The sequence below is a fragment of the Coregonus lavaretus genome (assembly GCF_964263955.1).
Source record: "Coregonus lavaretus genome assembly, chromosome: 1".
In the NCBI taxonomy this organism is placed as follows: Eukaryota; Metazoa; Chordata; class Actinopteri; order Salmoniformes; family Salmonidae; genus Coregonus; species Coregonus lavaretus.
Genome location: NC_139988.1, coordinates 75,492,419 through 75,636,597, shown reverse-complemented (window position 1 = coordinate 75,636,597; position 144,179 = coordinate 75,492,419). Strand labels below are relative to the sequence as shown.

General features: G+C 44.6%; 2 protein-coding genes and 1 long non-coding RNA gene across 4 annotated transcripts; 1 reads left to right on the top strand and 2 right to left on the bottom strand.

Annotated features, from left to right (window-relative positions):
- Positions 1-68,871: 68,871 nt before the first annotated feature.
- On the bottom strand, positions 68,872-80,307 carry irf3 (interferon regulatory factor 3). Its single transcript, XM_084157260.1, has 11 exons — positions 80,118-80,307; positions 79,225-79,397; positions 78,837-79,005; positions 78,532-78,584; positions 78,374-78,434; positions 78,117-78,191; positions 77,524-77,769; positions 75,354-75,444; positions 74,946-75,232; positions 72,033-72,157; positions 68,872-70,503 (listed from the first exon to the last, which is right to left on the bottom strand). The coding sequence occupies exons 2-11, from the start codon at positions 79,387-79,389 to the stop codon at positions 70,378-70,380; spliced, it is 1,398 nt and encodes a 465-aa protein (XP_084013386.1). The 5' UTR covers positions 79,390-79,397; positions 80,118-80,307; the 3' UTR covers positions 68,872-70,377.
- Positions 80,308-84,780: 4,473 nt separating this feature from the next.
- LOC311130651 (proline-rich protein 12-like) lies at positions 84,781-130,797 on the bottom strand. Of its 2 annotated transcripts, XM_084163444.1 has the most exons (16): positions 129,956-130,797; positions 120,100-120,254; positions 111,260-111,424; positions 106,466-110,922; positions 105,860-106,090; positions 104,940-105,639; positions 104,010-104,105; positions 102,500-102,972; positions 102,192-102,308; positions 101,468-101,598; positions 100,547-101,013; positions 99,655-99,774; positions 94,205-94,302; positions 87,752-87,883; positions 87,480-87,575; positions 84,781-86,954 (listed from the first exon to the last, which is right to left on the bottom strand). In XM_084163444.1, the coding sequence occupies exons 1-16, from the start codon at positions 130,036-130,038 to the stop codon at positions 86,820-86,822; spliced, it is 7,656 nt and encodes a 2,551-aa protein (XP_084019570.1). In that variant the 5' UTR covers positions 130,039-130,797; the 3' UTR covers positions 84,781-86,819. The 2 variants fall into 2 exon arrangements, with proteins under 2 accessions (XP_084019570.1, XP_084019571.1); XM_084163445.1 differs by lacking the exon at positions 104,010-104,105.
- Positions 130,798-131,757: 960 nt separating this feature from the next.
- On the top strand, positions 131,758-134,320 carry LOC311141646. The gene is made up of 7 exons (XR_014614239.1): positions 131,758-132,104; positions 132,530-132,675; positions 132,863-133,163; positions 133,312-133,386; positions 133,463-133,499; positions 133,613-133,779; positions 133,893-134,320. It is a non-coding gene; the product is annotated as an uncharacterized lncRNA (long non-coding RNA).
- Positions 134,321-144,179: the final 9,859 nt, after the last annotated feature.

Here is a 144,179-nt window from a genome sequence, read left to right as displayed (position 1 = left end):
CATCATTATTATATTTCCCAGCATGCTCTACTATAGGTTGATTTTTTAGGATTGTTTTTAATATCTGTGTTTTTGCATGTACATTGATTGACTGTGTCATGCGTCAGTGTGTAGCGGTAGGACGGAGTCAGGAGCAGGACACAGAACTTAGTCAACGACGTACTTTACTTCTCACAAGTAAATAAACATATCTTCCACGCAGGGAAGAAAATACAGACTCACATGTCAATGACAACAAAACAACTAACAATCACGCACAACACCAAGAGGGAACCAGAGGGTAAAATAGGGAAACAAATTATCGTAATTGGAACCTAGTGTGTGCAATATAGACAAAACAAGTAGAACACAGAAACATAGATCGGTGGCAGCTAGAACTCCGGTGACGACGAACGCCGAAGCCTGCCCGAGCAAGGAGGAGGAGCAGCCTTGGCTGAATTCGTGACAGTACCCCCCCCCCCCCCTCCGTGCGCCGACACCGGCCTCGGGGACGGCCAGGAGGACGCGGAGCAGGGCGAGTCGGATGACGACAGTGGAAATCCCTCAACAGGGAGGGATCGAGGATGTCCCTCCTAGGAACCCAGCACCGTTCCTCCTGACTGTACTTCTCCCACTCCACGCGATACTGCAGGCCCCCCACCCGACGCCTCGAATCCAGGATGGAATGGACCGAGTACGCCGGTGCCCCCTCGATGTCCAGTGGGGCCGGAGGGACCTCTCACACCTCAGACTCCTGGAGCGGACCAGCTACCACCGGCCTGAGGAGAGACACATGGAATGAGGGGTTAATATGGTAATCAGGAGAGAGCTGTAACCTATAACAAACCTTGTTAAATCTCCTCTGGACTTTAAATGGCCCCACAAACCATCGACCCAGCTTCCGACAGGGCAGGCGAAGGGGCAGGTTTCGGGTCGAGAGCCAAACCCGGTCCCCCAGTGCATACACCGGGGCCTCACTGCGGTGGCGGTCAGCGCTCGCCTTCTGTCGCCTGATAGCCCGTTGCAGGCGTACATGGGCAGCGTTCCAGGTTTCCTCCGAGCACCGAAACCATTCATCCACCGCAGGTGCCTCGATCTGTCTCTGATGTCATGGTGCCAGGACCGGCTGATAACCTAGTACACACTGAAATGGAGACAGGTTAGTGGAGGAGTGGCGGAGGGAGTTTTGGGTCATCCCTGCCCAGGGGATGTAAACCAATGGTCCTGGCAATAGGACCTCAGAAACCTACCCACATCCTGGTTTACTCTCTCCACCTGCCCATTACTCTCAGGCTGATCGAGAATCCCAGATGGTCCATGAACGCCCTCCAAACCCTTGATGTGAACTGGGGACCCCGATCAGACACTATATCCTCAGGTACCCCGTAGTGCCAGAAGACACAGGGCCTCCGCAGTCTGTAGGGCCATAGGGAGACCGGGCAAAGGAATGAGACAGCAGGACTTAGAAAACCAATCCACAACGACTAAGATCGTGGTATTCCCTTGTGACGGGGGGAGGTCCGTAACGAAATCCACCGATAGGTGTGACCACGGCCGTTGTGGAACGGGTAGGGGTTGTACTTTCCCTCTGGGCAGGTGTCTAGGTGCCTTGCACTGGGCGCACACCGAGCAGGAGGAAACATAAACTCTCACGTCCTTAGCTAAAATAGGCCACCAGTACTTCCCACTAAGACAGTGCACTGTCTGACCGATGCCAGGATGACCAGAAGAGGGTGACGTATGAGCCCAATAGATCAATCGATCGCGAACATCAGACGGAACGTACACACGACCCACTGGAAAATTGGGGGGAGTGGGCTCCGTGCGTAACTCCCGCTCGATGTCCGCGTCAACCTCCCATAGCACCGGTGCAACCAGACAAGAAGCCTGGTAAGTATGGGATTTTTTTTTTTTTTTTTTATTTCACCTTTATTTAACCAGGTAAGCCAGTTGAGAACAAGTTCTCATTTACAACTGCGACCTGGGCAAGATAAAGCAAAGCTGTGCGATAGAAACAACAACACATATGGTTACATATGGGGTAAACAAAACATAAAGTCAAAAATACAACAGAAAATACATATACAGTGTGTGCGAATGTAGTAAGTTATGGCGGTAAGGCAATAAATAGGCCATAGTGCAAAATAGTTACAATTTCGTATTAACACTGGAATGATAGATGTGCAAAAGATGATGTGCAAATAGAGATACTGGTGTGCAAAATTTGCAAAATAAATAACAATATGGGGATGAGGTAGTTGGGTGGGCTAATTTCAGAATAGCTGTGTACAGGTGCAGTGATTGGTAAGCTGCTCTGACAACTGACGCTTAAAGTTAGTGAGGGAGATAAGAGTCTCCAGCTTCAGAGATTTTTGCAGTTCGTTCCAGTCATTGGCAACAGAGAACTGGAAGGCATGGCGGCCAAAGGAGGTGTTGGCTTTGGGGATGACCAGTGAGATATACCTGACAAGAGCGTACCAACAAGAGCGTACAGGTCACAATGGTGGGTAGTATATGGGGCTTTGGTGACAAAACGGATGGCACTGTGATAGACTACATCCAATTTGCTGAGTAGAGTGTTGGAGGATATTTTGTAAATGACATCGCAGAAGTCAAGGATCGGTAGGATAGTCCGTTTTACGAGGGCATGTTTGGCAGCATGAGTGAAGGAGGCTTTGTTGCGAAATAGGAAGCCGATTCTAGATCTAACTTTTGATTGGAGAAGCTTAATGTGAGTCTGGAAGGAGAGTTTACAGTCTAACCAGACACCTAGGTATTTGTAGTTGTCCACATACTCTAGGTCAGACCCGCCGAGAGTAGTGATTCTAGTCGAAAGCCTTGGCCAGGTCGATGAAGACGGCTGCGCAGTACTGTCTTTTATCGATCGCGGTTACAATATCATTTAGGACCTTGAGCGTGGCTGAGGTGCACCCATGACCAGCTCGGAAACCGGATTGCATAGCGGAGAAGGTACGGTGGGATTCGAAATGGTCGGTGATCTGTTTGTTAACTTGGGTTTCAAATACTTTCGAAAGGCAGGGCAGGATGGATATAGGTCTGTAACAGTTTGGATCTAGAGTGTCACCCCCTTTGAAGAGGGGGATGACCGTGGCAGCTTTCCAATCTCTGGGGATCTCAGACGTTACGAAAGAGAGATTGAACAGGCTAGTAATAGGGGTTGCGACAATTTCAGCAGCTAATTTTAGAAAGAAAGGGTCCAGATTGTCTAGCCCAGCTGATTTGTAGGGGTCCAGATTTTTCAGCTCTTTCAGAACATCAGCTGTCTGAATTTGTGTGAAGGAGAAGCCGGGGTGGGGGGGGGGGGGGCATGGGCAAGTTGCAGCGGAGGGTGCAGAGCATGGCCAGCCGTAGCAAAATGCTTGATTAAATTCTCGATTATTGTAGATTTATCGGTGGTGACAGTGTTTCCTAGCCTCAGTGCAGTGGGCAGTTGGGAGGAGCTGCTCTTATTTTCCATGGACTTTACAGTGTCCCAAAACTTTTTGGAGTTGCTACAGGATGCAAATTTCTGTTTGAAAAAGATAGCCTTTGCTTTCCTAACTGATTGTGTATATTGGTTCCTGACTTCCCTAAAAAGTTGCATATCGCGGGGGCTGTTCAATGCTAATGCAGTACGCCACAGGATGTTTTTGTGCTGGTCAAGGGCAGTCAAGTCTGAGGAGAACCAGGGGCTATATCTGTTCTTATTTCTGAATTTTCTGAATGGGGCGTGCTTATTTAAGATGGAGAGGAAAGCACTTTTAAAGAACAACCAGGCATCCTCTACTGATGGAATGAGGTCAATATCCATCCAGGATACCCGGGCCAGGTCAATTAGAAAGGCCTGCTCGCTAATGTGTTTTAGGGAGCATTTGACAGTGATGAGGGGTGGTCGTTTGACCGCGGACCCATTACGGATGCAGGCAATAAGGCAGTGATCGCTGAGATCTTGGTTGAAGACAGCGGAGGTGTATTTAGAGGGTAAATTTGTCAGGATGATATCTATGAGGGTGCCCATGTTTACAGATGTAGGGTTGTACCTGGTAGGTTCATTAATAATTTTTGTGAGATTGAGGGCATCTAGTTTAGATTGTAGGTTCTCCGGGGTGTTAAGCATATCCCAGTTTAGGTCACCAAGCAGTACGAACTCTGAGGATACATGGGGGGCAATCAGTTCACATATAGTGTCCAGGGCACAGCTCGGGGCTGAGGGGTTTCTGTAGCAAGCGGCAACAGTGAGAGACTTATTTCTGGAAAGGTGGATTTTTAGAAGTAGAAGCTCAAACTGTTTGGGCACAGACCTGGATAGTACGATAGAGCTCTGCAGGCTATCTCTACAGTAGATTGCAACCCCACCCCCTTTGGAAGTTCTATTGAGACGGAAAATGTTGTAGTTGGGGATGGACATTTCTGAATTTTCGGTGGCCTTCCTAAGCCAGGATTCAGACACTGCTAGAACATCAGGGTTGGCGGAGTGTGCTAACGCAGTGAATAACTCAAACTTAGGGAGGAGGTTTCGAATGTTAATGTGCAAGAAACCAAGGCTTTTACGGTTACAGAAGTCAACAAATGATAACGCCTGGGGAGTAGGAGTGATACTGGGGGCTACAGGGCCTGGGTTAACCTCTACATCACCAGAGGAAAAGAGGAGGAGTAGAATAAGGATACGGCTAAAGGCTTTAAGTACTGGTCTTCTAGTGCGTTGGGTACAGAGAAAAAAAGGGGCAGATTTCCAGGCTCCATGGACCGCTACTCTGTGTCATACAGCTGGGACAGAGCATCTGCCTTAGCATTCTGGGAACCTGGTCTGTACGAGAGGGTGAAAACAAAACGTGTGAAAAACATGGCACACCTTGCCTGGCGAGGGTTCAGTCTCCTCACCGCCCAGATGTACTCCAGATTGCGGTGGTCAGTCCAAATGAGGAAAGGGTGTTTTGCCACCTCAAGACACTGTCTCCACGCCTTCAGAGCCTTAACAACAGCTTCCGGTCCCCCACATCATAGTTAAACTCAGCCGGACTGAGCTTCTTCGAAAAGAAAGCACAGGGGCGGAGCTACCCAAGCGCTGAGACAGTACAGCTCCGATCCCAGCCTCGGACGCATCCACCTTGACTATGAATGCCAAGGAGGGATCCGGATGAGCCAGCACGGGAGCCGAGGTGAACAGAGCCTTCAGGTGTCCAAAAGCCCTGTCCGCCTCAGCTGACCACTGCAGGCGCACCGGTCCCCCCTTCAGCAAGGAGGTAATGGGAGCCGCTACCTGACCAAAGCCCCGGATAAACCTCTGGTAGTAGTTGGCAAACCCCAAGAATCGCTGCACTTCCTTAACCGTGGTTGGAGTCGGCCAATTACGCACGGCTGAAATGCGGTCATTTTCCATCTCTACCCCTGACGCGGACAGGCGGTAGCCTAAGAAGGAGACAGACTGTTGAAAGAACAGACATTTCTCAGCCTTAACGTACAGGTCATGTTCCAACAGACGACCAAGCACCTTGCGCACCAGGGACACATGCTCGGCTCGTGTAGCGGAGTATATGAGAATATCATCTATATACACCACTACACCCTGTCCATGCAGGTCCCTGAAAATCTAATCGACAAAGGATTGGAAGACTGAGGGACCATTCATCAACCTGTACGGCATGACGAGGTACTCATAGTGCCCAGAGGTGGTACTAAATGCCGTCTTCCACTCATCCCCTTCCCGGATACGCACCAGGTTGTACGCGCTCCTGAGATTCAATTTGGTGAAGAAGTGCGCCCCGTGCAATGACTCCGTCCTACTAGCAATGAGAGGTAGTGGATAACTGTACTTCACCGTTATCTGATTGAGACCTCGATAGTCAATGCACGGGTGTAAACCTCCATCCTTCTTCTTCATAAAAAATTTACTCGAGGAGGCAGGGGAAGTGGAAGGCCGAATGTATCCCTGTCCCAGAGATTCGGAGACATATATATTTCCATGTGACAGAGTATACACGTGACTCCGAGGAAGTGCAGCGCCCTCCCGGAGATTTATCGCACAATCCCCCTGTCGATGGGGTGGTAATTGAGTCGCCTTCTGTAAAGGCGAGAGCCAAATCGACATATTCGGGAGGAATGTTTTGGACTCTCCACCGTAGTTGCACCTACGGGACCATCCCTTGAGAGCCCTCTGTTGCCACGAAATATTGGGGTCATAAGAGACTAACCAGGGAAGCCCCAACACCACTGGAAACGCAGGAGAATCGATAAGGAAGAGACTAATTCTCTCCTCATGACCCTCCTGCGTTTTCATCCAGAGTGGAGCTGTGACCTCCCTAATCAGGCCTGACCCTAAAGGGCGACTATCTAAGGCATGTATAGGGAAGGGCACATCAACAGTCACATTTACATTTACGTCATTTAGCAGACGCTCTTATCCAGAGCGACTTACAAATTGGTGCATTCACCTTATAGCCAGTGGGATAACCACTTTACAATGTTATTTATTTTTGGGGGGGGGTAGAAGGATTACTTTATCCTATCCCAGGTATTCCTTACAGAGGTTATCCAGTCATATCGATAAATCCACCAGCTGGTCCAGGTTAAGGGTGGTGTCCCTGCAGGCCAGCTCCTGGCGAACGTCCTCCCATAGGCTGCATCGGTAATGGTCGATCAGGGTCCTCTCATTCCATCCCGCGCTGGCTGCCAAGGTCCTGAAGTCCAGTGCGAAGTCCTGTGCGCTCCTCTTCCCCTGTCTGAGGTGGAACAACCGTTCCCCCGCCACTCTTCCCTCCGGTGGATGTTCAAATTCCGCCCGGAAACGGCGGGTGAAATCTTCATAGTGCACCGATGCCGTGTCTATTCCTCCCCACTCAGCATTGGCCCACTCAAGCACTTTCCCCGACAGACAGGAGATGATCCTGGAGGAATGGATGTACCTGCTGACTCCATAATGGTGCGTGATTCTCTCATGCGTCAGTGTGTAGCGGTAGGATGGAGTCAGGTGCAGGACACAGAACTTAGTCAACGACATCCTTTACTTCTCACAAGTAAATAAACATATCTTCCACGCAGGGAAGAAAATACTGACTCACATGTCAATGACAACAAAACAACGAACAATCACGCACAACACCAGGAGGGAACCAGAGGGTAAAATAGGGAAACAAATTATCGTAATTGGAACCAGGTGTGTGCAATATAGACAAAACAAGTAGAACACAGAAACATAGATCGGTGGCAGCTAGTACTCCGGTGACGACGAACGCCGAAGCCTGCACGAGCAAGGAGGAGGAGCAGCCTCGTCTGAATTCGTGACAGACTGATTAATCTTATGCTACGCAAAGATAAATAACATAAATGTTTCTAAACTAATCCAATCAGTTAGATTTATTGCACCCGTTTCCTCAATGGTTGTTCCAGATTAAATGGTTTGGGTAGTCTTCTTATCAACTTTCCTAACCTTGACAGCCATTCTGAATGCAGGTTGTGGGTGAAGAAAATGTTCAACTGTTGGATATACTAACTTCTGCTGGGAACTACACATCACTTCACAAGCCAGCATAATGTGACTTGCATGACTGATGGGGCCTGTAAACCAGGAGTTTCCTAACACAACTGTGTTAGGGTAAAACTAGTCCATCAATGTAAGGCCTTATGATTAAAGTATTGTCATAGTTTAATTTTAATAATAGCATTCATCTAGATACTCACTTGGTGAAAGCCACAGGCCTTTAAAATGAAAGAATTCAATAACCATGTTTCTGTCACTAACAAAACAGTCATGGGTGGTAACTCTACAATTCAGGTATAATCTTTATAGCAGATTTAGAAAATCTGATTATAAGTGCCTGGATGTTTTTAAACTTTGGAGAAGCTCTGATAAATAGGATAAAAGTCATGTACTGTACAACAATCCTTTATGTAAAATTGTAAATAACGGTTACTTCTCTGAGAATTGTCAAGAGGCGTAAAATAAGGTTGCCCTCTGTCACCCTACCTATTTATTATGAATTGTTCGCTTTAAAAATCCGATCTAATGATAACATTAAGGAGCTAAATATTAAAGGATTAGATACAAAAGTATCAATATACGCTGATCACACAAGTTCTCTTGAGTCCTTAATCTTCAACTTTGAAGGGCCTTAATGAGGACCTGGATCATTGCTCCAGTTTCTCTGGACTAAACCCAACTATGATAAGTGTACAATATTACGGATTGGGTCTCTAAAATATACAAACTTGAAATTGCAATGTGGTCTCCCATTTAAATGTGCGGATGGTGAAGTCGATGTGCTTGGTGTACATATCCTGTAAAGTTGAGCGATCTTGCAACTATTAACTTAGATCGAAAACTTAGCAAAAATAGATAGAGTCTTCAAACCGTGGAGAAGGAAACACCGGCACTTAACCACCCTCCACCATTTTCTGAGCTAAACTGACCAAGACGCACCTCCAACAACAACACATAAAACTTTACATAATTCTGCCCAAAAACAATGACAATTTCTCTCACTTTGTAAAAGGCAGGGGCGCAAAATATTTTGCTTGTCCATTCCCAGCGAGCCTCTCCAGGGTGCTGTTGGAGAGATGCATCTCTGCAGCGCTCAACCAACTTTCTGTCAAAAAAATCTAATAGAAATCATGTAGCAGATATAGAATATGGTAGAAAGAGTATGTGGCCTTTTCTGTAGCCTACAGGCTCAAGATAAAATGTATGATAATGTATTGAGACATACACTTTTTACATCAAGCCTCTTAAAGAAGAAGTTATAGGTCTGTGAGAGCCAGAAATCTTGCTTGTTTGTAGGTGACCAAATACTTATTTTCCACCATAATTTGCAAATAAATTAATAAAAAATCCTACAATGTGATTTTCTGGAGAAAAAAAATCTCCATTTGTCTGTCATAGTTGACGTGTACCTATGATGAACATTACAGGCCTCTCTCATCTTTTTAAGTGGGAGAACTTGCACAATTGGTGGCTGACTAAATACTTTTTTTCCCCACTGTATAGCAAGAAATTCTTAGAGTAGTCTGGCAGTGTGAGTGCTGGTGCCTCTTGTAACCTCTGTTTGATCGTTTCAAATGCTACAAGGCCTTCCTGTGTCCAGGAAAGATTGCTATGGAGTTGACCATTCCCAGTATCTTTAACCACAGTTCTCAAAGGTAACCGTTTCTTTTGGCACTTCTACCAGACTGCCGTCTGGCGTACATTTTATTGTACAATTCAATCTACACAATGCACCTCTTCCCAACAATGCAATAGGTGTATGTTCCGATACCAGTATAGGTATTGTAGTTTTCTGATTTTTATAGCAGAGCTCAATTGGTTCCGTAAGAGGAATCAGCTGTTTCACTCCCTCAAATCCGATTGTCCGAATCAGTTGATTGGACATAGGGAGATGTGTAGCATCTTCAGGCCGAACACAGGTGAAAGCAGCTCCGCTATCCGCCATCACTTCCAATGGTCGGTTGTTTACTTTCACCTCAATTGTTGGATCTTTTTCCGGTCCTGATGCTACCAGCTGACACCCCCCTTTCGGATCTTCTGGGCACCTCTAGAATCCTGGCACTGGGACCCTATAAGGGTTCACCGGTCCTCCAAATGATCTTGACTGGCCCCTGTATCTTCCTCTGAAATTTCCTCTGGTGTTTCCTCCTGGCCCATTACACTCACGGGCAAAGTGACCAACCTGTCCACAATTTTTACACACTTCTGAAGATTGCTGGAAGTATGGATTAAATCTTCCTCCTCTTCCTCTTCCTAAACCTTCTCGTCCTCTTCCTCTCCAATTCTGTGTCTGTCTGGAAACTGGCTGTGGATATGAAACAACTGGTCCCACTAGTGGTGGCTGGGACAATTGCGGTTGGACCTGGTTCAGTTGAAGCTGTAGCAGTGATTGTTGATTTGGTGAACACTGATTCTACATAACCAAAGCCTGTTTCTTCTCCGTCTTCTTATTCTCCAACAGTTGTATTTGATTGAGTTTTCTGAGAGTTTCTTGGTCCTGTTCTTTCTGGTTGTGTTCCTTTTTCCTGTATAGATCCACTTGATGGGCTATATGATCTGTATAGACACCTTTTGCCATGCTTCCAAGTCCAACCACCTCTGCCAGTAAGCTCCTTACTGGTGAGGGCAGCCCCATCTGCAGTTTAGCTCGCAAAATTGACTGCTCTATTTGACTCACATTTGGATCATTTCCAGTAATATTTCTCCACACTTGATGAGCTCTTGACACATAGGCTCTCTGATTTTCTTGTTGTCCTAGTGGGTCAATTAGAATGTTGTCAGGATGCACATTTGTTGGAAACATATCTTTCAGTGCTCTCCACAGCCTATTTCTACTTGCAGCTAACAACTCAGGATCATTCACCGCAGTCCCAATATATCGATTAAGTCCAGCTCTCTGAAAAATGTCATCCATACCTGGAATCCCAAGGATATTAGCCAAAAGTCTCTTAATGTCTCCTATGGCAGACTGTGTTCCCACCGTAATTTCTTCCAACTTTGAAATCCAAGGATATGCTCCATCTTGAAGAGTAGGCAGCTTCTCAAGTATATCTGACATATCAGTATTCTGCAAAGGCTTATACTCCAGGTTCTGTCCTCGAATTATCACTGGCATCATCTTCTTACTTGTTGTCATGAACCCTGCATCCTGAGTCGGTTCCTGCCTTTGTTGCCATTTTTCTGCTCAGAATCTCCAGTTTCCTGAGGGTTCGTGAACGCTCCCGGCCTGGTTGCCGGGCAACGTTGCTAGGCGGGAGATCTCCCGATTAACCGCACCTGCATCTCATCAGCGGTCTGCACACCTGGTCCTGATCATCACCCTTCTTAAGCCCTGACCTGACATCCATTCCCTGCCGGATCGTTAGCCATGAACAGTATGTTTGTCAGTGTATCAGCCTTGGAGTTTCTAGCGTTAGTTTTGTTGTTTTGCACCTTGTTGGCTTGCCGTGTACTTACCTCCGTTTTGTTTCTATCTGCAGTCAATCTCCCGGAACCTTCACCCAACCCCTGCCTGGTTGTCGGCGGCTGCCGAGCCATTCTTGGATCTACCACTGCACCTCCACCAACTCATCTCCGCCGTCCGCTCTGTCCCCTGGATTATTCTACATCGTTTTTTGAATCTGTTAAATAAATACTCACCTTCGTTTCAACTCACCTTGTCCTGGTCTGCTTCTGGGTTCTGGCTTAGTAAACCGTGACAGAACGATCCGGCCAGAAATGAACCCAGCGGACATGGACTCTGTTCGCCATGCCATTACCCATCAGGAGAAGATGTTGGGACAACATAGCACGGCGCTACAGGAGATAGCTTTGTCCGTTCTGAACTTTTCTACCAGTCTGACGAAGATCCAGGCTCAGCTCAGTTTGCCGGTGGAGAATCCACGACCGGTTTCACCCATCTCACCTGCCGCTTCTGGAGCTGTGCCCTTCCGTGAGCCCAAGGTTCCGACGCCTGATAAATATGAGGGGGAGTTGGGAAGATGCCGTTCTTTCCTTATGCAGTGTGGATTAGTGTTCGATCTACAGCCCCACTCTTATGCCACAGACAAGGCTAGGATAGCCTTTGTCATTGAGTTGCTGCGTGGTCGAGCTCTGGAGTGGGCTTCAGCCGTTTGGGAACAACAGGACACCTGCATGGCCTCATACCAGGAGTTCACGGCCGAGATGAGGAAGCTATTTGACCATCCCGTCCGAGGTATGGACGCAGCTAGGCGCCTGTTTTCGCTTCGCCAAGGAACTCGCAGCGTTGCCGACTTCGTGATCGAGTTCAGGACTTTGGCTGTGGAGAGTGGGTGGAATGAGGAGTCTCTGCAAGCGGCCTTTTACCAGGGGCTGTCGGAGCAGCTCAAGGATGAGTTGATCTCCTATCCGGAGCCTAGTGACCTGGACAGCTTGGTAGCCTTGTCTATTCGGGTGGATAACCGAGTTCGAGAGAGAAGGAGGGAGAAGCAATGGGGCCCGTCCACTTGTTCCCGGCGGTCGTCAAACTGCTCGGCTCGCTAAAGTTGGGAGGACTTTTAGCGAGCCAGTTTCAACCTCTCAATACCTCTGTCAGACCCCGTTTCCCGGCTACCCTCATGAACAGGAATCAGAGTCTAGCGATTAACGCTTTCGTCGATTCAGGTGCCGATGGAAGCTTTATTGATGCCGAAGTGGTGGAACAGCTGGGGCTTTCCAAGGAGCGATTACCGGAAGCCATTGAAGCTACCACTCTGAACGGCAGTAGTCTGGCACGTATCACGATGAGGACTGAACCGGTTAAGATGCTGTTGTCAGGGAATCATTCTGAGGTGATCTCATTCTTCATTCTGCCTTCTTTCCATGTTCCTCTGGTCCTTGGATACCCCTGGCTGAAAGAACACAATCCCACGTTCGATTGGGTGACTGGCAAGGTAACTAGTTGGAGCCTTGAGTGTCATGCTAACTGCCTCAAGACTGCCTGTTCCCATTCTGTTCCCAGTCAGGTGATTGAGGCTAGACCCCCAGATTTGTCCCTGGTTCCCGAGACATATCACGATTTGGGGGAAGTGTTCAGTAAGCAGAGGGCTCTGTCACTCCCTCCCCACCGACCATCTGACTGTGCCATAAACCTGTTCCCTGGAGCTGTCTATCCCAAGGGACGGTTATACAGCATCTCCCGACCTGAACGTGAGGCTTTGGAGACCTACATCAAGGAGTCCCTAGCGGCTGGTCTCATTCGTCCCTCATCATCACCCCTGGGGGCAGGACTCTTCTTTGTGGGTAAGAAGGATGCCTCTCTTCGACCGTGTATTGATTATCGGGGGTTGAATGATATCACGGTCAAGAACAAGTATCCCCTGCCCTTGATGAGCTCTGCCTTCGACTCCTTACAGGGTGCTACTGTGTTCACCAAGCTAGACCTACGCAATGCGTATCACCTGGTCCGGATCAGAGAGGGGGACGAGTGGTTGACGGGTTTCAATACACCGATGGGTCACTTCGAGTATCAGGTGATGCCGTTTGGACTGACCAATGCTCCAGCAGTGTTCCAGAGTATGGTGAATGACGTCCTGAGAGATATGATCGGTCTCTTTGTGTTTGTTTACCTGGATGACATTCTTATCTTCTCGAAGGAACCTTCCAGCCACGTCCAGCATGTCAGGCAGGTTCTGCAGCGATTGTTGGAGAATCGCCTGTTCGTGAAGGCCGAGAAGTGCGAATTTCACGCCCACAATACATCCTTCCTCGGGTACATCATCTCCAGGGGAGAGATCAGGATGGACCAGGAGAAGGTTAGGGCGGTTCTGGAATGGGCCCAGCCCGGTACGAGATTGCAGCTCCAGAGGTTTCTGGGGTTTGCAAATTTCTATCGCAGATTCATCCGGGATTACAGCCGTGTGGCCGCTCCTTTAACTGCCCTGACTTCCAGTACCAGGACCTTCAGTTGGAACCCTGAGGCGGACCGAGCGTTCCTGGATTTGAAGAGGCGATTCACCAACGCACCGATTCTCTCTCAACCTGACACGGCCCGTCAGTTCGTCGTGGAAGTGGATGCGTCTGATGTGGGGGTTGTCGCCATGCTGTCCCAGCGACGCTCCACTGACGGGAAACTCCATCCCTGCGCCTACTACTCTCATCGTCTTTCGTCTGCGGAGAGGAACTACGATGTGGGTAACCGGGAGCCTCTCGCGGTGAAGCTTGCCTTGGAGGAGTGGCGCCACTGGTTGGAGGGGGCGGAGCAACCGTTTATTGTCTGGACTGACCACAAGAATCTTGCTTACGTGCAATCGGCTAGACGTCTCAACTCCCGTCAGGCCAGGTGGGCTTTGTTTTTCGGACGCTTAAATTTTTCCCTGACGTTCCGACCTGGGTCTAAGAACGGCAAGGCGGACGCCTTGTCCCGGATGTTCTCCAAGACGGAGGAGAGTGGGGCCAAGACCGAGACGATTCTTCCCCGGAACTGTGTCGTGGGAGCAGTTATGTGGAGGATTGAGGAGGAGGTTATGGCGGCCCTTCGGACGCAGCCCGGTCCCGGTTACGGTCCACCCGGTCGTTTGTTTGTGCCTGAGTCGGTTCGTTCTGCTGTCCTCCAATGGTCCCACGCCAGCAAGATGGCTTGTCACCCTGGCGTGGCCCGGACGATGGCGTTACTTCGCAGACGATTTTGGTGGCCGGCCATGGGAGAAGATACTCTGAGGTTTGTTGCTGCCTGTCCAGTGTGTGCGCAGAATAAGAGTGCCAACCGGCCCAGCTCTGGACTACTTCACCCCCTCCCTATTCCCCGGCGACCATGGTCGCATCTGGCCCTGGACTTTGTCACTGGGTTGCCCTCTTCTGAGGGGAACACGGTCATTCTGACTATCGTGGACAGATTCAGCAAGTTCGCCCACTTTGTGCCCATTTCCAAGCTTCCCTCGGCCTCTGAGACGTCCGAGATCCTGGTTAGGGAGGTTTTCAGGGTCCACGGGTTGCCCAGTGACATAGTTTCCGACCGTGGCCCTCAGTTTACCTCTGCTGTCTGGAAGTCTTTCTGTTTGGCCATTGGAGCTACAGTCAGTCTCACATCTGGTTTTCACCCCCAATCTAATGGTCAGGCGGAGAGAGCCAACCAGAAGATGGAATCCACGCTACGCTGCCTTGTCTCCTCCAACCCCACCTCCTGGGTCTCTCAGTTGCCTTGGGTTGAGTATGCCCACAATACTCTCCCTACATCTGCCACTGGGATGTCTCCCTTCCAGTGCCTGTATGGCTACCAACCTCCCTTGTTTCCTTCTCAGGAGAAGGATCTCTCAGTGCCCTCTGTTCAGGCCCACATTCGTCGTTGCCACCGGACCTGGCATCGGGCCAGAAAGGCCCTCCTTAGAGTTTCTGACCGGTATCAGCTCCAGGCGAATCGTCGCCGGATTCCCGCCCCCACCTATACCATCGGAGATAGGGTCTGGTTGGCCACACGGGATCTTCCTCTGCGGACTGAGTCTAAGAAACTGTCACCGAAGTTCATTGGTCCGTTTGTGGTGGAGAAGGTGATTAATCCTGTGGCGGTTCGACTCAAGTTACCTAGAACGCTCAGAGTCAATCCCACCTTTCATGTCTCCTGCCTCAAGCCAGTTCTCCTCAGTCCTCTGTTACCCCCTCCGCCTCCTCCTCCTCCCCCTCGGATGATCGGAGGTGGTCCTGCCTACACGGTGCACCACATTATGGATTCCAGACGGCGGGGCCGGGGTTTCCAGTATCTCGTGGACTGGGAGGGGTATGGTCCTGAAGAGAGGAGTTGGATTCCTCGGCGCCAGATCCTGGATGCTGACCTCCTTCGTGACTTCTACCGCCTCCATCCTGGCGCTCCGGGTAGTCTGCCCGGTGGCGTTCGTCTGAGGGGGGGTACTGTCATGAACCCTGCATCCTGAGTCGGTTCCTGCCTGTGTTGCCATTTTTCTGCTCGGAATCTCCAGTTTCCTGAGGGTTCGTGAACGCTCCCGGCCTGGTTGCCGGGCGACGTTGCTAGGCGGGAGATCTCCAGATTAACTGCATCTCATCAGCGGTCTGCACACCTGGTCCTGATCATCACCCTTCTTAAGCCCTGACCTGACATCCATTCCCTGCCGGATCGTTAGCCATGAACAGTATGTTTGTCAGTGTATCAGCCTTGGAGTTTCTAGCGTTAGTTTTGTTGTTTTGCACCTTGTTGGCTTGCCGTGTACTTACCTCCGTTTTGTTTCTATCTGCAGTCAATCTCCCGGAACCTTCACCCAACCCCTGCCTGGTTGTCGGCGGCTGCCGAGCCATTCTTGGATCTACCACTGCACCTCCACCAACTCATCTCCGCCGTCCGCTCTGTCCCCTGGATTATTCTACATCGTTTTTTGAATCTGTTAAATAAATAGTCACCTTCGTTTCAACTCACCTTGTCCTGGTCTGCTTCTGGGTTCTGGCTTAGTAAACCGTGACACTTGTGCTCCCTTTTCTTGTCCGCAATGTATACCTCCTCTCCAATTTTTGGGATCCTTTTTTCAGCAGTTTTTCCTTCTGTATCTTCAGCTTCTTGAGTTGTTCTTCCAATTCTCTTACTTCTTCTAAATTATTCGCCTTATCCAAGCATGATATGCATTGATCCATATCTCTATCTATTTCTTCTGTGCTAGTCATTGTAGGATAAAATCCTCTTGAACATGAAGCACCTTTAATCTCCAAATCTTCATCGCTGTCTCCATCTTCACTTTCATCAGAGGTCGAATCTCTTGTATCCTTCTTTTTCCAACTTCCATCATCCCTTCTTTCCGCTCTGGCCAACCTCCGTCTGATCACAGGGTCATATCCTCCCATGATCTCTTCTGAATCACTCTGATCATCATCATCATCTTCAAATTCCATCCTCCTGAACCTCACTCTACCCTTAGTTTCCAGACATGTCGTTTTCTTCTTACTTTTGGAGTTTGGATTCATCTTTATGGTTGTTTCTGCTTGTCCTCTCTCTATTATTCGTTCATCTTCATCTCTGATGCAATAATCACCCTCCTGAATGATCACTGGAAGCTGAGGATAGACGTCCTTAAACTCTACTTCTTCCTCGTAAGGTGGGGGTCTTTTTGCTGAATCCTTATGTGAGAAAGGTGTATTGACTTCTGCCATTAGTTTTTCTGTTACCTTCGCCTCTTTTTCCATTTTCTCTATACCTCTGTCTCTTTTATCTTTTGTATCTTTTATCAGTTTTTGTCCCTCATTTTCAAACAACTTAGGAACACCCAGCTCTCTTTGTCTCTTTTCGTTACGCTATTGCACTTTTTTCCCCTTCTTTTGATCTGTCTTATACAGTGGGGAAAAAAAGTATTTAGTCAGCCACCAATTGTGCAAGTTCTCCCACTTAAAAAGATGAGAGAGGCCTGTAATTTTCATCATAGGTACACGTCAACTATGACAGACAAAATGAGAAAGAAAAATCCAGAAAATCACGTTGTAGGATTTTTAATCAATTTATTGGCATATGATGGTGGAAAATAAGTATTTGGTCAATAACAAAAGTTTCTCAATACTTTGTTATATACCCTTTGTTGGCAATGACACAGGTCAAATGTTTTCTGTAAGTCTTCACAAGGTTTTCACACACTGTTGCTGGTATTTTGGCCCATTCCTCCATGCAGATCTCCTCTAGAGCAGTGATGTTTTGGGGCTGTCGCAGGGCAACACAGACTTTCAACTCCCTCCAAAGATTTTCTATGGGGTTGAGATCTGGAGACTGGCTAGGCCACTCCAGGACCTTGAAATGCTTCTTACGAAGCCACTCCTTCGTTGCCCGGGCGGTGTGTTTGGGATCATTGTCATGCTGAAAGACCCAGCCACGTTTCATCTTCAATGCCCTTGCTGATGGAAGGAGGGTTTCACTCAAAATCTCACGATACATGGCCCCATTCATTCTTTCCTTTACACGGATCAGTCGTCCTGGTCCCTTTGCAGAAAAACAGCCCCAAAGCATGATGTTTCCAACCCCATGCTTCACAGTAGGTATGGTGTTCTTTGGATGCAACTCAGCATTCTTTGTCCTCCAAACATGACGAGTTGAGTTTTTACCAAAAAGTTCTATTTTGGTTTCATCTGACCATATGACATTCTCCCAATCCTCTTCTGGATCATCCAAATGCACTTCAGACGGGCCTGGACATGTACTGGCTTAAGCAGGGGGACACGTCTTGCACTGCAGGATTTGAGTCCCTGGCGGCGTAGTGTGTTACTGATGGTAGGCTTTGTTACTTTGGTCCCAGCTCTCTGCAGGTCATTCACTAGGTCCCCCCGTGTGGTTCTGGGATTTTTGCTCACCGTTCTTGTGATCATTTTGACCCCACGGGGTGAGATCTTGCGTGGAGCCCCAGATCGAGGGAGATTATCAGTGGTCTTGTATGTCTTCCATTTCCTAATAATTGCTCCCACAGTTGATTTCTTCAAACCAAGCTGCTTACCTATTGCAGATTCAGTCTTCCCAGCCTGGTGCAGGTCTACAATTTTGTTTTTGGTGTCCTTTGACAGCTCTTTGGTCTTGGCCATTGTGAAGTTTGGAGTGTGACTGTTTGAGGTTGTGGACAGGTGTATTTTATACTGATAACAAGTTCAAACAGGTGCCATTAATACAGGTAACGAGTGGAGGACAGAGGAGCCTCTGAAATAAGAAGTTACAGGTCTGTGAGAGCCAGAAATCTTGCTTGTTTGTAGGTGACCAAATACTTATTTTCCACCATAATTTGCAAATAAATTCATTAAAAATCCTACAATGGGATTTTCTGGATTTTTTTTCCTCAATTTGTCTGTCATAGTTGACGTGTACCTATGATGAAAAGTACAGGCCTCTCTCATCTTTTTAAGTGGGAGAACTTGCACAATTGGTGGCTGACTAAATACTTTTTTTCCCCACTGTATGTGGACACAAGCACTTGCATTATTTTAATTACATCTGGGTTAAGAGTCCCTTCCACTGGCCATGGTTGTTCAATGTCAGGCCAACGTTTATTAAATTTTTCAGATAACCATGCAATACCATTATCTAAAGAGTTACTATCTTGTACTACATCAACAGGAGTAATTACTTTCATAGTTTTGATGTCCTTTTTCCGCATTGTAACAACTCTTTTATATTCCTTTATTGTGATTAAATGGTATATTTATATATATATATATATATATATATATATATATTATTATTATTATTTTAAACTAATTAATTTGTAAACCAAAAAATACTTTAAGCTATGTTGCTTATCTTTCCCTCCAATTTTTTTATTTATTATTTATTTATTTATATATTTATTTATTTGTCTATTTTTTCTTTGTTTTTCTTATTTTTATAAAACATTTTTTATTTTTTATTTTTTTTCCTACCAAATTATTGATTAGTGGCAATCTTACCACATCCGATAAAGAAAAGTAAAGGAAACTAGTAAATCAGAGCAATCAAAAAAGAAAGACCTGTAATCCAGCAACACTACAGCACCCACAAACCAATTGTTTAATAAGCACCCAATCACCTTAATTTTACAGAATAATCTCAGTGCTAGATTTCCAACACAACTCTAATCAAAACAACCCATGCACAAAAAAACTTCAATGTGCAATTCTCAATTACATCAATTGATCAGTCTGTTGCCAAGTCCCTGCTAAATGGTCACAACATGAAATATTTTAGGCATACACAAACAGATAAATGCCCTTCATCTATAATATCCTGTAAGGGAAAGTAAGTTTGTGGATAGAACAGTACTGGCCTTAATTGGACTGGATCCGGGACAGCACACGCTGTCGCGTGACGCACTGGTCAGCACCTCCTCTCTCTCTGTCTCCTCCTTCTCGTCTCTCACACCACAGGAGAACAAAAGAAACAGACAACAATTCAGTCTTTTATGTACTCACTGGGTTATTTCAACCATACAATACAGATATTAAACTAATGGAATAATCATCATATATGTTTTCTTAGTCAAGCAACAGCCACTTAACAAACAGAATACTTTATTCGTGTGTACTCAAATCTCCCCCTTTCTTTTTTCAGCTATAAGTCTGCGTGTCACAGCAGCACAGTGCAGGCAGGGGAGTGGCATATTCGCTCTGTTTAACTGCAAAATCCTAGAACTCCACACATGCGCAGTTCATTTATTAGTGTGTCTTCAGAGTGAGATGAGTGGTCCCGCAATCAATTTTTCTCTAAGTCAAACAGCAGACAGACCAGCTGTCTCTCCGTTCTTTCCAACAAACCACATTTACCACACAGACAACAGTAACACTGAACAAAACGCACAAACCAACACAAAACATAGAACACAAATCCTACTTCGAAGTTACTTAACTTAACTTTAGTCTATTTTCTCTCTCCTCTTTCTTCACCCATTCTACTCCAATCTGCAGATTTATAGTTATTTTCTTATCCATTACAAATCTTCTCTATACAATCATAACGTCCTCCCGGGGGCTCATAGATTTTAACAAATTTAAAAACGTTCTCTCAAATGGAGACTCATAAGGTTTTAACCGTAATTAACAGATTTCCTTACAAAAAACTAAAACCCCTGTTCTCAACCAAAACATACATATGTATATATATCTAACATAAAATCTTATCATAGCATGAGTCGAGCATATAAAACTCTGCACAATCCACACAGCTCAAACACAGCAGAGACATCTTTATAGGCGCACACACACACTCTCTTTCTCTCACACACACATGAAAACTATTCAATCAACAAGAATGCATCCATTCATACAATTCCAAAAGCATGCTTCCGTTGCTCCTTTTCCTTATTTTCCTTCCTAAATTTGTGCTACCTTGAGTTGCAAATATTCAATGAGAGGCTACTTCGGACATATACCTTGTCAACTATATACCGAGAGGTAACATACAATTGAATTTGTATTCTACAAACTCACAGTCCCTTGGAACTGACCCGAAAATTCACCTAGTGACTTCCCAGGATTTGTGGCCCATCTAATGATCGCCTCGTTTGAGGGCTTCCGTAGATCATTCCATAGATTTTACATACTAAAATGTATGTAAAATGATCAGCGACGTCCTAATCAGTATACCCTTTTCCTTAATTCCTTGTCTTATTCCTTTATTCTATTCCCTTTTCCCTTTAATTTTATTCAAGCCAAATTTCCCTGGGCCCAGTGTTATCAATTCCTTTTTTCCTTAGATCCTTTATTATATTCATACTCCCCCCTGTTTGCGTTGTTTCCAACGCAAACAAATGTAGAAATTTAGAACAGAATCTCATCACACAGCATCACAGCACGGCTCACACAGGTTGTTCACGGTGCGTCCCCCCAACGCACACACAGTCACACGAATTGACCAGCACCCAAAGTTGTGAGAAAGCTCACCTTATCTGCCGGCCTCTGGAGCGAGAGTCAGTTCGGAGCCCATGATGTAACGCTGAAACAGACGCAACTCGTCCCAAAATCCTCGTCGCCAATTTCTGTGGTGGCCGAACGATGCTGCGATGATGTGTTGATAAGAAATCCGCTGACACTGTACTTTGATTATAAAGGTTTATTATATCAAAGATTTCAGCATCAATTTACAGACTTCTGCAGAATCTGGAGAGCAACAAACCCAATCTCAAATATGATCACTCTCCCCGTCCCTTTGTTCAAACATGGTATATATCCTATGTAACATAAGATGGCGTGTTTTGAATAGACCAATCCCTGGCCTCCACATATCCCAATGTCCACTGTTTTAGGGGGCCCCTATAGTAATACTTTCCAGATGTTTCAGTAAAGCAAAGTAGAGTTCATTTAACCAACAATATGAAAAACCTCAGATACTACAAACCGTTACCCGTCATTCAACAAAAGGTGCGACCTTGCAGAGCAAGGCAAACAACTACTTCAAGGTCTCAGAGCAAGTAACATCACCAATTGAAACGCTACCCATTTCACACCGTTAACACTCACCACCCTTTGACCTCCTCCTTTTCCGCAGCAACCAGTGAACCGGGTACACCAAACTTAACCCATTATGATACTTACAGATCTCCCACGTTCAGCGAACCCCAGTTGCTAACACCCAAAGATCAACACCTAGAAACTCTCCAAACAACAAATAAAAACCATTCTCAAACAGCGTTCTGCCTTTACCTCTATCGTAGGGTTTAAAAACTAACTTGACACCTTTCACAATCCTAGATTGCTGTTGTAGCTTCATGATTGGTTCAGTTTCCCTGTTACCATATTGGGTCAGTAATGTTTCTGTAGTGACCTCAATCAAAAGTTTCTATATTCTTCAGTCAATGTTATCTTTCATACTCTGCTTCCTTCCAATACTGCTTCATTATCCCTGGTGTTTTTTAATACTCTTGATTCTCTTAGTTCCCTTGTGTCACGAGGTGAGGTGTATGTGTTGTGAAAGTCAGGCGCAGGACACCGAGGCTCAGTCCAACAGAGTTTACTCAAAAAATCCAAAAGGACACGGTAAACAAACTACCTCCACAATAAGAGGCGAGCATTTACGCACCATGCGTAAAACACTAAAAATAACAAACAAGAAGCAAAACACGCAGCACAACGACAGGCGAACAACAACACACAATCCTACTAAGCAAAAAGACAGAACTTATAGGACAGGTGATCAATACACAATTGGACACAGGTGTGACAGACAGACAAAAGCAATCACACACAGAAACATAGATCGGTGGCAGCTAGTACTCCGGGGACGGCGACCGCCGACGCCTGCTCGTACCAGGAGGGGAAGCAGCCTCGGCAGAATCCGTGACAGTACCCCCCCCTTGACGCGCGGCTCCAGCCGTGCGCCGACCCCGGCCTCGGGGACGGCCAGGAGGACGCGGACCCGGGCGCGTGGGATGCCCATGGTGAAACTCAGTCAGGAGGGATGGATCGAGTATGTCCCTCCTGGGCACCCAGCACCGTTCCTCCGGACCGTACCCCTCCCACTCCACGAGATACTGGAGACCACTCATCCGGCGCCTTGAGTCCAAGATGGTCCGGACCCTGTACGCCGGGGCCCCCTCGATGTCCAAAGGGGGCGGAGGGGTCTCTCCTATCTCATCCTCTTGGAGTGGGCCAGCTACCACCGGCCTGAGAAGAGACACATGGAACGAGGGGTTAATATTTTTATACTCTATAGGCAGTTGTAACCTGTAACACACCTCGTTCAATCTTCTCAGGACTTTGAAGGGCCCCACAAACCGCCGACCCAGCTTCCGGCAGGGCAGGCGGAGGGGCAGGTTTCGAGTCGAGAGCCAGACTCGATCTCCCGGTGCGTACACCGGTGCCTCACTGCGGTGACGGTCGGCGCTCGCCTTTTGGTGACGGATGGCACGCTGCAGATGGACATGGGCCGCGTCCCACGTCTCCTCCGAGCGCCGAATCCACTCGTCCACCGCAGGGGCCTCGGTCTGGCTCTCGTGCCACGGTGCCAGGACCGGCTGATACCCTAAAATACACTGGAAAGGTGTTAATCCGGTGGAGGAGTGGCGGAGAGAGTTCTGGGCCATCTCTGCCCAGGGGATATACCTCGACCACTCCTCCGGCCGGTCCCGGCAGTAGGACCTCAAAAACCTACCCACATCCTGGTTCACACGTTCAACCTGCCCATTGCTCTCTGGGTGGTACCCCGAGGTAAGGCTCACCGAGACCCCCAACCGTTCCATAAACGCCCCCCAAACTCTGGAGGTGAACTGGGGACCTCGGTCAGACACTATATCCTCGGGGACCCCATAGTGCCGGAACACATGGGTGAACAGGGCCTCAGCGGTTTGTAGGGCAGAAGGGAGACCCGGCATAGGAAGGAGACGACAGGCCTTAGAAAACCGATCCACAACGACCAAAATGGTGGTATTCCCCTGGGAGGGGGGTAGATCGGTAACGAAATCTACCGAGAGGTGGGACCATGGTCGTTGTGGAACGGGCAGGGGATGTAGCTTACCCCTGGGCAAATGTCTAGGCGCCTTACACTGGGCACACACCGAGCAGGAGGAGACATAAACCCTCACATCCCTAGCTAACGTTGGCCACCAGTATTTCATGCTAAGACAGTGCACGGTCCGGCCAATACCAGGATGTCCAGAGGAGGGTGATGTATAAGCCCAATAAATAAGTCGATCACGAACCTCGAGCGGAACGTACGTCCGCCCCACAGGACACTCGGGGGGAGTAGGGTCGGTACGCAGTGCCCGCTCGACTTCCGCATCGACCTCCCAAACCACCGGAGCCACCAAACAAGACTCCGGCAATATGGAAGTAGGCTCGTTAGACCTCTCCTCTGTGTCATACCGCCGGGACAGGGCGTCTGCCTTAGCATTCTGGGACCCTGGGATGTATGTGATCTTGAAAACAAATCGGGTTAGGAACATGTTCCACCTAGCCTGACGAGGGTTCAATCTCCTAGCTGCCCGGATGTATTCCAGGTTACGGTGATCTGTCAGAATGAGGAAAGGGTGTTGAGCCCCCTCAAGCCAATGCCTCCACACCTTTAGAGCTTGAACAACGGCTAACAGCTCCCTGTCCCCAACGTCATAGTTGCGCTCCGCCGAGCTGAGCTTCTTAGAGTAGAAGGCACAGGGGCGGAGTTTAGGTGGCGCGCCGGACCGTTGTGACAGGACTGCCCCAATACCGGTCTCAGACGCGTCCACCTCTACTTGGAAGGGTAAAGAGGGATCCGGGTGCGCCAGCACGGGAGCCGAGGTAAACAGGTTCTTAAGTTTAACAAATGCCCTGTCCGCCTCAGCCGACCACTGCAAACGAACCGGACCCCCCTTTAGTAGAGATGTAATGGGAGCTGCAACCTGTCCAAAACCCCGAATAAACCTCCGGTAGTAATTAGCAAACCCCAAGAACCGCTGCACCTCTTTTACAGTAGTTGGAGTTTGCCAATTACGCACGGCCGATACCCGGTCTACCTCTATCTCCACACCAGACGCAGACAACCGATAACCCAAAAAGGAGACGGACTCCTGGAAGAACAGGCATTTCTCTGCCTTGACATACAAGTCATGCTCCAACAGTCTTCTCAACACTTGGCGCACCTGGGCTACATGCTCGGCTCGTGTAGCAGAGTACACTAGGATGTCGTCGATGTAAACTACTACACCCTGCCTATGCATGTCCCGGAAAATCTCGTCAACAAAGGATTGGAAGACTGAAGGAGCATTCATTAACCCGTATGGCATGACGAGATACTCGTAATGACCCGAGGTTGTGCTAAATGCTGTCTTCCATTCATCCCACCCCCTAATGCGCACCAGATTATACGCGCTCCTGAGATCTAACTTTGTGAAGAAGCGCGCGCCGCGTAATGACTCCGTCATCGTCGCAATCAGTGGAAGTGGGTAGCTGTATTTAACTGTAATCTGATTGAGACTACGGTAGTCAATACACAGACGCAATCCCCCATCCTTCTTCTTCACAAAGAAGAAACTCGAGGAGACCGGGGAAGTAGAAGGCCGTATGTATCCCTGTGCCAAGGACTCGGCTATGTACGTCTCCATAGCCGCTGTCTCCTCTTGAGACAGGGGATACACATGACTCCGTGGCAGAGCCGCTCCTGTTTGGAGATTTATCGCACAGTCCCCCTGTCTATGAGGAGGTAGCCGCGCTGCCCTCGATTTACTAAACGCAAGTGCTAAATCCTCATACTCAGGGGGAATGCGCAGTGCAGGCACTTGGTTCGGACTCTCTACCGAGGTCGCCCCTAAGGAAACACCTAGACATCTCCCTACACACTGGGCAGACCACTCCATAAGAGCCCTCTGTTGCCACGCTATGGTAGGATCATGGGTGCTTAACCAGGGAAGTCCCAACACCACGGGGTATGCAGGAGAGTCAATCAGATAAAACTGAATGATCTCCTCGTGACCCCCCTGCGTTGTCATCGTCAGTGGTGCTGTGACCTCCCTGATCAGACCCGACCCCAACGGCCGGCTGTCTAAGGTGTGGACAGGAAACGGAGGTTCTACCGGCCGAAGGGGAATTCCTAACCTACCACAAAATGCCCGATCAATAAAGTTCCCAGCTGCGCCTGAATCTACTAGCGCCTTATGCTGGGAATGAGGTGCCACCTGTGGAAATCTCACAGGAATATTCATGTGACCAACAGAAAGCTCTGGGTAAGTGGGGCGCCTGCTCACCTGAAATGACTCCCCAGTGCGCGGCCTGTTGTCACCTCTCCCAAGAGACCCTCCCCAGCACCTGGCCGCGGTGTGCCCTCCACGACCGCAGGTGGTGCAGGGGATGGCTCCCCTCGGGTTCCCTCTCCTCCTCTCTCTAGCGCCAGCACCCCCGATCTCCATAGGAATAGGCTCGGAGGTGCTGGAGGGCGAAATGGACGACCCCCACTCGGGACGTCCGCGGGTGGCCAGCAGGGTGTCTAGACGGATGGAAATGTCCACCAACTGGTCAAATGACAAGTTGGTGTCCCTGCAGGCCAGCTCACGACGAACGTCCTCTCGTAGGCTACACCTGTAGTGGTCGCTGAGGGCCCTCTCATTCCACCCCGCATCCGCTGCTAGTGTCCGGAACTCCAGTGAGAACTCCTGGGCGCTCCTCTTCTCCTGTCGGAGGTGGAACAGACGCTCTCCCGCTGCTTTACCCTCCGGTGGATGATCAAAGACAGTCCTGAAGCGGCGGGAGAACTCCGCGTAGGTGATGGTTGCGGCGTCTATTCCCCTCCATTCGGCGTTGGCCCATTCCAACGCCTTGCCGGATAGACAGGAGATGAGGGCGGAGACGCTCTCGTATCCCGAGGGCGCCGGGTGTACAGTGGCCAGGTACAGTTCCACCTGTAGCAGAAATCCCTGACACCCGGCTGCAGAACCGTCATATGCCCCCGGGAGCGAGAGCCGAATACCACTGGGTTCCGGTGCTGAGAGAGGAGGACTGGCCGTTGGTGCTGGGATGGTGTGAGAAGGCGTGGGCACCTCCCGATTCATCAAACGGCGCAGTCTGTTGGACACCTCGTCCATGGCGACCCCGAGTTGCCGGATCATGGCGTCCTGGTAATTAAACCGGTCTTCCAGGGAATCGGGTATCGCCGCTGTTCCTGCTGACTCCATGGAGATGGTGTGTTGTTCTGTCACGAGGTGAGGTGTATGTGTTGTGAAAGTCAGGCGCAGGACACCGAGGCTCAGTCCAACAGAGTTTACTCAAAAAATCCAAAAGGACACGGTAAACAAACTACCTCCACAATAAGAGGCGAGCATTTACGCACCATGCGTAAAACACTAAAAATAACAAACAAGAAGCAAAACACGCAGCACAACGACAGGCGAACAACAACACACAATCCTACTAAGCAAAAAGACAGAACTTATAGGACAGGTGATCAATACACAATTGGACACAGGTGTGACAGACAGACAAAAGCAATCACACACAGAAACATAGATCGGTGGCAGCTAGTACTCCGGGGACGGCGACCGCCGACGCCTGCTCGTACCAGGAGGGGAAGCAGCCTCGGCAGAATCCGTGACACCTTGCTTCACTTCCCATTAAGATAAGACACTTGCTTCCCTGTGCATCGTCACTATACTATTATTATCCCCTATTATCAACTAAGATAATACCAATCCACCATTATTTAAAGTCAGCAGATCTGGGTAACTGTCCTTTCTAAGTAGGCTACAAGTAATAAACCAAACACGTGCTGTAGTTGACCAGCATATATTGAATTTATATCCATATTATCAATTATATCCATATTATCAATATCCAATCATTTCATCTAGCAAACCCTTAGGCAATGCAAAAAAATTACTACCACGAAATCGTCTCGCTATTCCTGTTAAATAATGGTCATTCAATTTGAACCAAGCATGCTGATAAATCTTCCATTCTACATCACCAAACCAAATACTTTGTAGTATCTGTCTAAGCAACACTTACCAATAGTTGAATTACACTCAGAAACCCAGATTTTACTCTATGCCATTGAAATGACAAAGCAATCCCACAAATAGACCAATTACACTGGTTTATCGTCTTACCATCTGATACAAAATGAAATTCCTTCACTTCATCACCTTATCTCCGCAATGATAATTAGTTTAATGGAAACCCTAAATTGGCTTTGTACTATGTTATAAGTTACTTCTATAAATCCCACTCCTTATGGGCAGTTAATGTCTTAAACCTTATATCTACCAAATGATCCAACAACGGCACAAACTCAATCCTTTATTTATTATTTCCCACCACTGACGTACGTCTACGTTTGGGTGAGCAAGTTAATACATACATATTATTTAAATTATTAATTTATCACCTCTCTAGTAATCGATTACACACACATTAAATTCATCCTATTTTCACATTTTCACATACTCCATGTAGAACGTTAGAAACTCCTAGGTACTCACATCAAACAATCCTTTCGTGTTTGTTTTTAACGATACTCAATCGACACAAATCAACTTCTTCAAACATACTCCCAGCAGAACCCCCCCAAAAAACAGATTGTAGTTTCAAGGACACTGACCTTCCTGTCATTGGATCCTCACCGGTTCTCTAACCTTCAGGAAACCCTGTCAAAGTCAAGCCTCTCCTTAAAACATCCTACTTTTCCCCTACACTCTAAAATAACCCACGTTCTCCATACCACTCCTTGATATTATATGATGGGCATTGATGTACGGAACCACAATATAATGTTATATCAAAGCTTATTATCCAAACTTATATCAAATTATGATACACATTCATATAATTTATTATGCACCCTTCCAGATTAAAATTACTTTATGCTCTTTGTTCATAAAATAGCCTGTTGTTCCATATACCTCAATGCCATCTGGTGAACAAAAAATGGTTGCATCGAGTTTACTTAAAAGGTCTCTTCCTCTTAACGCCATATGAGTTGTAACACTTAATATACATGAATGTTGAAAAATAATATCCTCCAAATCAATTTGTAATGGGAGAGATATAGGATCAATTTGCATAGTTCCACTAATTCCGATAGACTGGACTTTCTGATTACCTAAAGGACACCTTAAATCTTGTTGCCTTAAACATGACATAGTGTCCCCTGTATCTATTAGAAATGGAATTGTTTTACCAGATACACATAAACTTAACTGTGGTATTTCTAATGGGCTATCCGAAATATGCAATTGTGGTGCATTGATCATGTATTTAACCTCCTCCCTGCCTATCGGTGTTATATGTAATTGTCCCCATAATAGATTACCTGGCTTCCCCTCTCTAGGTTTATTCTGGGAATTAGGGTGCGGTCGGGTAGGAGTCCAATTTCCCCTCTCTCTATTGCCATATCGCCGTCTCTCCTCATCCTGTACTCTCACGTTACAATCTCGAACCCAATGTCCCCAGTGTTTACAATAATTGCAAGGATCCATGTCTCTGATAAACCTCCTTCTTCCTCCTCTGGAATTACCATTGGACCTGCCTCTCCCTCGATTATTATCGTTCCCCTGTTTCAACGAAAAATTCCATTATTTTATTTGCTAATCTATTGTTTAAATCAACATGTTGGTTTTGTTTGATTATTGTAAATATCATTTTATATTCATTTTTCACACACTCTCTAGTATATCTAATTTTTTCAATGTTTATTTGTCCCGTATGACCTCTAAACCTTCTTTCTCCCGTTTCGAAAGCTCTACCAAACCTTTGTAACCACAATGGCCTGCATTCCTCGCACTACCGTTTGATCTCAAATGTATCTGTTTAAGCTATAGGAAACATTTCTTAACTGACTTTTCCTCCTTCCTAATGATATTTACAGGCCATTGTGCACTCACTAAATCCCATGATTTATACACCTCTTTCATGTAATCTAAATCCCATTTTGGGTAGTTTATGGCTGTATTATCAATTATATATTTTCGCGCTACTTGTAATTTAACCCTTTTAAAACTACAAGCTTGAGGATAGTCATTATCTGTCCATGCTGATAAATCCCTAAGATATGGTTCCACATAGAAAAATCCTAATTTACTTAACATCCATTTGCTCATTGTCTGATTTTCACTCCTTACCGCAGACCGGGTGGTTGAAGACTTTCTTCATCTCCTCCATGAATCTGGAGTAGGAGAAGCAGATGGGAGACTGTCTCTCCCACACCGCCGTGGCCCAGGAAAGCGCTGCTCCACGGAGGCAGGCAATCAGAAAGGAAATCTTGGCCCGTTGCTCAAATACTAGTGAACATTGTACCAAAAAGGTTCTGCAAGCTCCAAGGTTGCCATCGTAATGCTCGGGAGTCGGAACAAACGGCTCCCGTAGTGGAGGAGAAGGACTAGGAACTGGTTGTGAGCTCTGGCTGAAGGTTCGGCCCTGTAGGTCAGACCGAGTCTGTGAAAACTCCTTGATGTGCTCCAGAAGGGTCTTCAGGGCTTGGTCATGTTGTTCGAGCAGAGCGCCTTGGCCGACGAGGGTTTGGTGGAGAGTAGCAGAGGCTGCTGGGTTCATCTCTTTTGGCCAGATCGTACTGTTACGCGGAGTGGAACAGGGGAACCCAAGAGCAGACTCAGACAAGGAGACTGGGATGAAGTAACCAAGGTATTTATTGAAACACAGGGAGAAGATGAAGTGCAGGTCAGGGGAAACTGCTGGAAACCAGTTGCGGAGGCTGAAGCTGGAGCGAGGGGGGTTGAGACAGGGTGAGCAGGTCCGGAGGGGAATCCAAGGGAGTAGTAGAGTGGGGAATCCAGGACAGAGTAGCAGGATGACGAGACGTGGGACTGGAGACAGGGACCAGAGTCAGAGCGGGCAGAACTGTAGCGGAGAGGAAAACAGCGTCAGGCAAGGAAAACAGGCACAACAGGATAACAGGATCTGAATAGTAACAAACGGCTAGAACCGTAGACTGACTGAGCAGAGATTAAGTGTGGAAGTGGCAGGACTGAGTATTTGTAGAGCTCTTGATTATGGAACAGGTTGCAGCTGGTGGGGATCTGCTCTGACTCCAGCACACCTGTCTCCGCCCACACAATCACACACACACAAAGAGAGAGAGAGGGAGAGGGAGAGAGTACTGGGGGAGTGGCGGCAGGTCAAGGAGACACAGGATGTGCAGTAGAGGGCATTGCAGGAGCAGATGTGACAGTTAGGGCCAGGCCTGTTACTCCATCGCTGCTAAAAAGGGTCCTCCGATCATAGTCGTTGGATGTGGTGTTGTCTGTAAAGTGGGGCACAGATAACAAATAGGAGGGCATCAAGGCATTCAAAATGGCTACAGGGATGGATGTGCAGGAGTGAGGGCTCTGGATAATGGGGTCTGGGATCCTGGGTGCCTCACCGGATGGTCTGGTGGGCACCACAGCAGTGGTGGAGAACAAGTGTCCCTATGGACCTTACTATTGAAGAGGCAGTGAAGTTGAAGGATTTCTATATCACCGCCTCCGTGAAGACCATCCTTACTGGCAACAGGTCCAAGGTCAGCTCCACATCACTGGAAGGGACACCTGCTTCTTCGTTGTGTGGACCACCAAAGCCTCCATCACCATCACCATCCCCATCCAGCATGACGACCTCTGACAGAATCATATTGCTCATCCTGTCAGACCACAGTACCTCCTGTGGTCATCTGTAGCTCAATTGGTAGAGCATGGCGCTTGTAACGCCAGGGTAGTGGGTTCGATCCCCGGGACCACCCACACGTAAAAATGTATGCACAAGCTAAATGGCATATTATTATTATTATATTATAGTACCTGTTTTCAGGGAAGCCAATGGTCCAAAAATACAGTTCATACACACACACACTAGGCTCCCAGAATAGGTTATATTACATACAAGTTTTGCTCAAAGCAGCCAACTGAAGTAATGTAATTAACTTTATCATGGGCACAGTGTGAATTTATATCTGTGATGTTCAAATTATTTCTTACTCCCTGAGTCTTACTTGCTGAAGGCACCAGTCATCCCTGCCTGTACCTGACATTGTTGAAAAACAAGAGAACAATGAATAAAGAAAACACTGCTACTCTTACTGCTCTCTCCTCGTCTGACCATGTGTTCTCGCATACCCCGAGAGCATCTGGTCAGCGTGGCGGTGGCACAGGAATCCTCATCTCTCCCAAGTGGACATTCTCTCTTTTTCCCCTGACCAATCTGTCTATCTCATCATTTGAATTCCATACTGTCACAGTCACTAGCCCATTCAAGCTTAACATCCTTGTCATTTATCGCCCTCCAGGTTCCCTTGGAGAGTTCATCAATGAGCTTGACACCTTGATAAGTTCCTTTCCTGAGGATGGCTCACCCCTCACAGTTCTGGGTGACTTTAACCTCCCTACGTCTGCCTTTGACTCATTTCTCTCTGCCTCCTTCTTTCCACTCCTTTCCTCTTTTGACCTCACCCTCTCACCCCCCCCCCCCCCCCTACTCACAAGGCAGGCAATACACTTGACCTCATCTTTACTAGATGCTGTTCTTCTACTAATCTCACTGCAACTCCCCTCCAAGTCTCCGACCACTACTTTGTATCCTTTTCTCTACTTTGTATCCTACTCAGATGGTAATGTGCCGTCGCAACCTTCGCTCTCTCTCTCCCGCTACTCTCTCCTCTTCCATCCTATCATCTCTTCCCTCTGCTAAATCCTTCTCCCTCCGATCTCCTGATTCTGCCTCCTCAACCCTCCTCTCCTTCTTTTCTGCATCTTTTGACTCTCTATGTCCCCTATTCTCCCGGCCGGCTGGATCCTCCCCTCCTGCTCCGTGGCTTGACGACTCATTGCGAGCTCACAGAAGAGGTCTCCAGGCAACCAAGCGGAAATTGAGGAAAACTAGACTCTCTGCGGACCTGTCATCTTTTCACTCCCTCCTCTCTACATTCTCTTCCTCTGTTTCCGCTGCTAAAGCCACTTTCTACCACTCTACATTTCAAGCCTCCGCCTCTAACCCTAGGAAGCTCTTTGCCACCTTCTCCTCCCTGCTGAATCCTCCTCCTCCTCCCCCTCCCTCCTCCCTCTCTGTGGATGACTTCGTCAACCATTTTGAAATGAAGGTTGACGACATCCGATCCTCATTTATTAAGTCAAATGACACCGCTGGTCCTGCTCACCTCTGCTTTGACTTCTTTCTCCCCTCTCTCTCCAGATGAAATCTTGCGACTTGTGATGGCCGGCCGCTCAACAACCTGCCTGCTTAATCCTATCCCCTCCTCTCTTCTCCAGACCATTTCCGGAGACCTTCTCTCTTACCTGGCGAATCGCATCTCTGCATGTCTGGCAGACATATCAGTGTGGATGTCGGATCACCACCTCAAGCTGAACCTCGGCAAGACGGAGCTGCTCTTCCTCTCGGGGAAGGACTGCCCGCTCCATGATCTCGCCATCACGGTTGACAACTCCATTGTGTCCTCGTCCCAGAGTGCAAATAACTTTGGCGTGACCCTGGACAACACCCTGTCGTTCTCTGCTAACATCAAAGCAGTGACCCAATCCTGCAGGTTCATGCTCTACAACATTCGCAGAGTACGACCCTACCTTACACAGAAAGCGGCACAGGTCCTAACCCAGGCACTTGTCATCTCCCGTCTGGATTACTGCAACTCGCTGTTGGCTGGGCTCCCTGCCTGTGCCATTAAACCCCTACAACTTATCCAGAACGCTGCAGCCTGTCTGGTGTTCAACCTTCCCAAGTTCTCTCATGTCACCCCGCTCCTCCGCATACTCCACTGGCTTCCAGTTGAGGCTTGCATCTACTACAAGACCATGGTGCTTGCCTACGGAGCTGTGAGGGGAACGGCACCTCCTTACCTTCAGGCTCTGATCAGACCCTACACCCAAACGAGGGCACTACGTTCATCCACCTCTGGCCTGCTAGCTCCCCTACCTCTACGGAAGCACAGTTCCCGCCCAGCCCAGTCAAAGCTATTCACTGATCTGGCACCCCAATGGTGGAACAAGCTCCCCCACGATGCCAGGACAGCGGAGTCACTGACCACCTTCTGGAGACACTTGAACCCTACCTCTTTAAGGAATACCTGGAATAGTATAAAGTAATCCGTCTACACCCCCCCCCCCCCCCCCCCCCACCCCCACATAAAAAAAGTGGTTGTCCCACTGGCTATCATAAGTTGAATGCACCAATTTGTAAGTCGCTCTGGATAAGAGCGTCTGCTAAATGATGTAAATGTAAATGTAAAAATACACAAACAATAAGACTTTTTCAACTCCTAGAATAGGTTATATTACAATCAAGTTTTGCTCAAAGCAGCCAACTAGCGTAGTTAACGTAAGTTCAATCACAAAGGCTGGTCTGAGTGCATCTCCTCACAGTTTCATCCAGTAGTACAACACAATTCACATTGCATTTTATCATGGGCACATTGGGAATTTATATATGTGATGTGTTACCCCCAGAGTGAGAGTACATCACTTCCAGAAGATCTCCTGGCTGAGGGTGGGGTTGATCATGCACTGATTTTCGTGGAGTGAACCTGATGTTCTGCATGTCACGCCTCATGTTGTATCACCGCCTGGTACGGCAACTGCACTGCCCGCAACCGCAGAGCTCTCCAGAGGGTGGTGCGGTCTGCTGAACGCATTACCGGGGGAAAGCTACCCGCCCTCCAGGACACCTACAGCACCCTATGTCACAGGAAGGCCAAAAAGATCATCAAGGACATCAACCACCCGAGCCACTGCCTGTTCACCCCGCTATCATCCAGAAGGCGAGGTCAGTACATGTGCATCAAAGCTGGGACCGAGAGACTGAAAAACAGCTTCTATCTCAAGGCCATCAGACTGTTAAATAGCCATCACTAGCACATTATAGGCTGCTGCTGCCTATTGAAATCACTGGCCTCTTTAAGAAATGGAACACTAGTCACTTTAATAATGTTTACATATCTTGCATTACTCATCTCATATGTATATACTGTATTCTATAATATTCTACTGTATCTTAGTCCATGCCGCTCTGTCATTGCTCGTCCATATATGTATATATTCTTAATTCCATTCCTTACTTAAATTTGTGTGTATTGGGTATATGTTGTGAAATTGTTAGATATTACTACCTGCAATATCATCTGCTAAACACGCGTATGTGACAAATAACATTTGATTTGAGGTCTAAAACATGGGGAAAATGGGACATAAAGTAAAAATTGTGAAGCATCTACAAATTCAATGTTTTACACAATATTGTGTCATATTTGACGAGTTACTGACCTGTCCGGCCACAGGCTCAATGTGCTGTAGTCTCCACAACTGGACGCTCGTGTTCTGATCACAATGGCACAGGATGTCCATGCACCGGATGGTCTGAGGGATGCACTCCTGTTGGACTGGAAAACAAAAGAGACATTTGGTCAGTGGTAGGTCCTTTTCAATGATGTATCACCGTCTTTATCTGGACAACAAAACGCATTGTTTGTCATTGGACAATGTGATAAGTGGTCTCCCAACACCAAATCCTCATGCCTCATTGTTTGTTCTTGTTTCCCAATCAACAGTCTGGATCTTCCCTCTTCTGCCATGGTGGATGATCTACCCTTTCTGGTAAATACAGGGCCATTTCTCTTTCCCACCGGAAGATGGCAGCTGCAGACCCAAGTGTTGTCACTGGGTTTCCGGTCCTCCCATCTGAAAGACCAAAAAAAAGTTATTTTTACTAGCTAGCTAAGTTGATTATTAAAATGGTAAAATCTATGTTAAAATACCATAACCCACAGACTTGACTATAGTAACGGTCTATGTGGTCTAGCTTTGGTCTATCTGCACATCTAAAATCCTACTATGTGGATGGGACATTTCTGCTGGGATGTAGGAATTATGTGGAATGCTCAGCTAGATGATCAGGACAGTCTAGGGTACTATTTGCCTGAAGAGGTGAGCGGTGAGCGATACGACTGTACTTCTCATTGTAATACTCAAGAGGAAAGTTAAAACCCTCAGCCGTGAGGTCACTGAGGAGGACAAACAGTGATAGGGGGATCGTCTGAAAGGGCCTGACATCCAGGGATGGAACATAAGGATTTTGGGCACTGGCCAGCGGACCACGATTTCTACTAGCCCGGGTATCATTCATGTCCTAAATCTGTGGCATGCGATGTTTGTGAAGGCAACATTTCACTGCTGTGACAGGCTAGTTTGGCACGTTTTCTACTAGCCATTTCACTGCTGTGTCAGACTAGTTTGGCACATTGGCTACCAGTCCAGCCTGAAAAGTACTAGCCTTGGGCTACCTTAATTTCCATCCCTGATGACATGTATAACTGACTTCACAGGTCATTTGATTAGTCATGTACAACAGATGCGCTCGTGGAACAAAACCGTTTGTGTTTTGTATGGGAAAACAATGGCCTCCCGAGTGGCGCAGCAGTCGAAGGCACTGCTTCTCAGTGCTTGAGGCATCACTACAGACCCCCTGGTTCGATTCCAGGCTGTATCACAACTGGTCGTGATTGGGAGTCCCATAGGGCGGCGCACAATCGGCCCAGCGTCGTCCGGGTTTGGCCGGTGTAGGCCGTCATTGTAAATAAGAATTTGTTCTTAACTGACTTGCCTAGTTAAATAAAGGTTAAAATAAAAATAAAAAATGAGCACCACAAGTCCTTTGTAAGCTAGCTAGCCAGCTAGTTAACGTTAGCTCACCATTCGTGTAGTCACACTTTTCCACGTGGTGATATGCTAGCTAAGGAAGGTAACGTGCGTTGTACACGTAACTACAGTTTGTGGTTATCTAGCTAATTTTCTAAAGCATCTAGCTAACCCCAGATCTTTGACCCAGTGGTGTGTATTCATGGAGCCAAGGGAAGCCAGGCTTCCCCAAATATATATACAAAAATATCTCACCGGAGAAATCATCAGAGTGAGGGAGACAGCGCCCCTCTTTCTCAGTATGTGTAGCCCATGTATCTGATGCTGTCTGGAACAAAAGTGTATGACATGTTGCCGCTGTAGCATTTGATTGATTGATGCAAGCAAGCATTTGGCCTACCTTAATACATTTTATAATTAGCTAATCAGCATTGAGCTGAGCTCAACTGTGGGTTGTCCTGGCAAAGCAAAACGCCCCATAAGGGAAGCCAGTTTGGATTTGGCGTCACACCAATCAAATCACATCCTAAGCAAACATCATCATTGGATAGAGATGTGGATTTGGACTTGTGGTTTTGAGTTAATTCTCTGTACAGGCCAATGATTATGACGGCAATTCTGATCTAACCATCAATGTATATATTGTGCCACTGGCCTGAGACGATTGAAGTTCAATATGTGGCCTAGATGTAGCCTAGTAGGCTCATGTTAACTAGTCAGATAACTTAGCTGGTTAATTTTCATCCATGCTAGGAAGTTAGGCTAGCAAGCATTTTAGCTAGGTAGCCTATGAAAACAACTAAAAGTGTACTGTATGACAGAGCCATAGACCGTTTTGCCAACTTGAAAGAGAGGAGGATGGAATTGGCATTCAACTAGTCTACAAGTAGGGTTTTTGTTTTTACTAGCGCGCAAGCATGCACACAGAGACAGAAATCAGTACCATGGACAGCCACATGATATTTAGCAACTAAGCATATATAGCCTTGTTGATTTGATGATGTTTAAATGTTTAAGTTGAAATGGTGCTGGAATAGCGGAGGCAGTGCTCCTGTTTGTGTTGATTTGCGGTAACTCTGTGGTTCTAAATCAGTTGTTGTTTAGTAAACTGTCGAAAACATTAATTTGCTTGACCATGCTGCAGGTCATATAACTGTTTGTTACGTGCAATATTTGCTTTGTGGACTTCACCGGACAGATGTTGCTCTCCAGTTTTGTGATGAAAGAAACATGTGTAGTTTAATTTATTCAGCCACTGTGTGACTGTTGTCTTTTTGTTGTCACAGCCTTATTGTATATCATGGTGGCATATGAACGGATGGGTTATAGAACAAACAGCGCAAATATTCCAACATAGGTTGGAATTTGGCTTTTTTATTGGCTTGGCTTCCCCAGTGATTTTACCCACACACCGCTACTGCTTTGACCTAACCAAAATAGCTTGTTAGCAGCTAGCAAACAGGGCTTACCTTATCATATCGACACCTCTCACTTACAGAGGTCGGAAAACGATAAAATGCACGTGGCTTATCGGAGTAGTGGTTACAATTCGGTACATAGCACAGAACCATCCTTGCTTCTGATCGACGGAGAGACCTAAGGTTAGCTAGTTAGCTACAAAGGCCAGGGTAATTGAAAATAATCTAGTAATTAAGAAATGATATGGTAGCTAGCTAGATAATTAGAAAAATGCTAAACAAGAATACACGATTGAAATACACAATATCAATTATTTACACGAGAAACTAAAAAGGCTATAATATCTACTTTGCATGGACAAATGTGGAGATTTTTCCCACCCTGCACCTTTAATTATTACGTCAAAGCTTGCGACAGGATGTGTAGTTCTGCATGATGGCTAATTAGCATTTCTATTTTGGGGGGTAATAACAGGCTAATATATTGATACAAGTTACCTTGTCTGAGAGAGATTTGCACAGTTATCAAAACGTCATGCCAGGGTAAGCCTACACGGAACACAGACCTTATATGAAGTAGTTCTAAAATTCCCTACAGAAAAATGAATGCTGAAAAAAAATATTGGAACCATTTCCGGGTTTTACCGCTAGGTTTTAAGGGTATTATGACTCATACAATGGTACTCAATACACCCCCCCCCCCCCCCCCCCCCCCCCCCCGCACAAAGTAAAGGCTTGAAATGCTTAAAGTTGCTCCTATTTTAATTAAATCCCCAAGTTGGTCATTACTATGTGGCATTGTTGTCTCTCTGGCTCCTTTTCAAAAAGCTCTATCACTGAGTTGTTGTCCCTACAGTTTTAGTTAGCTAGGCTAACTTGGCTTGTTTAACTCTTTAGTGTAGCGTAGCAAATTGATGAGGATGCATGGGGGGCAAATAGAGTGCATATGAGAACCAATCAAAGAGTCGCTCAAAGCTGCTCAATTTGAGCTAACCTCCACCTTTTACAAGCCGGTGTTTCCAGACCAGTGAGTCACAGCTCGCTGTGTAGTCACGTGGGTTGCACGTCAGCCAGACTATGAAAGGGCTGCCCGACTGCAAGAAGAGAGGCTGGCTGAAATGAAGGTTAGTAAAACTCTTAAACCTGTGGTACTGTTTACCCATTTAACAACATTATAATCATATCACACAATATTTGGCTGCATTCTGTAATTTCATGTAGCTTTTATTCTTATCATTACAGGCTAAATTGCAAGAGCTGTCCTTTGAAGAAACAGGATAGGTGCTGGAGCTTGCTGCTTACCTTCTACCTGGAGTGATTTTTGACATCATGGAGTACCGGACAACCTCGCTGGTGCAGCTGCATGAATTGCAAGGAGACTCCTGCACCGTACAACACACAACTGCTGCCATTTCACCAATGCAATATTTCATTTATTTATTACCAAGTATGTTTACATAACAGGTTAACACTTTCCACTACTACACTGTACTTTATTCTTCTTTTGCATGGCGATGTCTCCTCGAAGTTGTGGCAGCTCAGCCGTTGTTGGTGTTGGCACTTCAGGGAGTCTTGGGTCATCTGATCTCTGGATCATTCTCCGTGATAGCTCCAATTGAAACCATGGTCTTCTCAACACTGCTCTATGAAGTTATGTGATGTCAGTGTAGTCCTTTGCAGTTTTCAATGCGTAAACACTTCATCTTCAAGACTTGTTATTGTAGAGTCTCCTTTAGCTGAAAGATAGAATAATATTTGGTAAGTATTTTGTCTATAGAATTAACTATCACACCTGATTATCACACCTGATTAAACTAAAAGCATTCTAAACTGAAGACCATGATTAGTTTGATTATTAGAGTCATGTGTTAACTGGGGCAAAGGTGTGTCATCAATCAAGCCCAGAGGACGATTTGACCATCCCTGACCTAGATCAGAGATAAAACTAGCTAGTTTTAGAATGTGTTGTACAACAGCTGACTAAAGACGGGGCATTCAGATCAAGAACACGAGATGTGCAGTTGAGAACGTTTCCACATTAACAGTGGCGCTTAAAAATTCCGTGATGAAACTTTGAAACAAAGTTGCCACTTGTTGTAGCAAACGAGTGTCATGTAATACATGCACAAGAAACAGGGTACAGTTTTTTACTTGTCAGAAATGTCAGCAAGCCAGGCTAGCTACAAGCTATGTACAGCAAAATAGCTGCTTAGCTGAACACGTACAGTATGTTAGCACACTGTTATTTGAATGACTAAATGGATCCGTCTCATCGGAAGACTTTGGCTAAAGTTCACATGTTGAATCTTGAATACTCCAGCCAACGACATAAGACATTCAAAAACTACACCGTTCTGATCAAACAAACCGTTGCATCGTGACTCATCTTATGTATCTGAACTGGGCTTTGTGGCTATTCCATACCAGTAGACTTGTGTGAACTGAAGTAGCTAGCTAGCTAGCTAGCCAATATCAGCGTGGATTTCAGACTACAGACATCAGAAATAAGGTCAAGTAACGTTATACATATAAGGTTGCTAGCTAAGACTAACTAGTGAAGCGACATTTTATATTTAATTATACAATGGGTGGATCTAATCCTGAATGCTGATTGGTTAAAACTGCATTCCAGCCGGTGTCTATTCCACAAGTTACCACCGGCTAAATCTATTATGTTAAAATGCCTATTTACTCTGTTCCATCTAACTGCGCTATCCACTGTCTCAACAGCCTAGCCAGGCAATTTATAAATTTGATCTCCACTGTAAAAAGCATCTAGACATTATCTCACATTTCTTTTAGACTAACATTTAGTTTTCAACAGCAGAGATTTGTATAAACCTTGCTGTCTGTCTCTCCGACATTTGCAACATTGTTTCGATATTAAAATTTGATCTCCAGCTGTCGCATAGCAATTAACGAATCGGGATGAGACAGACAGGCAGGCAGCTTTTCTCAGCCAGTCGAAACCATGAATCAGCATCATTTTTATGGATATGTACAAAGAAATATCAATAGAAAACAGGTAAAACGAAATGAAGTGCAGCTAGTTTTCAGACTTTCCAGCTTCAGTTTGTATTAGCTGTGCTGTTGGCTAACTCCTCTGAACAAGTGTCCTGACGAGAGAGCATATTTTCTATGCCAGGTGAAATCGCGCATCATTAGGTGCAGGAGTCTCCCTGCAATTCATGCAGCTGCACCAGAGAGGTTGATATAAAAAAAAAAATGATATCAAAAATCACTCCAGCTAGAAGGGCAAGCTACAGCACCAAAATAACATTTTTAATGACAATATGTAAATCTTTATTTGAATATGTTGGTATCCAGTTGTATAAAAATGATAATGCCCTCGAAGCCGGTGTTTGGAGGATATACAATTTATTCAGAAAGTATTCAGACCCCTTCACTTTTTCCACATTTTGTTACGTTACAGCCTTATTCTAAAATGTATTAAATAAATGTTTCCTTATCAATCTACACATAATACCCCATAATGACACAGCGAAAACAGGTGTTTAGAGATTATTGCAAATGTTGTTGTTTTTAACAACATAAATACCTTATTCAGACCCTTTGCTTATGAGACTCGAAATTGAGCTCAGGTGCATCCTGTTTCCATTGATCATCCTTGAGATGTTTCTACAACTTCATTGGAGCTAAATTCAATTGATTGGACATGTTTTGGAAAGGCACACACCTGTCTATATACAGTGAGGGAAAAAGGTATTTGATCCCCTGCTGATTTTGTAAGTTTGCACACTGACAAAGAAATGAGTCTATAATTTTAATGGTAGGTTTATTTGAACAGTGAGAGACAGAATAACAACATAGAAATCCAGAAAAACGCATGTGATAAATGTTATAAATTGATTTGCATTTTAATGAGGGAAATAAGTATTTGACCCCCTCTCAATCAGAAAGATTTCTGGCTCCCAGGTGTCTATTATACAGGTAACGAGCTGAGATTAGGAGCACACTCTTAAAGGGAGTGCTCCTAATCTCAGTTTATTACCTGTATAAAATACACCTATCTACAGAAGCAATCAATCAATCAGATTCCAAACTCTCCACCATGGCCAAGACCAAAGAGCTCTCCAAGGATGTCAGGGACATGATTGTAGACCTACACAAGGCTGGAATGGGCTACAAGACCATCGTCAAGCAGCTTGTCGTCGTCAAGTCGTCATCGGGTGAGGTTGTGTCTCACTCTGGCGGGAGGTAAACTTGGCTTATATGGCTTATATACATAGTTTAAGCTTTGTCGAGTAAAGCTTGAACTATGTACTTAGATTGTAGTTAGGTATTGTAGGTAGTTATCGTGGGTTGTTGTATGTAATTATTGTAGGTATTGTATTCGTCTGAGCCCGGTGAAGCACGAAGCTAGCTAACCCACTACCTGGACTAGCTAGCGGGTAGCTACTGGTAACTATTAGCAACTGTGGATAGTTGTTTCACGCCTGAGAGTACCTGTAATTACGCCAGCTAGCTGCCTACAATAATTACATACAATAATGCCTACCATTCAGCTGTTTTTCTAACCTCATTGTCTGAAGCATTAACGTTAGGTAGTAAGTGGCTACTGTGCTCGAAATGTAGCTAGCTTGTTGCTACCTGGATAGCTACTAAACAAGAGCTGGAACGACCTAGCGAACAGACGCGAACTGGCTGAGTCGATTCAGTGGCTAGCTTTGCACTTGGCTAGATAACAGTAGCTGCTAGGGGTAAGTTATAACCTACATTTGTGTTTTATTTTTACATACTGGTAGCCAGAGTCGTTCAAGGGAATTCGGGACATGGGTGACTAGTTAACGTTAGCTTGGCTCTCTCTGTGTGTTCGTGCCGTGGGAGGAGGGGTTTCTTCTTGGCAGATAGCAATGGCTAGCTAGTATGCTAACTATTCTAGCTAGCTAACTGGCTGAATAAGTTGACGACGAACTCGCTCAAGCTGTCGGACTAACCCACAACGTTAGACACGGACACGAATGATCTGCTTGGAGTGTTGACACACTGGTGGTTTGTTGTGGCCGAGTATTGGTGCTAAACCGTGTTGTTGGAGTCCGGCATGCTAATTCGGGACATGGGTGACTAGTTAACGTTAGCTTGGCTCTCTCTGTGTGTTCGTGCCGTGGGAGGAGGGGTTTCTTCTTGGTCCTCTGTAGCTCAGCTGGTAGAGCACGGCGCTTGTAACGCCAAGGTAGTGGGCTCGATCCCCGGGACCACCCATACACAAAAAAAAATGTATGCACGCATGACTGTAAGTCGCGTTGGATAAAAGCGTCTGCTAAATGGCATATTATTATTATTATTATTATTATTAATTGGCTGTGGCGTCATATGACTAGGTGCCCTGGACGGTTTTCACGGAAGAATACTGTACCAAGTTAGCTAGCTGAATAAACTAAGTGAGTCTATTCGTAGAAAACATTGAACCACTGTAGTTTACAACAATTATAGTTTCTGAGGTGGAAGTTGGGAGAGTTATATTTGGGTGTTTCAGTGAAACGTAAGTGAGGGAGGCCCGCTCTCTCGCTTTCCCAGATGTTTAGTTCATTTCATTCCAATCTCCTTTGCATTATTGTAGCCATTTTCTGTAGCCTGTCAACTATGCCTCTGTCTATCCCTGTTCTCTCCTCTCCGCACAGGCTATGCAAACGCCTCACACCGCGTGGCTGCTGCCTCTCTAACCTGGTGGTCCCTGCACGCACGACCCACGTGGAGTTCCAGGTCTCCGGCAGCCTCTGGAACTGCCGTTCTGCGGCCAACAAGGCAGTGTTCATCTCAGCCTATACTACCCTCCAGTCCCTTGACTTCTTGGCGCTGACGGAAACATGGACTACCACTGAAAACACTGCTACTCCTACTGCTCTCTCCTCGTCTGACCATGTGTTCTCGCATACCCGAGAGCATCTGGTCAGCAGGGTGGTGGCACAGTAATCCTCATCTCTCCCAAGTGGACATTCTCTATTTTTCCCCTGACCAATCTGTCTATCTCCTCATTTGAATTCCATGCTGTCACAGTCACTAGCCCATTAAAGCTTAACATCCTTGTCATTTATCGCCCTCCAGGTTCCCTTGGAGAGTTCATCAATGAGCTTGATGCCTTGATAAGTTCCTTTCCTGAGGATGGCTCACCCCTCACAGTTCTGGGTGACTTCAATCTCCCTACGTCTACCTTTGACTCATTTCTCTCTGCCTCCTTCTTTCCACTCCTCTCCTCTTATGACCTCACCCTCTCACCGTCCCCCCCTACTCACAAGGCAGGCAATACGCTTGACCTCATCTTTACTACATGCTGTTCTTCTACTAATCTCACTGCAACTCCCCTCCATGTCTCCGACCACTACTTTGTATCCTTTTCTCCCACGCTCTCCTCCAACACTACTCACTCTACCCCTACTAAGATGTTAATGCGCCGTCGCAACCTTCACTCTCTCCCTCCCGCTACTCTCTCCTGTTGCATCCTATCATCTCTTCCCTCTGCTCAATCCTTCTCCCTCCAATCTCCTGATTCTGACTCCTCAACTCTCCTCTCCTCCCTTTCTGCATCCTTTGAATCTCTATGTCCCCTATCCTCCCGGCCGGCTTGGTCCTCCCCTCCTGCTCCGTGGCTTGACGACTCATTGCGAGCTCACAGAACAGAGCTCCGGGCAGCCGAGCGGAAATGGAGGAAAACTAGACTCTCTGCGGACCTGGCATCTTTTCACTCCCTCCTCTCTACATTTTCTTCCTCTGTTTCTGCTGCTAAAGCCACTTTCTACCTCTCTAAATTCCAAGCATCTGCCTCTAACCCAAGGAAGCTCTTTGCCACCTTCTCCTCCCTGCTGAATAACTGTCAATCTCCCTCGGCCTGGGGCTCCATGCAAGATCTCACCTCGTGGAGTTGCAGTTATCATGAGAACGGTGTGGAATCAGCCCAGAACTACACGGGAGGATCTTGTCAATGATCTCAAGGCAGCTGGGACCATACTCACCAAGAAAACAATTGGTAACACACTACGCCGTGAAGGACTGAAATCCTGCAGCACCCGCAAGGTCCCGCTGCTCAAGAAAGCACATATACAGGGCCGTCTGAAGTTTGCCAATGAACATCTGAATGATTCAGAGGAGAACTGGGTGAAAGTGTTGTGGTCAGATGAGACCAAAATCAAGCTCTTTGGCATTTGGAGGAGGAGGAATGCTGCCTATGACCCCAAGAACACCATCCCCACCGTCAAACATGGAGGTGGAAATATTATGCTTTGGGGGTGTTTTTCTGCTAAGGGGACAGGACAACTTCACTGCATCAAAGGGACGATTGACGGGGCCATGTACCGCCAGTCTCCAGACCTTAATCCCATAGAAAATCTGTGGAGGGAGCTGAAGGTTCGAGTTGCCAAACGTCAGCCTCTAAACCTTAATGACTTGGAGAAGATCTGCAAAGAGGAGTGGAACAAAATCCCTCCTGAGATGTGTGCAAACCTGGTGGCCAACTACAAGAAATGTCTGACTTCTGTGATTGCCAACAAGGGTTTTGCCACCAAGTACTAAGTCATGTTTTGCAGAGGGGTCAAATACTTATTTCCCTCATTAAATTGCAAATCAATTCATAACATTTTGACATGCGTTGTTTCTGGATTTATTTGTTGTTATTCTGTCTCTCATTGTTCAAATAAACCTACCATAAAAATTATAGACTGATCATGTCTTTGTCAGTGGGCAAACGTACAAAATCAGCAGGGGATCAAATACTTTTTTCCCTCACTGTACGGTCCCACAGTTGACCATGCATGTCAGAGCAATAACCAAGCCATGAAGTCAAAGGAATTGTCCGTAGAGCTCTGAGACAGGATTGTGTCGAGGCACAGATCAAGGGGAGGGGTACAAAACAATTCTGCAGCATTGAAGGTCCCCAAGAACACAGTGGCCTCCATCATTCTTAAATGGAAGAAGTTTGGAACCACCAAGACTGTTCCTAGAGCTGGCCACCGGGTTCAAACTGAGAAATCGGGGGAGAAGGGCCTTGCTCAGGGAGGCGACCAAGAACCCGATGGTCACTGTGACAGAGCTCCAGAGTTCCTCTGTGGAGATGGGAGAACCTTCCAGAAGAACAACCATCTCTGCAGCCCTCCAAAAATCAGGCCTTTATGGTAGTGGCCAGACGAAAGCCACTCCTCAGTAAAAGGCACATGACAGTCCGCTTGGAGTTTGCCAAAAGGCACCTAAAGACTCAGACCATGAGAAACAAGATTCTCTGCTCTGATGAAACCAAGATTGAAGTCTTTGGCCGGAATGCCAAGCGTCATGTCTGGAGAAAACCTGGCACCATCCCTATGGTGAAGCATGGTGTTGGCAGCATCATGCTGTGGGGATGTTTTTCAGCGGCAGGGACTGGGAGACTAGTCAGGATCGAGGGAAAGATGAACGCAGCATAGTACAGAGAGATCCTTGATGAAAACCTGCTCCAGAGCGCTCAGGACCTCAGACTGGGGCGAAGGTTCACCTTCCGATAGGACATCGACGCTAAGTACATAGCCAAGACAGCGCAGGAGTGGCTTCGGGACAAGTCTCTGAATGTCCTTGAATGGCACAGTCAGAGCCTGAACATCTATAAAAATACCTGAAAATAGCTGTGCAGCGATGCTCCCCATCCAACCTGACAGAGCTTGAGAGGATCTGCAGAGAAGAATGTGAGAAACTCCCCTAATACAGGTGTGCCAAGCTTGTAGCGTCATACCCAAGAAGACTCAAGGCTGTAATCGCTGCCAAAGGTGCTATGTTAATGTCATATTTCAGTTTTTTATTTTCAATACATTTGGAAACATTTCTAAAAACCTGTTTTTGCTTTGTCATTATGGGGTATTGTGTGCAGATATATGAGGGGGAAAAACAATTTAATACATTTTAGAATAAGGCTGTAATGTAACAAATGGGGAAGAAGTCAAGGGGTCTGAATACTTTCAGAATGCACAGTATATCCTCCAAACACCGGCTCCGAGGGCATTATCATTTTTATTCAACGGGTTACCAACATTTTCAAATAGTGATTCACATATTTTCTCTAAAAATGTTATTTTGATGAATTTATTCATACTATTTAATCCTTCCACAAGATATAATATAATATATCCTCCAAACACCAGCTTCTCAGGCATTATCACTAAAATGAAACAAACCACTGTCGCAGTGAGTCTCCTAACAAGCTACTAGCTAACGTTAGCTAGCTAGCTAATACGAACTTTTGGACGCGTGGCATGAACAATCAAAACAAGTAATCAAAAATATTACTGGCATCCATATTTACAACTAAACAGCAAAATTTCACTTTACAGTGGCTTGCGAAAGTATTCACCCCCATTTTTTAGTATTATAATTTTTTTCTTGGGGGTAGATCAGCTTAATATTGCAGATAGATTGTAACTTCCATCAATGTAATTGTCTGCATCACTTCCAATCCCCCATGTTTTATATATATATATATATATATATATATATATATATATATATATATATATATATATATAATATACATATATACACACATACATACATATACATACAGTGGGGAGAACAAGTATTTGATACACTGCCAACTTTGCAGATTTTCCTACTTACAAAGCATGTAGAGGTCTGTAATTGTTATCATAGGTACACTTCATCTGTGAGAGACGGAATCTAAAACAAAAATCCAGAAAATCACATTGTATGATTTTTAAGTAATTAATTTGCATTTTATTGCATGACATAAGTATTTGATCACCTACCAACCAGTAAGAATTCCGGCTCTCACAGACCTGTTAGTTTTTCTTTAAGAAGCCCTCCTGTTCTCCACTCATTACCTGTATTAACTGCACCTGTTTGAACTCGTTACCTGTATAAAAGACACCTGTCCACACACTCAATCAAACAGACTCCAACCTCTCCACAATGGCCAAGACCAGAGAGCTGTGTAAGGACATCAGGGATAAAATTGTAGACCTGTACAAGGCTGGGATGGGCTACAGGACAAAAGGCAAACAGCTTGGTGAGAAGGCAACAACTGTTGGCGCAATTATTAGAAAATGGAAGAAGTTCAAGATGACGGTCAATCATCCTCGGTCTGGGGCTTCATGCAAGATCTCACCTCGTGGGGCACCAATGATCATGAGGAAGGTGAGGGATCAGCCCAGAACTACATGGCAGGACCTGGTCAATGACCTGAAGAGAGCTGGGACCACAGTCTCAAAGAAAACCATTAGTAACACACTACGCCGTCATGGATTAAAATCCTGCATGTCCAGGCCCGTCTGAAGTTTGCCAATGACCATCTGGATGATCCAGAGGAGGAATGGGAGAATGCCATGTGGTCTGATCAGACAAAAATAGAGCTTTTTGGTCTAAACTCCACTCGCCGTGTTTGGAGGATGAAGGATGAGTACAACCCCAAGAACACCATCCCAACCTTGAAGCATGGAGGTGGAAACATCATTCTTTGGGGATGCTTTTCTGCAAAGGGGACAGGACGACTGCACCGTATTGAGGGGAGGATGGATGGGGCCATGTATCGCGAGATCTTGGCCAACAACCTCCTTCCCTCAGTAAGAGCATTGAAGATGGGTCGTGGCTGGGTCTTCCAGCATGACAACGACCCGAAACACACAGCCAGGGCAACTAAGGAGTGGCTCCGTAAGAAGCATCTCAAGGTCCTGGAGTGGCCTAGCCAGTCTCCAGACCTGAACCCAATAGAAAATCAATGGAGGGAGCTGAAAGTCCGTATTGCCCAGCGACAGCCCCGAAACCTGAAGGATCTGGAGAAGGTCTGTATGGAGGAGTGGGCCAAAATCCCTGCTGCAGTGTGTGCAAACCTGGTCAAGACCTACAGGAAACGTATGATCTCTGTAATTGCAAACAAAGGTTTCTGTACCAAATATTAAGTTCTGCTTTTCTGATGTATCAAATACTTATGTCATGCAATAAAATGCAAATTAATTACTTAGAAATCATACAATGTGATTTTCTGGATTTTAGTTTTAGATTCCGTCTCTCACAGTTGAAGTGTACCTATGATAAAAATTACAGACCTCTACATGCTTTGTAAGTAGGAAAACCTGCAAAATCGGCAGTGTATCAAATACTTGTTCTCCCCACTGTACATATCCTTAAAAAAATATATATATATTCCCCTTTATTACTTTCCAGCCCGCCACCCTTTCCCCACTTGGAGTAAACTAGTGAACAACAATGCCTATGCCTTTACTTCCAGCCCATACCCACTATCTACATTTTATGGACACAGTCAATTTTACAATAATTACATTTTGTTTGTTCTTTCTCCTAAACTTCTTCTACTCTCAACCTCTCCGATCATTTTCTTGATGTCCATCCGGTTTGCTTCTATATGCCATATCTTTCTAACTGTGCTCCTTCACAAAAGCTCCCAAGCTACAACCCATACACTTATTAAAATCAAATAAAATACAATTTTATTGGTCACATGCGCCGAATACAACAGGTGCAGACATTACAGTGAAATGCTTACTTACAGCCCTTAACCAACAGTGCATTTATTTTTAACAAAAAAAGTAAAAATAAAACAACAACAACAAAAAGTGTTGAGAAAAAAAAGAGCAGAAGTAAAATAAAATAACAGTAGGGAGGCTATATATATACAGGGGGGTACCGTTGCAGAGTCAATGTGCGGGGGCACCGGCTAGTTGAGGTAGTTGAGGTAATATGTACATGTGGGTAGAGTTAAAGTGACTATGCATAAATAATTAACAGAGTAGCAGCAGCGTAAAAAGGATGGGGTGGGGGGGCAGTGCAAATAGTCCGGGTAGCCATGATTAGCTGTTCAGGAGTCTTATGGCTTGGGGGTAGAAGCTGTTGAGAAGTATTTTGGACCTAGACTTGGCACTCCGGTACCGCTTGCCGTGCGGTAGCAGAGAGAACAGTCTATGACTAAGGTGGCTGGAGTCTTTGACAATTTTGAGGGCCTTCCTCTGACACCGGTCGGAGGCCAAGCAGTTGCCATACCAGGCGGTGATGCAACCAGTCAGGATGCTCTCGATGGTGCAGCTGTAGAATTTTTTGAGGATCTGAGGACCCATGCCAAATCTTTTCAGTCTCCTGAGGGGGAATAGGCTTTGTCGTGCCCTCTTCACGACTGTCTTGGTGTGTTTGGACCATGATAGTTCGTTGGTGATGTGGACACCAAGGAACTTGAAGCTCTCAACCTGTTCCACTACAGCCCCGTCGATGAGAATGGGGGCGTGCTCAGTCCACTTTTTTTTCCTTTGTCTTGGTCACGTTGAGGGAGAGGTTGTTGTCCTGGCACCACACGGCCAGGTCTCTGACCTCCTCCCTATAGGCTGTCTCATCGTTGTCGGTGATCAGGCCTACCACTGTTGTGTCGTCGGCAAACTTAATGATGGTGTTGGATCGTGCCTGGCCATGCAGTCATGGGTGAACAGAGAGTACAGGAGGGGACTGAGCACGCACCCCTGAGGGGCCCCCGTGTTGAGGATCAGTGTGGCTGATGTGTTGTTACCTACCCTTACCACCTGGGGGCGGCCCGTCAGGAAGTCCAGGATCCAGTTGCAGAGGGAGGTGTTTAGTCCCAGGATACTTAGCTTAGTAATGAGCTTAGAGGGCACTATGGTGTTGAATGCTGAGCTGTAGTCAATGAATAGCATTCTCACGTAGGTGTTCCTCTTGTCCAGGTGGGAAAGGGCAGTGTGGAGTGCAATAGAGATTGCATCATCTGTGGATCTGTTGGGGCGGTATGCAAATTGGAGTGGGTCTAGGGTTTCTGGGATAATGCTGTTGATGTGAGCCATGACCAGCCTTTCAAAGCACTTCATGGCTACAGACGTCAGTGCTACGGGTCGGTAGTCATTGAGGCAGGTTATGTTAGAGTCCTTGGGCACGGGGACTATGGTGTTCTGCTTGAAACATGTTGGTATTACAGACTCAGTCAGGGACATGTTGAAAATGTCAGTGAAGACACTTGCCAGTTGGTCAGCACATGCTCGGAGTACACGTCCTGGTAATCCGTCTGGCCCTGCGGCCTTGTGGATGTTGACCTGCTTAAAAGTCTTACTCATATCGGCTACAGAGAGCGTGATCTTATAGTCATCCGGAACAGCTGGTGCTCTCATGCATGCTTCAGTGTTGCTTGCCTCGAAGCGAGCATAGAAGTGGTTTAGCTCGTCTGGTAGGCTTGTGTCACTAGGCAGCACGCGGCTGTGCTTCCCTTTGTAGTCTGTAATAGTTTTCAAGCCCTGCCACATCCGACGAGCGTCAGAGCCAGTGTAGTACGATTCAATCTTAGTCCTGTATTAACTCTTTGCCTGTTTGATGGTTCGTCGGAGGGCATAGCGGGATTTCTTATAAGCGTCCGGGTTAGAGTCCCGTTCCTTGAAAGCGGCAGCTCTACCCTTTAGCTCAGTGCGGATGTTTCCTGTAATCCATGGCTTCTGGTTGGGGTATGTACGTACGGTCACTGTGGGGACGACATCATCAATGCACTTATTGATGAAGCCAGTGACTGATGTGGTGTACTCCTCAATGCTGTCTGAAGAATCCCGGAACATGTTCCAGTCTGTGCTAGCAAAACAGTCCTGTAGCTTAGCATCTGCGTCATCTGACCACTTTTTTATTAACCGAGTCACTGGTGCTTCCTGCTTTAGTTTTTGCTTATAAGCAGGAATCAGGAGGATAGAGTTATGGTCAGATTTGCCAAATGGAGGGCGAGGGAGAGCTTTGTATGCATCTCTGTGTGTGGAGTAAAGGTGGTCTAGAGTTTTTTTTCCTCTGGTTGCACATTTAACATGCTGGTAGAAATTAGGTAGAACGGATTTAAGTTTCCCTGCATTAAAGTCCCCGGCCACTAGGAGCGCTGCATCTGGATGAGCGTTTTCCTGTTGATTTATGGCCTTGTACAACTCATTCAGTGCAATCTTAATGCCAGCATTGGTTTGTGGTGGTAAATAGACAGCTATGAAAAATATAGATGAGAACTCTCTTGGTAAATAGTGTGGTCTACAGCTTATCATAAGATACTCTACCTCAGGCGAGCAAAACCTCGAGACTTCCTTAGTATTTGATTTTGTGCACCAGCTGTTGTTTACAAATATACACAGACCGCCACCCCTTGTCTTACCGGAGTCAGCCGTTCTACCCTGCCGATGTAGCGTATAGCCCGCTAGCTGTATGTTATCCATGTCGTCGTTCAGCCACGACTCGGTGAAACATAAGATATTACAGTTTTTAATGTGCCGTTGGTAGGATAACCGTAATCTTAGGTCATCCAATTTATTTTCAAATGATTGAACGTTGGCTAATAGGATTGATGGAAGAGGCAGTTTACTCGCTCGCCGTCGGATCCTTACAAGGCACCCCGATCTACGTCCACGATATCTCCGTCTCTTCCTCACGCGAATGACGGGGATTTGGGCCTTGTCGGGTGTCTGTATGATATCCTTCGCGGCCGCCTCGTTGAAGAAAAAATCTTCGTCCAATACGAGGTGAGTAATCGCTGTCCTGATATCCAGAAGCTCTTTTTTGTTATAAGAGACGATGGCAGAAACATTATGTACAAAATAAATTACAAATAACGCGGAAAAACACACATAATAGTACAATTGGTTAGAGGGCTGTAAAACGGCAGCCATCTTCTCCGGCGTTGTTGTTGTTTATGGACACAGCGTGCCTACATTATTAGTTATCTTGTTATTGTTTTTTGTTAGTTGTTATTAGTCCCATCCTTCAATTCCATTCAACATCTCCCATCTATCGTTTAACACCATCCATATAGGATTTCTATTTGCCATTCATATTTCAACTGTACTGTGATGTCTTACACAAGTTCTGAACCTTTCTATTCTCATTGTTTTTACAGATTGTGAATTGAAAATAAACATTTTTTCTATTAGTATTATTATGTTATTGATCGATTGACTATGACTTTTCAGATCAGTATTCACCCCCCTTGGCATTTTTCCTATTTTGTTGCCTTACAACCTGGAATTAAAATAGATTTTTTGGGGGTTTGTATCGTTTGATTTACACAACATGCCTACCACTTTGAAGATGCAAAATATTTTTTATTGTGAAACAAAGAAGAAATAAGACAAAAAAACTGAAAACTTGAGCGTGCATAACTATTTACCCCCCCAAAGTCAATACTTTGTAGAGCCACCTTTTGCAGCAATTGCAGCTGCAAGTCTCTTGGGATATGTCTTTAAACGCTTGGCACATCTAACCACTGGGATTTTTGCCCATTCTTCAAGGCAAAACTGCTCCAGCTCCTTCAAGTTGGATGGATTCCGTTGGTGTACAGCATTCTTTAAGTCATACCACAGATTCTCAATTGGATTGGCCATTCCAAGACATTTAAATGTTTCCCCTTAAACCATTGGAGTGTTGCTTTAGCAGTATGCTTAGGGTCATTGTCCTGCTGGAAGGTGACCCTCCGTCCCAGTCTCAAATCTCTGGAAGACTGAAACAGGTTTCCCTAAAGAATTTCCCTGTATTTTGCGCCATCCATCATCCCTTCAATTATGACCAGTTTCCCAGTCCCTGCCGATGAAAAACATCCCCACAGCATGATGAGAGAGTTGCACCCCTCCTCAAAAAACCTACACGCCGATGTCAACAACTACAGACCAGTATCCCTTCTTTCTTTTCTCTCCAAAACTCTTGAGCGTGCCGTCTCTAGCCAACTCTCCTGCTATCTCTCTCAGAATGACCTTCTTGATCCTAACCAGTCAGGTTTCAAGACTGGTCATTCAACTGAGACGGCTCTTCTCTGTGTCACGGAGGCTCTCCGCACTGCTAAAGCTAACTCTCTCTCCTCTGCTCTTATCCTTCTAGACCTATCCGCTGCCTTTGATACTGTGAACCATCAGATCCTCCTCTCCACCCTCTCCGAGTTGGGCATCTCCGGCGCTGCTCACTCTTGGATTGCGTCCTACCTGACAGGTCGCTCCTACCAGGTGGTGTGGCGAGAATCTGTCTCCGCACCACGTGCTCTCTCCACTGGTGTCCCCCAGGGCTCAGTTCTAGGCCCTCTCCTATTCTCTCTATACACCAAGTCACTTGGCTCTGTCATATCCTCACATGGTCTCTCCTATCATTGCTACGCAGACGACACACAATTCATTTTCTCCTTTCCCCCTTCTGATAACCAGGTGGCGAATCGCATCTCTGCATGTCTGGCAGACATATCAGTGTGGATGTTGGATCACCACCTCAAGCTGAACCTCGGCAAGACGGAGCTGCTCTTCCTCCCGGGGAAGGACTGCCCGCTCCATGATCTCGGCATCACGGTTGACAACTCCATTGTGTCCTCCTCCCAGAGTGCAAAGAACCTTGGCGTGACCCTGGACAACACCCTGTCGTTCTCTGCTAACATCAAAGCGGTGACCCGATCCTGCAGGTTCATGCTCTACAACATTCGCAGAGTACGACCCTACATTACACAGAAAGCGGCACAGGTCCTAATTCAGGCACTTGTCATCTCCCGTCTGGATTACTGCAACTCGCTGTTGGCTGGGCTCCCTGCCTGTACAATTAAACCCCTGCAATTTATCCAGAAAGCTGCAGCCGTCTGGTGTTCAACATTCCCAAGTTCTCTCACATCACCCCGCTCCTCCGCACACTCCACTGGCTTCCAGTTGAAGCTCGCATCTACTACAAAACCATGGTGCTTGCCTATGGAGCTGTGAGGGGAACGTCACCTCCTTACCTTCAGGCTCTGATCAGACCCTATACCCAAACGAGGGCACTACGTTCATCCACCTCTGGCCTGCTAGCCCCCCTACCTCTACGGAAGCACAGTTCCCGCTCAGCCCAGTGAAAGCTATTCGCTGCTCTGGCACCCCAATGGTGGAACAAGCTCCCCCACGACGCCAGGACAGCGGAGTCACTGACCACCTTCCGGAGACACTTGAAACCCTACCTCTTTAAGGAATACCTGGAATAGTATAATAGTAATCCTTCTACCCCCCCTTTACTACCACTGTCTTTTGTCTAAACTAACACCTGACTTATTTAAACTGCTAGCACTGACTTGTTTAAAGAAATGTACTTATTGTGATCGAGATGTAGTTGTCCCTGATTGCACCGACTTTGCTCACAGCTGCTTGTTTGAATTAGTGTACTTACTGTGATCAAGATGTGGTAGTCCCTCTGGCTATCCTAGGTTGAATGCATCAATTTGTAAGTCGCTCTTGATAAGAGGGACTGCTAAATGACTTAAATGTAAATGTAAATTATGCTGCCACCACCATGCTTCACTGTGGGGATGGTATTCTCGGGGTGATGAGAGGTGTTGGGTTTACGCCAGACATAGCGTTTTCCTTGATGGCCAAAAAGCTCAATTTTAGTCTCATCTGACCAGAGTACCTTCTTCCATATGTTTGGGGAGTCTCCCACATGCATTTTCGCAAACACCAAAGCTTATTTTTTTCTTTAAGCAATGGCTTTTTTCTGCCCACTCTTCCTTAAAGCCCAGCTCTGTGGAGTGTACGGCTTAAAGGGGTCCTATGGACAGATACTCCAATCTCCACTGTGGAGCTTTGCAGCTCCTTCAGGTTTATCTTTGGTCTCTTTGTTGCCTCTCTGATTAATGCCCTCCTTGCCTGGTCCGTGAGTTTTGGTGGCCTCTCTTGGCAAGTTTGTTGTGGTGCCATATTCTTTCCATTTTTTAATAATGGATTTTAATGGTGCTCTGTGGGATGTTCAAAGTTTCTGATATTTTTTTATAACCCAACCCTGATCTGTACTTCTCCACAACTTTGTCGCTGACCTCTTTGGAGAGCTCCTTGGTCTTCATGGTGCCACTTGCTTGGTGGTGCCCCTTGCTTAGTGGTGTTGCAGACTCTGAGGCCTTTCAGAATAGGTGTATATAAACTGAGATCATGTGACAGATCATGTGACACTTAGATTGCACACAGGTGGACTTTATTTAACTAATTATGTGACTTCTGAAGGTAATTGGTTGCACCAGATCTTATTTAGGGGCTTCATACAGTGAGGGAAAAAAGTATTTGATCCCCTGCTGATTTTGTATGTTTGCCCACTGACAAAGACATGATCAGTCTATAATTTTAATGGTAGGTTTATTTGAACAGTGAGAGACAGAATAACAACAACAAAATCCTGAAAAACGCATGTCAGAAATGTTATAAATTGATTTGCATTTTAATGAGGAAAATAAGTTTTTGACCCCTCTGCAAAACATGACTTAGTACTTGGTGGCAAAACCCTTGTTGGCAATCACAGAGCAGACGTTTCTTGTAGTTTACATTTACATTTACATTTTAGTGATTTAGCAGACGCTCTTATCCAGATTGACTTACAGTTAGTGAGTGCATACATTTTATTTTTTATTTTTTCAAACCCCCCGTGGGAATCGAACCCACAACCCTGGCGTTGCAAACGCCATGCTCTACCAACTGAGCTACATCCCTGCCGGCCATTCCCTCCCCTACCCTGGACGATGCTGGGCCAATTGTGCGCCGCCCAATGGGTCTCCCGGTCGCGGCCGGCTACGACAGAGCCTGGATTCGAACCAGGATCTAGTGGCACAGCTAGCACTGCGATGCAGTTGGCCACCAGGTTTGCACACATCTCAGGAGGGATTTTGTCCCACTACTCTTTGCAGATCTTCTCCAAGTCATTAAGGTTTCGAGCCTGACGTTTGGCAACTCGAACCTTCAGCTCCCTCCACAGATTTTCTATGGGATTAAGGTCTGGAGACTGGCTAGGCCACTCCAGGACCTTCATATGCTTCTTCTTGAGCCACTCCTCTGTTGCCTTAGCCATGTGTTTTGGGTCATTGTCATGCATGAATACCCATCCACGACCCATTTTCAATGCCCTGGCTGAGGGAAGGAGGTTCTCACCCAAGATTTGACGGTACATGGCGCCGTCCATCGTCTCTTTGATGCGGTGAAGTTGTCCTGTCCCCTTAGCAGAAAAACACCCCCAAAGCATACTGTTTCCACCTCCATGTTTTACGGGGGGATGGTGTTCTTGGGGTCATAGGCAGCATTCCTCCTCCTCCATATAGCGAGTTGAGTTGATGCCAAAGAGTTCGATTTTGGTCTCATCTGACCACAACACATTCACCCATTTCTCCTCGGAATCATTCAGATGTTCATTGGCAAACTTCAGACGTGCCTGTATATGTGCTTTCTTGAGCAGGGGGACCTTGCAGGGGCTGCAGGATTTCAGTCCTTCACGGCGTAGTGTGTTACCAAATGTTTTCTTGGTGACTATGGTCCCAGCTGCCTTGAGATCATTGACAAGATCCTCCCGTGTAGTTCTGGGCTGATTCCTCACCGTTCTCATGAACATTGCAACTCCACGAGGTGAGATCTTGCATGGAGCCCCAGGCCGAGGGAGATTGACAGTTCTTTTGTGTTTCTTCCATTTGCGAATAATCGCACCAACTGTTGTCACCTTCTCACCAAGCTGCTTGGCGATAGTCTTGTAGCCCATTCCAGCCTTGTGTAGGTCTACAATCTTGTCCCTGACATCCTTGGATAGCTCTTTGGTCTTGGCCATGGTGGAGAGTTTGGAATCTGATTGATTGATTGCTTCTGTGGACAGGTGTCTTTTATACAGGTAACAAGCTGAGATTAAGAGCACACTCTTAAAGGGAGTGCTCCTAATCTCATTTTGTTACCTGTATAAAAGACACCTGTCCACAGAAGCAATCAATCAATTAGATTCCAAACTCTCCACCATGGCCAAGACCAAAGAGCTCTCAAAGGATGTCAGGGACAAGATTGTAGACCTACACAAGGCTGGAATGGGCTACAAGACCATCGCCAAGCAGCTTGGTGAGAAGGTGACAACAGTTGGAAGAAACACAAAATAACTGTCAATCTCAGCTCGTTATCTGTATAAAAGACACCTGGGAGCCAGAAATCTTTCTGATTAAGAGGGGGTCAAATACTTATTTCCCCTCATTAAAATGCAAATCAATTTATAACATTTTTGAAATGCGTTTTTCTGGATTTTTGTTGTTGTTATTCTGTCTCTCACTGTTCAACTAAACCTACCATTAAAATTATAGACTGATCATTTCTTTGTCAGTGGGCAAACGTACAAAATCAGCAGGGGATCAAATACACGCACAACTTTTCCGTTATACAAAATTTGTTTTCTTGTGGGCGTGTGGATGTGTGCCCATTTCTGTTTGATTTCTGTCCATTTAGGGGAGCCATTATGGATCAAGGGAACTTCCAGAGATAAAAGTTCTGTGTAGCCTCTTTAAAACATATATCTCTAAAATTGAATATGTCCAGACTACCCCAAGCGTGCTCAGCCAAATCCTAACCCTAACTACAACCATGTGTTTGACAACAATGTCCTCATATAGCTTCAAATCAAATCACATTTTATTGGTCGCATACACATATTTAGCAGATGTTATTGCGGGTGTCCCGAAATGCTTGTGTTCCTAGCTTCAACAGTGTAGTAATATCTAACAATACAAACAACTCTAAAAAGTAAAATAATGGAATTAAGAAATATTAGGACGAGCAATGTTGGAGTCCGGATTATAAATATATGGAATCATGTAATAATCAAAAAAGTGTTAAACAAATGAAACTATATTTTATATTTGAGATTCTTCAAATAGCCACCCTTTGCCTTGATGACAGCTTTGCACACTTTTGGAATTCTCTCAACAAGCTTCATGAGGTAGTCACCTGGAATGCATTTCAATTAACAGGTGTGCCTTCTTAAAAGTTAATTTGTGGAATTGATTTCTGTCTTAATGTGTTTGAGCCAATCAGTTGTGTTGTGACAAGGTAGGGGGGGGTATACAGAAGCCCTATTTAGTAAAAGACCAAGTCCATATTATGGCAAGAAAAGCTCAAATAAGCAAAGAGAAACGACAGTCCATTATTACTTTAAGGCATGAAGGTCAGTCAATACGGAAAATGGCAAGAACTTTGAAAGGTTCTTCAAGTGCAGTCGCAAAAACCATCAAGCACTATGATGAAACTGGCTCTAATGAGGACCGCCACAGGAATGGAAGACCCAGAGTTACCTCTGTTGCATAGGATAAGTTCATTAAAGTTACCAGCCTCAGAAATTGCAGCCCAAATAAATGCTTCACAGAGTTCAAGTAAAAGACACATCTAAACATCAACTGTTCAGAGGGGACTGTGTGAATCAGGCATTCATGGTCGAATTGCTGCAAAGAAACCACTACTACAGGACACCAATAAGAAGAAGAGACCTGCTTGGGCCAAGAAACATGAGAAATGGACATTAGACCGGTGGGAATTTGTCCTTTGGTCTGGAGTCCAAATTGGAGATCTTTGGTTCCAACCGCTGTGTCTTTGTGAGACGCGGTGTGGGTGAACGGATGCTCTCCGCATGTGTAGTTCCCACCGTAAAGCATGGAGGAGGAGGTGTTATGGTGTTGGGGTGCTTTGCTGGTGACACTGTCTGTGATTTATTTAGAATTCAAGGCACACTTAACCAGCATGGCTACCACAGCGATACGCCATCCCATCTGGTTTAGGCTTAGTGGGACTATCATTTGTTTTTCAACAGGACAATGACCCAACACACCTCCAGGCTGTGTAAGGACTATATGACCAAGAAGGAGAGTGATGGAGTGCTGCATTAGATGACCTGGCCTCCACAATCCCCCGACCTCAACCCAATTGAGATGGTTTGGGATGAGTCGGACGGCAGAGTGAAGGAAAAGCAGCCAACAAGTGCTCAGCATATGTGGGACTCCTTCAAGACTGTTGGAAAAGTATTCCAGGTGAAGCTGGTTGAGAGAATGCCAAGAGTGTGCAAAGCTGTCATCAAGGCAAAGGGTGGCTATTTGAATCATCTCAAATATAAAATATATTTTGATTTGTTTAACACTTTTTTGGTTACTACATGATTCCATATGTGTTATTTCATAGTTTTGATGTCTTTTTCTATTATTCTACAATGTAAAAAATTGTAAAAATAAAGAAAAACCCTTGAATTAGTAGGTGAGTCCAAACTTTTGACTGATACGTATGTGATGGGATGTATAGACAATATGGACAGTATATTTACATTTACATCATTTATATGGATAGAATATGTAGTATTTGAAGAATACTATATGTACAGCAATAGTTAAATAGGATAGGCCATGACTAGAATAGAGTATATACAGTGAGGGAAAAAAGTATTTGATCCCCTGCTGATTTTGTACGTTTGCCCACTGACAAAGAAATTATCAGTCTATAATTTTAATGGTAGATTTATTTGAACAGTGAGAGACAGAATAACAACAGCGCCGTCCATCGTCTCTTTGATGCGGTGAAGTTGTCCTGTCCCCTTAGCAGAAAAACACCCCCAAAGCATACTGTTTCCACCTCCATGTTTGACGTTGGGGAGGGTGTTCTTGGGGTCATAGGCAGCATTCCTCCTCCTCCAAACACGGCGAGTTGAGTTGAGGCCAAAGAGCTCGATTTTGGTCTCATCTGACCACAACACTTTCACCCAGTTCTCCTCTGAATCATTCAGATGTTCATTGGCAAACTTCAGACGGGCCTGTATATTTGTTTTCTTGAGCAGGGGGACCTTGCGGGCACTGCAGGATTTCGGTCCTTCACGGCGTAGTGTGTTACCAATTGTTTTCTTGGTGACTATGGTCCCAGCTGCCTTGAGATCATTGACAAGATCCTCCCGTGTAGTTATGGGCTGATTCCTCACCGTTCTCATGATCATTGCAACTCCACGAGGTGAGATCTTGCATGGAGCCCCAGGCCGAGGGAGATTGACAGGTCTTTTGTGTTTTTTCCATTTGCGAATAATCACACCAACTGTTGTCACCTTCTCACCAAACTGCTTGACGATGGTCTTGTAGCCCATTCCAGCCTTGTGTAGGTCTACAATATTGTCCCTGACATCCTTGGAGAGCTCTTTGGTCTTGGCCATGGTGGAGAGTTTGGAATCTGATTGATTGATTGCTTCTGTGGACAGGTGTCTTTTATACAGGTAACAAACTGAGATTAGGAGCACTCCCTTTAAGAGTGTGCTCCTAATCTCAGCTCGTTACCTGTATAAAAGACACCTGGAAGCCAGAAATCTTTCTGATTGAGAGGGGGTCAAATACTTATTTTCCTCATTAAAATGCAAATCAATTTATAACATTTTTGACATGCGTTTTTCTGGATTTTTTTGTTGTTATTCTGTCTCTCACTGTTCAAATATACATACCATTAAAATTATAGACTGATAATTTATTTGTCAGTGGGCAAACGTACAATATCAGCAGGGGATCAAATACTTTTTCCCTCACTGTACATACTGTAGCCTATGGGATACTCAGAGCATAAAGGGAAATCTTAACGCCACAGCATACAGTACAATGACATTCTAGACGATTCTGTGCTTCCAACTTTGTTGCAACAGTTTGGGGAATGTCCTTTCCTGTTTCAGCATGACAATGCCCCCGTGCACAAAGCGAGGTCCATTCAGAAATGGTTTGTCGAGATCGATGTGGAAGAACTTGACTGGCCTGCACAGAGCCCTGACCTCAACCCTATCGAACACCTTTGGGATGAATTGGAACGCCGATAGCGAGCCAGGCCTAATCGCCCAACATCAGTCCCGACCTCACTAATGCTCGTTGCTGAATCGAGGCAAGTCCCTGCAGCAATGTTCCAACATCTATTGGAAAGCCTTAACAGAAGAGTGGAGGCTGTTACAGCAGCAAAGGGGGGACCAATGATGGGAATGTTTTAGTAAAATATTGGATAAACAAAGTTAAATCACAGATGTGACGAACATATTGATGAATGGTTCCTTTCACTGGGCTTGGGTGTGTGTGTGAAGTGGGGATCTGACCTAGGGTCGAATTGCTCGCTCTTACCTAATCCATGGCTGTCCTACATTATCAGAGACTGAAACTAGACTGTTGCTTAATGCATCTCTCCTCAAACAAAGTAGAGAGAGAGCGGCACCAGAATTGAACAGAGTCTAGACTAATCATGAGTAATTACAGCATGACAGGAGGGAAGAGAGGAGTGGGTTTTGGGTATGTTTGAAAAATTAAGTGTGGACCTGTCACGTCCAACAATCAATCTTCAGGTCAAGCCAGGGTGAGCCGGGGTTGAACAGAGTTTAAACTGAAGATGAGTGTTTTTGCATGATATGGGCTGGATTGATTTTTAAAAAATGTTTCAATTAGTTTGGTTCGATTGGGTTTTGGGTATGTTTGAAAAATTAAGTGTGGACCTGTCACGTCCAACAATCAATCTTCAGGTCAAGCCAGGGTGAGCCGGGGTTGAACAGAGTTTAAACTGAAGATGAGTGTTTTTGCATGATATGGGCTGGATTGATTTTAAAAAAATGTTTCAATTAGTTTGGTTCGATTGTTTTGTCTGACTCATTTTGTACAAGACTGGTTTGTTTGACCTGCTTGGGTTTGCGAAAGCAGCTCTTTCATCTTTGTACACTGGTCTGACTCAATTCGTGCATTCAATCTGTCGAATTCACACAGTTGTTCATCTGATGTATTTGTTCAATTTGTCTGATTCATTTGTTCATCCTGCTGGTCATTCTGTCTGATTCATTTAAGCACGAGTGGCTGCTTATCTGTGTGAGTGATCGGACAATAAAAGGAAATCCTGCAAATAATAGCCTTTTCTGTGTGGAGGGAGTGTCAGGAAAGGGACTATATTTGAGGTTGCTTGAAGCTTCTAAGTCTGGTGGAGAAAGGGCATGCCCAATCTTGCATTAAGAAGATGAGAATTAATGGTATGTGGATATTAATTTACCAACTGAATAAAATAATAACTGTGATAGGGTTAACATTCCAAATTGGGGCCCTTTGATATAATAAAATATTCCTGTAGGTTATACAAATAGTGATTAAGCGTGTTTGAGAACAACATTGTGTGAATGTGATATAGGAATGGTATAAATGAGTCGCACTCTGAAGTTTGAATGATGAGGTATAGAGGTGTGTATGATGATTTTATATAAGTTTGGATAATAAGCTTTTCATATGATATTGTGGGGTTTGTACAACACTGCCTGTCATAGAATATTGTAAGATCAGTGAATAAGTGACCAGTCTATAAGATTCTGGGAGGATTCTATGACTGAGGGGAAGGGTCTAGGTAGTTAAAGTTGTTGTTACGCTGAAGGTAGATTATTTAAATTTTTAAATTTTAGTCATTTAGCAGATGCTCTTATCCAGAGCGACTTACAGTTAGTGAGTGCATACATTTTTCATACTGGCCCCCTGTGGGATGATGAACTAACGTGTGGTAATAAAGAATCTTTAGAAATACGAATGGTTTGGTTGATATGAATACATTACAATATGATTAATTTTATGTGCGTGTAATTGATTACTAGAGATTGGATAAAGTAATAAGTGGAATAACGTATAGGTGCTGACTTGTGCACCCAAAACATAGACGTACGTGGTGGGTGGGAGACAGTACATAGATCATTTGATAGAAATAAGATTAAGCATTATAATAACTATCTATCATTTCAGAGCAGAGGTGATATAGTAAAGGAAGTTTAGTATATTGTAGGGGAAAATATCATCCATTTGATTAAACTTGTTAGATCTGTTTCCAAAATCAATGAATGTAGATTTGACTCGTTGACTGCTAAATTCATTCCCTTCGAGCTTGTGGGATCTTTGTCCTGTAAAGCTATTTTCTGATAATTGTGTTATGTGCCAGATGTTAAAACTACAGGCCATTATAATTGGAATAAAGGAGGATTTACTTGTCATTTCAATAAAGCATAGATTCTGCATTACTGACTAAAATCTAGGTTTTCTGATTGTAGTTAGACTATGGTTATGGGTTGCTTAGATTTATAAAACAGTCAGTGTTTATTTTGTGATACAAGACTGGACAATTTAGTAGCTTGCTTGTTTCAAATTGAAAGACTCACTTATTCAACAGGACAATTTCGAGATGGTCATTTTTTGCGTTGCCTAATGATTTGATAGTTTAAACTACTGTGAATAGGGTTGTAATTTGGAATATTGAATTAAATATGGATATGAATTGAATGTATGCTTGTCAACTATAGCAAGTGTTTGTTTTATTAACTATAGCCTAATCAGAAAGGAGAGTTACATAAATGTAATAGCGGACTGGCAATTGCAATTGAGCTGTGGCCATGATTTGAATTGATAACAAAGGAAAGTAATTTAATAGGGAAGTGAGAATTTCAACTTTGAATTGTTTGGGTAGACTGAAATGAAAGTAGCGTCTTTTAATAATATGAATGCACATATATGTTCTAGTTCGCGGGTAAAAGAGAGACAGTCCAGCAAGTACGAATCGGGCTATGAGAGACATTGGAAGCAGAAGACTGAATAGTTTAATGGAAAACATTTATTTGACAAATTCTAATTGTTATTACTTTATTTTATAGTTTGCATAACACCGGTGGTGTATGCAAATAGTTGGTGAATTCTAAAACTATAATTTGTTTTCGTTACGTGGACCAGCGGATTGCAGGTAGTTTTGGCTATTACGCTGATGGGATAGCACCAACTTTTTGTGGGTTCTAGATTTGTTAAACAACAAATTAATATTCTCACTCAATTAATGCAATAGGCTACAATTATAACATTATCGGAAAAAGGCACAATCTAATGCGAAACAGTTATTACCTATGTCATTGATCCAGTAATGATACCAGGATAATAGTAATAATAGAAATCTAGGTAGGGGAATTTAGGATAGGGACTAGCTGTCCAGATATAAACAAGTAAAAGAGAAAGCTAAAAAGAAAGATTAGGGACTAAATGCCAAGACGAAGATTAGAAAGAGAACCACAGGAAAGCAGATACAATATAAGGGGATGTTACATAGGGGAATATACAGTGGCAGCAAACATACAAATAATAACATATGAGGTACACATATGGAAGGAAAGAGAGAACAGATACAAAAAGCACAGGAGAGCGAGAGTGGTTTTATAAAGTCAAATTTAGCCACTATCATAGACTAAGGAAGTGGGCAGAGCGGTAGAGAGAGGGAAACTGAAGATGGTGGTGGGGGAATCCAAGAGGGAGGGGCTTTAAGCTAAGATGTATGTGAATATGACTATATAAACGGAGAGCAGACCATCTCGGCTTCCGTTAATCTGTGTAATAAAGTCTATCTTGAATCTACAAAAACTCTGGAAGAACATTGATTTTTAATAAGTATAGTGATAATTTTCCACAACACCAACTCCATATTAATGCCCATGATATTGGAATGAGATGTTCGACGAGCAGTTGTCCACATACTTTTGGTCATGTAGTGTGTGTAAATATATATTTAAATATATATACAGTGAGGGAAAAAAAGTATTTGATCCCCTGCTGATTTTGTACGTTTGCCCACTGACAAAGAAATGATCAGTCTATCATTTTAATGGTAGGTTTATTTGAACAGTGAGAGACAGAATAACAACAACAAAAAATCCAGAAAAACGCATGTGAAAAATGTTATAAATTGATTTCCATTTTAATGAGGGAAATAAGTATTTGACCCCCTCTCAATCAGAAAGATTTCTAGCTCCCAGGTGTCTTTTATACAGGTAACGAGCTGAGATTAGGAGCACACTCTTAAAGGGAGTGCTCCTAATCTCATTTTGTTACCTGTATAAAAGACACCTGTCCACAGAAGCAATCAATCAATTAGATTCCAAACTCTCCACCATGGCCAAGACCAAAGAGCTCTCCAAGGATGTCAGGAACAAGATTGTAGACCTACACAAGGCTGGAATGGGCTACAATACCATCGCCAAGCAGCTTGGTGAGAAGGTGACAACAGTTGGAAGAAACACAAAAGAACTGTCAATCTCCCTCGGCCTGGGGCTCCATGCAAGATCTCACCTCGTGGAGTTGCAATGATCATGAGAATGGTGAGGAATCAGCCCAGAAATACACGGGAGGATCTTGTCAATGATCTCAAGGCAGCTGGGACCATAGTCACCAAGAAAACAATTGGTAACACACTACGCCGTGAAGGACTGAAATCCTGCAGCGCCCGCAAGGTCCCCCTGCTCAAGAAAGCACATATACAGGCCCCTCTGAAGTTTGCCAATGAACATCTGAATGATTTAGAGGAGAACTGGGTGAAAGTGTTGTGGTCAGATGAGACCAAAATCGAGCTCTTTGGCATCAACTCAACTCGCCGTGTATGGAGGAGGAGGAATGCTGCCTATGACCCCAAGACCACCATCCCCACCGTCAAACATGGAGGTGGAAACATTATGCTTTGGGGGTGTTTTTCTGCTAAGGGGACAGGACAACTTCATCGCATCAAAGGGACGATGGACGGGGCCATGTACCGTCAAATCTTGGGTGAGAACCTCCTTCCCTCAGCCAGGGCATTGAAAATGGGTCGTGGATGGGTATTCCAGCATGACAATGACCCAAAACACACGGCCAAGGCAACAAAGGAGTAGCTCAAGCAGGTAGCTTAAGGTCCTGGAGTGGTCTAGCCACAGTCTCCAGACCTTAATCCCACAGAAAATCTGTGGAGGGAGCTGAAGGTTCGAGTTGCCAAACGTCAGCCTCGAAACCTTAATGACTTGGAGAAGATCTGCAAAGAGGAGTGGGACAAAATCCCTCCTGAGATGTGTGAAAACCTGGTGGCCAACTACAAGAAACGTCTGACCTCTGTGATTGCCAACAAGGGTTTTGCCACCCAAGTACTAAATCATGTTTTGCAGAGGGGTCAAATACTTATTTCCCTCATTAAAATGCAAATCAATTTATAACATTTCTGACATGCGTTTTTCAGGATTTATTTGTTGTTATACTGTCTCTCACTGTTCAAATAAACCTACCATAAAATTTATAGACTGATCATGTCTTTGTCAGTGGGCAAACGTACAAAATCAGCAGGGGATCAAATACTTTTTTCCCTCACTGTATATATATATATATATATATATATATATATATATATGAAGTACCAGTCAAAGGTTTGGACACACCTACTCATTCCAGGATTTTATTTTTACTATTTTCTACATTGTAGAATAATAGTGAAGACATCAAAACTATGAAATCCCACATATGGAATCATGTAGTAAACAAAAAAGTGTTAAACAAATCAAAATATATTTTATATTTGAGATTCTTTAAATAGCCACCCTTTGCCTTGATGACAGCTTTGCACACTCTTGGCATTCTCCCAACCAGCTTCACCTGGAATGCTTTTCCAACAGTCTTGAAGGAGTTCCCACATATGCTGAGCACTTGTTGGCTGCTTTTCCTTCACTATGCGGTCCGACTCATCCCAGCTGTCATCAAGGCAAAGGGTGGCTATTTGAACAATCTCAAATATAAAATATATTAATATAAACACTTTTTTGTTTACTACATGATTCCATATGTGTTATTTCATAGTTTTGATGTCTTCACTATTATTCTACAATGTAAAAAATCATAAAAATAAAGACAAACCCTTGAATGAGTATGTGTGTCCAAACTTTTGACTGGTAGTGTTTATACACATTTATATACAAAAGTATTGGGACACCCCTTCAAATTAGTGGATTCAGCTATTTCAGCCACACCTGTTGCTGACAGGTTTATAAAATCGAGCACACAGCCGTGCAATCTCCACGAAAGCTCTCCACCATTGGACTCTGGAGCAGTGGAAACACGTTCTCTGGAGTGATGAATCAAGCTTCACCATCTGGCAGAAAAACTAATGAATGAGTATTCAGACCCCTTCCCCTTTTCCACATTTTGTTACGTTACAGCCTTATTCTAAAATGGATTAAATAAATACAAAAATCCTCATCAATCTACACACAATACCCCATAATGACAAAGCGAAAAAAGGTTTATACATTCTTTCAAATCTATATAAAAAAAATAGTATTTCAGACACTTTGCTATGAGACTCGACATTGAGCTCAGGTGCATCCTGTTTCCATTGATCATCCTTGAGATATTTCTAAAACTTCATTGGAGTCCACCTGTGGTAAATTCAATTGATTGGACATGATTTGGAAAGGGACACGCCTGTCTATATAAGGTCCCATAGTTGACAGTGCATGTCAGATTAAAAACCTAGCCATGAGGTCGAAGGATTTGTCCGTAGAGCTCCGAGACAGGATTGTGTCGAGGCACAGATCTGGGGAAGGTTACCCAAAACATTTCTGCAGCATTGAAGCTCCCCAGGAACACAGTGGCCTCCATCATTCTTAAATGGAAGAAGTTTGGAACCACCAAGACTCTTCCTAGAGCTGGCCGCCCGGCCAAACTGAGCAATCGGGGAGAAGGGCCTTGGTCAGGGAGGTGACCAAGAACCCAATGGTCACTCTGACAGAGCTCCAGAGTTCCTCTGTGGAGATGGGAGAACCTTCCAGAAGGACAACCATCTCTGCAGCACTCCACCAATCAGGCCTTTATGGTAGAGTGGCCAGGTGGAGGTCACTCCTCAGTAAAAGGCACACGACAGCCCAATTGGAGTTTGCCAACAGGCACCTAAAGGACACTCAGACCATGAAAAACAATATTCTCTGGTCTGATGAAACCAAGATTGAACTCTATGCCAAGCGTCACGTCTAGAGGAAACCAGGCACCGCTCATCACATGGCCAATACCATCCCTTGGCTCCACATATAAGCAAAGCCTTCTGAACATAATAGGAGTGAGCCTATAGAGATATCCGATTCACTGGATACAGTATAGAGATGTTATATACAGTGCCTTCAGAAAGTATTCACACCCTTTTACTTTTTCCTTATTTTGTTGTGTTACAGCCTGAATTTAACATTTATTATTGAGATTTTGTGTCACCTGATCTACACACAGTACCCCATTATGTCAAAGTGGAATGTTTAAAAATAAAATTACAAATTAATGGAAAATGAAAAGCTGAAATGTCTTTACTCAATAAGTGTTCCACCCTGTTGTTATGGCAAGCCTAAATACGTTCAGAAGTAAATATTTGCTTAATAAGTCACATAATAAGTTGCATGGACTCACTGTTTGTACCCCTTCAGAAAGTATTCATACTTTTGAATACTGTAAAAAGTACAAATAGTATCAAAAAGTTGTATGCAAGCAACCTAATCCAGATCAGTTTACACATTTTAAAGTTTGAAAGGCCTTTCTAGCTTAAGCGGTGTAAGTGGAGTAGCATCTCTAGAGGGTTAATGGCTGTGATAAGAGAAAACTGAGGATGTATCAACAACGTTGTAGTTTCTCCACAATACAAACCTAATTGACAGAGTGAAAAGAAGGAAGTATGTACCACGCTTACAGATCTGAGAGGTTTGGATAGGTGGAAGCAATATGGCGACATCTCAACCCAGCCTTTTATCATAATGCTTTACCAATCCTCTCAAATCTACAAATGCCTTGGGTCGATTTGGAATTCAGCACTACTGTTTTTGATAACTGTTCTCGCTCATGATTTCTTCTCATTGGTCCACAGGGACAACATTATCCAGCCAATGGGAGTGAATGCTGAAGGGAAGCTGTGTAAATATATAAATATTTCATCAATTGTATTTTTGGACAGCTACAATGACAATACAGAGTGAAGAATGTAGATTAAAACACGTTTTAAATGTATTTTTTATTTATTGTATTCTGAATTAGTCTCATAGCAGCATACAGTTAAGTCTAGTCTTATGGAGATACCGAGTGGTTTTGAAAACGAGATGAGATTGTTATTATGAGTGATGCATTGAATCTCATACATACATGCTATGCTATTGGCCAGTAAACATTTAAATAAAGTTGTGAAATCCATTGTACCATATTACAGTTATTATTTATTAAGACTGTTAAGTGCAATAGATGCCATGGCTATGCATTACCTCTATTTATCCTCAATGAATAATCCTGCACTGGTGCTCACAACTTTAAAAAGTCAGGAGCACAACATAAAATGTAGGAGCACCAGAAAAGTGGATTTTAAAATTGATTGAGATTAAACCACATCAGGAGGGCACATTTGAGGTCTGGGAAAAATCTAAGAAATGTACATTTTTGAGTGTAGCAACATGCACCTATAGCAATACATAGACTGTTGTTTGGTTAGCGGTGTTTCTGGAGTCCACGTGTGCAGAGTCAGCAACAGAAAAGTTGCTTGATCGAATCCCCAAGCCGACAACATAAAAATCTGTCGCTCTGCCTGAGCAAGGCAGTTAACCCCCAACAACAACTGCTTCCCAGGCACTGATGATGTCGATTACGGCAGCCCCCCGCACCTCTCTGATTCAGAGGGGTTGGGTTAAATGCGGAACACACATTTCAGTTGAATGCATTCAGTACAACTTTCCCTTTCTCAATGGGTTGATGGAAATCATCATGATATGTTTCTGCCAGGTAGGCATAGGCTACTTTGTAGTAGTTCATTTTAATTGAGAAGGTTTTTGGGAAAGCATTTCCATCTACCAGAAGGCAGTTATCATTAGTATCGCTAATGGCTACACAAGGTGGTAGACATATGCACGAACCGCACATATACGAATCACTGATGCATTCTGTTCATGTCTTATGGTATACATGGGTAAATTAATTAATCTTTTGAACTGTTTGGGCTAGAAACGATCAGTTTCGATTTAGCTTAGTAATGGTGCAAGTTGCAACTATAACGCTAACTAATCTGTGCAGGCTTTTTTCTCTAAGGCACTAGGAAACAACGGTACAGCGAAGTCTAATCATTACAACAATTATTATCTGCGTGATTCTTTTTCTAGGCCTGGAATAAAATTCCAGGTTGCCAGCAAAATATTTTAGGAGCATATGCGACCACAATAGTCGCAGTTTAGAGCCCTGCATGCCTTGTTGATAACAGTATCAATGAACAACATGAGAAGAAAAACCCCAAACCCCAGAGTGGGGATCCCTATTAGACATGTTTACAATGAAGCTTAAATGCTTATTTAACCCATTCCCCCTCACATACTGTTGATTTGGTACTGAACAGTTGATCCGATATGGTCATACAAAATAGTAAACGTTGTGACTAATGCCGAGTGGACATTTATGATAGAAGGGATACTCAGTATTTGTACATATTCCACAGCGAACCCTTATAGGTGGATCAGTCCCTCTTTAGCACAAGTCCATCATCTCCTGCAGGGACTCCTGCAAGGACAGCTGCAGTTCCACAGACTGCAGAGAGGAGGCACCACCTTCCACCGCCATTGACTTCAGTAGCTCCAGAGCGGTTAACACCACCTGACAGAGAGAAAGCGCATGAGTTAAAACACATGCAGAGAAAACAAAACAGAAGTGTGTGCAGGGGCGGACTCACAGTATGGGACAGCCGAGTGCTGAAGCGCGTAAAAATAGTCTGTCCTCGGTTACAACACTCACTACCGAGTTCTAAACTGCCTCTGGAAGCAACGTCAGCACAATAACTGTTTGTCGGGAGAGCTTCATGAAATGGGTTTCCATAACCGAGCAGCCGCACACAAGCGTAAGATACCATGCGCAATGCCAAGCGTCGGCTGTAGTGGTGCAAAGCTCGCCGCCATTGGACTCCGGAGCAGTGGAAATGCGTTCTCTGGAGTGATGAATTACACTTCACCATCTGGCAGTCTGACTGACAAATCTGGGTTTGGCGGATGCAAGGAGAACACAACCTGCCCGAATGCATAGTGCCAACTGTAAAGTTTGGTGGAGGAGGAATAATGTGGAGGAGGAATAATGGTCTGGGGCTGTTTTTCATGGTTCGGGCTAGGCCCTTCAGTTCCAGTGAAGGGAAATCTTAACGCTACAGCATTCAATGACATTCTAGATGATTCTGTGCTTCCAAATTTGTGGCAACAGTTTGGGGAAGGCCCTTTCCTGTTTCAGCATGACAATGCCCCTGTGCACAAAACGAGGTCCATACAGAAATGGTTTGTCGAGATCGTTGTGGAAGAACTTGACTGGCCAACACCAACCATGAGCCAGACCTAATCGCCCAACATCAGTACCCGATCTCACTAATGCTCTTTTGGGTGAATGGAAGCAAGTCCCAGCAGCAATGTTCCAACATCTAGTGGAAAGTCTTTTCAGAAGAGTGGATGCTGTTATAGCAGCAAAGGGGGGACCAACTCCCTATTAATGCCCATGATTTTGGAATGAGATGTTCGACGAGCAGGTGTCCACATACTTTTGGTCATGTAGTGTATATCCGTTTAGCTTTATTTGCGATGTCGACCAATACCGATATATTTTTGGCCTTTTTAACCATTCTAGCACAGATACAAACTGCAACCAGGTTTCTATGTTTATAAGGCTAATAAGAAAATATGTCAAATGACTTGAATATGTTAAAGGTGTAACAATTTATATTTTCATCAAAAGGTGAGTGAAATGCATCAGAAAGGTATTGGAAAGTTCGGGAAAACATCAGGGATGATCATCAGGTAATAATTGTGTGTGTAGAAAAGGTTTTGTCAGTCCCTTCTAATGTGTTCTGCACGGCTTGGGAACGTCGTATAGAGAAATAGCAGACATGTACATGTTCCTGAGAGTTTCAACTTTCAGGAATAGGGTCATAATAGCTAAATAGCCCCAACCGTAGAGCAGATTCCGGAGGAAGAAAACAGAAACCGCTCCGTTTGTCACAACTGCTAATAGTGCACATCGTAGGTTACTAACAAGCGTAGGTGGTCCTCGAGCGGAGGAGGATGGCAAGATAACAGAAATTATGCATTATTAAACAAAATTATGCCAAGTTCACGAGGCCTGCTGATGACTGTGTGTGTGTGTCTCACCTCGACCATGACCAGTTTCTTCTCCCAGGGTCTGTTGTCCGGGTCTGGCCACTTCTCTCCCAGACAGAAGAATAGAGAGAAGGGGGGACATTCTCCTTCATGACTGTTCATGAACTTCAACAGCCCTGGAGAAAGAAGGGAAGAGGGTGAAGGGATTTGAAGGTCAGTGCCAGAGAACTACACATCTACCTGAAAGACTGAGTCACTCACTCACTCACTCTCAAGTTCAGTATTTTACAACTTAATGTTAGATGTTTCCTAACCCTGAAAGTCGTCTATGGGCGAGGAGAAACTGTAAAGCCAAAATCACACGGGGGACGTCCGTCGATGGCGTGAATTTGCGCGTGAGAGAGTCGCAAGCATTAATTCACATACACAGCGTAGTGTACACCTGCGTTGTCATGAAAAGTAATTCTAAAAAGTTGTACTCTCTCTTGAAATCGGAGTTACCTCATTCCTCAAGTTTCCCAGCCGTAGTCTAGGCTATATCCCCATCAAATTTAACACAGGTAGGCTGCTGCATTGTTTTCAAATAGGTAGCCTATTTGTCAGATAGGCCTAAACCATAGCCTACAGCCCAATATATTTTTAACCATACAATTTTACTTAGCTAAGTAGGGAAGATCATAACAATTCCTTGAATTCCCTTTCTACAAACGACCCACACAATCTCTAGACCAAATTTGATTCATTTGAACCAAGGCACTCAATAACCATGCACTTTGAACTGTATGAATCAAATTGGCTGTAAGCAACAGTGATACCGACAAGGAATGATATTGACAATGTGATATATAATTCCGAAACACAATTCAGCTCGTGACGCAGTTGATGCCCACGGCCTGTCTGTTTTCTCTTATTCACTCCCATCCATTCTATTTCCAGCGTAAACACACTCGTTCACACGCATATAAAAAAAAAAATACACTACCCGTGTGATTTGGGCTTAATCCGTGGTTAGGTTTTCTTCACTAAAAACTTCAGCTATCTTAAGCAACTGCTAGCTAAAAATCGATGGATATGGGCAACCGTTAAAGGTTTTCCACCCTGGGGGGACGACTATTTTCCAGAGCTAAACAACCGTATCACTTTCTGCGCATGAGTTACTTTAGGCAAACAAAAATTACGTAGCCGCTGCTCCCCCTTCCCCTTTATTACTGTCAATCGTGAATTATAATTCTTTACGTTTTACCAGTGAAATGTCCATGTAGCATCTGCATGGCAACCATATAATCTCAATCAGTTTCATGGCAATATATATTTAGATCTTCTTGAATTATGTACAGTGTTGTTTCGTGACCGATTTCTTTTAGCAGATGGTGTTAACAAACTGTTGCATACCTGTGTTTTGTTTCAAACAAAGCACATATTTTGCCTAGTGGTGTGCGCTGTTGAGTTTTGGCCGCATCTGAGAAAAATGCGATCATGTCATTTATAGTTACAACAGACAAAGAACAGGATGAGAACAGGAAGAGAGCCAAAAGCAGCAGCAGAGGGAGCAGGGGAGCTATGTAGAAAAATAGTGTGTGAAGTAGCATATGCGCAGAAGGTACGGACGGCTGTTTAGCTATCGGGAAGAGGTGTCCAGATAATCTGGTCACACAGCCAATCCGTTTTGAAAATTGCAAGGTCGCTCCTATCACTCCCATTGATCTTTAGCTAGCGGTGGCTAAAGTTAGCTGAAGTTTGTACTGGGTGAAGCTGAAACATGGACTACAGTTTCTCCTGGCCCATAGACTACTTTCAGGTTGAGGAACCATCTTACAATAAATAAATACTGAACTTCCCCTTTAAGAAGTTTCTAAAAAAATTAATCTGTCTCAGTTTTCAGTACCAGTCAAAGGTTTGGACACACCTATTCATTCAAGGGTTTTTCTTTATTTTTTACTATTTTCTACATTGTAGAATAATAGTGAAGACATAAAAATTATGAAAAATACACACATGGAATCATGTAGTAACCAAAAAAAAAGTGTTAAACAAATCAAAATATATTTTATATTTGAGATTCTTCAAATAGCCACCCTTTGCCTTGATGACAGCTTTGCAAACTCTTGGCATTCTCTCAACCAGCTTCACCTGGAATGCTTTTCCAACAGTCTTGAAGGAGTTCCCACATATGCTGAGCACTTGTTGGCTGCTTTTCCTTCACTCTGCCATCCGACTCATCCCAAACCATCTCAATTGGGTTGAGGTCGGGGGATTATGGAGGCCAGGTCATCTGATGCAGCACTCCATCACTCTCCTTCTTGGTAAAATATCCCTTACACAGTCTGGAGGTGTGTTGGGTCATTGTCCTGTTGAAAAACAAATGATAGTCCCACTAAGCCCAAACCAGATGGGATGGCGTATCGCTGCAGAATGCTGTGGTAGCCATGCTAGTTAAGTGTGCCTTGAATTATAAATGAATCGCAGAAGGATTAACTGACCTTCATGTCTTAAAGTAATGATGGATTGTCGTTTGTCTTTTCTTATTTGAGCTGTTCTTGCCATAATATGGACTTGGTCTTTTACCAAATAGGGCTATCTTCTGTATACCACCCCTACAACTGATTGGCTCAAACGCATTAAGAAATAAAGAAATTCCACAAATTTACTTTTAAGAAGGCACACCTGTTAATTGAAATGCATTCCAGGTGACCACCTCATGAAGCTGGTTAAGAGAATGCCAAGAGTGTGCAAAGCTGTCATCAAGGCAAAGGGTGGCTATTTTAAAGAATCTCAAATATAAAATATATTTTGATTTGTTTAACACTTTTTTGATTAATACATGATTCTATTTGTGTATTTTTCATAGTTTTTATGTCTTCACTATTATTCTAAAATGCAGAAAATTGTAAAAATTAAGAAAAACCCTTGAATGAGTAGGTGTGTCCAAACTTTTGACTGGTAGTGTATATTATCCTCTTTCACCTCCATAGAAGTCCTTGGCCTGATATAGTGGCGCCGGGAATTTGGACACTGCCTGGGGCCTCCTGCTCTTGTCAAACTTGTCAAAGCTCCAGAAGGCCTTAGTTCCACCCTTACGGAGTCCGTAGATGATGGACCCTGAGGCTCCCACCTCCAGGCCCTCTCCCAGGAGAGTCAGGATATCTTGGGTCAGTTTGGCCTGGGTTTCATCCCGGACAGGTGGTGGACTGGGCAGAGAGACCAGATTCAGGCCAGAGTCTGGGTCCAGAAGCGGTTGTGTGAGTTCAGGTCTAGTAGAGACAGAGATACCTATTAGTCCATCAGGGCTAATCGTCCTGGGTTCATAATCAAAAACACAATAGACAAAAAAATGACAAACATGTAGCCTAGCTGTGCTATATGCCATTTTACCTGTAGACTAATCTGAACCCTGCCTCATTCTCAACCAGCTGCTCAGGCATCTTCACTCCCCGGTAGTACACAGACACCCTGAAATGGGTCTCTAGGGGAAGAAAGGAAAATAATAGATTGTTGTCAAGATGAGAGGAGGAACAACTAAACCTGGGGAAAGATACAGTGTTCTGTGCATGACCATATAGTGTCTAGATACAGCACTGAAACTATGGGTAAGCCCACGGGAGTGGCACTCCCATTATAAACCAGGGTTGTTTTCAGTAGAGAAAAAACATTTTGAAATGGAGGGAACAAGGAGGTTCAACTTGTTCATGTAGAACACAGATTGTGTTTTCTGTTGCAAAAACGTTTGGTTACAATGCCTGCTGAACACAATCTTGAGCACCCCTATAAGCATTGAAACTATTAACATTGGCAAGCCCACATATTACAATTTCAAATTATATACAGTGGGGAGAACAAGTATTTGATACACTGACGATTTTGCAGGTTTTCCTACTTACAAAGCATGTAGAGGTCTGTAATTTTTATCATAGGTACACTTCAACTGTGAGCGACGGAATCTAAAACTAAAATCCAGAAAATCACATTGTATGATTTTTAAGTAATTAATTTGCATTTTATTGCATGACATAAGTATTTGATCACCTACCAACCAGTAAGAATTCCGGCTCTCACAGACCTTTTAGTTTTTCTTTAAGAAGCCCTCCTGTTCTCCACTAATTACCTGTATTAACTGCACCTGTTTGAACTCGTTACCTGTATAAAAGACACCTGTCCACACACTCAATCAAACAGACTCCAACCTCTCCACAATGGCTAAGACCAGAGAGCTGTGTAAGGACATCAGGGATAAAATTGTAGACCTGCACAAGGCTGGGATGGGCTACAGGACAATAGGCAAGCAGCGTGGTGAGAAGGCAACAACTGTTGGCGCAATTATTAGAAAATTGAAGAAGTTCAAGATGACGGTTAATCACCCTCGGTCTGGGGCTCCATGCAAGATCTCACCTCGTGGGGCATCAATGATCATGAGGAAGGTGAGGGATCAGCCCAGAACTACACGGCAGGACCTGGTCAATGACCTGAAGAGAGCTGGGACCACAGTCTCAAAGAAAACCATTAGTAACACACTACGCCGTCATGGATTAAAATCCTGCAGCGCACGCAAGGTCCCCCTGCTCAAGCCAGCGCATGTCCAGGCCCGTCTGAAGTTTGCTAATGACCGTCTGGATGATCCAGAGGAGGAATGGGAGAAGGTAATGTGGTCTGATGAGACAAAAATAGAGCTTTTTGGTCTAAACTCCACTCGCCGTGTTTGGAGGAAGAAGAAGGATGAGTACAACCCCAAGAACACCATCCCAACCGTGAAGCATGGAGGTGGAAACATCATTCTTTGTGGATGCTTATCTGCAAAGGGGACAGGACACTGCACCGTATTGAGGAGAGGATGGATGGGGCCATGTATCGCGAGATCTTGGCCAACAACCTCCTTCCCTCAGTAAGAGCATTGAAGATGGGTCGTGGCTGGGTCTTCCAGCATGACAACGACCCGAAACACACAGCCAGGGCAACTAAGGAGTGGCTCCGTAAGAAGCATCTCAAGGTCCTGGAGTGGCCTAGCCAGTCTCCAGACCTGAACCCAATAGAAAATCTTTGGAGGGAGCTGAAAGTCCGTATTGCCCAGCGACAGCCCCGAAACCTGAAGGATCTGGAGAAGGTCTGTATGGAGGAGTGGGCCAAAATCCCTGCTGCAGTGTGTGCAAACCTGGTCAAGACCTACAGGAAACGTATGATCTCTGTAATTGCAAACAAAGGTTTCTGTACCAAATATTAAGTTCTGCTTTTCTGATGTATCAAATACTTATGTCATGCAATAAAATGCTAATTAATTACCTACAAATCATACAATGTGATTTTCTGGATTTTTGTTTTAAATTCCGTCTCTCACAGTTGAACTGTACCTATGATAAAAATTACAGACCTCTACATGCTTTGTAAGTAGGAAAACCTGCAAAATCGGCAGTGTATCAAATACTTGTTCTCCCCACTGTACCTTTTTCTAAGATATAGACACCAACTACTGTGTGAAGAGAAGCCAATTGGCATTAACTTCTCTTCAATTCTAACAACCACAAGTAGTAATCAAATAATATCCATAACTTACTAAAATTTTCGCCCACCATGGTTCTGGACAATGTATTTGTGAACTGCTCCACCACCTGCTGTTCATGGGCACCACCAACGACTCCATCCATTGGATACACTGGTTGCTCGGGCAACATGGCTCCTCCCACAGCATCCTCCATTACAACCGGATACAGCTGTTGCCCAGGCAAAACATGCCCTCCAATCGCGCCCTCCATTTGATATTGCTGTTGCTTGACGGGGAGTTCATAACCCTGAACAGCCTCTGCAGAAGAGGTTGGAAGAGTGAAGAGAAAGACTTGGATAATAGCCTATATTATGATAATTATTATGGGCCGGTTTCCCGGACACAGATTAAGCCTAGTGCTTTCTAGTCCAGAAAAAGGCTTAAAGATGCACTATGCTGAAATCACTCCGTTATTTCCTGGTTACTAAAATTCTAATAGTTCACCTAATTTCAGTTTAAGTGACAAAACAAGCAAGTATAATGTATAGAATCATTGAACCATCGAAACTGCTGTGAAATATATTTTCCATAACTACTGGTAGCTCGCGATTGACCTGTTGGAGGCCCCTGGTCTAGAGTACCACATTGGAATGGTTGGTTCCTACCTGTTTGTTCAATGTTCAACCCTTGCAGACATTCCTGAAGTATATCCTGGTTGAAAGTGGTGGAGATCCCCTCCGCTGGTGAGTAGTTGTGGGAAAGATTATGAGTGAAGACATAACATGAGATAACAAAAGAGACATAGTACATTTCATAAATGTAAAATTACCCTACTTCTCCAGACTTTTAGATTGCATTAAACATCATACATTTCCTGAAAGCTTGTCATTAAATTGTCACGTTAAACTTTTATCTGCATTACCTGTGTATACAGTTTCTTCTGCTGTACAGTAAAGGTCATCAAAAGATGGTAGACCATGACTCTAAAAGAGCAGAGGTGGGGAAAAAGAAGAAAAGATTTTACAGTACAGGCACTGCATTTCATTCACAAGAAGTGAGAATTCTTATAAGCACACTCACTTTTTGTAATGGACTGGGATCTTGATACAGATCAGGTTCCGGGTCCTGAGATCCTTTAGAGATGGACAAGGTTGAAGAGAGAGAAAACTAAAAGATTGAGTGTAATTTCATCTCATTTAGATATACTGTAATATTGTTGCAACTTTCACTAAATGTTTACCTCTTGGCCAATTACTGTAAATTAAAGAGAACGTGTTGTATTTGCTCAAATTTCACTCCTATGTCACATCCATATGTCATTGTTTTAATAATAATTCAAGCATTGAATTGTTGTTTTCCCTTTGTTTTTTTGGTTGGTGCTTTACCTCCCGTGGGTGCCTCATCTGGCCACTGGAACAGTTTGTGGGGGTTGGCTGCATCATTTTTGTTGTCAAAGAGCATTTTGAACCCCTTGGCTCGGAGGGCAGCACGGAAGTTTCTCTTCCAGATGGAGGGGTCGCCTTGAGCCCTGCCATTGCTAACCTCAGCCCACCCCTAAGGAGGAGAAGTGGGGGCTGTATCATACCAGCTGTATTTCTGTATTTTGAAAGTTATATATCTTGAAAACTTGATTGCTAACATGCAACACATTTTGGGACTATAAACAATGGGCTAATGAAACAATAAACTTTCCTTTAAGCATTGGGAGCAGTAAATGGTGAGTAACACTGTTATTATTTATTTTTTAAGTGAAGAGTGAGATATTGACTTTACCTTGAAAATAAGTACATCATCGCTGCAGGAATCCTGCCTCAAAGCATGTTTCCATGGAATGCAGAACTCTGTTCGCTCCTGATTGGTCCAGGTAACCCCTGGGTACTGGCCACTATTTATCTGTTCCCGCAACCAAGGGATGAGGAGCGGTTTGGATTGAGACATTTCTGAATCTAAAAGGGTTAAAGAAGAGCATTGTTAATTTGTGACAGCCTGTGTCCACTGGGGACAATATGTATAAAATAAAAGGTGGTCAGTATAGTCAGTATCTTTCTGTAAATCACATACCTAAATTATTAAGGAAAAAAAAAATCGTTATTTTTTACTCTTTAAAAAAGATGAAAAAGCAAGACACATGCATTTACATACACAGACTGCAAATGATAGAAGCGATAGAATGAAAAAAAGTTAAAGTAACAGTCATAGGGGTCATCATATTACAAAAATGCAAGCTTTTTAAAGTCAGAGATAATCAAAATATAGCCAAGCATTCAGATTAGACGGTACATTCGCATTGAAAATTATAAACAGGGGTTGAGTATTCATATGCTTTGTGTAAAAATAATTCGACAAATGCCACACATATATTACACATCTATGGATGTATCTATGTATTTAAAAACTGCTATGATTCTGGTTTAGGCTGTGTATCATAGATTATGGATTTTAAAGAAATGCAACTACTATATCTGTATCATAAATGTATCCATTGTGCATGTTACGCATAATCCTAGCTACTCATTGCTAGTTCAGGACCGTAACCAATCATATTACCAGAGATTACTCACACACACACACACTGGTAACGTTAGCGAATTTACATTTGCATTAGATTGAGTAACGCTAAAAAGAATTGCACCTACAAAGAATTGCACATTTAAAGGTCCTCTTACCTACGAATCAGTATTGTCTGGGTTAAAGTAAAGCTCAGTGTGGTAATTATCCTTAGATATATTATGCAAAAAATGTCAAGTGTGTATCGACCGTGCCTACAGAAACTGCCATCAAATTCAAAATGAGGTATATGTATGTCCTATCAAGCGACTTTTCTAAGGCTTTCTTGGGAAATCCCGTGTCTTCAGTTTCGTTTTCCAGTTTCTACGTCACAAACAGCTCTGAGGTAACTTCCCTTTTGTGATCTATCCAATACCACTAGGTGGCGTAGTTACACTATTTCAAAATGAAATCAAATTGTATTGGTCGCCTACACATAAATTATTTTGCAGATGTTATCGCAGGTGCAGCGAAATGCTTATGTTTCTAGCTCCAACAGTGCAGTAATACCGAACAATACACACAAATCCAAAAAATAAAAAAGACAGAAATCAAGCAAATATCCGAACGAACAATGAGTCCGGAATATAAATATATATGTATAATGATGGTGTGTATATAGAGAATATGGACAGTATAAGAATTTAAAAGGTGTGTACAGCATTGACGTCACCAGACCCGGGCTTTCGGGGCTTCAGCCCCGAATGATTTTGTCTCAGCCCCGAGTCTTTTGACCTGCTGAGATGGTGTAAAACAATCTACTGTAGGCTACACTGCATTACACACCGCAATGAATACTCCAAACATGAGCCCTGGCCTGCCCTGTCTTTTTAGTGCTGCCATTTCTGTGTACGGTGGCACTTTAGGAGGCGGAGTCAAAGTGGTTTTCCAAAGTCATTTTTGATTTGTCCCCAAAAATTATATTTCGGCGCGCGTGGGGACTGTTCATTCTCTGACAAAGATTTGTATAACTAAACCAAGATAGACCACAGCCGGTCGTTTTCAATGGAAACAAATGAGCGATAGTGGGCAGAACAAGCAAGGAGGGAGGCAGAGCCAAGCACGAGCTAGCGAGATCCTACTGGCGCGTTCTATCATAATCTGTATATTTCCGTTAGGGAACGCCTACTTTGTGAAGTGCGCGTGTGCAATAGCTCAATTTGCCTTTCCACTCCTTCTAAACGCGATTTTTTAAAACTTTTGCAAAGGGTAAAGTCTACAAACCTTAGTCCACTCTGTTCACAACATATTCTAGTTTTGGGAACAGAAAACTGTATTGAGATCAAATGTTTCATCGGTGAGAAAATGTGCAGACTTTTGGGCAAAATCCATCTTCTCCCAATGCCCACCAGTGGAAATGCCAAGCGGATGCTTCATATTTAAAAATCCCGTGAAATATGTGTTTCATTGTTCTGTGGCGCAAAGATGAGGAGAACTGGAGGTAAACTTGGTTAGCTTGTTATTACTATAGCACATTTTGTTAGCCCATGATGATGTTATTTAGAGTTATTGACCTCACAGTAAGCCAGATTCGAGTAATTTACATTTCAACATGTTGACTCAAACGCTGCACTGACAGATAACGTTAAGCTAACTAACTAACGTGAGGGACTACCCAGTCTATCTAGCAGTGCTGCTTCATTAGCAACCTAGACAATTTTATGAGCAGGGTTTTGACAGTACAGTTATTGATTAGCTATCTGGACACTGAATCCAACTGCCTGAGCTCTGTTCACCACCCGACAAAGTATCACTAACTAACCAATTACTGTCTAAGTACTGTCAAAATATGCAAAAAAAATACTAATAAAGAAAGCTATCTAATTTAAGGCTAACATGACGTTAGCTACTTTTGGTAACGTCAGCTCAATAAGGTGTTGAAAAAACAAAGCTGGATAGTTTAGTTAATTTCTTTGCCAATTTATAGAAGATGGATTTACGGAATTGAAGATGCAGCTCAGCAAACACAGAGACGGTTGTTGTATTTGCAGGAGTAAGTGAATAGATTGTGTGTGTTTACAATATATATTTTGCATCTAGCTACATAGATGGGTTGGCTGACAACGTCACGAAAACGATGTGCGCGCTTCCATGGCATGGGGCATAAATCAGCCTGTTGTGATTCTGGATGGCCAGATTGCTAGCAAGAATGACACTGCCATGTGGGGAATCATAAGTGGCTTATTTCATCATGTTATTCATATCATCTTGTTTTGAGGTGTTTTGACTGATTTCATGTCAATGCAAATATGGCTAATATTCGCTAGCTAGCTTACCAACAACTGTAATGATGTATTTGAAACAAGTGTACATTGTGCAAATGTATTTGTTTTCAATAAACATTGGAGACGAAATATAGCTTACATGTTAACAATCTAAGCCAACCTCATCGGTTTTGCCCCATGGTTGCATGCATTTCGATATTGTTTTGTTGCTATATCGACAGAGAACACCGGTATTGTGGTTAGTGAAGGTAAGACAGTTGAACGTTAATCAGGTTAAAGATTGAGTGAACTGCTAATATCATTAAGGAACAGAAATTATCCCGGATTTTACCTTTAGCTCAATTCAGGTAAACATTATTTGCCTGTTGTTCATGTTGTGTGTGTGTGTGCGTATATTGCTTCTCTGTGTGTTTGTCTGTTCAGAATACTCCATATTGCTACGGCACTGATATTATGCCGTCTCTGTAATAATTTAGGAGATCGAGGAAAGCAGAACTTCAGACAGCAAGGAAGAGAGGGGAGCAGACAGGACAGGGCGAGAACACAGGACAGGCCCACATAAAACAAACATGGCATATTCCTCTCAAGTCAGAGGAAGTAGTCATTGCTAAACATTACCTCTAAAAAATTTTTTTTCCTGTGTGTATATATTGTTAGACCCTGATATGTTCCCATCACTGAAGGCAATCATACAGGCCGCACTGACCATCCCATTTAACAGATGTGAGAGATCTTTCAGTGCATTAAGACAGTCTACATACCTGGCTTAGGAGCCCAATGACCCAAGATAGAATGCATCATGACAATTGACAAATATATACATACTAACACACTTGGGAAAGAGTGAAGTCATAGACAGGTTTGCTCCTACAGTTTCATTTTGTTTAATTTCTAATCTTTATGAACTAACATCCTAGTACTGTGTAATATAACTCGCGAACATTGTGAATATTTAGTTGGAGAAAGGATTGTATGTTAGTATGTACATGTGTGTAAAATGGTGAAGTGTTAATACAGGAGTGTTGGCTGTGGTGTATTTGTTTTTGTGTAATTAATTAGGTGGAAATATTGTCCTGTAGCTACTTGACCTTGGGTTGTGATTTAACACAAATATGATAAAATCATGATTTTCAAGCGTGTTTAGTGTGTGCGTTTGAACTGCAAAAGTTGTCCCCCCACACCCCACTCTAGTTATAATGCAAACCCACTGCTGTGAGTTTATGCAGTTTCAACATAATTCAAAGGATGGCAGTCTAAAATCCCAATCCTGCTATATTGCACGTAACGAGTTTTCATGCAAAACATTAATTTATGGTTTAGGCTGCCATCATTTGGATTATTTTGGAACTGCACAATGTGCACAGCATGACTAGCTCGCATTAGTTAACAGTAATGTGACCAAAATCAACATGAGGCTTTTTTTATTAACAATCAAATATTATACATGGTTTATGAAAACATTGCAACAAAATGATAAATACTTTCCCCCAAAGAAATTCATGGAAAATTACGATGTAGTTATGCACTTGTACTTTGTACTTGCTAATAGATTAAAAATAGTATACTGACACCATATTCCATGGTTTTACTGACCACAATCCATTGAATTAATATTAATTCCCCCGGAGTCAACCCCTGGTCTTCAGGGCTGAGCCCCGGATGTTCTGAATGTCTAGTGATGTCCCTGGTATACAGCAGTAGTTATACAGGATGAGCATTGACTAGAATACAGTAATATACATATGAAGTGGGTAAAACAACAGTATGTTAACATTATTAAAGTGACCAGTGTTCAATGACTATGTACATAGGTCAGCAGTCTCTTATGGAGGACTAAAAGTGCCACAATTAAATAAATAAATACACCATTAAATAATTACTTAAATGTGTCATTAATTAATTAAAATTAGAATTAAATACATAAATGTGTAATTAAATGTATCATTAATTAATTCAAATACCGATTCATTTTATGTAAAATACATATATAATTATTTCACTATTTACATTTACATTTCATGATCCTGCATTGCAGTGATTCATGAATTACTTAAAACTGTCAAACTGACCCATCAAAGTCAGTGGGCGGGGCTAACGCGAATCTAGTCTGATCCATTGCTTTGGTCTGAAGTAGAGTAGGCCAACCTGGATAGAGACAATGGAGGATCTCCGTGAACTTTCCAGGGAGTTGGTTAGAGACATTTTAAACTTAGCAGAGGATGTAGAAGCAGGACCTGCTGACATTATCCGGAATTGATTTGTCTTGGCTTGATGCAGAGGGTAACCAATCAGGCGTTAGGTTCCGCCTACCAACTTTTGATGGGTCAGTTTGACAGTTTTAAGTAATTCATGAATCACTGCAATGCAGGATCATGAAATGTAAATGTAAATAGTGAAATAATTATATATGTATTTTACATAAAATGAATCGGTATTTGAATTAATTAATGATACATTTAATTACACATTTATGTATTTAATTCTAATTTGAATTAATTAATGACACATTTAAGTAATTATTTAATGGTGTATTTATTTATTTAATTGTGGCACTTTTAGTCCTCCATAGTCTCTAAGGTGCAGGGTAGAGTACCGGGTGGTTACAGTGACTAAGTTCAGGGCAGGGTACTGGGCGGAGGCTGGCTAGTGGTGACTATTTAACAGTCTGATGGCCTGGAGATTGAAGCTGTTTTTCAGTCTCGGTCCCAGCTTTGATGCACCTGTACTGTCTCTGCCTTCTAGATCAGGGGTGTCAAACTCATTTCGTGGAGGGCTTAATGTCGGCTGGTTTTTGTATTTTACTTTCAATTAAGACCTAGCCAACCAGGTGAGGAGTTCCTTACTAATCAGTGACCTTAATTCAATCAATCAAGTACAAGGGAGGAGTGAAAACCCGGGCACACACTTCCCTCTGTGGAACGAGGGACAGTTGATACCGCGTTTCTGTCTCGTTCACCCCACTACCTAGATGGTAGTGGGGTGAACAGGCCTCCTGAGGTTGAAGAGGTGCTGTTGTTGCACCTTTTTCACCACACTGTCTGTGTGGATGGACCATTTCAGGTTGTCAGTGATGTGCACGCCGAGGAACTTGAAGCTTTTCACCTGCTCTCTGCTGTCTCCTGAAGTCCACAATCAGCTCCTTTGTTTTGTTGACGTTGAGGGAGAGGCCTTCACCTCATCGTTGTTGGTAAACAGGCCTACCACTTGTGTCGTCTGCAAACTTGATGATTGAGTTTGAGATGTGCGTGGCCACGCAGTCATGGGTGAACAGGGAGTACAGGAGGGGGCTGAGCATGCACCCTTGTGGGGCCCGAGTGTTGAGGATCAGCATAGCGGAGGAGTTGTTGCATTTCATATACATTCATTGATTTCAACAAATTGTCCTTTGCAGGTTTTATTTGTTTTTCAAATACAGGGTTAATGTACAGAAGAAAACAATGTGTCAAGAACTGTACAATATTTACACAAAGACTTTCTTTCGAAGGAACATTTGATTTACTTATTTTGGAAACATAGTAATATGCACAAACATCAAACTGATAAAAATGAAATGACTATTTCCTCTTTAAATATTACTTATTTATAACCACTCATGTAAGGGAACTGGACACGGTTATTAGTTTCTTTCACTTTGAACCTGCATCATTCTGATGAATGAACTAAAGCACTACAATGTCTAAGTTTCAAATATACTCTCCCATTCTCCCCTTTTACAGACAGTTGATACTGCGTTTGTCTCATCCTCCCATCTTTTGTATAGGAAAAAAAAGGAAGACAGCTCGGATATGTGGGTGTACAATATTATGTATAACCTGTGAAAAATGTTACTTCAAATGCTAAGGCGGCATCCCAGCGCTTGTGAGAGTTTATATTAAAAACCTCATATAAATAATACAAATGTGTTTATATACTACCACATAGCGCGCCGGTACTGCCGACTACTGTCACAGAGCGAGCAAGAGAATTAACACCTTTATGTTGCATCCTTTCCACAGACAAGCCCATATAGTCACACCGCTCACAGCACTCCTCTAATGCAATGTTTTAAAAAGCATTCTCGCCCACGTCCACTTGTTAAAAGCCGTTATAGTCTTTAAAATATAATTTATGTAAAAACGAAACTAATAGATTCTCTCTGAACCGTTTTGGACTGACGCAGTTTTACAATGTCAGTATGACAACCCTCCGTGACTTGGTGCAATAGCTCCTCCTTTTGCCTTGTCTTTTCTCTGTGACCCCTAACGTTGGTCTTTGTCTCCTGATTGGTCAGTCTCCTCTCTTGACCCATCAGGGACGACCCCAGCTCCTGTGGGGTCATCATCCATTCTCAAGGTCAAGTAATTTCTATATTTTAGTAATTGAGCAACTAAGGAGAAGTCACTCTCCAAGGTCACACCTACCAACCTTCTTGTTCCTAGAGTGGCCTTTCAAATTGTCAGACCCACACGACTCCAGGTGGGATGGGGCCTCTATACAACTCTATTCCTCGTTTCCACTCGTTCACCCACCTCTCCGTTTCTGGGGCCCTAGTTTCTGTGCCTTGTGTTCTTTGGCTCGCCCTCTTTCTTTCCATCTTCCTTCCCCTCGGTCTGTCTCTCAGGCCTTGGTGCTGAGTGTGAGCAGCTCGATGAAGGAGTTGAAGAGGGTGTCCAGCCAGCCCTGGTTGGCCATACACTGCTGCACCACCTCCTCCTGCCCAGGGTCCTCAGCTGCCTGCTCTATAGTGTTGGTCTGCCGGGGAAGACAGAATATAAACTCAATATATGATGTCTGCCAAGGAAACACAAAAATAAGCACAATATATATTTTGACTATGGTAATAGTATGTCTATTTGAAAAATAGAAGTACATGTGTCTCTAGGCTATAGTGTATCTACCCAAGGAATAAACAATATATGATGTATGCTGGGAAAACACAATATTAATATAAACACAATATTTAGAATTCCTATCAACCATTGTTGATTGGCAATGAAGTATGAATTTAATTTAGTTGACTATGTCAGCAGGGGACATATGAAACACAATATATATTACGACTCTTAAGCTTGTGTCTTTAAGCAATGATATGGGAATTAAAAACACATGGACTAATATTTCTGCTGGGTAAATTGAAAAAAAGTATTTAAATAAACCACAGCAGGGGAGAAAAATAACTGTTCTTGATACACTATTTAAATATCGCAACAAGATAAATATATATCAAAAGAGGCCTATCTATTACAATAGTATAAAATACAGGTCTGATGTCCTTACCTCTTTCTTACAGTGTAAGAATGTATGATATTTATAATGATGCAGGGAGTGATAGAGGCTGTAGATCCGACAGGATTCTGTTGACAGTTTAAGCTCCTGGGGGGAAAGACAGAGATTAAACTAATAGATTAAAAACAATATATGAAGAAAAAGAAATCCACATATAATCAAGGTTCAACAGCGCGACATGGAAATACACACACTTTATCAACTTATGAAAGAGATGGACAACCAAACCCCTCCAACACACAGAATTACCTACAAACACACACCTGTGGTTTGGGTAGGCTCTTCTTGACTCCATTGAGAGTCTTACGGTTGTAGCCCTCCCCACTGAACTGCACCCTCACAGCTCCTGAGTCCAGGGGGTCCGCCGACATCTGAGGGTACGTGTGCAGGGCCTCCTAAACAGGTGGAGAGAGAGAAAAGGGAAGGCCAGATGATGAAAAAAGGTAGACCTTGAATATTGAAAGGCTAGAACTTCTAGGTGCCCAATCCTTGTATCAGTTGTCTTTTGAGGTCAAATAGAAACATAAAATATATTATTCTATAAAACAAATATAAAATGTACATTGATGAGAATCCTGCAAACAAATACATACAACAGATGGACAGAGAGACTGAGTGAAGAAAACATTAGGAACACCTGCTCTTTCCATGACAGACTGACCAGGTGAATCCAGGTGAACGCTATGATCCCTTATTGATGTCACTTGATAAATCTACTTCAATAAGTGTAGATGAAGAGGAGGAGACAGGTTGAAGAAGGATCTTTAAGATTTGAGACAATTGAGACATTGATTGTGTATGTGTGCCATTCAGAGGGTGAATGGGCAAGCAAACTGATTTAAGTGCCTTTGAACAGGGTATGGTAGTAGGTGCTAGGCGCACCAGTTTAAAGGTGTGTCGAGAACTGCAACGTCGCTGGGTTTTTCACGCTCAACAGTTTCCCGTGTGTATCAAGAATGGTCCACCACCCAAAGGACATCCAGCCAACTTGACAAAACTGTGGAAAGCATTGGCGTCAACATAGGCCAGTATCCCTGCGGAATGCTTCTGACACCTTGTAGAGTCCATGCCCCGACGAATTGAGGCTGTTCTGAGGGCAAATGGGGGTGCAACTCAATATTAGGAAGGTATATACCCACACACACATACAGTACCAGTCAAAAGTTTGGACACTCCTACTCATTCAAGGCTTTTTCTTAATTTGTACTATTTTCTACATTGTAGAATAATAGTGAAGACATCAAAACTATGAAATAACACATATGGAATCATGTAGTAACCAAAAAAGTGTTAAACAAATCAAAATATATTTTATATTTGAGATTCTTCAAATAGCCACCCTTTGCCTTGATGACAGCTTTGCACACTCTTGGCATTCTCTCAACCAGCTTCATGAGGTCGTCACCTGGAATGCATTTCAATTAACTGGTGTGCCTTTTTAAAAGTGAATCTGTGGAATTTCTTTCCTTCTTCATGCGTTTGAGCCAATCAGTTGTGTTGTGACAAGGTAGGAGTGGTATACAGAAGATAGCCCTATTTGGTAAAATACCATATTATGGCAAGAACAGCTCAAATAAGCAAAGAGAAACGACAGTCCATCATGACTTTAAGACATGAAGGTCAGTCAATACGGAAAATATCAAGAACTTTGTATGTTTCTTCAAGTGCATTCGCAAACACCATCAAGCGTTATGATGAAACTGGCTCTCATGAGGACCGCCACAGGAATGGAAGACCCAGAGTTACCTCTGCTGTGTGTATATGTGTGTGTACAGTTGAAGTCGGAAGTTTACATACACCTAGGTCATTAAAACTTGTTTTTCAACCACTCCACAAATGTCTTGTTAACAAACTATACTTTTGGCAAGTTGGTTAGGACATCTACTTTGTGCATGAAACAAGTAATTTTTCCAACAATTGTTTACAGGCAAATTATTTCACTTATAATTCACTCTATCACAATTCCAGTGGGTCAGAAGTTAACAGACACTAAGTTGACTGTGCCTTTAAACAGCTTGGAAAATTCCAGAAAATTATGTCATGGCTTTAGAAGCTTCTGATAGGCTAATTGACATCATTTGAGTCAATTGGAGGTGTACCTGTGGATGTATTTCAAGGCCTACCTTCAAACTCAGTGCCTCTTTGCTTGACATGATGGGAAAATCAAAAGAAATCAGCCAAGACCTCAGAAAAAGAATTGTAGACCTGGTTCATCCTTGGGAGCAATTTCAAAACACCTGAAGGTACCACGTTCCTCTGTACAAACAATTGTACGCAAGTATAAACACCATGGGACCAGGCAGCCGTCATACTGCTCAAGGAGACGCGTTCTGTCTCCTAGAGATGAACGTACTTTGATGCGAAAAGTGCAAATCAATCCCAGAACAGCAGCAAAGGACCCTGTGAAGATGCTGGAGGAAACATGTTCAAAAGTATCTATATCCACAGTAAAACGAGTCCTATATCGACATAACCTGAAAGGCCGCTCAGCAAGGAAGAAGCCACTGCTCCAAAACCGCCATAAAAAAGACAGACTACAGGTTTCAACTGCACATGGGGACAAAGATCGTACTTTTTGGAGAAATGTCCTCTGGTCTGATGAAACTAAAATAGAACTGTTTGGCCATAATGACCATCACTATGTTTGGAGGAAAAAGGGGGTCGGCTTACAAGCCAAAGAACACCATCCCAACCGTGAAGCACGGGGGTGGCATCATCATGCTGTGGGGGTGCTTTGGTGAAGGAGGGACTGGTGCACTTCACAAAATAGATGGCATCATGAAGAAGGAAGATTATGTGGATATATTGAAGCAACATCTCAAGACATCAGTCAGGAAGTTAAAGATTGGTCGCAAATGGGTTTTCCAAATTGACAATGACCCCAAGCATACTTCCAACGTTGTTGCAAAATGGCTTAAGGACAACAAAGTCAAAGTATTGGAGTGGCCATCACAAAGCCCTGACCTCAATCCTATAGAGAAGTTGTGGGCAGAACTGAAAAAGCGTGTACGAGCAAGGATGCCTACAAACCTGACTCAGTTACACCAGCTCTGTCAGGAGGAATGGGCCAAAATTCACCCAACTTATTGTGGGAAGCTTGTGGAAGGCTACCCAAAACGTTTGACCCAAGTTAAACAATTTAAAGGCAATGCTACCAAATACTAATTGAGTGTATGTAAACTTCTGACCCACTGGGAATGTGATGAAATAAATAAAAGCTTAAATAAATCATTCTCTCTATTATTATTCTGATATTTCACATTCTTAAAATAAAGTGGTGATCCTAACTGACCTAAGACAGGGAATTGTTACTAGGATTAAATGTCAGGAATTGTGAAAAACTGAGTTTAAATGTATTTGGCTAAGGTGTATGTAAACTTCCGACTTCAACTGTAATATATATATATATATCTCAAAAAAATAAAGGGAACATTTAAACAACACACCCTAGATCTGAATGAATGAAATAATCTTATTAAATACTTTTTTCTTTACATAGTTGAATGTGCTGACAACAAAATCACACAAAAATTATCAATGGAAATCAAATGTATCAACCCATGGAGGTCTGGATTTGGAGTCACCCTCAAAATTAAAGTAGAAAACCACACTACAGGCTGATCCAACTTTGATGTAATGTCCTTAAAACAAGTCAAAATGAGTGTGGCCTCCACGTGCCTGTATGACCTCCCTACAACGCCTGGGCATGCTCCTGATGAGGTGGCGGATGGTCTCCTGAGGGATCTCCTCCCAGACCTGGACTAAAGCATCCGCCAACTCCTGGACAGTCTGTGGTGCAACGTGGCGTTGGTGGATGGAGCGAGACATGATGTCCCAGATGTGCTCAATTGGATTCAGGTCTGGGGAACGGGCGGGCCAGTCCATAGCATCAATGCCTTCCTCTTGCAGGAACTGCTGACACACTCCAGCCACATGAGGTCTAGCATTGTCTTGCATTAGGAGGAACCCAGGGCCAACCGCACCAGCATATGGTCTCACAAGGGGTCTGAGGATCTCATCTCGGTACCTAATGGCAGTCAGGCTACCTCTGGCGAGCACATGGAGGGCTGTGCGGCCCTCCAAAGAAATGCCACCCCACACCATGACTGACCCACCGCCAAACCGGTCATGCTGGAGGATGTTGCAGGCAGCAGAACATTCTCCACGGCGTCTCCAGACTCTGTCACGTCTGTCACATGTGCTCAGTGTGAACCTGCTTTCATCTGTGAAGAGCACAGGGCGCCAGTGGCGAATTTGCCAATCTTGGTGTTCTCTGGCAAATGCCAAACGTCCTGCACGGTGTTGGGCTGTAAGCACAACCCCCACCTGTGGACGTCGGGCCCTCATACCACCCTCATGGAGTCTGTTTCTGACCGTTTGAGCAGACACATGCACATTTGTGGCCTGCTGGAGGTCATTTTGCAGGGCTCTGGCAGTGCTCCTCCTGCTCCTCCTTGCACAAAGGCGGAGGTAGCAGTCCTGCTGCTGGGTTGCTGCCCTCCTACGGCCTCCTCCACGTCTCCTGATGTACTGGCCTGTCTCCAGGTAGCGCCTCCATGCTCTGGACACTACGCTGACAGACACAGCAAACCTTCTTGCCACAGCTCGCATTGATGTGCCATCCTGGATGAGCTGCACTACCTGAGCCACTTGTGTGGGTTGTAGACTCCGTCTCATGCTACCACTAGAGTGAAAGCACCGCCAGCATTCAAAAGTGACCAAAACATCAGCCAGGAAGCATAGGAACTGAGAAGTGGTCTGTGGTCACCACCTGCAAAACCAGTCCTTTATTGGGGGTGTCTTGCTAATTGCCTATAATTTCCACCTGTTGTCTATTCCATTTGCACAACAGCATGTGAAATTTATTGTCAATCAGTGTTGCTTCCTAAGTGGACAGTTTGATTTCACAGAAGTGTGATTGACTTGGAGTTACATTGTGTTGTTTAAGTGTTCCCTTTATTTATATTCATATGATCCAACTACATCGATCTGTGCTCGGCGAGTTGGCCTTTTGGACAACATATATCGATCTAACATCGTTTTAAAATGTAATAAATCGATTGTATCGATACTAGGAAATAACCCATTGGATTTAAGCACGTCAGACTTTATATGCAGGGGTGCACATAACTGGTACGCAGATACGCAAGCGCGACAAAAATCAGGAATGCGTAATGCCACTTGTGTTACTACGCGCCTTTGCGTACTTGACCGATCTTCTCATCTAACCTTACACATGACATGTTGCTTGTCAACTACTGTCAGGGATGTCCAAAAAGCAACAGACATTAAGCAGCTTCTTTGGCGTTTCGCCACCTACAAAGAAACGCCAACTGGAGCCAGAGCCGAAGAAAATACTTTTTTCGGAAAAGTGGCTCCAAGATGTGCAGTGGCTTGAAGCTAACGATGAGCGCACTGAAATGTGGTGCAAGATTTGCCGCTCAAATCCACATCTAGCAGACAAAACAGGTGCATTTTATAAAGGCTAAAAGAATTTCAACCATCCTTTATTTGACAAACATGAAAAGAGCAAGGAGCACACGAATGTGGCGCAAGCCATTGCTAAAAGCTAGCCGAGAATAAATGTCCAGTCGCCCACTTGCCAGATGGCGAGACAAGCTGAATGAAGAACAGCGGCAAGCTCTGTTTAATATGTTTCTCTTTCCATAAAGCTAAACACGCACGTCCCATGTCTTCCTATTCTGAGGATGTTCCTTTACTGAAACGGCTAGGAGTAAATGTCGGAGGTGCATATCATTCACGTGAAGGGGGCACACGGATCATGCAGAGCATCGCTCACACCATCAGCGGGGAGTTACGAGCCAAGTTGCAGTCTGCTGAATTTTGAGGGCTGCTTTTTGATGGATCTGAGGACATTACAAAAACTGAGCAGGAAATAGTTTACATTGTGTCTGTGTCCAGCAACGGAGAGTTTACTTCGGACTTTATTGGACTGATTGAATTGGGTGCTGACCGAACCGCACAGGCCATAAATGACGGACTTGTGAGACTTTTCCAGGACACAGGCTTGGATGACTGGACAACAAAGTTGGTCGCTGTGTGCACAGACGGGGCTGCTGTCAACGTAGGTATCTACAACGGCGTTGTGCCAAAACTCCGGCAACATGCTGCGGTTGGAGACTCCCTTGTGCACATTCTGTGCACCGCACACACACTGGAGAATTGCGCGAAATCAGCTGATCGCAACGTTCCTTACTGTGAGACATTTCATCGCTCTGTGGTCAAGCTGCTGCAGTTTTATTTACAAAAAGGTGGAGCAAAAAAAACTGCTGCACTGAATAAAGCTATGTGAAGAAAATGGGATCTCCTTTGTGGAACTGGGTAAGTTTCATAATACCAGATGGTCTGCATGGAGGCATGAAACACTGTTAAAAATATCAAGACTATTGCCAGCCATTAAAATGCAACTGGTTACCAGGTATTTATTTCAGTCACACTGGTTACATTTTTGGCTAAAAGGTTACTGAATCGATTTCAAGTCACTGGATCGTATCGTTCTAAATGAACCAATATCGTCCTTGAATCGTATCGACAACCACGAATCGTGATACAAATCGAATCGTTGTTAAAACGAATCGTTACACCCCTAATATATATATATATATATATATGTGTATATATATATGTATGTATGTATATGTGTGTATATACTTGTGTGTATATATGTATATAAATATGTGTATGTAGCAGGTTACCTGGTGATGAGTACTCATGTTGACTCTCCTCATCAGCCTCCTACTCTGTTCCACAATGATGCCGTCAATCTTCCTCATCCCGGGGAGGTACAGCTCATCTGAGGGAACCAATGGAGATGGAGAGCAAAACATTATTAAATGCATATGTTTCACACGGCTGTCAATCATTTCAAACCTGGTGGAGGCTAACCAGGGGCATATTCAGTTGATTAAATGTTTTAATATATTCTGCATTCGGTTTGTACTGAACAACACGCTTTCCCACAACGCTGTATACTGTTCTTCAACATTCCTCAAGGTATGTTTGCTCCAGTTTGGTGTGTGTGGCGTGGTGTGGCCTGATCAATATGGGTTTGACCATTTGCAATCTCAAAACACCAAACAACTGCTCTCTCAGCCACCATAATCACAACGTTCTTCAACTGGTCATTCAGAACAGCACAGTTTCCGATCAATTTAACGTTAAACGTTGGGCCCTTACCAAACTCTTTACTGACATATTACAGCTGACATGACCACACTAGTTGCTGTTCACAAATGAATACAAAGCAACTGCTGACTCAGACACTTTCTATTAACCTTGTCTTTTTTAGCATGGTTCCAGCAGCTATGGTGAATGCGTAACCAGGCCAGGCCAGTTCAGCCTGGCTCAGTTTGGCCCTATTGTGTGAATCAGGCTACAGTGTCCCTTTCTATCAATTATATCTAACTCCTAATCAGAATGATTTAGGGCCAAATCCTCAACTTGGGACACGCATGAGGCAACATGTACGTTCTCACAAATCATTGACATATTGCAAGATCTATGTCCATTACTTCAGATTTGCGAACATTTCTCTGCCCCAAGGGGCATTGAAAAGTTAGGATTTGTCCCAAACGATGGCGGGTAAGTTAGTCTTTCTGTCTCCCTTAGGGACGAATCCTAACTCCAACTCCCTGGATACCACTGGGGTGTAGCCAGTGAGGTGAAACATTCTGAATGTTATGAATAGATCAGACATGATTCCCAATTCTAACATGATAGATAATCATATCTGTTCTACACAATATATGTCTGTCTATCTGGACATTCTGTAACTTTGCATGCTCCTGAACAGGGCTGTGTTCATTAGGACACGTCATGGAAAACGTTTTTAAATGTTTTGTAACAGAATACGCAAATCAGCATTTCCTATTGAAACACTTCCAAATAGTCCCACCCTGTTTCAATCCAATTTCTTCAATTTGGTGCCTAATGAATATGACCCAGGCCCACTGGTGTGTATTGTATGTTAGATACAGCTGTTCTAACAATATATTGGTAGAGTAGTGTATGTGTGTGTGTGTGTGTGTGTGTGTGTGAATGTGAATGTGAATGAGTGTGTTCTAAACTCAATTTCTGTGTCCTCCAGGGTTTGGATCATGTCGGGGTCCAGGGCCGTGTGTGTAGTGAGTGAGTATGTTCTGCTCTCACTGTCAGTGTCCTCCAGGGCCGTGTTTGTGCTGTGTCATGTCGGGGTCCAGAGGGGTATACTACGACGCTAGTTAGATCTTTTCATGATTTTCTAAAGCTAGCCAGCTTCAGTTAGCTTCAAATTCCAGCTCAGGCTTCATCCATGTTACGAAGATGGATTTTTATCATGCAACCGCTGTTAACTTGAGCCAGCTTGTAACTGCGCATTCGTGTTGAACGTGGCTAGTCGAACGCCAAAGTCTTCATTGAGACAACGCTGAAATAGTAATGCCGAAATCAAAATGAAAGAAAGGTTATCCTGCAAATACAGCTGGCTATGGTGGGAAATAGGCCGTCTTTCTTTTATTAATCATATTGTTAACATCGTCTTTGGTGTGCTTATCAATGCACAAGCTCCTTTTTCCCCACAAAACGCATGAAGTCATAGAAAAGTTTTACTGCTTGTGAAGTTTCAAATGCATCCTGTCATTACTAAATGTGTACTGTGATATACAATTTAACACAAAATAACATTTGATTAAAGGAGCTATGTAATATTTTTGCATTGTAATTTCAGAAAACGTTCTTAATATGTCTACGGTAATAGTGGAATGATTGTGTTTCACAATACTGTTTCCCCAAAATGTTTATTTGGCCCACACAAAATTGCATTCTAAATGGTCAACAAAAGACGGAACGTCTCTTGCAATAACTGTATATACAGTACCAGTCAAAAGTTTGGACACACCTACTCATTCCAGGGTTTTTCTTTATTTTTACTATTTTCTACATTGTAGAATAATAGTGAAGACATCAAAACTATGAAATAACACATATGGAATAATTTAGTAACCAAAAAAGTGTTAAACATATACATTTACATTTACATTTTAGTCATTTAGCAGACGCTCTTATCCAGAGCGACTTACAGTTAGCACATACATTATTTTATCGAACCCACAACCCTGGCGTTGCAAACGCCATGCTCTACCAACTGAGCTACATCCCCTGCCGGCCATTCCCTCCCCTACCCTGGACGACGCTGGGCCAATTGTGCGCCGCCCCAATAGATTCTTCAAATAGCCACCCTTTGCCTTGATGACAGCTTTGCACACTCTTGGCATTCTCTCAACCAGCTTCATGAGGTAGTCACCTGGAATGCATTTCAATTAACAGGTGTGCCTTCTTAAAAGTTAATTGGTGGAATTTCTTTCCTTCTTAATGCGTTTGAGACAATCAGTTGTGTTTTGACAAGGTATGGGTGGTAAAAGACCACGTCCATATTATGGCAAGAACAGCTCAAATAAGCAAAGAGAAACGACAGTCCATCATTACTTTAAGACATGAAGGTCAGTCAATACGGAACATTTCAAGAACTTTGAAAGTTTCTTCAAGTGCAGTCGCAAAAACCATCAAGCACTATGATGAAACTGGCTCTCATGAGGACCATTAGAGTTAACTGCACCTCAGATTGCAGCCCAAATAAATGCTTCACAGAGTTCAAGTAACAGACATATCTCAACATCAACTGTTCAGAGGAGACTGCGTGAATCAGGCCTTCATTGAATTGCTGCAAAGAAACCACTACTAAAGGACACCAATAATAAGAACAGACTTGCTTGGGCCAAGAAACACGAGCAATGGACATTAGACCGGTGGAAATCTGTCCTTTGGTCTGATGAGTCCAAATTTGAGATTTTTGGTTCCAACCGCCATGTCTTTGTGAGACGCAGAGTAGGTGAATGGATTATCTCTGCATGTGTGGTTCCCACCGTGAAGCATGGAGAAGGAGGTGTGATGGTGTGGGGGTGCTTTGCTGGTGACACTGTTGGTGGTTTATTTAGAATTCAAGGCACACTTAACCAGCATGGCTACCACAGCATTCTGCAGCGATACGCCATCCCATCTGGTTTGCGCTTAGTGGGACTATCATTTGTTTTTCAACAATGACCCAACACACCTCCAAGCTGTGTAAAGGCTATTTGACCAAGAAGGAGCGTGATTGAGTGCTGCATCAGATGACCTGGCCTCCACAATCACCCGACCTCAACCCAATTGAGATGGTTTGGGAAGAGTTGGACCGCAGAGTGAAGGAAAAGCAGCCAACAAGTGCTCAGCATATGTGGGAACTCCTTCAAGACTATTGGAAAAGCATTCCAGGTGAAGCTGGTTGAGACAATGCCAAGAGTGTGCAAAGCTGTCATCAAGGCAAAGGGTGGCTATTTGAAGAATCTAAAATATATTGATTTATTTAACACTTTTTTGGTTACTACATGATTCCATATGTGTAATTTCATAGTTTTTATGTTTTCACTATTATTATACAATGTAGAAAATAGTAAAAATAAAGAAAAACCCTTGAATGAGTAAGTGTGTCCAAACTTTTGACTGGTACTGTATACTGAACAAAAATATAAATGCAACATGTAAAGTGTTGGTCCCATGTTTCATGAGCTGAAATAAAAGATCCCATAAATGTCCATATGCACAAAAAGCTTATTTCTCTCAAATGTTGTGCACACATTTGTTTACATCCCTTAGTGAGCATTTCTCCTTTGCCAAGATAATCCACCCACCTGACAGGTGTGGCATATCAAGAAGCTGAGTAAACAGCATGACCATTACACAGGTGCACCTTGTGCTGGGGACAATAAAAGGCCAAATCTAAAATGTGCAGTTTTGTCACACGACACAATGCCACAGATGTTTCAAGTTTTGAGGGAGTGTGCAATTGGCATGCTGACTGCAGGAATGTCCACCAGAGTTGTTGCCAGAGAATTGCATGTTAATTTCTCTACCATAAGCAGCCTGTTGTTTTAGAGAATTTGCAAGTACGTCCAACCGGCCTCACAACCACAGATCACGTGTAACCACGCCAGCCCAGGACCTCCACATCCGGGTTCTTCACCTGCGGGATCGTCTGAGACCAGCCACCCGGACAGCTGATGAAACTGAGGAGTATTTCTGTCTGTAATAAAGCCCAACTGGCTCCCCAGTGGGTGGGCCTATGCGTCCCTGCCCAGTCATGTGAAATCCATAGATTAGGAACTAATTTATTCATGTCAATTGACTGATTTCCTTATATGAACTGTAACTCAGTAAAAACTTTGAAATTGTTGCATGTTACCTTTATATTTTTGTTCTGTTAATGAATGGACAAAGACATCGATCACGTGACACCATTCATTCCTATGTGAAGACTCAATAGCGCATTGAAGCCAAATTAAGTCGGTTAAGATGGCGTCTCATGGAGACATAACATGCGCAGTTTGAGCTACTCCAGGAAGTGACATTGCAGGCTAGCTCAGTGCTGCCCCATCTCATTGAGTAACTCAAGCTGAAGGCTGACCGGGGTACTGCAGGTTTCCATTAGCAACTAAATTATCCTTATAACTTCTTCTATGTGCCATTTAAAAATAAATCAGTTCAAGGACATTCTTTACATCTTGTGTATTAGAAGCAATTATTGGTACCATAATCGTCTTCAAAACCTTTTTTTATTTACACGAAGATTGACCACGAAGGGGATCCTGTTTTCTGAAAACAATGCCTGCAGTACCGTGGTCAGCCTTGAACGTCCATGGCTTAAATGAGAGGGGGCAGTCGTTCTCCCCTGAGGGGTATACTACGAATGAAGCTAAATCTACTCAGGGTTTTCTAAAGCTAGCCAGCTTCAGTTAGGTGTACATTCCAGCTCAGGCTTCATCCGTACTATGACGGTGGATATTTCTCATCCGCCTGCCGCTAACTCTAGCAGGCTTGTAACTGCACGTGCATGTCGCACAAGCTAGTCGAACGCGGAATTCTTAATTGAGACAATGCTGGATCATCAATCCATGGGCGAGTCAGTGCCACATTTTAATTTGTTCCGAAATCAAAATAAAATGTATAATTCCTTGAAATTGAGTGTGTTCTGCTCTCACCGTCTGTCCTCCAGGGTTTGTATCATGTCGAGGTCCAGGGCCGTGTGTATGTATGTGTGTGTGTGTGTGTGTGTGTGTGTGTTCTGGGCTCTCACCGTCTGTATCCTCCAGGGCTTGGATCATGTCGGGGTCCAGGGCCGTGCTGACCAGCATCTCCACATAGCTCCTGAACATCTCACGCATGGCCCGGTTGTTCACCCCGCCTCGCACTGGCACTGCACAGGGGTTACACACACATATAGGGGTTAGACACAACACACACACCAACACATACATAGGGTTGGCACAATACCTGTATCACAATGCTCAGGCGTATCATGGCATGGAAACTGAGGAAAACGGGCATAATGTTATCTTATGTTGTAACACAGACAAAAAAATTAATCATTTCCAAGCTATAGCACACAATATGTAACATACAATTCTTTAAGGACAAAATAGTGTAGTCTGCATTGTGTGTTCCTTTTTGCCATGGAAAATTGAGTATCGTAGTATCGTGACAACCCTACACACACACACAGCATCTCTACCTAATTGCCGAATACATTCCTGACAGATTTTATTTTTGTCTCCCCTCCTATTCACTACCTGGCGCACCCAAAGAAAGTGAGTCATTCTATTCCATTCATTGAGGGCAGATACAGACACCTATTACTCCCCCGACCATTTCATAATCCCTCCACCAAGTTTGACTGCACAAACACTGATACATATAGGCTAAACAGATATTGTCTGCATTCCAATTGGCACCCTATTCCCTTTATAGTGCACTATATAGTGTGTATGTTGTAACTATCAATAATCGGTACAAAATGGGTTCACAAAGTAACAAAACATTACGGGCTACTTTCACGGACACAGTTTATGCCTAGTCTTGGACTAAAAAGCTATTTCAATTGAGAATCTCCATTGAGAATGCTTTTTAGTCCTGGACTACACTTAATCCGTGTCTGGGAAACCGGCCCTATAGGCAAAACGGCGTCTCACTCTCATCCTCACTGGCTGCCTCCTCGGACGAGTCTGAATCAGATGACGAGGGGACCTCCTTCAGCCACTTCTTCCTCTTTTTCAGAGGAGGCTCCACCTTGACCTTGGCTGGCTTCGACTTGGGAGGGCGCTCCATCTTCTCTTTCTCCACTCCTCCTTTCTTCTCCTCTTTCCCCTTCCCTCGTTCCGTCGTTGCCACCACGGCGGACCGTTTCTCAGGCTTCTCAAGAGATGGCTGCACCCTCTTCTCTTTCTCTCTCTGCTTCTCTTTCTCCCACTCCTTCTTCTCTTTCACCCCCGCGGCCGCCTTTTCTCGCTGTTCGTTCTTTGCCCTAGTTCTGTCCCTCGGTTCGCGCTGCACTGTCTCACGTGGCGGCACCACTCGCTGCTCACTCTCCTCCCTCTCGGCTCGAGGCGGTGTCCGGGTGGTGGGAGGCGGGGACGGCATTTTGGGGAGGGCCTGTCGCCTGTTGAAGACGAGTGGAGATTTGAATAAAGAGAAGGAAACAATATTTCTGATGGCCAGTTCCATAAGCACCCGCTGCCAGCCAAATAGCTGACTATTAACCCTCATTTTGTGGGGGTCATGCCCTCGCACCCTCTAGCTGGCTACGTTTTCAGTATGCTGGCTACTTCAGATTTTCTGGAACACATTGGATGGCTAGATGGAAGTTTAAACACTGTGTTAACTCTTTAGGCTTGTATTTTCCTCTTAAATATTGTACATGGACATTCAACAGGACAGCACTCTCCGAAATGTATATTTGAGAGGTGCAAGCAATAAACCTTCCAAACATATCTTTCGGACTGTACTGTCCTATGGATTGTTCAATGATAAGGTGGAAAAAAACCTTTGAGAAGTGAAGGCATAAAACACTGGACATGTCTAGAATATAATTGAATAAATCCCCTAATGGGTACCTCAGTCCGGATGGTCTGTGCCAGGGTCGTCGAGAGCACACTCTCACGTAGTCCTTCTTGTTAACGTTCTCCAGGAACTTGACGTACAGGCGCTGGTACCGCCTCTTGGCGTCTCCAAAATAGCCCAGATACTGAGGAAGAGAAAGAGTAGCCATTTTGTTTATTTGGATGCCTGACAGCTATTCATCTTGGGGTACACACAAATCAATCAATGGGCCTGTTCCAGGTCATCTTTATTGCAGTTAAGCTACACAGTTTATCAGGTTCCGCAGTCATAAAGTATCTCAGAGTAGGAGTGTTGATCTAGGACCAGGTCCCCACTGTCCATTTGTTATAATCTAAAAAGGCAAAATAGCACGAATGCTGATCTAGGAACAGTTTGGACATTTTAGATCTCAGGAATCACATTAATATGATATAAACACTCTTCTGAGATGCTCTTCTGAGAATTAAGACGACCTGAAACGCAACAAACAACCACACCTAGACGGACACAGAAACATCATTAGGGTCGTGTTCATTATGCACTAAATGGAGGAAAAGGTACTGAATCAGGTAGAGACTATCCAGACTTTTCTTATGTGACACTCATTTTCATTTTCCTTTACAAAATGTTTTTTTAACATTTTCCGTTGTGTGCCCTGTTGATAGACAGAAACATGCATTCTGTGTTGACATTGAGCAGTGACCGTCATGTGTTGGGTGGACAGATGGACTGACTCACGTTGCTGGTGGCACAGAACTGCCTCTCTCCGTCCTTGATCTCGGGGCTGAACTTCTGCAGCAGGGCTTTCTGCACCCTCCAGATGGGGGGAGGCTCTCGACCGGTCTTCAGGGCCAGCTGGGGTTTGAGGGGTGAGGGAGTCAATACATCACATACTGAACACACACCTACCATATATGAATACACACATACTCACTCACACACTTAACTTACGGAACAGATGGACTATATTGACAAACCATCAAACCTAGCGACTGTTGAACTGTTGGTTAGTGATGTATTTTTTACATACACATACACACAAATACCTTCATAGTTGCGATGTCTTCCACACGCACCACAAACTCGTCCCGCTCTCGGAAAATGCCTTCACCTCCGCTCTCACTCTCGTCCTCCTCGCTCTCTCCAGCGATGGCGGCATCTTCCTGCTTCTGGGCCACGTGCAGCGAGGTGACCTGAGAGGCAGGGGCGTCTTCCGGGGACCCACGGGGCTCCGGTGAGTACTTGGGGAACTCTGAGGCCGGGGATGACGGAGGAGGCGGGGAGAAGAGAGGGAGGGTGGCGGGAGCAGGATGAAGAGGGGAGGGATTGAAAGGAGGGAGGGGGCTCGGAGGTTGGGACTTCTGCTGTTGTTGTGCTGCTTCTTGTGGGGGCAGGGGTGATGAAGGGAGAGAGAGGGGAGGTAAGGGGGAAGGCGGGGGAGAGGGAGAGAAGGATTGAGCGGGGGAGGCGGAGGGTGGTGGGGGGGCGACTGGTGCCACTGGGGATTCTGGGAGGGAAGCTGGAATAAGGAGAGAAGTGCTAATGTATTTTTCTTCAAGAATCAATAGGTATATAACGTCATTTAAATTACCCAAAACAGCTGTAAAGATCACAGTGTGGGCCTTTAAGATCATTCAGTTCAAACTTTTAGAACTATCATCATAACAATGGGACTATCGTTCCTTTTAATCAGTTCTTTACTATGTGTGCAATAGGAAATCAATTCAAGGGCAGAATTTTACAGCAACAGCACAGCTACAGGCTAAAATAATTATTTGTCATGAGCTAACTCGTAAAAATCAATTCTAAGAAAAATGGGACATGAGCTGAAACAACAAGAATATGAAGAAAAGTATTGTAAGAAATGAGAAGGGGAAAGGTTTTTCCTGGTTCCAAAAATATATATATTACCTACACTAAACAAAAACATAAATGTAACATGTAAAGTGTGCCCAAATCTGTTTACATCCCTGTTAGTGAGCATTTCTCCTTTGCCAAGATAATTGATTCAGCTGACAGGTGTGGCATATCAAGAAGCTGATTAAACAGCATGATCATTACACAGGTGCACCTTGTGCTGGGGACAATAAAAGGCCACTCTAAAATGTGCAGTTTTGTCACACAACTCAATGCCACAGATGTCTCAAGTTTTGAGGGAGCGTGCAATTGGCATGCTGACTGCAGGAATATCCACCAGAGCTGTTGCCAGAGTATTTTGGCAGTACGTCCAATCGGCATCACAACTGCAGACCACGTGTATGGCGTCGTGTGTGCGAACAGTTTGCTGATGTCAACGTTGTGAACAGAGTGCCCATGGTGGCGGTGGGGTTATGGTATGGGCAGACATAAGCTATGGACAACGAACACAATTGCATTTTATCAATGGCAATTTGAATGCACAGAGATACCGTGATGAGATCCTGAGGCCCATTGTTGTGCCATTCATCCGCCGCCATCACCTCATGCATGATAATGCACGGCCCCATGTCACATGGATCTGTACACAATTCCTGGAAGCAGAACATTTCCCAGTTCTTCCATAACCTGCATACTCACCAGACATGTCACCCATTGAGCATGTTTGAGATGCTCTGGATCGACGTGTACGACAGCGTTTTCCAGTTCCCGCCAATATCCAGCAACTTCGCACAGCTACTGAAGATTAGTGGGACAACATTCCACAAGCCACAATCAACAGCCTGATTAACTCTATGCGAAGGAGATGTGTCGCGCTGCATGAGGCAAATTGTGGTCACACTAGATACTGACTGGTTTTCTGATCCACGCCCCTACTTTTCTTAACGTATCTGTGACCAACAGATGCATATTTGTATTCTCAGTCATGTGAAATCCATAGATTAGGGCCTAATTAATGTATTTTGATTGACTGATTTCCTTATATGAATTGTAACTCAGTATAATCTTTGAAATTGTTGCATGTTGCGTTTATTTTGTTCAATATATACAGTGCATTCAGAAAGTATTCAGACCCCTTTACTTTTTCCTCATTCTGTTACGTTACAGCCTTATTCTAAAATGGATTAAATTATTATTTTTCCCTCATCAATCTACACACAATACCCCATAATGACAAAGCGAAAACAGGTTTTGAAATGTTATGTAAATGTGATATTTCCGGGGGGTTTTTTTTATACATTTGCAAACATTTCTAAAAACATGTTTTTGCTTTGTCATTATGGGGTATTGTGGGTAGATTGCTGAGGGGAAAAAACTATTTAATCCATTTTAGAATAAGGCTGTAGCGTAACAATATGTGAAACAAGTCAAGGGGCTCTGAATACTTTCCGAATGCACTGTATACACAGTATATTATCAGCCAATAAAAATGTATGCGATCAGTACCAGACGATAATCTATTTCATAGATAACAAAATATTTTTTTCTCCTTTTGCCATACCGGTATTGGCAATAATGGACAACAAAATATCATCAATATGATCTGTATCGGCACGGTATTTCCCTTACCTTCTAATTTGGGTGCACCAAGTGTCTCAAACTCTGGCGCCTCCTCTTCCATATCCTTCACTTCACTCTCATCATCACCCCCTCCTCCCATCTTCCTCTCATCCTCATCATCATTCTCCTCCATCTCCCGGTCCTCTCGCTGTAGTACAGCCGGCTTGGCCGCCTGGGGCTGGGTGTGAGGGGTGTGTGAGGGGGTCTGGGGGCTGAGGGTGGGGGGCTGCAGGGTGGTCGATGTGATCTGGGCCTGCCTGGGTTGGGGTTGGTGTTGGGACTGGGGTGGGGGAGGAGGAGGGGGCGGCTGGAAGGCCAGCTGCGGTGTGTCATAGAGTGCTGAGATGGCTGAGGAAATGCTCTTCTGCAGGTCCTGGTTCTTGCCCACTGAATCCTCCTCGTCCGAGGAGAACGAGGGCAGCGTCTCCAGGTTCCTCTTCAGCTCATCGTCCAGGGTGCGCTTGCAGGGGCTGGGGCAGCCAACCAGGGCCAGGCCGCCATTGCCTTCACCCTCCCCGAATGGAGGCGGTGGTGGAGGGGGTGCTGGGGACAAGGGACAGAGCCCTCCACATTTGAGAGGTGAGGCGTCACCATTTCCTGATTCCATTCCCAGGGGCATTTCCAAGCCCGGAGGTCTCTTTCCCGACTTGAGGAAGTCCATGAAGGAAGCCATGAAGCCCGCCTTGGATTCCGAATCCTTCTCATCCCCCTGAGAGAGAGAGATAGAGATAGAGTCAGAGACAGCGAGGGAGCGGGTCGGGGGTCGGGAATAAAGAGAGAAAAAATAGGTTCAGGTTCATGAGAGGGGAAATACTGGTTTCCCTTCTTCATTTTACCAACTGAGAAGGGTAACATTTTGTCACATACAACACACAGGATTAAAACTTTAAACTGATTGAGTGGCCAAACAGAGTCTAAACGTCCTTTACCCTTTCATCCATCCCCTCTCCGTCCACTCCGTCACTCAACATCTGGCTCTTCTGCTTGCTCTTGTTCTGGGTCCGGTTGGAGTCTGCCCCTCCGCACGGGGGTCCGGGACTCAGGCCAAGGGAGGGAGCTGAGCCCACCGAGCCGTCCGACAGAGCAGGGTCCGTGCCGGACAGAGAGTCTATCCTCAGCAGGTTGTCAGAAGAGGACATGGAGCCGATGGGCAGTTTGATCTACGACAGGAAAAAAAGGGGAAAAGTTTAGTTAAACGCCAATAGAGTACAGTACAGTAAACTTTGCTATTCCCGCAACCTTAAAGGAACATTACACTCCAAAATGAAAAGCTGTCAGATGTCATGATGTAGTCTGATGTCAGATGTCATCAAGTAGTCTGATGTCATGATGTGTTCGCATCCCATGTCATCGGTTGTGTAGATCCAAATATATGGGAAGTGGTTTCATCTTGACATTAGACTACTTTAGAGATCTGAAACAGTTTGACAAACTTTGATTTGAAAGTGTAATGTCCCTTTAAGTATAGGCCTTCTATGACATCTATATTTCCCCCTGGGGATTAATAAAGTTCAAATCAAATCATCCACACTCACCTTGAGAGGTGGTATGGGCTCCTGATGCTGTGGCGGTGGAGCCTGGTGGTGGAGTTGATTCTGTTGTTGCTGATGAAGGTGGTGTTGCTGCATCTGCTCCTTCCCAGTCATCTCCATAAACATGTCATTTCTCCTCACCCGGCATCCACCACCACGGCCCCTGACCAGTTTACCCTCCATTCCTCCTCCATTCCCCCCTCCTACTCCGGTTCCTCCTCCCATCTCACCGGTCAACATTCCGCGGGGCATGTGCTGCTCGGGCTGCGGGCGAATGCGAGGCCTACCCCTGGGCCTGGGAGGCCCCTCTCTCTTTTGCTTGGTGGGCTTGCGGCCCCTCTTCTTGAGCCCGTCCTGCGACATGAGCTGGGGAGGGGGGCCGAGGGAGGGGTAACCTGTCGAGTGGTAGAAGTTAAGATCTCCCATGAGGGGGCTGAGCGTGCCTCCTCCTCCGGCCCCACCTCCTGTCTTACGGCAACTGGAGACCAGGTCGGGGAGGAGGTCAGGGAGCCGGCGGCTGTTCAGGCGGATGTCCGCCGGCTGGTTGTCCTTGTCCTCGTCATCCTCGAACTCGTACTCCTGCGCGTAGCTCTTCTTGGGCAGCGTGTTGGGGTCCCGGCGCTCCTTGAGCAGATGGAATGAGCTCGACTTGAGGAGCTTCTTGGGGCGCGACGAGCAGAAGATGGGTGAAGTGAGGCCTCCAGGACCGGCACCAGTACCGCCAGCGCCCCCGCCTGGACTCGAGGACAATTTCCCCGGGCCGGTGACGCCCATGCCCATCCCGGGGCCCTGCAACTGGATCAGGCCCAGCTGCTCCGTATTGACGGTGGAGGGCAGCTCGTTGGTCTTGAGGGAGTCCAGGTCCATGGTGCTGTTGCCCGACTCGGAGAGCCCGTGGCAGTACTGCCCGTAGCCCTGGTCACCGCCGTGGTGGCCCAGCATGTCGTAGCTGGCTCCTCCGCTTCCCCCTCCACTTCCTCCTCCTGAATTAGCCTTCATGGCCTCCTCATGGCCTCCTCCTGGTCCCTCTTGGTTCATCTCCTCCTGCACTGGGCCTACGCCTCCTCCGGCGCAGCTCGACTTGGAGTAGTCGTCCGAGCAGAACATGTCCTCCATGCCGGGGAAGAAGGAGCGGTCCTCGTCTTGCAGGAGTGAGTCCGGGAAGCAGATGGAAGTGAGCGGGACGAAGCGATTCTGGCTCTGGCCACCGCTTTTCTCCACCGGGTCAAACGGGTGCTGCTCGGAGCGCTGTTGCTGGTCCAATTGGACCTGCTGGCCCGGGGTAAGCTGGGAAGGGTGGGACTGGGACTTCTGTTGCTGTGAGTGGGTGGAAGCTGAGGGAGGGGGCAAGTGGTGGGACAGGGGGTGAGCATGGCCTTGGGAGTGGGGGTGGTGCCCTGAGTGACTTTGCTGGTGGTGGGAGTTGGGGTGTAGCTGTTGTTGATGGTGTTGGGGAAGGTGGTGCACGTGCGAGGGGGCGGATAAGCCCATGTCGGGCTCAGAGAGTAACGAGTGGACCTCCGAGGATGAGTGTTGAGGGTGGTGGGACGAGAGCCTCTGCTGCTCTTGCTGCATGCGGCGCTCTCCGCTCCCTCCGCCTCTTCCTCCTCCTCCACCACGTCCTCCTCTCCTCTCCTCCACCCCCCCTCCATCTGTACTGGAGCACTCCAGCATGTCCAGGGAGGACACCACTGAGCTCTGCTGTTGTTGCTTGGACTGGCTCTGGTCCTGCTGAGGAGGTCCGTGGCTGTAGTGAGCAGCCACCGCTGCGGCCTCCAAAGCCTGGGACTGGAGTTGTAGCTGAAGCTGGGAGGACTGCTGGGTCTGAGTCTGGTGTTTATCCTGGCCCATTCGCCCTCCGGCTCCATCCATCATAGCTTGTTGTTGGCTCACCGAATGCTGCTGCTGCTGATGGGGCTCCATCTTGTTGCGGGTGGTGTGGGACAGCACAGACTGGAGCAGGTGGGGCGTTTGGCGGGACTGGTGTGTGGGGGAATCCATGAGGGAGGCTGAGGCTTGAGACTGAGAGTGCTGCTGCTGGACCTCGGGGGTCTTGCGTGGGTACACCAGCTCAGAGCGCTCTTGTGGCTTCTTCTGCGGGTCCAGGTGAGCGAGGGACTGAAGGTGGGTGTGGGATGCGGTGTGCTGTTGCTGTGGGTGGGAGGAGTGTTGGGGGCCCAGGGAGTGCTGGGAGTATGGGTCGCCCCGGCCATAGTGCACCACTGACCCCAAAGAGTGGTGGAGGTGAGGGTGGCTTTGCTCGGCACCTCCTCTCCCTCCTCCGCCAATCCTGCCACCGCCTCGTCTGTCATTCCTCTGTTGTTGTTGTTGTTGTTGCTGCTGTTTCTTGAGAGACATCTCTAGCTGTCTGTCTTGGCCCGTAACTGCCCCGCCTGATCCGGCCCCGTTGCTGGAGGTGGCGCTGTGGGTGCGGATGACGCTCTGGAGGTGGCACCTCTCCTCAGAGCTCTTTCCCAGCTCGTAGGATGACAGCCCTTTGCCGCCATCCGTGGTGGAGGAGACGGGCTGGGGAGGTGCCTGCTGTTGGGCCGTCTGTTGAGATGGTTGCTGCTGGGAGTGGTGGTGGGACACCTGGGGCGCTGGACTGGCCTGGGCTTGGAAAAGGTGCTGGATCAAGAAGTCGTCATCGTCGTCCACGTCCTCTTGAGACGTCTGAGAGCCCACACCTAGCATGCTGCTGGGGTCAGATTTGGTCTTGTTGGAGGTGGGGTGGTAGGACTGGGGCCGAGGGCCTCTGGTGTCGGGGTAGCCCTGAGGGGAGGACATGAAGGTGGGGGAAAGGACCGAGGAGATGTATTTGTTGGAGCCCGTTCCTCCCGGGGACTTGGTGGGGCAGGCAGGGGCGGGGGAGTGCAACCCTGGACGGATGATCCCAGAGTTGGCCGACGGGGAGGGGCTCGACTCAGGGATATGGTAAGACCCTCCTCCGCCACCTCCTCTCTCATTTGCCATACTGCTCGCGGCTCCTCCTCCTCCTGAGCCAGAGTTCCCACCTCCTGAGCTGCTACTACCACCGCCTCCTGAGGTTCCGCCCCCAGTCGACCCACCCGACCGTAAAAGGGCGGGGGAGTGGCCTGGGCCGTAACTTAGTGATGGACTTCCCTCTCCGCCCAGAGAGGAGGGGAGGGACCCGTAAGCAGAGTCAGCCCCGTATACCACATCCGCCGAGTACGACTGGCTTTGCCCTTCCAGGCTCCCGTAGCCTTTTCTTCCCCCGGCTGAGCTCAGGTCTTGGGCCTGAGGGGAGCTGAAGCCGCCATAGGACTGGGGGAGGTGGGAGAGAGGGGGCTGACTGGGCGAGTATGACTGGGTCTGCGGTTGCGGCGGAGTTTGGCCTGTGAAGGCGGTGGCGGGGGTTTTCACCAAGGCCACGGGTGAGCCGTAGTTCGAGAGCCTGTGTTTGGGTAAGGGCTGCTGGGCAGACGTGGATGAGGTAGGAGGGGGCTGCTGCTGCTGGGGAGCTGGGGGAGCGCTCTGGGGGGGAGGCTGCTGTCTAGAGGGTGCCGAGCTGGAGCTGGAGGGGGGGATGGAGTTGGAGGGGTGGGCTCCCGAGGCAGAGGAGGAAGAGGAGGTCGAAGAAGTGGAGGACGCAGAAGGGGGAGTGTGAGGGGTGCGGGAGGAGGACACCGAGCTGGCCGAGGAGTAGCCGCTGCTGGAGTTGCTCTTGGCGCCCTTCCCCGCTGCTGAAGAAGAGCTGGAGGAGGACGAGTAAGGGGGCTGGATGATGGGCCGGTACACCTGTTCTGTCCGGGAAGAGGCCTTGTGGTCCGAGGAGGGACTCTGGTCACCCAGGGGGCTGCAGGAGAGGCCGGCATGCCGGTGGTGGGCCATCTGCTGGTACCCGGCCCCGCCGCAACTGAGGTACTGCTGCAGGGAGTGGGCCGCAGAGGAGGAGAGCTGTGACTGGGAGGGCGTGGGCCGCTGGTAGTGCTTGATTACGCTGTCCTGCCGGGGCACAGCCCTCTCCTGGACCGAGTTAGACTGGGCCTGAGCTTGAGCCTGAGCTTGGGCCTGAGCTTGGGCCTGAGCCTGGGCCGAGGAGAACACTGAGGCGTTGTACAACTGGGAGGACTGGTCCTGCAGCTGGGAGGACAGCAGGTTGAACTGGTGGGACTGGAGGTGGAGCGCCGACGAAGCCTGGGCAGAGGCGGCGGCGCCTGTAGGGTCCTGGGCACCCCGGTAGGCTGCGGCGGCGCCCTGAGAGGACAGGAGGCGGTCGAAGCCCAGGCTGGACTGGGAGGGACCCTTGATGTGCAGCAGAGGGTCGTGGGGGGAGAGGAGTCCGTTGGAGGTGGGGCTGAACGTGGGAGTGTCCTGGAGGGTGGGGAAGGAGCGGCTGGAGAAGGAGGCCGGGTGCTGATAGGCCGAGAGGGCAGAGGAAGAGGGGAAGGAGCCCGAGCCGGAGATGAAGAGCTCAGCAGGGGCAGGGGTGTGCATCGCTGTCAGAGTCAGATGAAGAGATAAGAGGACGATTATTCAACACCTGTCAACTGAAAAAACTGACAAGCATGACTAAATAAATTGTACCCCCACCCCCCTCCCGTAAAATGTAAAAAGGGAAGACAATCCAATATCCAAATGACACCAACATAACCTCAACGCAAATCACTGACACTGAAAGTAATGACCATTCAGAATAAGGCGAGGCAATACAATGGCGACATGAGAGAGAAATAACAATTCGACGCTGTGAGGCGTTGGAAATGTCATATTGACTTTTGCGACCCCGTTTTGAATGTCAACACATTTACAACACAGGTCTGGTCACATGCCCACCTGTCTGCCAGGACGGCGTGCGGAACTGGGAAAGCAGGGAGGAGGCGGAGGGTGGAGGCTGGGGACCCCGCTGGGACTCAAGAGCGGAGATCAGATTCATGACCGAGGCGTCTGGGCCAGAGGGGCTGGCGTGGTGCAGACCTGTGTCAAATAGTCCAGAGAGACCTGATGAGACAACAAATACAACCATAAGTAAACCGTGACGACCATGTCCTTATTTGACAGATTATGCAAACTCAACAGGGCCCACTTTCTGAAAAGCATCTTAAGGCTAAGTTCATCATTAGAACCGTCATAGGAGCATAGTTAAATCACAGAGCTGTTTCCCAAAACCATTGTTACTAAAGTTGCAATTGAAAAAGCTTGTTATTTACCGACTGCCTCAGACCACCCATCGTTTAGATGCTTCTTTGCCGCCCTTCCGCGTCACTTTATACAAAGAAGATATCCGCTAAACATGGCATCAAGATGTTTTTTCTGTCTTTCTGTCACCGCCGATAACTTCAGCATGAAGTTGAAGGATAAAAACATGCTTCAAATAAAAACCGAGATGACTGCATTAAAATATAAATACAGTAGGCATACAGACTACATTGGCCTTAAAATCATTAAAATCACTTTCATGTTCAAACTTCATGTTCCATTTAGCTAATTGTAGGCTACGGTCTGTAATTTTTGCCTCAATATACAGTGCATTCGGAAAGTACTCAGACCCCTTCACTTCTTCCACATTTTGTTACGTTACAGCCTCATTCTAAAATAGATTTTTCTTGCAATTTAAAAAAAAAATTTTTTAACAGAAATATCACATTTCCAAGTATTCAGACCCTTTACTCAGTACTTTGTTGAAGCACCTTTGGCAACGATTACATTCTCAAGGCTTCTTGGGTATGTAGCGCAAGCTTGGCACACGTGTATTTGGGGAGTTTCTCCCATTATTCTCTGCAGATCCTCTCAAGATCTGTCAGGTTGGATGGGTAGCATCGCTGCACAGCTATTTTCAGTTCTTTCCAGAGATGTTCGATCGGGTTCAAGTCTGGGCTCTGGCTGAGCCACTCAAGGACATTCAGAGACTTGTCCCGAAGCCACTCCTGCGTTGTCTTGGCTGTATGCTTAGGATCGTTGTCCTGTTGTAAGGTGACCCTTCGCCCCAGTCTGAGGTCCTGAGCGCTCTGGAGCAGGTTTTCATCAAGGATCTCTCTGTACTTTGCTCCATTAATCTTTCCCTCGGTCCTGACTAGTCTCCCAGTCCCTGTCGCTGAAAAACATCCCCACCACCATGCTTCACCGTGAGGATGGTGCCAGGTTTCCTCCAGACGTGACGCTTGCATTCAGGCCAAAGAGTTCAATCTTGGTTTCATCAGACCAGAGAATCTTGTTTCTCATGGTCTGAGAGTCCTTTAGGTGCCTTTTGGTAAACTCCAAGTGGGCTGTCATGTGCATTTTACTGAGGAGTGGCTTCTGTCTGGCCACTCTACCAAAGGCCTGATTTGTGAGTGCTGTAGAGATGGTTGTCCTTCTGGAAGGTTTTCCCATCTCCACAGAGGAACTCTGGAGCTCTGTCAGAGTGACCATCGGGTTCTTGGTCACCTTCCTGACCAAGGCCCTTCTCCCCCGATTGCTCAGTTTGGCCGGGCGGCCAGCTCTAGGAAGAGTCTTGGTGGTTCCAAACTTCTTCCATTTAAGAATGATGGAGGCCACTGTGTTCTTGGGGACCTTCAACGCTGCAGAAATGTTTTGGTACCGTTCCCCAGATCTGTGCCTCAACACAATCCTGTCTCGGAGCTCTACGGACAAGTCCTTCGATCTCATGGCTTGGTTTTTGCTCTGTGAACTGTGGGACCTTATATAGACAGGTGTGTGCCTTTCCAAATCATGTCCAATTAATTGAATTTACCAAAAAGGTGGACTCCAATCAAGTTGTAGAAACATCTCAAGGATGATCCATGGAAACAGGATGCACCTGAGCTTAATTTCGAGTGTCATAGCAAAGGATCTGAATACGTTAAAAATTTTTTATAAATTAGCAAAAATTTCTACAAACCTGTTCTCATTTTGTCATTATGGGGTATTGTGCTTAGATTGATGAGGATTTTTTTAATTCATTTTAGTATAAATCTGTAAAGTAACAACATATGGAAAAAGTGAAGGGGTCTGAATATTTTCAGAATGCACTGTATTTGATGTTGAACATCATGTGCGCAATGACGTGTCAAATGTGGGAATAAGTGCATTATTATAACAGAATAAGCTGCCCCAATATTTGCAGCCATAGGTGGTAATCTCTCTCTAGGAGCTGATATGTCATTATTGTGATGTAATTATAATGTTAAAGCCCACATGCAGTATTTTTTATTAGATGTTTTACATCATCCCTATATGACTAATCAATCACTGATTGTGCTTATTTATTGAATATAACTCCAAAATTTATATTTTTTAGCATTTATTTCCCTGAACCTCCTTGGGTCACTGGGAAGATCTCAATTGCATACCTCTCTCCTAGTCTCCTTCTCAAAACCCATTAGATGAGAAAGACAGAGGTCCCTCCCCTCCTACCTCCAATGGGTTTTGAGAAGGAGACGAGGAGAGAGGACGCGAGGAGTATGCAATTGAGATCTTCCCACTGAAATACTCAGTCTGACTGTGGGTGTGCGGATGGATACAAATGTGAATATATTTACATATACAGCCTTGATTGCCTAATATAATATCATAGATCCCACCCCCTCACCCCTTTAAAAAAAAAAAAAAAAAAAGGGGCACATGCTATTCAACTTGTCAGTTGGAGCCGAGTTGGACCCTGAAAGCGACAAACTTCCACAGGTGTGTAGGCTACTTTGTTTTGTCATGAAAATACATAATGCATCTTAATTTGCTATATCATTGTTGTACTGTTTTCAATAAGTCACCAGAAGATGCAGACAGGTCCCAGAACAGCCTGTTTGCATGGTGGACCATCCTGGGCTATACCGTCTGCCGTCTATTCATTGCAGAACATCATGATTATTTACATGACAGACTATAGGCCTCTGCGTCTGAGTCCAAACACAGTAGCGTAAGTGAAACTTACTGTCTTAGGCCTTTGAGATGCAGCGGCCCATGGTATAATCTTCAGTATAATCACAAAGTCTATTTCATCATTTAGCAAAATATACTGATAACTTATTATTTATTTTAAATATGAGTAAACACTCTTGAATTACACATTCTGGAATGTTTTCTGTTGTTGAAAATAAAGAAACAAGTCTGCAACGAAAGGTTGTTTTATTCTTCAAATTCTCATCAGTTATTTACATAACATAATAAACTGTTTGTAAACAAGGTTATAATGAAAGTCAAAATCATGGCATGTAAATATCTTTCCAAGTTATTGTTTTACATGTGCTCAAGCTCTGGAGGGTGTTCCTGTGAGAGGAAAACTGATCATGGTGAAAGTAAGAGGGTGTTAGCTAAACACAATCAAATGGAAGGTATAGTGCAGCAACAGAGTAATCATCGATGGTATGAAGTTTTTAAAAAACTAGTCATTTTTATATATATATATATATATATATTTTATTTTTTACATTGTCAGCACCAGCTTTCTCCAACACTGACATACTATACACAACTACAGAACTAGAATCTCATCCCCTGACAGGAAAGGTGGAAGAGTTGCAGTATTGCACACACAACTACACTTAGCTTCTCATTCAGAACCTTTGCTATGAGACTCGAAATTGAGCTCAGGTGCATCCTGTTTCCATTGATCATCCTTGAGATGTTTCTACAACTTGATTGGAGTCCACCTGTGGTAAATACAATTGATTGGATATGATTTGGAAAGGCACACACCTGTCTATATAAAATGTCCCACAGTTGACAGTGCATGTCAGAGCAAAAACCAAGCCATGAGGTCGAAGGAATTGTCCGGAGAGGTCCGAGACAGGATTGGGTCGAGGCACAGATCTGTGGAAGGTTCCCAAAAAATTTCTGTAGAATTTAAGGTCCCCAAGAACACAGTGGCCTCCATCATTCTTAAAATGGATGAAGTTTGGCCTGGTCGCCCGGCCAAACTAAGCATTCGGGGGAGAAGGGCCTTGGTCAGGGAGGTGACCAATAACCCAATGGTCACTCTGACAGAATTCCAGAGTTCCTCTGTGGAGATGGGAAAACCTTCCAGAAGGACAACCATCTCTGCAACACTCCACCAATCAGGCCTTTATGGTAGTGGCCAGACGGAAGCCTCCTCAGTAAAAGGCACATGAAAGCCGGCTTGGAGCTTGCCAAAAGGCACCTAAAGGACTCTCAGACCATGAGAAACAAGATTCTCTGGTCTGATGAAACCAAGATCGAACACTTTGGCCTGAATGCCAAGTGTCACGTCTGGAGGAAACCTGGCACCATCCCTATGGTGAAGCATGGTGGCAGCAGCATCATGCTGTGGGGATGTTTTTTATCGGCAGGGACTAGAAGACTAGTCAGGATCGAGGGAAAGCTTAACGGAGCAAAGTACAGAGAGATCCTTGATGAAAACCTGCTCCAGAGCGCTCAGGAACTCAGACTGGGTCGAAGGGTCACCTTCCAACAGGACAACGACCCTAAGCACACAGCCAACACAATGCAGGAGTGGCTTCGGGACAAGTCTCTGAATGTCCTTGAGTGGCTCAGCCAGAGCCCGGACTTGAATCCGATCGAACATCTCTGCTGAGACCTCAAAACAGTTGTGCAGCGACGCTCCCCATCCAACCTGACAGAGCTTGAAAGGACCTGCAGTGAAGAATGGGAGAAACCCCCCAAATACAGGTGTGCCAAGCTTGTAGCGTCATACCCAAGAAGACTCAAGGCTGTAATCGCTGCCAAAGGTGCTTCAACAAAGTACTGAGTAAAGGGTCTGAATACTTACGTAAATGTGATAGTTTATTTTTTATACATTTGCAAAAAGTTTAAAAAAAATGTTTTGCTTTGTCATTATGGGGTATTGTGTGTAGATTGATGAGGAAAAAACGATTTAATCAATTTTAGAACAAGGCTGTAACGTAACAAAATGTGGAAAAAGTAAAGGGGTACTGAATACTTTCTGTACTCCTCGTCTGACCATGTGTTCTCGCATACCCCGAGAGCATCTGGTCAGAGGGGTGGTGGCACAGGAATCCTCATCTCTCCCAAGTGGACATTCTCAATTTTTCCCCTAACCCACCTGTCTATCTCCTCATTTGAATTCCATGCTGTCACAGTCACTAGCCCATTTAAGCTTAATATCCTTGTCATCTATCGCCCTCCAGGTTCCCTTGGAGAGTTCATCAATGAGCTTGACGCCTTGATAAGTTCCTTTCCTGAGGATGGCTCACCCCTCACAGTTTTGGGGGATTTCAACCTCCCTATGTCCACATTTGACTCATTTCTCTCTGCCTCCTTCTTTCCACTCCTCTCCTCTTTTGACCTCACCCTCTCACCGTCTCCCCCTACTCACAAGGCAGGCAATACGCTTGACCTCATCTTTACTAGATGCTGCTCTTCTACCAATCTCACTGCAACTCCCCTCCATGTCTCCGACCACTACTTTGTTTCCTTTTCTCTCTCGCTCTCCTCCAACACTACTCACTCTGCCCCTCCACAGATGGTAATGCGCCGCCGCAACCTTCGCTCTCTCTCTCCCACTACTCTCTCCTCTTCCATCCTATCATCTCTTCCCTCTGCTCAATCCTTCTCCCTCCAATCTCCTGATTCTGCCTCCTCAACCCTCCTCTCCTCCCTTTCTGCATCCTTTGACTCTCTGTGTCCCCTATCCTCCCGGCCGGCTCGGTCCTCCCCTCCAGCTCTGTGGCTTGATGACTCATTGCGAGCTCACAGAACAGAGCTCCGGGCAGCGGAGCGGAAATGGAAGAAAACTAAACTCCCTGCCGACCTGGCATCTTTTCACTCCTTCCTCTCTACATTTTCTTCATCTGTTTCTGCTGCTAAGGCCACTTTCTACCACTCTAAATTCCAAGCATCTGCCTCTAACCCTAGGAAGCTCTTTGCCACATTTTCCTCCCTCCTGAATCCCCCCCCCCCCCTAAAATCTTGTGACTTGTGACGGCAGGACGCCCAACAACCTGCCCGCTTGACCCTATCCCCTCCTCTCTTCTCCAGACCATCTCCGGTGACCTTCTCCCTTACCTCACCTCGCTGATCAACTCATCCTTGACCGCTGGCTATGTCCCTTCCGTCTTCAAGAGAGCGAGAGTTGCTCCCCTTCTCAAAAAACCAACACTCGATCCCACTGATGTCAACAACTACAGACCAGTATCCCTTCTTTCTTTTCTTTCCAAAACTATTGAGCGTGCCGTCTTTAGCCAACTCTCTTGCCATCTCTCTCAGAATGACCTTCTTGATCCAAACCAGTCAGGTTTCAGGACTGGTCATTCAACTGAGACTGCTCTTCTCTGTGTCACGGAGGCTCTCCGCACTGCTAAAGCTAACTCTCTCTCCTCTGCTCTTGTCCTTCTAGACCTGTCTGCTGCCTTTGATACTGTGAACCATCAGATCCTCCTCTCCACCCTCTCCGAGCTGGGCATCTCCGGCGCGGCTCACTCCTGGATTGCGTCCTACCTGACCGGTCGCTCCTACCAAGTGGCGTGGCGAGAAGCTGTCTCCGCACCACGTGCTCTCACCACTGGTGTCCCCCAGGGCTCAGTTCTAGGCCCTCTCCTTTTCTCCCTATACACCAAGTCACTTGGCTCTGTCATATCCTCACATGGCCTCTCCTATCATTGCTACGCTGACGATACACAACTAATCTTCTCCTTTCCCCCTTCTGATAACCAGGTGGCGAATCGCATCTCTGCATGTCTGGCAGACATATCAGTATGGATGACGGATCACCACCTCAAGCTGAACTCTGGCAAGACGGAGCTGCTCTTCCTCCCGGGGAAGGACTGCCCGTTCCATGATCTCGCCATCACGGTTGACAACTCCGTTGTGTCCTCCTCCCAGAGTGCGAAGAGCCTTGGCGTGACCCTGGACAACACCCTGTCGTTCTCCGCTAACATCAAGGCGGTGACCCGCTCCTGCAGGTTCATGCTCTACAACATTCGGAGAGTACGACCCTGCCTTACACAGGAAGCGGCACAGGTCCTAATCCAGGCACTTGTCATCTCCCGTCTGGATTACTGCAACTCGCTGTTGGCTGGCCTCCCTGCCTGTGCCATTAAACCCCTACAACTCATCCAGAATGCCGCAGCCCGTCTGGTGTTCAACCTTCCCAAGTTCTCTCACGTCACCCCCCTCCTCCGCACACTCCACTGGCTTCCAGTTGAAGCTCGCATCCGTTACAAGACCATGGTGCTTGCCTATGGAGCAGTGAGGGGAACGGCACCTCTGTACCTTCGGGCTCTGATCAGTCCCTACACCCAAACGAGGGCATTGCGTTCATCCACCTCTGGCCTGCTGGCTCCCCTTCCTCTGCGGAAGCATAGTTCCCGCTCAGCCCAGTCAAAACTGTTCGCTGCTCTGGCACCCCAATGGTGGAACAAGCTCCCTCACGACGCCAGGACAGCGGAGTCACTCACCACCTTCCGGAGACATTTGAAACCCCACCTCTTTAAGGAATACCTGGGATAGGATAAAGTAATCCCCCCCCCCCCCCCAAAAAAAAAAATTGTAAAGTGGTTATCCCACTGGCTATAGGGTGAATGCACCAATTTGTGAGTCGCTCTGGATAAGAGCGTCTGCTAAATGACGTAAATGTGCCCTTGAGCAAGGCACTTAACCCTAATTGCTCCTGTAAGTCGCTCTGGATAAGAGCGTCTGCTAAATGACTAAAATGTAAATGTAAATGAATGCATAGCCTGAAATGCGAAGTGTGTTCATATGCCCATGGATTGAACTTCTCTGGCCAAATCAGACGAAGTGATTATTCAGATGGAAGACAGTGCAAAGAAACATTTGCTGCCTTGCAGCCAGCTACTGCACAATTTATCATCTTGCTTTTGCTCATTGCTTTAAAGTAGGAATTATCTCTGCACGCTGACAACATTGAGGAATGGAATGTCAATATGACCGGGCGGGGCCAGAAGCAGTGTAGGAGGATATGCAAATAACAGATGAATTGGTCTATTAGAATCAGATCGCCGTGTGATGTTATGCGGCGGCCCAAAAACTCCATCCCACCTGAACAGACGGAAAATCCAAGCCTTTTTTGCAAACAGCTCTTAGACAAAAATGGTACTATCATAATTTTCATAATTTCAGTGTTATTTCAACCTCAGTGTGGAAATATCATTTTTTGAAAACTGGAAAATCACATTAACTGCACTCCCACTTTAAGGTAAGAGTTGAATGGAGAAAGCTGATCCGAGAGCAGCGCTGCCTTGTTTCGATCCCATCAGTATCGACACATGCTCCAACAACGCACTTAGCGAAAGTTCTCTCTGCGTGGTGTTTTGGGAAATGCATGTTACATCTTCAGCCGTCGTAGGAACGACGCATCGTTAAAAACAATTGGAAGCCTAAGTTCCATCGCTATCAGGAACCGGGCACAGGGCATTAACAGAGACAGCTATACCTATGTTATAGAATTGTATAACTGGACTGAATAGGTCAAGGAGTGTCCATTACACCATAATATGATGACGTAAGCCTAACAGATGTTCTAAATAAAATGTGGCCCTATATGTTACCTGGTGAAAAAATAGTTTTTTTTCCCTCACACAAGTGTTTTCCATAGAAACTGCCTCCAATATAATGCCGTGAAATGCATTTGTCAGTGGCTGCATACCTAAGTACCAGCAGCATGGCCAGTCATATATCATTCCGAGAGCCCTATACTGTGGCAAGTGGCGACACAATAATAAGGTGTGTGATAGGTCTCTCACCCAAACTCCGTCCTGCTCCCCAAGCACCTCCTTGGCCGGAGCTGCCCGGGTGGTGATTGGTGGCATAGCCCTGCAGAGGGTGGGGAGTGCCGTAGGCTTGTCGATGGAGAAGCTCCGACTCAGGATGTGATGATCTGGAGCTTCCATAGACGAGACTGGGGAGGAGGAGAAGAGGTAGTAATTAACCATTCAAGTCCATTTTAATTTCCATAAACCTTTGTCCAAAGGGTGACCTTTGGGAGAAGCTGTGAAATTGAAACATATGCAACAAATATGTAAATACTAAGTGGATTGTTTGGTTTGAATGTCATGACCAAGTACAACACACTCTGTTCAGAAAACAACTTAGAGTGCATCTCCATCCTAAAAAAAAATGATATGGCATGAATACTGTAGGTCACCATTCTTGACATTGTAAAAATAAAAACATTTAGGCTATGGATTACACAAAATCAGTAACAAGAGAATAATTAGCATTCTCCAAAAAAGAAGATTAAAAAAAATAAAAATCTTAAAGACTATGTGATATTTTACCAACACAGTACTTTATGCCTGTAACCCCTCCTAGGATTGTTGTTGTTGTTGGTGGTGGTGTTATACATAATACCTAATTTTAGGTGTGGGTTAAACAAGCAAATTTCAAGAATTGAAGTCGTTTGATAGAATGGCGCATTTATGTTAAAACATCTAGCCTATAAGCCTATCTACACTGAACAAAAAGATAAAACTGCGTTACAGTTCATAAGGAAATCAGTCAGTTGAAATTAATTAATTAGGCCCTAATCTATAGATTTCACATGACTGGGAATACAGATATGCATCGGTTGGTCACAGATACCTTAAAAAAAAGGTAGGGGCGTGGATCATTAAACCAGTCAGTATCTGGTGTAACCACCATTTGCCTCATGCAGTGCGACACATCTCCTTCGCATAGAGTTCATCAGGCTGTTGACTGTGGCATGTGGAATGTTGACCCACTCCTCTTCAATGGCTGTGCGAAGTTGCTGGATATTGTCAGGAACACGCTGTCATACACATCGATCCAGAGCATCCCAAACATGCTCAATGGGTGACATTTCTGGTGAGTATGCAGGCCATGGAAGAACTGGGACAATTTCAGCTTCCAGGAATTGTGTACAGATCCTTGCGATGGGGCTGTGCATTATCATGCTGAAACATGAGGTGATGAATGGCACGACAATGGGCCTCAGGATTTCGTCATGGTATCCCTGTGCATTGAAATTCAAATCACATTTTATTGGTCCCATACACATATTTAGCAGATGTTATTGCGGGTGTAGCGAAATGCTTGTTCCAAGCTCCAACAGTGCAGTAATATTGAATAATACACAGAAATCTAAACGTAAAAGAATGGAAAATATTAGTACGAGCAATGTCGGAGTCCAGAGGATAAATATATACAAAGGTATGTGGACACCCCTTTAAATTAGTGGATTTTGCTATTTCAGCTACACCCTTTGCTGACATGTGTATAAAAATCGAGCACACAGCCATGCAATCTCCATGGCCTTACTGAAGAGATCAGTGACTTTCAACGTGGCACCTTCATAGGATGCCACCTTTCCAATAAGTCAGTTGGTCAAATTTCTGCCCTGCTAGAGCTGCCCAGGTCAACTGTAAATGCTGTGATTGTGAAGTGGAAACATCTAGGAGCAACAACAGCTCAGCCACGAAGTGGTAGGCACACACAAGCTCACAGAATGGGACCGCCGAGTGCTGAAGCACGTAGAAATCGTCTGTCCTTGATTGCAACACTCACTACCGAGTTCAAAACTGCTTCTGGAAGCAACGTCAACACAATAACTGTTCGCCGGGAGCTTCATGAAATGGGTTTACATGGCCGAGCAGCTGCACACAAGCCTAAGATCACCATGCGCAATGCCAAGCGTCGGCTGGAGTGGTGTAAAGCTCGCCGCCATTGGACTCAGGAGCAGTGGAAACGCATTCCCTGGAGTGATGAATCACAATTCACCATCTGGCAGTCCGACGGACGAATCTGGGTTTGGCGGATGCCAGGAGAACGCTACCTTCCCCAATGCATAGTGCCAATTGTAAAGTTTTGGTTCGTGCTAGGCCCCTTAGTTCCAGTGAAGGGAAATCTTAACGCTACAGCTTACAATTACATTCTAGACAATTCTGTGATTCCAACTTTGAGGCAAGAGTTGGAGGAAGGCCCTTTCCTGTTCCAGCATGACAATGCCACTGTGCACAAAGCGAGGTCCATACAGAAATGGTTTGTCGAGATCGGTGTGGAAGAACTTGACTGGCCTGCACAAAGCCCTGACCTCAACCCCATTGAACACCTTTGAGATTAATTGGTACGCCGACTGCGGGCCTAAATCGACCAAAATCAGTGCCCGACCTCACTAATGCTCGTGGCTGAATGGAAGCAAGTCCCCGCAGCAATGTTCCAACATCTAGTGGAAAGCCTTCCAAGAAGAGTGGAGGCTGTTATAGCAGCAAAGGGTGGGACCAACTCCACATTAATGCCCATGATTTTGGAATGAGATGTTTAAGGAGCAGGTGTCCACATACTTTTGGTCATGTAGTGTAATGAACAATTAGCTAACTGTCAATTAAATAAAAAAAGCTATTAAGTAAATGCAAACTAATAAGTCATGTGGACCTGACGGCTTCAAATCTGACATTTACAAAAAATGTGATGTCCAATTCGCTCCTATTTTCCATGCAGTTTACTATGAATCTTTTGAAAACAAATTACTTGCTCCATCAATGAACCAAACATGCATCTCATTATTGTTAAAACCAAATAAAATACCCATGTGAGTGTAGTTCCTATCGCCCCATATCCTTAATTAATGTGGATGCAAAGATTGAAGGTAAAGTTCTATCCCAATGGTTGGAAACAATTATTCAAGAGATAATATAATTGGACCAAACCGGTTTTATAAATCACCTATCCTCCTGTAATCTTAGACGGCTATTTAACACAATCTACAGTGCATTTGGAAAGTATTCAGACCTCTTGACTATTTCCACATTTTGTTACATTACAGCCTTATTCTAAAATGTGAAATATTACATTTACATAAGTATTCAGACCCTTTACTCAGTACTTTGTTGAAGCTCCTTTGGCAGTGATTACAGCCTCAAGTCATCTTGGGTATGACGCTACAAGCTTGGCACACCTGTATTTGGGGAGTTTCTCCCATTCATCTCTGCAGATCCTTAAGCTCCGTCAGGTTGGATGGTAAGTGTCGCTGCACAGCTATTGTAAGGTCTCTCCAGAGATGTTCGATCTGGTTCAAGTCCGGGCTCTGGATGGGCCACTCAAGGACATTCATAGTCTTGTCCCGAAGCCACTCCTGCGTTGTCTTGGCTGTGTGCTTAGGGTCGTTGTCCTGTCAAAAGGTTAACCTTTGCCCCAGTCTGAGGTCCTGAGCGCTCTGGAGCAGGTTTTCATCAAGTCTATATGTACTTTGTTCCATTCATCTTTCCCTCGATCCTGACTGGTCCCTGCCGCAGAAAAACATCCCCACAGCATGATGCTGCCACCACCATGATTTGCCGTAGGGATGGTGCCAGGTTTCCTCCAGACGTGACGCTTGGCATTCAGGCCAAAGAGTTCAATCTTGGTTTCATCAGACCAGAGAATCTTGTTTCTCATGGTCTGAGTCCTTTAGGTGCCTTTTGGCAAACTCCAAGCGGGTTGTCATTTGCCTTTTATTGAGGAGTGGCTTCCATTTGGCCACTCTACCATAAAGGCCTGATTGGTGGAGTGCTGCAGAGATGTTCGTCCTTCTGAAAGGTTCGCCCATCTCCACAGTGGAACTCGGGAGCTATGTCAGAGTGACCATCGGGATCTCGGTCACCTCCCTGACCAAGGCCCTTCTCCCCCGATTGCTCAGTTTGGCCGGGCGGCCACCTCTAGGAAGAGTCTTGGTGGTTCCAAACTTCTTCCATTTAAGAATGATGGAGGCCACTGTGTTCTAGGGGGGGTTCAATGCTGCAGAAATGTTTTGGTACCCTTACACAGATCTGTGCCTCGACACAATCCTATCTCGGAGCTCTATGGACAATTCCTTCGACTTCATGGCTTGGTTTTTGCTCTGATGTGCACTGCCAACTGTGGGACCTTATATAGACAGGTGTTTGCCTTTCCAAATCATGTCCAATCAAATTAATTTACCACAGGTGGACTCCAATCAAGTTATAGAGACATCTCAGTGATGATCAATGGAAACCGGATGCACCTGAGCTCAATTTCGAGTCTCACAGCAAAGGTTCTGAATACTTATGTAAATAAGGTATGTTTTTTATTTGTAATAAATTCACAAAAAAATCTAAAAACCTGTTTTCGCTTAGTCTTTATGGGGTATTGTGTGTATATTGATGAGGAAAAGTGTGGAAAAAGGGGTCTGAATACTTTCCGAATGCACTGTATAACCCTACGGATTCAAATAAAACAGAGGTTGTAATAACATGATGCCGAAAAGGCATTTGATCGTGTAGAGTGGGATTAGAATGGGGTTCTTTGCAACATTAGGAAGATTTGGATTTGGCTGCAATTTCATTTCCTGGATAAAATGATTGTATGCTTTATCATGTGCTTTATTAAGAACAAATGGCCACAAAACACAATATTTCTCGCTAAAACGTGGAACTAGACAAGGGTGTTCACTCTCCGGACTCCTATTTGCTATTGCAATAGAACCCCTGGCCATCTCAATCCGGGCCAATTAAATTATTAGTGGAGTGAAAAGAGAGGACAGAGAACAGAAAGTGTCTATATGCAGATGCCTTGCTTTTACACATTTCAGACCCGGTTGCTTCCATTCCTCTGGTGCTTAATATTTTAACAAAATTTGGGAACCTCTCAGGATACAAACTAAATTACAGCTAAAGTTAACTGTACCCAATGACAAAGACTGCTGTCTAATACTACTCTTAGTTTTCCATAAAAAAATGTTACAGATTGTTTTAAATAGTTAGGAATTATTGTTACACACTCTCCGTCAGACTTGCAGCAATTGGAAATGACTAAGAAAGACCCTGATAAAGTGGACAACCCTACCAATATCACTTATGAGTCTAATAAATTCTATCAAAATGAACGTCCTACCGAAATTCCTCGATTTTTTCCGGTGTATTCTAATTGCTATACCTAAAACTTGTTTTAGGTGCTGGACACAATGATCTCAGAGTTTATATGGTATAATAAAAAGCCACAAATCATTAAAGCCATCCTGCAAAAACCAAAAGAACTAGGAGGTTCGGGGCTCCCTCATTTTCAGAAATATTATTGGGCTGCAAACATTCGTAATATCTCTGTATGTAATATCTCATGACCCTGCCCACTCTGGCATTATAATCATAGAATCCAAATCCTGTATGGCCACATCGTTAAGAGTTATTGGATGCGCTCCCCTTCTAGCTCCATTTGCCACCTTCAGTAAGAATTACCTGGTCAGACAAACTCTCAAGATATGGAATAACCTAAGGCTGAACCTAGATAGAGATATTCTTCCCTACTCCCCTTGAAATTTGTAACCATCTATTTCCACCATCCTTTGCAGACAAAGCTTTTGATATATGGAGACAAAGTGGTGTGAAATCACTATGACCTCTATAAAGATGGCACCTTTGCATTATTTGAATATATTTCAAATACATTCAATATTCCAAATGCCCATTTCTTTAGATACTTACAAACCAGTGATTGGCCAGAAAAATTACAAGTGATTTCACACCATTTTGGATGATATGTTAAAACCAACCCAACTGCAAAAGGATGTATATCAGCAGCACTCTATGCCTACAATCATTGATATGAACTTGGGAACAGGATTTAGGAATTGAAATGTCTAATACTTGGGATAAAAATAAAATATGTACCAGGCATGTTGTTACACACTTTAAAGTGATACATAGAAGTCACTACACAAATGCCAAGCTGGACAAATTCTATTCCCAAGTTGACCCCAAATATGAACGATGCCAACATAACACTGCAACTCATGGACATAGTGTATTCAGACCCCTTCACTTTTTCCACATTGTTACGTTACAGCCTTATCTTTTCTTTTTCTTTTTCTCATCAATCTACACACTATACCCCATAATGTCTAAGCAAAAACAGGTTTAGATTTTCTTGCAAATAAAAAACATGATAAAAAAGTATTCAGACCCTCAAAATTGAGCTCAGGTGCATCCTGTTTCCATTGACCATCCTTGAGATGTTTCTACAACTTGATTGGAGTCCACCTGTGGTAAATTCAATTGTTTGGACATGAGAAGGAAAGGTCTGTATAAAGATCCCACAGTTGACAGTGCATATCAGAGCAAAAACCAAGCCATGAGGTCAAAGGAATTGTCTGTAGAGCTCCGAGATAGGATTGTGTCGAGGCACAGATCTGGGGAAGTGTACCAAAAAATTCCTGCAGCATTGAAGGTCCCCAAGAACAGTCGCTTCCATCATTCTTAAAATTGAAGAAGTTTGGAACCACCAAGACTCTTCCTAAAGCTGGCCGCCCGGCCAAACTAAGCAATCAGGGGAGAATGGCCTTGGTCAGGGAAGTGCCAAGAACCTGATGGTCACTCTGACAGAGCTCCAGAGTTCCTCTGTGGAGATGGGAGAACCTTCCAGAAGGACAACCATCTCTGCAGCACTCCACCAATCAGGCCTTTATGGTAGAATGGCCAGAAGGAAGCCACTCCTCAGTAAAAGGCACGACAGCCTGCTTGGAGTTTGCCAAAAGGCACCTAAAGGACTCTCAGACCATGAGAAACAAGATTCTCTGGTCTGATGAAGCCAAGATTGAACTCTTTGGCCTGAATGCCAACCGTCACGTCTGGAGGAAACCAGGCACCGCTCATCACCTGGCCAATACCATCCTTACGGTGAAGCATGGTGGTGGCAGCATCATGCTGTGGGGATGTTTTTCAGCGGCAGGGACTGGAAGACTAGTCAGGATCGAGGGAAAGTACAAAGAGATCCTTGATGAAAACCTGCTCCAGAGCACTCAGGACCTCAGACTGGGGTGAAGGTTCACCTTCCAACAGGACAACGGCCCAATGCACACAGCCAAGACAACGCAGGAGTGGCTTCGGGACAAGTCTCTGAATGTCCTTGAGTGTCCCAGCCAGAGCCCGGACATGAACCTGATCTAACATCTCTGGAGAGACCTTAAAATAGCTGTGCAACGACGCTCCCCATCCAACCTGACAGAGCTTGAGCGGATCTGTAGAGAAGATTGGAGAAACTCCCCAAATACAGGTGTGCCAAGCTTGTAGCGTCAAACTCGAGGCTGTAATCGCTGCCAAAGGTACTTCAACAAAGTACTGAGTAAAGGGTCTGAATACTTATGTAAATGTGATAGTTTTTTTTATTTGTAATACATTTGCAAACATTTCTAAAAACCTGTGAACAGAGGATCTCCGCATGTGTGGTTCCCACCGTGAAGCAGGAGGAGGTGGTGTGATGGTGCTTTGCTGGTGACACTGTCTGTGATTTATTTAGAATTCAAGGCACACTTAACCAGCATGGCTACCACAGCATTCTGCAGCGATATGCCATCCCATCTGGTTAGGCTTAGTGAGACTATAATTTGTTTTTCAACAGGACAATAACCCCAAACACACCTCCAGGCTGTGTAAGGGCTATTTGACCAAGGAGAGTGAGGGAGTGTTGCATCAGATGATCTGGCCTCCACAATCACCCGACCTCAACCCAACTGAGATGGTTTGGCATGAGTTGGACCGCAGAGTGAAGGTAAAGGAGCCAACAAGTGCTCAGCATATGTGGGAACCCCTTCAAGACTGTTGGAAAAGCATTCCTCATGAATGCCAAGAGTATGCAAAGCTGTCATCAAGGCAAAGGGTGGCTATTTGAAGAATCTCAAATATAAAATATATTTTGATTTGTTTAACACTTTTTTGGTTACTACATGATTCCATATGGGTTATTTCATAGTTTTGATGTCTTCACTATTATTCTACAATGTAGAAAATAGTAAAAATAAAGAAAAACCCTTGAATGAGTAGGTGTGTCCAAACTTTTGACTGGTACTGTATATGGATGATTTATAAAGTCAGGCACATTTAACAGTTAGGCTATTGATTATAGACCTAATTAAGTTGGGGTTTCCTCTCTTCTCACTTTTCTTAGACAATTAAGGCAAGGACTGTTTTCTCATCTCCTAACTCCGATGCTGCCTCCACCGCATTGTTCTCAACACCAACATGCTGGTTAACTTTGCTATTATGCACATAGCAACATGGTCTTGGAAAAGGCACCAATTCAACAGCCCATTGATGTGTTTCAGAACAGTGACCACTATCCAACGCAGGAGAAAGCGCATTAGTTATAAAATCCTATTATTTTTATTTGTGTTGCTCCATTGTTCTTTCATAATATAACCATATACCATTTCAGTAGCACATGTCTTAAACTGATGGACTGTGCCATCCCCACGGTCTCCACAATGGATCAGTCCACTCAGACAGGTGTGAATCAGACAGGTGTCTTGTACACCATGAATTTGTTATTTTTGCTATTGCTCGACTAAAGAAATCTCGGTCGACCAACAGCCTATCGACCAAACAATTGACCAGTCGACTAAATTAGGTAGCCTAGCTAGCTAGCAATCCAAATCATAGTAGATAGCTATGGATTGATAAGAGAAATTGAAATAAAGACTTAGCTAATGTATTTTGGTCTGCTAGCAAGACTGGGTGTTGACTATCATTATCATTCTTCATAGCATGAGAGTTGCCAACATTCAACCACTGGCACCTCGTGCTGGGACTCCCTAAAAGCACGCCACTTTGATACCACTACGACCAGAAATTACTTTCATAGCAGATTAGAAGAGCATTTTTGCTAACCTTAACCTAGCCTAATTTACATTTAGGTCATTTAGCAGACGCTCTTATCCAGAGCGACTTACCTGCTACAAAAAAGTAACTTCCGGTCATAGCTGTATCAAATTGGTGTGTTTTTAGGTAATCTCCCTCATGGTCAGTATGGAAAATGTATGCACTCACTGACTGTAAGTCGCTCTGGATAAGAGTGTCTGCTAAATGACTAAAATGTAAATGTAATGGTAATCACTTGCCACTCAAAAATGTTACATGGTAACAACTTTGACACTTCACAGGCTGAGGGATCTCAATTACTTTGTGAAACAAATGTATCATGCAATGTCACTGGAGAAAACTGGTTAGAAACAAATTGGGCATCAAGCTATTCTAAATAAACATCCCAAACAAGCTATTCCTTTTTTGTCCACATGGCGCAAGTGCAAGACTTTTATTTTGACATGAGGTAAGCAGAGAGGAAGTGGGTCTACAACAGACCCACGTTTGGAAAGTCTATTTAATAATACTATCCTTAAGATATTTTGTCTCAGATTTCCTCAAATGTCCTGCCCACCGGCACAGTAAATTGAAATGGAATTGTATTACCTTTCTGCCTTCCGCGGGACTGTTTTTGTGCAACCCAAAACAATTGAAAGCAACGCTAGTTTATGTAAATACACCTGCGTTACTAAGAGCAGCTAGTTACAACCCATCCCCCTTTGCTCCCGTTCCCTCCCTCTGTCTACCTAAAACCACGCATCTAGTCTGTCAATTGTATGCCATGCATTTTCAAGAGTTCTGTTAGCTAGTTCTTCCACCCCGCTTGTTCCATTCCCTGCTGTTTATAATAGTAACAACACCCAACAACCTGGATGACAACGCGATGCTGCCAATAGGCAGGATACAGATCGAAGTCAATGTACCAAATTAACGACCAATCGATTACAAAAACGCAAAGAGAATGCAATATATTAGCTAGTGTTTAAACATTATATGGACTGGATCAGTTGCTTACCTTGCTTTCGCCGATCTTTCGTAACTCCATCCTGCTCCTGCGCCCAAATCACCGAACCCTGTTCCCGGGTAATTTCTATCCATTTTGATTTTATGAGATGTGTGTGACAAGAACGAAAGCAATTTTGTTAGAATTGGCGTATCCGTCTTACCCGTGATCGATTTTAGACTATTTTCCCCGTTTCATAAACAAGTCCTTGGGAATGATAAACAGCATATTGAAAGAGATAAATAGAGGGGAGGAGAAAACTGGATGAAAAAGAGGGGGGTCTGGGGGTGTACTCCAACCACCACCAAAATCAGTCTCTCCTTTCCTACACTTTCTCCAAATATCATTTCCACAATTGCCAATTTGCAACGAAGTTATACACGATCATGATAACACTTTTGTATTTGTCAATCATCGATAAATTGCAGAGAAACATTTGATCAAACGCGTCCTTTCCTGCCGTATCTCATCCCCTTTATTTTATCTACTGAGCAAATTCCGAGATTTATAAAATGACCACCGATATCTCACGATTGCTGCAAAATGTATCAAACGATAAGATACCATATTATCGTCTTTTTTTTTTTGCATGCAAAATACCTTCCCACCCTGAAATTGTGGGCTAAATTAGCAAATGCTAGCTAGCCCTGTCGACGCATCAAAATAAAACTGGGTTACTATTTATAAAGCCTGCTACGCTTCCTTCTCTTTTTACATTAGAAAATAATGATAACGACGATATCGCGAGGTCTGGAAACCATAATCTAAATTCCGAAAATCAATGAAGACGGTAGAAAGTAGGCCTCGTTTAAAAAAATATTTTTAGTTATTTTCCTATGAAGACGCCATGTTTGAAGGCGGCTGGCTCGCTCTCTTTTCTCCCTCCCCTCACTCACATCTCTCAAGCACACGCGCAATCTGTTTTTTCTGTCCTCCATTCACCGGTTCTCATGTTTTGGCCTAGCAAACAGTATTGTTTTTGTTTAGTTTGTTACAAAAATAAACATACCATAATAAACATAAAAACAAAGCTCATAGATTTAAAATGTATATTTGTCATTCAAACGCTACAATTTAACATGTGTATAGTCTATAAATCCAGTTCAGATACCTATTCATCCAGACTGTTGGGCAGATATTGTTCAAAATCTTGGTTTTGTAGGCGTACAATAATTTATTACTCAAACTTAAAATGTATTAAGTCATTTTTTACCAGGCCTCATCAGTGTTGTACTTAAAATGTTACTACAATATGGACCAAAATTATATGTCCAATTCCTCTACTACCCCTGTGAAAGTAGATACTTACTTAATTAATGACTTAAATAATGTAATAGCCTACATGTCATATAGCCCTGGAAATCAAATTTAGATATTATAATTTTTTTACCATTTTAATATTGTACAACAGCTGCCCTGCGTTTTGACATGAGACCAGCAGATGGCACTCTACATTTGTTGGAACCCTATGGTTGGAACAATGGGAAACATAGGGTGCGTTCGTAAATTCCCTCTGGCTATCTACTCAGATTTCAGAACACTCTCGTCTGAGTGTGCCAGACCGCAGAATAACTGATGAATTTACGTACGCTCAACACCCGTTGATTATGTCTGGTGTCAGTAAACGTCGGCAAAAAGCGTTATTAAATTGTTGTCAACAGCACAGTTACAGTCACCAACGCTCTGGATAACATGAAAACAGCCTAACCAGCTCTGCTAGTGAGGACAGAACACTCGGATCAATCTACTGTCGGCCAGAGCGTCACGTGTGCGCTCTGAACGCGAAACTCTGACAACGCTCTGAATTTACGAACGCCCAGAGCGCACTCTGGCACTCCAGATTGAATTTACGAACACACTCATCAATGAGACATAGGCCTACTGATTCAATGATACCAAATAGTATGGATACACTGACAAGATAGAAGTCTCTCTGCCCTAATGCACCGTGTACACTAGCGTCATCCGCCCAGAGTGGCTCGCTTGTGGGAGTGCTGGCAGCACGTTCGATTGTGCGTCAAGAATTCAGCATAGCAAGTTTGTATGAAAGTCTGGTTATTCACAGGTAAATAGTAATATGCTCTAAACCGATCTGGTAACAACCAAACTTTGCTGCCCTGTTTCCAATCGTCAACATGGCTGGGAGAACCTACCTATTCAAGTAAGTAAATACATTTCGAAAATGTAAAAACAAACGATGCATTATTAGCTAACTAGCTACAGTGTAGGCTAACTCAAATGAGCTGCTAACGTAGCTAGCTAGTTATCTAGCCAACTTGACATACTGTATAGGGAGTTAGCTAAGTGAATAACATTTTACCAGCTACCAAACTTCATATTAGCTAGCAATCTTGATATATTTATCACTGTGAAAAACAAACTCCAAATGCATTTGTAGGTAGCTAGCTAACAGCCATGGAGGAGAGTGAAAGGATAGCAGCCCCATCTGTCAGTGAGAGAGTAGGCTATTCTGGATAGGGCAGGTACTTTGTGTAGTTCCAGTCCCTAGAAGTCAGGATGGAGATAATAGTAACATAATATTCAGTGCGGTCTAATTTGAGTATAATGAAGTCTGTTTCTTGTGAGGTTTTCTGTCCTCAGATACAGAGAGCTGTGAAAGCCTGTCTGCAGATGAAGAGGTCCCAATGAAGAGCAGTGGTTCTCAGTCCTGGTCCTGAGGACTCAAAGGGGTGCACGTTTTTGCTGATCAAGTCATCATCAAGCTTCAAGTGGTATTTATGTATTAATTTTTGATGCTATCCTTGATATGATCCTGCTATTGTCACATGCACGTGTGTGCACATGCATCTATCTATCCAATGTTATCGTTATTTGTTATAAGGGATATTATACTTTAGTAATCCACAATGACCTGGTGATGTAAAAGTCTAATAATGACATTCTTCCATATTCCTACAGATACCTTGTAACTGGAGATTCCTTCAAAACTATTGCCTACAGTTACCGTGTAGGGCATTGCAAGGTTTGGTGACCAGGGCCATCTGGGACTGCATCCTGGGGGAATTCAGGCGTGTGAAGGCTACCTGTGTCCTGCATAACCTCATGAGGATGGACACGAGGACCAGATCTGCAGCTCACCGCCGTGTGCCAGAGGAGAGGTCTACTGCTCTGCAGGATGTTTCAAGGATGGGGGCCAACAACGCAGCACGGGAGGCAATCCATGTGCGGGAGATCTTCACCTCCTACTTCTTTGAAGAGGGTGCTGTTCCCTGACAACACCATAGACTACACTATGCTCTTTTAAGAGCCATCCACATTGAAAACATTTAGAACAATTAGACACCATATAACCCACACCTACACACTCATGTATCAATCTGATTGATGGATTGTGTTGTGTTGTGCAGTAAGCAGGCTCAGGTGTATAACTGTGGCTCCTTCCACCTTCAAAGAATAGGCAAGAGGACCAACCACGGAGAATAGTAAGGCACTTCATTATTTACATTTATATAACTACGCTATATTGTTTGTCCTCATGTGTCTGTGCATGTTTTTCAGTATAAAGTACTCTGCAGCCACTTAGTGTGGACACCAGGTGAGACCACACACAGATTCCTGTTGAACATTGTCTCTTTAACTACCTTATTTTCTAAATAAGTCTCTCTCCTTCACTTCATCCCTCTCCCCCCTTCTCCTTAAATCCTCTAGGTTATATCAGCTGTGTCGGTGAACCCCTCTCGCATCTGAACTGGCTGACACAGAGGGCACAGCATGATCAGAGGTGAGAGGTCACTTGGTCGGGTCAACAGGAAGTAAAGAGATGGTTTACATTGAAATACAGAGAGATGTAGTAGTCTCAGAGTTAATGATACAAGGTTAGTTTTGCATTTCACCTCCTGATGATTATGTTGACTGACAGTGTTAGAATTTTTTTTTTTTTAACAAGGCTTAATCATGCTATCTCTCTCCATCTGTCTCTCGTCTGCAGGTATGTTTTGATGTGAGAGAGGGTCCCGTCATCACCATCTCACCCACTCTTAAGATAACCTTCGGGCCAACTGGGGGCCCAAGGCTGTTAGGAGACACCACTAGAGACACTATTATGTAATTGTGATGAACTGAGAGAATATTAGGGTAGCACTGTAATTCATTAATCATATGCTGTCTTCCCTGCTCCTCTGTTCTTACCTCTTTCCCTTATTGTCTTTTATACTATTTCTTACACCTCTCTACCCGCCTCTGCTTTCTTCCTCTGTTTTTATAATGCACACCAGATGTGCATTGAAGTACAGATCGAACTTGTATTTAGAATATATTACAATTATAATATTTATAATGCATGTATTATGTATTTATAACACTTGGATAATTAACTTCTTACAATAAAGCGTTTCACATTCTCTACTGGTTGAAATTAACCTATCCTGTGTCCTCAGATCAATGCAGATTAAGGAAATTAGATAGTGAGATTAACTGGTTTTAGAGTATTTACATGATGCATAGGAAGTGTAGTGTACTGTTTTTAAATTCAGTTTCTGTATATATGAATTACAAATCAACCTTTAACTAGTTAAATCATGTTTGAGGTCTATTGCATTGTTACAATGTGTAACCATTGATGTCCCAGGACCAGGATTGATAAACACTGTTGAAGTGTATAATTGTAACACATACATGCAGACAAAGTGTTCATTAAAAGACTAGAGTTTGATACTCCTGGTATGTGATATGACTGAAAGATAATGTCTCACAGACATTCATACCTGAACTGCACCTTTATTTGCCAAGGTAGAGTACATGATCAGTGAATATATTCAATGTACAGGCTACAATGTGGGGATCTCATGCATGGTAATAACTACATGTATTTAAGACTTGCATCCCTTGGCACAAAGTTATATTATATTCAACTCAATCCATAGGCTTCATTAATGTCATTCAGACTGTTTTGAAGTTGATACAACCGGCTATGATAGCTGAGGTTCATAGCTAGGTTCTGAACTAATATTTATACCAAACGTTTTAGGGTCCATACACAGATCGGCTACATAGCTAGTTATACAGGTATTTTTTATCCTCCACTGCACAATAAGCAATAAAATAGTTAGTTAGCTACGTTACTTCAGCTGCATTGCATAGCAAATATCAGCAAGGCAAGCTTACAAAATTGTACATTCAATTTGCAGTAAATGCTTTAGCTAGCTAGACTCTTTACATCCACTGTTTCAGAAGACGACAGCCTGGTTTGCTGGTTGTTTCAGGAGTCCCTAAAACATTAAACAACCATAATTACAATGTCATACTCATGTCACTACGCCAATAAAGCTAACCAGCTAGCTGGCTAATGCTAGCTAGTAAGCATGTTTGCTAAATAGCAACTTTCGTAAATTAACTTCATGACAAAAAAATATGCATAATCGTTTGTCTCTACATGAACTAACATATTCCTCTCAACTGTACATTTTTTTTTGCATTATTCGTTATGACGTTATAGTACTTACATTTGCTTCCATCCTAGTATTTTTTGTCCAGCCTTGGGTCTCATAGCGTCAAATTCGTCAGGGTAACCACTCGATATTGATTGATCATCCCCCAGCGGTCGCCGCTGGTGATTTACATAAAGTCGGTACCGCGTGCTATCGTAAACGGGGCATAGCAATGGGAGTAGTTGTCCACAAAGCGGCACGACGGGCTGTCTAGCTCCGCCTATCCTTTCTTTGGATTGGTGGATACATCTAATTATTGCAATCTCTTTTTGAATATTCGATGAGGGTTGTTGACGTTCACCGCCGGTATTCAATGGCGAGAGATGCTATGCTACTAGCTTCATAACATTGATATGCATAGCCATCTCGAGACAACTTTGATATAAAATGTTTTTTCTCAAAGTTGCCGGGATGTCACGTGTCCTACTTATATCAGCACACTCGTAACAACTTTAGCATTACGAAACTTCTATTCGATCAAATAAACCTCATGTAGCAAATAAGCCATACATGTTTTTGTTGACCAAATTCGACATACAAAAACTCCTTGCTTGGTGGGCGAATCAACGAAAAAAACGCCACCTGCTGGAGGGAGACAGATTTTCCACCGAGTCCACTGATAATACCAAATAGTAAATAAATGTTATAGGTAGGAAATAAATAGCTACATTTGATTTTTTATTGTCTGTCCCACCCAACATGTTCAAATATAAGAAGACAGACTGCTTTGGCTTTACCCTTTCCATTTCTGGAAGTTGTGCCCTGCTGAAAAATACCCCAAAGCGGCAACATTTTGGGTACACAAGCATGAGGGAGTGGACGCACCTTGTGGTTATGGAGCACAACAAGATTGTGGGATAGAAACCAGCAAGGGACACTGAAAGTTATAAAATCAAGATTACAACAGTAATGACACAATCACCTCATTCTTCTCTTTGTAGATTCTCAAAACAAAATACAAAGACATGTCTACAAAAATCCCCTGCAAAGAATTATCTGTCAAAGTCAATGGGCTGGGGGAGGTTTACAGATTAGGGTTTTGGTAGTGCAGGGTTGTGCTTAGACAGTAAATGTATTGTATATAAGAGTGATTGAGAAGTGCCATTTCTCCTCAATCTCCTATTCACAGCAATTCATACTGTGTAAGAACTGCCCTCCTAAGACTTTTCACACCTTCCTGGAGCGCTACCCTCCTGTAGGTTTTGTAAATAACCCGGTTCAGTTTATCAACCAGCTAATTATTAGAATCAGGTGTGCTACATTAGTGTTAGAGTGAAAACCTACAGGACTGTAGCTCTCCAGGAACAGGGTTGGAGAGCCCTGATGTAGAACCTACATAAAATAAATATTTATATATAAATCTTCAAAATGTGTCTGCCTTGATGGATTCACAGAATATATTTATTTTTTATTATTTAACCAGGCAAGTCAGTTAAGAACAAATTCTTATTTACAATGATGGCCTACACCGGACCAATTGTGTGCTTCCCTATGGGACTCCCAATCACGGCCGGTTATGATACAGCCTGGAATCGAACCAGGGAGTTTGTAGTGACGCTTTAAGCACTGAGATGCAGTGCCTTAGACCACTGCGCCACTCGGGAGCCCAATATACACTGTACAGGGCTCTGTAACATCAAACAGATGCTAGACATTCAGATATCCAAATTATATTTGTCTAAATCTAAAATATAGGGGAGTTTACACTATTTAATGCTAGTTCAAGACAACTGGGTATTCAACAAGAATGTTATGGTAAAAGTAACATTCAAAAAAAGTTGCAAGAACAGTGTAGTACAGTTCAGTGTGTCCGAGGTGTACACACAAGTGCAGAGTACTGTAGCTACAGATTGTTACACCAGATAATATGATTTACCCAAAGATTTTTGCTGACATCTTGTATATTTCAAGTCTTCTCTCATTGATCGAGACAGGTGGGTTTCCACCCCAAAGTGCTGCATGTCATGATGATAGAGAACTGTCTCGATCAATGAGAGAAGACTTGAAATAGACAAGATGGTGGCGTACATATTGTACTTCATGAAGCATAAACTGTTTTTATTTTAGAAACGGAGCATTTTCTAAATTCAAACTGACCCCTGCAACTGGACACAGACATTTTATATGACTCCTCTTTCCCCAACTCAAGGTCAAAGACAGCCTCGCTGTCTCTCTCTGTGCTACACCAAACATTATCTATTCTGTAACTCCCAGTAATGGATACCAAAAATCTTTGGTTAAATCACATTATCTGGTGTAACAATCTGTACTGTAGTTAAGAGAACTGGTGGTCATGATAGAATTGCCACTCACAAAGAAACATACAGTAAGAAAATACAATATGGTCAGTGTAGTAATGTTCAGGGAATACTTGTAAAGCTGTGGGAGGAGTGTTGTCATGATCAAACTGCCATTCAGCTCCTCATGAGTTATCTGGAAGGTAGGCAGACTGTATCTACCTACAGTACAGCCATGTCTATCATGCATCCTTAGACACATATTTTTTTATAGTAAAAGCAGCTTCAATTTTAGAGATTTACAACAGTACATTGTTGTATTATTGTTTCTCCTCACTGTAAACGTGCCTATAATTTCGTGAGATTAACTAGTACAATTATTTACAGTTAGGGATGTTACACAAGTTTGCTAAAAAGTTCAACGCGAGGCGTGGCGCATAACAAGTTAGCAGGCGCCAGGCAAACTAGCTAGCAAACTCCAGTCACATGACTCATGTGTAACGTTTGCTGGTAAACCTGGTTTTAGGTGGCTGACTGTAGCTTGCTGTTTAGTAGCCTTATCTATGACTAAAAAGAGAATAGGTTTTACAATCGAGATACAAAAGATCTCAGATTGTAAAACCTCTTCTATTTTTAGTCATAGATATGGCTACCGGGCAGTAGTTGTTTATAACAGAACAATTATTCAATTTTCCTCCACTGTAACACATTAGTATGTTAGCAATACACAATATGCGTTTCAGTAGATATACTAAAGTTAACTAACTAGGTAGCTTGCAGGAAAAATAAATTACTTAGCCAAGCACCGCATTTGTCATGTGCCCTCATGGTAGGCTGGACACGTTTTTTTCCCCAGATAAAAACGTGTTCATTGCATCCGCCAATATTACCATAAGACCCAGCTGCTTGCCGTAGTTTAAGTAATTGCGAAAAAACAGTCCTTATTTTAGGGCATTTTTCACCCTGCCATCTCCAATTATTTCTATTGAGCACCGTGGCATCAACTCGCCTTCCGAACGTTCTATTCCCAGGCTATGCCAGTTTCGCTGTTGTTGGCAATGATACCTGCCCGCGATAACCTTGTATGCTTACCTCAGGTAATTTATTATTAACAAGGTTACTGCTACTGTGATAACCCACAATGGTTAAAATAAAAAATAAAAAGAGATGGCTGGCGAATAGCGATCAAACGTTAAAACATTTTCTGGTCATGGTTAACCATATTTATTTTCAGGAAAAACAAAACGCATGTCACTTTCCTCTTTTTCAAGATGTGGCCGATTTAAACAGCCAGAAGACATTTTTAAATTAAGAAACAACCATTTTTTTTGACGATTTGTTGTTTCTAAATGGCTGCTGGGTAATCACTGAGTTGCAAACCAAATGGATAGGTCTAGCTCAAAGAGTTGTACCTCAGATTATGAGCATAACAAGTGTTGCGAATGAGGTATGTAGTACCCACAGAATACCACAGGGAGGAGCAAGAGAGCTATGAACCCATACTGTTTTTTGCCTTAAAAACCCTAAACCTACGTATAACCTATTTTAGCCTTAACCCTAATTCTAGGGTAGGGTAGCCTAGAACACTTTTAGAAACTATTTTAGTAATGATATTATGTTAGTAAATACCATTATAGTGCTAAATAGCATTTTTATATTGTTATTTTTCTAATTAAAACCTATGTAAGCATTTTGCAGTTTTTTTGTTATTAGTTATTTTATTATATGTATTATTGCAGGGCAGAACACTTGATGAACAAGCCACATTTGTTTTATTTTGTGTGGTTTGAACTGGGTGTGACCTAGTAACCTCTATGTGAAAGTACAGCAATTGGCATGGGGTAGGTGGGGCAGGTTTGAGACTGATCTCAGGAATTAATAAGAAAAATACATTTTATTTCTCAGCTGCCTCACCAATGTCTTTATGTGAATTAATAACTTTTAATTGATAAATATTTCCAATAGATGGCAGCATAAGACCACGAAGCATCAGTTATAGTCTACAAGCAGCAATATGATTGACATAAAATAGCATGCAACCAAAGACTATATGTGACCGACCGGCTCGATTTGGTCTTATATAGCAACATTTGAAATTGTGTTTTTTACATTGGATATTAGTAAAAGTTGAGGAACAATGGGAAAGTAATTCTGCTTTGAAAGTTGATAAACTTGTAACCTCACTTTTGAGAAAATGGCCTTTGAATGTTTTGGTACACCCACTGCAGAGCTCTTCTTTGGGTGTGTTTGTAAATTCACTCTGGCCATCTACTCCGATTTCAGAGCACTGTCATCTGAGGGTGCATTCGTACATTCACTCTGGAGTGCCAGAGAGCGCTCAGAGTGCACTCTGGGCATTCGTAAATTCAGAGCGTTGTCAGATTGTCTGTTCGTAAATTCAGAGCATTTTGTTCTCGGAGCGTTTAGAGCACACACTGGACGCTCTGGACGAGGAGTAGGGTTGATCCGAGCTGTACTTTCCAATTGCTGTACTTTCAGACTAGAGTGCTCTGAAATTGGAGTAGTGAATTTACGAACGCGCCCTGAGTGAACCAGAGCACAGACTAACTGATGAATTTACGAACGCTTGACACCCGTTGAATATGGCCGGTGTCAGTAAACGTTGGCAAAAAAGCATAATGAAATTGTTGCCAGCAGTACAGTTACAGCCACTAACGCTCTGGATAACATGAACACAGCCTAACCAGCTCTGCGAGGGCGAGTAAAATGGTCAGAGTGAGGTGTTCTCTCATTTGTGTCTGGAAGTAGCTAGCAAGCTAGCCAACATTAGCCAGTTAGCTTGGGTGCTTGACTGCCGTTGTGAGGGCAGAGGCCCCCCTCCCTGGGTCAGCCTCTGCCCTCTCTGGCCACCAGAGGGCACCACTACATCCTGCCAGCTCCCTTCCCCAGTGATATGGGGAGGGAGGGCCAGAGAGGGCAGAGGCTGACCCAGGGAGGGGGGCCTGACCCCCGTAGAGGGGTGCCTACCCCCGCCCACGGCCACCAGGGGGAACCAGTACATCCAGCCAGCTCCCTGCACCAGGGAGATGAGGGGAGAGGGCTGAGGTCGACCAAGGGAGTGGGGGCCGTCCCCCAGAGAGGGGGGCCAACCCCCGCCCACAGCAACCAGGGGGCGCCAATACATCCACCCAGCTCCCTTCCCCAGGGAGGTTGCCCGACCCCCGACAGCAGCCTCCAGGGGGCACCACTACATCCAGCCAGCTCCCTGCCCCAGAGATATGGGGGGAGAGGGCCAGAGATATCTGAGGCCGACTCAGGGAGGGGGGCCGACCCCCGCCTAGGGCTACCAGGGGGCGCCACTACATCCACCTAGCTCCCTGCACTAGGGAGATCGGGGGAGAGGGCCAGAGAGGGGTGGGGCCAACTCAGGGAAGGGGGGCCGACCCTCGGAGAGGGTGCCCGATCTCCACCCGCTGCCAAGGCTGCAAGGGGGCTCCACTCCATCCAGCCAGCTCCCTGCACTAGGGAGATCAGGGGACAGGGCCAGAGAGGGATGGGGCCTACCCAGGGAGATGGGGGCCAACACCTAGAGAGGGGGGCCGACCCCCGCCCTTGGCCACCAGGGGGTGCCACTACAGCCAGCCAGCTCACTGCACCAGCGAGATGGGGGAGAGGGCCAGAGAGGGCTGGGGCCGACCCAGGGAGGGTGGGGGCGTCCCCCGGAGAGGGCTCCCTGCACGGGCTGGGGCAAAGGAAGGTCCTGGGTCATTCCAAAGCCCATTTATTCTGGAACATAGTAATAAATCAAATCAAATCAAGCTTTATTTATATAACACATTTCAGACATGAATGCACCCTAAGGAAAAGCAAAGCAAATAAGGTGTGTTTTAAGATCCCTTTTAAATAGGTCCACAGTTTCGGGCCCCCTCAGGTTCTCTGGCAGGCTGTTCCAGAGGCTGGGGGCATAATAACTAAAGGCTGCCTCTCCATGCCTCTTGGTCCTAGGCTTTGTGATAGTTAAATTGCCAGTGCCAGAGGACCTGAGGGCCTACTGAGTACATCACTTAAAAGCATGTCTGATATGTATTGGGGTGCACAATAGTTGATTGAGTTGAAAACCAATAGAATAATCTTAAAATGAATTCTAAAACTCACAGGCAGGCAGTGCAGAGACCTTAAAACCGTTGTAATGTGTGCTCTTCGTCTGGTCTTGGTCAGTACCCGTGCTGTAGTATTCTGTATGTTTTGCAGTTGACCAATGGCTTTCTTGGGTAGACCAGACAGTAGAGCATTAAAGTAGTCAAGCCTACTTGTAGTAAAAGCATGGATGAGTCTCTCTGTATCAGCCTGAGAGAGAAATGGCCGCACCTTGGCAATGTTCCTCAGTTGGTAAAAAGCTATTTTGGTCACATTCCTAATGTGTGATTCAAAATTGAGTTCAGAATGAAAAATTACACCTAGATTTTTTACCTGGTGTTTTATCTTTATTGACCGTGAATTAAAATGTGTGGCCAGATTTTCTCTCTGTGCTTTGGCTCCAATAATAAGTACCTCGGTCTTGATTTAGCTGGAGGAAGTTGTGAGCCATCCAAGTATTATGTGTGTTGCTTTATCAACAAAGTAGCATAACAACGGTTGGACTGTGAAAACCATTAACAGGCTACATATATGTCCTGAGCAAATTATTCAAGCCATTGCACAAAATAAAAATAGGGAATAGACATTTTTTATTATTCGTGGGTGACTAATAAGCCCAAGCAGTAGTCTAGGCCATGATATATATTATACAATATTTAAAATGTATATATATATATATATTTTTAAATCTTTATTTTAACAGGGAAAAACAGACTGAGACCTGGATCTCTTTTACGGCTGTGCCCTGTGTAAACATGTTGACATGTACAGTTTTAGACATACAGACAAGAACATTTCAAACATACAAAACAAAAACACAATTCAACAGAAACAATCACAGACAACATCATATTGATCCTCCATAACATTTTTTAAATGGGCAAGGGACACCAGAGTGTCTAACTTAAGTTGGATCTGCAGTTTGTTCCATAAATAAGGTGCAAAGGAACTGAAGGCAGTCCTACCCAACTCTGTAGAGACCACAGAAGTCTCTAATGTAATCCACATCTGTGATCTGGTTTTAAAATTAGTATATCTAGTGGAAATTAATGATGATATATATGGAGGTAGTTTTAAAAGAAGTGCTATATAAATAAACAAGAGAGCATGTTGCTCTCGCCTCACAGATAGAGAGGCCCAACCCACATGTTGATATAGGAAACAGTGATGAGTTTTGTAACTATCACCCATGATAAACCTGAGTGCACAATGGTAAATAGCATCAAAACATGAATTTTTCCACATTTTTGTTACGTTACAGCCTTATTCTAAAATTGATTACATTTGTGTTTTTCCTCATCATTTTACACACAATACCCCATAATGACAAAGCAGAAACAGGTTTTTGGAAATGTTTGCTGATTTATTCAAATCAAATTTACATAAGTATTCAGACCCATTACTCAGTACTTTGTTGAGGCACCTTTGGCAGCGATTACAGCCTCAAGTCTTCTTGGTTATGACGCTACAAGCTTGGCACACCTGTATTTGGGGAGTTTCTCCCATTCTTCTCTACATATCCTCTCAAGCTCTGTCGGTTTGGATGGGGAGCGTCACTGCACAGCTATTTTCAGGTCTCTCCAGACATGTTTGATTGGGTTCAAGTCCGGGCTCTGAGCCACTCAAGGACATTCAGAGACTTGTCCCGAAGCCACTCCTGCGTTGTCTAGGCTGTGTGCTTAGGGTTGTTGTCCTGTTGGAAGGTGAACCTCCGCCCCAGTCTGAGGCCCTGAGGACTCTGGAGCAGGTTTTCATCAAGGATATCTCTGTACTTTGCTCCGTTCATCTTTCCCTTGATCCTGACTAGACTCCCAGTCCCTGCAGCTGAAAAAAATCCCCACAGCATGATACTGCCACCACCGTGCTTCACCATAGGGATGGTGTCAGGTTTCCTCCAGACGTGATGATTGGCATTTAGGCCAAAGAGTTCAATCTTGGTTTCATCAGACCAGAGAATCTTGTTGCTCATGGTCTGAGAGTCTTTAGGTGCCTTTTGGCAAACTCCAAACGGGCTGTCGTGCCTTTTACTGAGGAGTGGCTTCCGTCTGGCCACTCTACCATAAAGGCCTGATTGATGTAGTGCTGCAGAGATGGTTGTCCTTCTGGAAGGTTCTTCCATCTCCACAGAGGAACTCTGGAGCTATGTCAGATTAACCATCGGGCCTCCCGAGTGGCGCAGCGGTCTGAGACACTGCATCGCAGTGCTTGAGGCGTCACTACAGACCCGGGTTCGATCCCAGGCTGTGTCGCGAATGGGAGACCCCATGAGGCGGCGCACAATCGACCCAGCATCGTCCTGGTTAGGGGAGGGTTTGAGATGTCCTTGTCCCATCGCGCTCTAGCAAATCCTTGTGGCGGGCCTGGGCGCTTGCATGCTGACTTTGGTCGCCAGTTGTACGGGAGGCCTGATGGTTCTGGGTTAAGCGAGCAGTGTGTCAAGAAGCAGTGCGACTT

What these genes read in the sequence shown, in the direction of transcription:
- irf3 (XM_084157260.1), bottom strand. Translation starts at nt 79,389, where the DNA reads ATGTCTCAATCCAAACCGCTCCTCATCCCTTGGTTGCGGGAACAGATA. An exon ending in GTTGAACATTGAACAAACAG is followed by an intron (nt 77,770 to 78,116) that starts GTAGGAACCAAC and finishes CCTCTTCTGCAG; the next exon opens with AGGCTGTTCAGGGTTATGAA. An exon ending in GGCCAAGGACTTCTATGGAG is followed by an intron (nt 72,158 to 74,945) that starts GTGAAAGAGGAT and finishes TTCTTTCTCCAG; the next exon opens with GGCTGTTGAAGTTCATGAAC.
- LOC311130651 (XM_084163444.1), bottom strand. Translation starts at nt 130,038, where the DNA reads ATGGATAGAAATTACCCGGGAACAGGGTTCGGTGATTTGGGCGCAGGA. An exon ending in CACGCCGTCCTGGCAGACAG is followed by an intron (nt 110,923 to 111,259) that starts GTGGGCATGTGA and finishes TGACTCTGACAG; the next exon opens with CGATGCACACCCCTGCCCCT. An exon ending in GGCAGCCAGTGAGGATGAGA is followed by an intron (nt 99,775 to 100,546) that starts GTGAGACGCCGT and finishes ACCCCTGTGCAG; the next exon opens with TGCCAGTGCGAGGCGGGGTG.